Here is a 144,179-nt window from a genome sequence, read left to right as displayed (position 1 = left end):
TATCTCTGTATCTATCTGTCTATTCAAAGCAGAGAGATTTATTCTAAGGAATTGACTCATATGATTTTGGAGGTAGTGAGTCTGGCATCTACCAGGCAGGCTAGCAGGCTGGAGACCCAAGGCTGAGGTGATGTTGCAACTCAAGTTCAGAGGCAGTCTACTGACAGAATTCCCTCTTCTTCATAGAACCTCAGTCTTTTTCTCTTAAAACCTTCAGCTGATTGGATTGTACCATGTTATGCAGGGTAATCTGCCTTATTTAACATTTACTGTATTAAATGTTAATCTCATCTACAAAATACTTGGTCAGCCCACAAACACATGGTCAGGGACTTTGGGGTTTGTGGTGCATAGAGCATGGCCAGGGAAGAAGGTTCATGAGCTCCAGAAGAACACAAAGCCACAGACTCCTCTCCTGACAGGAGGGCCTACGCAGAGCAGGGCCCTTTATGATGTGGCGAATGGGGCCGGGCTTCTTCTTGTAAGCTCCAGGAATGGAACACATTGGTGCCAGCTCTCTTGTTGGGCATGAGAACCTGAGATTCCAAGAGGTTCGATGACATGCCTCAGGGACTCAGCTCATTCGGCTCAGGGCAAGCACCACCACTGCCATTTTTACAGGTTAAAAAGGATTGAACATTGGCAAATGTACATGGTTCAACAAGTATTGTACTTAATGCTAAATTTATTTTTATTATAAATATAGGCCAGTCTTTGAATAAGCTCCCTGAGAAACAAAACAAAAATAAAATCTTAACAAAAGTAGACTGAAGATGAAATGTGATTACTATGTAATCTGTGCTGGAGCTTAGTAAATGAAAAATTAACTGGGCCAATAGAGATGCAGTCAGGAACATAGAAACACAACTTCTGACTTGGTTTAAACTCCTACCTGTTACTTTTTCTGGTCTTGGTGGGCTTTAAGGCTGGTTGGGGCCGCACGGATGGATTTTGTTTAAGTGGTTGGAATGCTTGGACTGGAAAGAAACAAGGAGTAAGATGGTGGTTGTAATAACATGGGGGCAAAAGAGACTAATATTTTACAAATTATTTTAGAATGTATTATTTCAATAATCTTGATAAATCTACAAGGCTGAGAGGGTGGATGTGATTGCCACTCAGTTTTTCAACAAGGGAGAAAGTAACTAACATTTATTGTGTGATAGGTATCATCCAAGGGGCATTACATGTATGTCATTTAATCCTCAAAGCCACACCAGTGTGGCTACTCTGTCCCTCATTTTACAGATGAAATGATAAGACTTGCTCAAGGTCACACAGCTGGTGAATGAGAAGCTGCACCTCAATTCAGGCCTCCTGAGCCAGAACCAGGGTGCTTCCCAGCAGTCTCTGTGCCATCGTTCAAAGACGAACCACCTCATCTGTCATTTCTTTACCTCACATGCACATGGCACATGGCCACATCCCAAGTCAGGGTTTCACAGGCACATTCAAGAGGATCCTGAGCTTTTAAAGTTGAGGACAGACCCTTGCCCACCTTTACATTCCTGTGCCTGGCTCGGTGCCAGGCACAAAAGATGTCCAGTGAATGTCTGTTAGATGAATGCATTTTTCGGTGTATTAAAGATTAATTTTATAAACAAAGTAATTTTATGGTTTTATAAATTGATTAAAGCCTAAGTTCTCTAGGGTGTCAATCAGCCACAAAAATAACCTCTCTTTGAGTAAAAGAATGTTGTATAGGAATTATAAGATGTCAGTGCTGGCCCTAGCTCCACCATGTATTAGCTGTGAAACCCAGATTTGCTCATTTTTAAGAGGAGGGGTTGGTCCAGATGGCATCCGTAGTAACCTCCAGGTCTCAAATGCTGTACTTCTTAGAGGAACACTGAGTGTGAGGACTTTCATTGCCAGTTCAGGGAATTTTACCTAAGAAAATGATTCACTGTGCCCTGGAGCAATGAACTGGGCAGTGTAAAGCAGTAATTTTGCTTAGGGCAATTCGGAAGCTGCTTTTCAATAAGGAAAAACACTTGAGGGGCATCTGCATACAAAAGCAGTGGCAAGAAGATTGCCAGGATGAAGAAACTTAAACCTCCACCATCTTTTATGAGCCATTCCAACTAGATACCTGTGCTAAACAAAAGAAGATCTTACAGGGACTAGAAAACTAACATGACATCTTCTAAAGTTCCTTTAAGAACATTTTGTGATCTGAACCTGAAAACTTAGAATACTGCTAAAATATATAGCTGAATAAGGCACATTTCTGCTAAAGTATAAACAGTTGTAGGAGAGTATTTTTCAATTGTAACTTATCCCTTTGGCAGTACCCAGTTTTCAACCCTAAGAGAAAGTCATCCCAGAGAGATGGGCTCACGAAATGATTGAGAACTAATCAAATACCTTAGGCTAAACACAGATTCAGGGGAAAAAATTCAAATTTTAGGACAATGTATTAAAATAAATTAAAGAGGCTATATTATATATGTATATGTAGATATACACATATACATTCATGTGTGATGATGTATGTGTCACTTAAGTATGGAAACAGGAATAAGAAATGGGAGCGCCTGAGAAGGCTCTATTGGAAACAGCTGGAGGCTTCAGACTAAATTTCTGAGCAGTAGGTTTTAAATCCAAGGCAGTAATTGGCAAAGTTCTTCTGTCAAGAAGCAGAGAATTCCAAGAGACTACATGTTTTCAGAAAATTGGATTGTTTCCAGCTTTTTCATTAATTTACACATTTTGCATGCCTGGCATTGTACTAATCGAACTGTGGCCTAGCCAACATAAACAATGTTGAATTGGCTAATAACTAGCTATAGGGTTGGTGATAAAATGGACGTAAGTGAAAGCTACAAATATCAGCCAGGCTCTGTGGTTCACGTCTGTAATCCCAGTATTTGTACTCAGGAGGCTGAGGTGGGAGGATCCCTTAAGCCCAGAAGTTCAAGACCAGGCTGGGCAACATGGCAAAACCCATGTCTACTAAAAATAGAAAAATTAGCCAGGTGTGGTGGCACAGGCCTGTAGTGCAAGCTACTCAGGTGGCTGAGGTGGGAGGATCACTTGAGTCCAGGAAGTGGAGGTTACAGTGAGCCGAGGTCATGACACTGTACTCTAGTCTGGGTGTCAGAGCAAGACTCTGAAAAAAAAAAGAAGAAAGAAAGAAGAAAGAAAGAAAAGAAAGAAGGAAAGAAGGAAAGAAAGAAAGGAAGCTACAAATGTCAGGGATCCTTTCTGTACATAATTATTCTGCATTTGCCACACAAACCTCTTAGATATCACCTCTTTTTAATATAAGCTTCATCTGTATGAAGCTGTGATCTAATTGGGGGGATACTGTGATTCCTCTTACAGACTGAAATAATCTCTGTATAATACTACAATTTATTTTTTTCTTTCCAATAAAAATAGTCAAGTTTTGTTGCCATTTTTCGCTTTAATGTCATAACTAGAGTACCAGAGAGCCAAGAAAGTACAGGAGAAGGAACACAGCGGCTGCCGCCACAGCTGGGAGCATACTGGGTGCTTCATGTGCTCGTTTTATGTTTATTCTCACTATAAAGAAATCGAGGTGCAGAGATGTAAAATATCCTTATCTGATATCATTAAACTAGCAAATCTGTGGTTCTGGGATGGAATATAGCCTTTTTTTTTTTTTTTTTTTTTTTTTTTTGAGACAGAGTCTCGCCCTATCACCCAGGCTGGAGTGTAATGGTGAGATCTCAGCTCACTGCAACCTCTGCCTCCTGCATTCAAGCGATTCTCCTGTCTCAGCCTCCCGAGTAGGTGGGATTACAGGTGTGTGCCACCACGCCTGGCTCAGTTTTGCATTTTTAGTAGAGACGGGATTTCACCATGTTGGCCAGGCTGGTCTTGAACTCCTGACCTTGTGATCCATCACCTCAGCCTCCCAAAGTGCTGGGATTACAGGCGTGAACCACCGCCCCAGCTTTTTTATTTTTTATTTATTTATTTTTTTAAAGCGACAGGATCCCAGCCTGGGCAACATGGTGAAACCCTGTCTCTACTAAAAATACAAACAATTAGCTAGGCACGTTAGCATGCTCCTGCAGTCCAGCTACCCAAGAGGCTGAGGTGGGAGAACTACTTGAGCCTGGGAGGTTGAGGCTGCAGTAAGCTGTGATCATGCCACTGCACTCCAGCCTGGGTGACACAGTGAAACTCTGACTCAAAAAAAAAAAAGAGAGAGAAGAGAGAGAGAGAGAAAGACACACAGGATCTTGCTCTGTTGCACAGGCTGGAGTGCAGTGACATGATGAGTGGTTCACTGCAACCTTCAACTCCTAGGCTCAAGCAATCCCCCTGCTCAGGTTCCTAAGTAGCTAGGACTACATGCATGTGCCACCATGCCTGACTAATTTTTGTAGAGGCCGGGTCTTGCTATGTTGCTCAAGCTGGTCTCAAGCTCCTGGGCTCAAGCTGTCCTATCACCTTGGCCTTCTGAAGTGCTGGGCGTACAGGCGTGAGCCACCATTGCCTTTTTGACCCCAGAGCTGATGATCCTCCGGTCACCACATGCTTGCTTTTTTTCATTACCTGCCAACCACAATACTTGCTCTGTGTTGTTGTATTTTCTTGTCACACAATGATTTGTAATTGGTGTTGTTAATTCCTAGGTCGCAGATGAGGAAGTAAAGCTCAGAGAAGTAACTTGCCAAATATCACACAGCCAGTAATTGTCAGGAGAAATAATTCTCAATTCCTGTATTGCCTCTGTGTAATATATTAATATCTACAGTCAAATGTTTAATCACAGTGAACTGATTATGTATTCATCCTTTATCCTATGGATTAGAGTGGTAAATGTAACTTTCTGGTATGAAATAAAATGCTTAAGAAATTTGAGAACACTTGTGAAAGTGAAGTGCAATCTAATTTGTTAGTGTTTTCTAATAGTCTCTGTCATCATCAGTAGCTAAAGAAACCACAAATTTAATTCTTTAAGCAAAACTAAAATAATAATTCATTAATTTTTTAATTATTTCTTCTTTCTGTACATATTAGCTGACTTTTGTCCTATTCTTGCAAATCCTCTACCATTTTGACTGGTAGCCCAGTAAGCTGTTGCTTATTTATCTGATGATTCTCTCACCATTCTATTGGGAAGAAATAGAAAATCATTTCAAAATTGATATGAGAACTCTGAGTAAAATAACATGTTACCAAAACAAAAGTATATACCTTTTAGCTTTTTAGAGAAGTACCTATTTTCCCATTAAAAACAAAAAGGAATAGCCAAAACCAATGTCGAGTGGGTGTGAAGCTGGGCGTGGTAGCTCACTCCTGTAATCCCAGCACTTTGGGAGGCCGAGGCGAGAGGATCACCTGAGGTCAGGAGTTCGAGAGCAGCCTGGCCAACATGGTGAAACCAACCCCATCTCTATTAAAAATACAAAAATTAGCCAAGCGTGGTGGTGTGCACCTGTAGTCCCAGCTACTCAGGAGGCTGAGGCAGGAGAATTGCTTGAACCCAGGAGGCAGAGGTTGCAGTAAGCTGAGATCATGCCACTGCACTCCATCCTGGGTGACAGAGTGAGACCCTATCTCAATAGTAGTAGTAATAATAATAATAATAATAATAATAAAAAAGAGTGGGAGTGAGAGGTGAGGAGAGTACAAATGAACAAAAATCAATAAAAAGAAGATTTATACTCTAAAATAAAAATCTAGTTTGCAGGAATTTTATCAGAAATAGTATCCTTCAACAGTGCCTTTAAAATTATTTCTTTTTGTGCAAAATTGCAACTATAATTATAATGTTTTAGTCTTTGGCTGAAGTGTGGTTGCCTTTGCATCTCTTGCAGGGCCAAAAGAAAAAATTAGAAGCATTGGAAAAACTGCATAGCGACTACAGGATGTCCTGTTGCATTTATCTGAGTAGACAGACCTGTGACTCACTATAAAACTTGACATGTCGGAAATGGTTTTATTGTGCATGGTACTTTTCTCTTCATAAATATGAAACACATAGATTTGAGGATAACAAGCTATATTTGTCCAAATATAAAGGTGTCTGCTATAATTCTTTTTGAAGTGAGAAGTTAATTCTATGCAATGATAACTCAGAAAGTATACGCAGCACCCAGTCAAGCCTTGTCTCAGAACTCTCAGAAACTCTGGTAATTACCCCTTCTTAAGTAGATGATAATAAATGATATGAGGAAGATGTCTCTTGGTTAAATTGATTTATTTTACCATTGTTTGGCAAAGTCGGGGTAGCACTCGCTCTATTGAAAAACCTCTTTAGCCTTGAGCCATACAAAAGTGATGCATTGCAAAAACTCACCAGTAATCTAATAAGAAGAAGGGCAGCTTCACATGAAAAGGGATGGCAACACTTTCTCATTGTGATAAAGCAAAACAAATTCCACGCATTCAATTTTCTGAATCCTTAAAAAAAAAAAAACAAAATAAAATGAAGAACACATATATCTGTTCTCTTCCTCTTTTTTTTTTTTTTTTTTCCAAGACAGGACCTTGCTCTGTTGCCCAGACTGGAGTGCAGTGGTGCAGTCATAGCTCACTGCAGCTTCCAACTCCCAGGCTCAAGCGATCGTCTGGCCTCAGCCTGCCGAGTAGCTGGGACTACAGGTGTGCACCACCACACCCAGCTATTTTTGTTTACTTTAAATTTAATTTATTTTGTGGTTGTTGTTTTGGTTTTTTTGTAGAGACAGTGTCTCCCTATGTTGCCCAGACTGGTCTCAAACTCCTGACTTCAAGTGATCCTCCTGTGAAATGCTGGGATTACAGGTGTGAGCCATTGTACTGGGCTGCTTTCTTCCCTCCCCTCCCCTCCGCTCCCTTCCCTCCCCTCCTCTTCCATCCCTTCCCTCTCCCCTCCCCTTCCCTCTTCCCCTCTTCCCTCCCTCCCTCCCTCCCTCCCTCCCTCCCTCCCTCCCTCTCTCTCTCTCTCTCTCTCTTTTTCTTTCTTTCTTTCTTTCTTTCTTTCTTTCTTTCTTTCTTTCTTTCTTTCTTTCTTTCTTTCTTTTCTTTCTTTCTTTCTTTCTCTCTCTCTCTCTCTCTCTCTCTCTCTCTCTCTCTCTCTTTCTTTCTTTCTTTCGTTCTTTCTTTCTTTTGTTTTTGAAAGGTAATCTCATTCTGTCACCCAGGCTGAAGTGCTGTGGTGCGATCTCGGCTCACTGCAACCTCCACCTCCCAGGTTCAAGTGATTCTCCTGCCTCAGCCTCCCAAGTAGCTGGGATTACAGGCACATGCCACCACGCCTGGCTAATTTTTTTATTTTTAGTAGAGACAGGGTTTCGCCTATTGGCCAGGCTGGTCTCAAACTAGTGACCTCAAGTGATCTTCCCACCTTGGCCTCCCAAAGTGCTGGGATTACAGATGTGAGCCACTGTGCCCAGCCTCTTTCTTGTTTTTTTAATATTGGTTTACACCATCTTATTTAGGAAGCCTAAAATGTCTCCTCTGCATAAATGCTTCCCAATTACGTTAGCTCAAACGATCTTTTTCCTTTCAGTGTACATTTATTGCCAAACAAGTCTTAAAAAAACAAAAAGAAACCAAAAATTTAACAAAGAAAGACTTCCCTTAGTCACTGGGATTGTTAAATGATAATATTTGGCCCCAGTTTCTTCCATTTTTCATCCTTATGCAAACAAATATTGGCATATTTGTGTGTGTGTGTGTTTGTGTGTATCTGTACAGGTATGTGTGTGTATGTAGAGTATGTGTTTAGGTGTGTAGGGATGGTATTTGTATGTGTGTAGGTATATGGTATTTTGTGTGCAAATACAGGTATGTGTGCAGAGCTGTGTGTGTGGAGTGTGTGTACAGGGATATATATACACACACAGATAGGTGTGTGTAGAATACCTGTGTGAATAAGGGTGTGTGTGTGCAGGGCTGTGTTGTGTGTAAGGGTGTTTGTGTGTATGCAGAGTTTTGGCATGCAAGGATGTATGTGGGAGGTGTTATATGAGTGTATGTAGGTTTGAGTGCATGCAGATACCAGTGTATGTGTGTAGGGATGTGTGTGTGTGTGTGTGTGTGTGTAGAGTGTAGTGTCTGGGAAAGAAGTTTTGAAAAGTGGGCCAGCCATGGGAAGGGATTGAGGTGAAATTAGAAAATAAAGGTGACAGTTGGGAGGCCAGATTGTGCAGAGTCTTCCATACGGAGGCAAGGAGTTGACGTGCCATTTAATGAGCAGTGGAGAGTCACTGCTGGTGGCTGGCAGGGGCAGGGAGGGGACTGATTATCGGAATTGTCATGAGGCATCACTAGGGTTGCACTATTCCTGGGCATTGAGGGTTTGGATTTCATGGGGTTGGGGTTCATAAGACTGGCCTGAGGATTAAATTACATGCTACACATAAAGGACTTACTGTAGCTTGGCTCATGGGAACTTCTCCAAGGAGGAGAGGAGGTAGAAGGGAAGAGGATAAAATACAGGGACTTGCAAGGAATGCTTCACTTGGGTAGAGAAGGGAACTTTGCATTCTGTTTTCAACCTTTCAAACCATTCCTACTGTGTCTAATTCAGCCTCAGAGTCTGGATGCCTCCAGTCTGCATGGAACAATACTCTCAACATAACGCATACTTGAGGAACTCCGGAAGGGAAGGAAATGCCCTTCTATTCATGTGGGATGGCACTTGCTGCCCATCTTGGGTGGAGTGTTGTCCCCTCAGACTTTGTCTTCCAGCCATGGCAGGTGAGGGGCGGCTCACTGATGGGGGGAGGAAATGCAAATACATCTGCACAACAAAGAGCCCGGCTCCACAACTCCACATCAGCCCTATGTGCAAAATGAAATAGAAAGAAAGAATGACAGCTGTGTGACCTATCGTATCAGGATAAGGATAGGGGAGTGTTTGTCCATAGGAAACGGGCTGTAGTTCCTCTGATTTCTACCTTATGCTCTTATAGCAGTTACTTTCTCTTTTACCTATTGTTATGGACTGAATGTTTGTGTTGCCTCAAAGCTCATATATTAAAATCCTAACCCCAGTGTAATGGTATTAGGAGGTGGGGCCTGGGAAGGTGATTAGGTAATGAGGGTGGAGCCCTCATCAATGGGATTAGTGCCCTGATGAAAGAAACCTCACTAGGTGCAGTGGTTCACTCCTGTAATCCCAGTACTTTGGGAGGCCAGAGGCAGAAGGATTGCTTGATCCCAGGAGTTCAAGCCCAGCCTGGGCAACATAGTGAGACGTTGGCTCTACAGAAAAATCATAAAATGAGGTAGGAGGATTGCTTGAGCCCAGGAGGTCGAGGCTGCAGTGAGCCATGATTGTGCCACTGCACTCCCACCTGGGTGACCAGAACAAGATCTTGCTTCAGAAAAAAAAAAAGAAAGAAAGAAAAGAAGAAAAGAAAAGAGAGAGACCTCAGAGCTCTCTCTCTCCCTCTTTCTGCCAAGTGAGGACACAGCAAGAAGACTGAAGTCTGCAACCCAGAAGAGAGCCCTTACCAGAACCTGACCTTTGATCTCAGACACTCCTTGATCTCAGACCTTCAGCCTCCAGAATGGTGAGAAATTAATTTTTGTTGTTTTTAAACTTCCCAGTATATGGTCATTTGTCATAGCAGCCTCAACTGAGTGAGACACACTGTATACCTATACACAGGAATAATACATTTTGCCATACATTTCTTTTTTTCACCTGTCTTTTATCCCAATTCCTCTGCTGGGCTAATGAGTATTCTTGCAGAAGTGGGTGCATCCTAGAGGCAAGGTGCCTAAGGATTTGCACACATTCTCTCTTTTTCATTCCCATATTTATTCAACATGAAGTTATTGTTGAATGTTTGCTGTGTGCCAAGTGCTCTGACAGGTAGAAATGATCCTTGTTTTGTAGCAGAGGAAATGAAATGTAGATGAGATTGAGCCACTTGCCCCTAACAACACAGCTGGCAGGTGGGAGCGCAGCTCACAGCCCAGCTCGTCCACTGAGCACTCCCCCATCCCACCCCACCCCCAGCCTGATCAGCTGACCTGATGCACAGAAACTTTGTGAAAAATCTGTCCTAACAAACAAAAGTTAGCCTTGGCCAGAAGATGAAATAACGCACTTGCAGACTTGTATTATCCAGTGTGAAATGCAAATGAATGTGGTGACATCCCCAAACAAGACACCTCTGCAGCTGCCTTTATAACATTATGTAACATAATGTTATAGGGTAACATTCTCTACCCTACATATTGCCTCCTTAGGATACAGAAACCCAAGTGGGAGGGAATACTCTTTGGTCTTTTTCAAACAGCGTGACACAAGAAGAAAAGAGAGAGTAGGAAAGAAAAAAAAACAAAGTATCTGGTTAACCATCAAATGAAGCTATAAATTCATTAGAAGATAATTTTTTTCTAAAAATAACTTTCTGGTTGACTTTGAGGTTGCTGACATGTTTCAGTCTATTGAATAGTAGTTTCTAAAAAAAGTGAGATGAAAACAAATGAAGAAGAAATGTTGTTTCTGATCTGGTTTAAATGTTTTTTAAAAAGTGAAACTTTGGATTAAATGTAGAACTGGCAATACTGTGCAACAAGAAAGACAATTTTTGAGAACTTGAAATCTCTCAGTACTGTATCTGCTTAGCTTTAGGGTCAGATAATAAATTTTTAATAAATTAACAAATTCTAAAAGGACACTTTTCAGGATATTAAAAGAAATTTATTTATTTATTTATTTATTTATTTATTTATTTATTTATTTATATTTTTTGAGGCAGAGTTTCACTCTTTTGCCCAGGCTGGAGTGCAGTGGTGTGATCATGGCTCACGGCAACCTCTACCTCCTGGGCTCAAGCAATCCTCCCACCTCAGCTCCCCAAGTAACTGGGACTACAGGTGTGTGCCACCATGCCCAATTAATTTTTTTATTTTCAGTTGCCCAGGTTCGTCTCAAACTCCTGAGCTCAAGCGATCTGCCTGCTTCAGCCTCCCAATGTGCTGGGATTACAGGCGTGAGCTACCGCGCCTGGCTAAAAGTAAAATTTAAAATTATAAGTTGACTATAACCACATTATACATACTATGGTAAATAAAGCTTCCGCTGGCCTGGGGGTGTTCTGGAAGGGAATGAGATCATGAATTGAGGGTGAGCTCAGCCCACTGCACAGTTTAAACTGGGCTCCCCACTCACCGGGGTGCATGGGAATCATGATCTTGTTTGTTTCTTAATTTTTGTTATTGTTTGTTTCTTTTAAGCCTAAATCCTCTTGATTTAGAACACACAGACTTTTGCCAAATTGCGTGCTGATTTTTCTGGTAAACCAAATGTTATAGGCTGAGTAATGTCTGACTAAAATTCCTATGTTGAAGTCTAACCCCTAGTACCTCGGAATGTGACCATATTTGGAGAAATGGCCCAGTCTGTGATACTTTGATGTGGCAGCCCTAGAAACCAGTATGCCAACCAACCCATAAACAGACAAAAAAACAGGAAAGAACTCAATGCGCAGGATCCCAAACCCAGTGGCAGCATCTCCCCTATCATGTCCTTCTTCCAGGATAAAAATCACATTAGGGAGAAATACACAGATGGAGCCATAACTGTAAATGTAGTGCATGTACAGACACTCCCTCTGCTCACAACGAGGCCCTAGGAGATGCAGCACCTCAATCAAAATGAACACCAGTGCCCAGGTCTTGACTTCTAAGAAGATACAGGCCTCCCTGGGGAAGAGGCCAATGCTAGGGCTGGGACCAGGAAGGTACAAGATGAGCTTTGAACACCTTGTTGAGGCTGAAAGTGAGTGCTCAAAACATGATGGGAACAGTCCCAAAAGCATACCAGGGCCACCCTATAAAAGCTCCCACTTGCCAAAGCTGGGTCAATTTAACCAGCTTTGGTTAAATTATAAAATAATGAAAGTAGCAAATTAAAATTGATTGTAATCTGCAGAAGAAAATACAAACCATAAGTCTACGCCGACTTTACATATATTTATTTATTTGTTTGTTTGTTTAGAGACAGAGTTTTGCTCTGTCACCTAGGCTGGAGTACAGTGGCGTGATCTTGGCTCACTGCAACCTCCACTTCCCGGGTTCAAGTGATTTTCATGCCTCAATCTCTGGAGTAGATGGGACTGCAGGCACACAGCACCATGCCTGGCTAATTTTTTTTGTTTGTTTTCAGTAGAGATGGGGTGTCTCGCTATGTTGCCCAGGCTGGTCTCCAACTCCTGGTCTCCAATGATCTGCCCGTCTTGGCCTCCCAAAGTGCTGGGATTACAGGCATGAGCCACTATGCCTGGCCTGTGCTGACATTTAAATGGGAAGCTTGATGAGGAACAGAATACTTACCTAGTTTCAAAGCTTCTCTTCAGAAAATACTTACTATAAAGGGGAAAAGAGTTAAACGTTCAGTGGAAAAACCTGGCGGACATCAACTTCAAGGGGTCAAAATAATCAGACAAACTTACGGTATTGCTACGATCTTCTAGGACACACAGAAAGACACAGCATCACCAAGGAAGCAGAGTCTGAGTCAATCTTAAGAAGAAGCATAAGACAGGCCTGAGGGAGGGACTTTCTGCAAAATAACTGATCTGTAATCTCCCAAAGGGTCAAGGTCCCAGGAACTGTCCCAGTCTAAATGATACTAAAGAGATCTTCGCTTAATGCAGTGCCTGACTCTGGTCTGGAGGTATTGCTCTAAAGGACATGGTTGGGACAACTAGCAAAACCTAAAGGGTATCTGAAGGTTACATGGAAGTAAGACATGAATGTTAATTTCCCAATTTTTATCCTTGTTCTGTGGTTTTGTAGAAATTGTAGAGAAAGTATTAAAGGGTGATAGTGCTTTAAAATAGGATTTATTTATTTATATAGAGACAGAGTCTCCCTCTGTCTCCTAAGCTGGAGTGCAGTAACATAATCATGGCTCACTGCAGCCTCTGCTTCCCAGGCTCAAGTGATCTAGCCTCAGCCTCCTGAGTAGCTGGGACTCAAAGGCATGCTCCACCATGCCTGGCTAATTTTTGTATTTTTTGTAGAGATGGGGTTTTGCCATGTTGCCCAGGCTGGTCTCCAACTCCTGGACTCAAGCAGTCCTCCCACCTCAGCCTCCTAAAGTGCTGGGATTACAGGTGTGAGCAACTGCACCTGGCCAGATTTTATTTTTATTTAGGTATAATGAGGCCAACAGATCAGGAGACAAAGAGTTTTTTGGCTAGGTGCAGTGGCTCATGCTTATAATGTGTTCTGGGAGGCCAAGGTGGGAGAATCACTTGAGTCCAGGAGTTTGAGACCACCTTGGTCAACATAGCAAGACCCCAACTCTGCAAAAAGCATTTTTTAATTAGGCCAGGTGTGGTGGCTCAAGCCTATAATCCTAGCACTTTGGGAGGCCAAGGCGGTCAGATCACAAAGTCAGGAGTTCAAGACCAGCCTGACCAACATGGTGAAACCGTGTCTGTACTAAAAATACGAAAATTAGCTGGGTGTGGTGGCATGCACTTGTAATCCCAGCTACTCAGGAGGCTGAGGCAGGAGAATGGCTTGGAACCTGGAGGAGGAGGTTGCAGTGAGCCGAGATCGTGCCAAAAAAGAAAAATTAGTCAAATGCCGGGCGTGATCACTCATGCCTGTAATCCCAGCATTTTGGGAGGCCAAGGCAGGCAGATCACCTGAGGTCAGGAGTTCGAGACCAGCCTGGCCAACATGGCGAAATCATCTCTACTAAAAATATGAAAATTAACCAGGCAACAGAGTAAGACTCCATCTAAAAAAAAAAAAAAAAAGATAAAAAGAAAGAAAAGAAAAGAAAAAGAAACAAGAGAGAGAATGATTTCCAACTGTACCCACTGTCCCTGCTATATTTAACTTCTGGAGGGCAAGGAGAATGTCTTGTTCACTCTGCATTCCCCAAGGGTTCAGAATTTTCGAGAACATAGCATGAACTCAATAAGGGTTGAACTAAAGAGTGACTGCATCAGTGAGAAAGAGAAAGGGTCAGGCCGGGTGCGGTGGCTCATACCTGTAATTTCAGCACTTTGGGAGGCTGAGGTGAGCAGATCACGAGGTCAGGAGATTGATACCACCCTGGCCAACACGGTGAAAACTCGTCTCTACTAAAAAATATAAAAATTAGCCAAGCATCGTGGCACACGCCTGTAGTGTCAGCTACTCCAGCGGCTGAGGCAGGAGAATCACTTGAACCCGGGAGGTGGAGGTTACAGTAAGCCGCGATTGCACCACTACACTCTAGCCTGGGCGACAGAGCAAGACTCAGTCTCAAAAAAAAAAAAAAAAAAAGTCTTGCTGTTCACTATGTGTGGTTAGCTCTTGACCAGTTTCTGTTCTCTCTGTTCATGTGGTGGACAGTTTGGTGTCACAGCTTGGGGTTTTCTCCTAAATCACAGTTTTTCAAGATTCTCTAGGCTGGGCATGGTGGCTCACGCCTGTAATCCCAGTACTTTGGGAGGCTGAGGTGGGCAGATCATCTGAAGCTGGGAGTCTGAGACCAGCCTGACCAACATGGAGACACCCCATCTCTACTAAAAATACAAAATTAACCGGTTGTGGTGGCGCATGCCTGTAGTCCCAGTTACTCAGGAGGCTGAGGCAGGAGAAACGCTTGAACCCAGGAGGCAGAGATTGCAGTGAGCCGAGATTGTGCCATTGCACTCCAGCCTGGGCAACAAGAGCAAAACTCCATCTCCAAAAAAAAAAAAAAAAAAAAAGATTCTCTAGCAAGTACAAGAGGTCAAATGTAAAATTGCCGTAACTCTGATTCTCCTTCTTTCTTCTTTTGCCACTGGACATTTACTTAGACCCTAAAAAGTACAAAATCAGATTTAATCTTACAGGTGTTAATAGCAGCCTTTCATTCTGCTCTGTACTGGACAAGTGACCGTAATTTCTCAAATGAGAGTTAGCATTTGCAAACAGAAAATTTTACATTAGTGAGCTCAGGAGTTTGAGGCTGCATTGAGCTATGATCATGCTAACCTGGGCAACGGAGTAAGACCCTGTCTCAATAAATACATAAATAATAAAATTTCATTTTATTATTTTCTTTTGGAGATGGAATCTCACCCTGTCGCCCAGGCTGGAGTGCAGTGTCATGATCTCGGATCACTACAACCTCTGCCTCCCAGGTTCAAGTGATTCTCCTGCCTCAGCCTCCCAATAGCTGGGACTACAGGCGTGTGCCACCACACTCAGCTAATTTTTATATTTTTGGTAGAGACAGAGTTTCTCCATGTTGGCCAGGCTGGTCTCTAACCTCTGAACTAAGGTGATCCGCCTGCCTTGGCCTCCCAAAATTCTGGGATTACAGGTGTGAGCCACCGTACCTGCTCGTAAATAAAATTTTAAAAGAAACATTTTAATTGGGACTTTCTGTCACATCTGGTCATCGTATCACAGGAGCTGCAGTGGCGTTTCTTGCATGTGCTGTGGAACAGAATCTCTGTCGAGCAGGGAGGGCTGCCATGAGGCCAGCTTTGAGGCTGACAGAAGGAGGAAGGGAAAGGGTGCCCAGGGAAGGACATCATGTTCCGTTCCCAGTGACCAATCCTCCATGGGTCCTGAGGATGGTTGTGGACTGGGAAAGAAGGGGGAGAAGAAGGAAGGGCACCCCAAGATGATGAATGGGAAAGAAAAAGAACCCCGGGGTCAGAAAGCCATCTGGCTGGGACCCTGCTCCCTGGTCGGTTACTGTTCAAAGATGACCGTAGGTTGGGACATGTAAGACAGCTAATCACAGGCCCTTCTGCCACCCTCGGAGATACCAAGGATGACAGAAACTGATGAGTGGAATGTTGTATGAGGGGCGGGGTGTGGATAGATGATTTTGTCACTTTAGAGGCATTCATGGAAGCTAGAACCATAATGAACTATGCAGGAAATATGGAGATGCATGAATATTTGAAGGTGATGCCAAAGCTGGGTTACGCACCAGGCAGCCTGTGCAGGTGCACAGGCCATGAGCAAAGCAGGGAGGGGCAGAAAGAAGGGAAATAGAAGGTGGGAAGCAAGGGAGGGAAAGCATTACCTCGAATTTAACAATCAGCAAATCTAGGCCAGGCAAGGGGGCTCACGCCTGTAATCCTAGCACTTTGGTATGCTGGGGCAGGAGGATCTCTTGAGCCTAGGAGTTCAAGACCAGCCTGGGCAACACACCAAGACCCTGTCTCTACTTAAAAAAAAAAAAAAAAAAAAAAAGAATATCTAGAATGAAGGTATATTGTTTCAGCATACATATATTTTTGTATTTTATGGCTTATTCTTCTATCCCTTGGGTTTTGCCCCACATGTGAAGTGTGCTGAGGGGTAGGCCAAAGGAGAAGGGAATGCAGCCACCAGAGGCAGACCCTGTCAGTGAGGGAGATGTCCGCCTGTCTGACCTGCCAAGGCATGGTTTATGTTTATAAAGGTCAGTTCAGACTGGGTATAGTGGCTCACGCCTGTAATCCTAGTGCTTTGGGAGGCTGAGGCAGGAGGATCACTTGAGCCCAGAAGTTTGAGACCAGCCTGGGCAAGGCAACATAGAGAGAATTTGTCTCTACAAAAATAAAGTTCAGTTTGACCTTTCAATCATTTCAAAATAGAACTTTACACCTGGGATACAGGTTTTAAAAAATATTGGAAAAGCTTCACTGTCTTCAAGCCTTTGCAAAATTAAACAGCTACTTGCTAGGTGTTATGATCCTTGTCTAATTTGCCTCATCGAACTGTTGCAGGACGTGTGTGATTATGTAACTAGGAATGTGAGACACTATTCCTTGAAACACTTTTTGGGGAAAAGCTACAGCCCTGTGGTGACTGAAAACAGACAGCAAGGTAGCACGTCCTGAAGACAAATGGAGCAAGAGAGGGCTGGCTGGCAGACCTCCCTCTGTCACTGTAGCCATCTTGCGGGCTCCCCACTGAGGAACCAGTTCCTCCAAGAGACTTCCACATTTTCCTGGAGATTCCACATACCCACCTCACCCCTACCCCACCCTCGCCCCACCCCAACCCTACCCCCACCCTGCTGTCAGCCTGGGGGTTGGGAGACCTCTGGTAGGTTCTGTGGCTGAATTTGAGCTGGACCTAATCCACTTTACTGTGCTTTCCATGGGAAGGACTCTGCAGGGTAAGCAGGCTTAGGACTGGCTGGCTTGTATTATTTCAGGGGCCTGGGGAATATGGTCTGTTCCATAGTTGTTTGGTCCCTGGCCCCAGGCAATTAGAACAGGTACATGATGGCCCCAAGTGTGAGAGCCCTTTAATAAAGCAGGTGGCGGGGAGAGGGCTCTGGATTGGATGCTGTGTTCTTCTCCATGTATGACCAACTGCAGCCTCTCCCAAAACCTTAGCAGATGGTTTGCTTTGTGCTCCATTCCGGAAATAACTTTTTGCCACTTGGAAAGGGGCCGGTCAATTATCAGAAGCCATCTGTATTTGGGTGTTGCTGTCTGTTTCCTCACGCTTCTATGACCAGGAACTGCCTTGGCCTGTGCTGCGCTGTCTGTGGTCGGTATAAATCTAGTTTCCTACAGTCTTTTCAGACTATACCGCTTTAATAAATCTACAGCTGTCTTTATACCAGGTCCAAATAAGTAAATGAAAAGTTGAAACATTTAATTGGACGTGGTGGCTCACCTTTATAATCCCAGCATTTTGGGAGGTCAAGGCAGGTGGATCACTTGAGCCCAGGAGTTCGAGACCAGCCTGGATAACATAGGGAGACCTCCTCTGTAGAAAAGAACAATAAATAAATAATTTTAAAAAGAAAGCTTTTTTTTTTTTTTTTTTTTTTTTTTTTTTTAGATGGAGTTCGCTCTTGTTGCCCAGGCTGGATTGCAGTGGCACAATCTTGGCTCACTGCACCCTCTGCCTCCCAGGTTCAAGTGATTCTCCTGCCTTAGCCTCCCAAGTAGCTGGGATTACAGGTGCCCACCATCATGCCTGGCTAATTTTTATATTTTTAGTAGAGACAGGGTTCACCACGTTGGCCAGGCTGGTCTTGAACTCCTGACCTCAGGTGACTTACCTGCCTCGGCCTCCCAAAGTGCTGGGATTATAGGCATGAGTCACCATGCCCGGCAAGGAAATATTTAATCAGATGTTTTGGTAGACAAAATGGACCATTCAGATGTTCCCAGATACCCAACTGTTCAGCATCATGTAGATGTGTCCTAAGAGCTTGTTGTCCTAAGAGCATGTCAGTTATTTACCTGTCTCTTATCATTTATCAATCATTCTAACCCCCTAAAAGGTAGAGAAAGTCTTATCCCATGGGCAAGTCATAGTAAAAAGATTACACTTTATAGGCACCAAAAGAATGTGAAGTTAATTTTCCCCCTTTATATGCACCAAAAAAATATGAATTAGATAGCCCAGATGTGGAGGCTCATGCCTGTAATCTCAGCTCTTTGGGAGACTGAGGTGGGAGGATTGCTTGAGCCTGGGAGTTTGAGGCTGCAGTGAGCTATGATCCACCCACTGCACTCCAGCCTGTGTGACAGAGTGAGACCCTGTCTCTAAAAATAATTTGAAAAATGAAAACAATACAAACTAGACAGAAATTCAGACAAGGCTAGAACTGAGATGCCTGCTCCTTGAGGTCACCATTGCTCTCCTAAGCTCTGTGCCAAAGGATGTGCCGAGGCCCTGTGGCTCTTCTATGTAGACACGCACAGGCTGTGTCGGTAGAATGGGGTCCTTAACTATCCAGCAATAAACGATCATCCTGGATGTTGCATTTTCCTCAGAAAAGACCTGAAAGGGATATGGAGTTTGGGTGTGGGGAGTAGATGTTACAATCCTCATGGTAGGGCTTTGGAGATTACAGAACAGTGAAGCTGGCCTGTAAGGGGCAGACCATTCCTCCCCTGTAGACTGTAGCCAATCACTGCCATCCATCTGATTGGCTGTGAATGAGATGACTGCCTCTGAATGAAGAGTAGAATGGACTGGGGGAGATGGGGGGCGCAATCAGAGGATTTTTGACTCTGTGGTTCCAGGAAGTAGGCAAGTTGCTGAAGAAGGCATCTGCCAGGCAGGAGATAAGGCCATTGTTTGAGCAGCAACATCCAACAGAAATATACCACCAGCCACACATACCATTTTTCATGTTCTTTTCTTTTCTTCCTTTTTTTTTGAGACAGAGTCTTGCTCTGTCACCCCGGCTGCCAGGCTGGAGTATAGTAGTGTAATCATAGCTCACTGCAGCCCCGAACTCCTGGGCTCAAGTGATTCTCCTACCTCAGCCTCCAAAGTAGCTGGGACTACAGGCATGTGCCACCTTGCCCAGCTAATTTTTAATTTTTTGTAGAGACGGGGTTTCACCATATTGGCCAGACTGGTCTCGAACTCCTGACCTTGTGATCCACCTGCCTCTGCCTCCCAAAGTGCTGGGATTACAGGTGTCAGCCACCGCACCCAGCCTTATTGTAATTATTGATCTACCTTTCTCTTTTCTTTCCAGTGGTTTGTAGCACACTCTGAATTACTTGTGCCACATTGAGCGGCAGTCCCAGCATGTGGCTTCTACTGGCTTTGTATTACTAGTAAGCTTGCTGTTTCTGTATTTTTATCTTCCATCAATGACCATTTATTTTATTCCCCTTTCCCTCCATGTTCCTCTATTTCCATGTCCCACTTACCTGATCTCCTGGAAGTGCGTTGATTCGGCTGCTTTCCTGGGTTTCCACTGAAAATGCTGGAAGAGCCCCAAGTAGGCAGGGGTCACAAATCCTCCAGTGAAGCTCAGAATCCTGTGCGTCTCTCTCGGATTCCCTCCTCATCGACCCAGCATGTCTCCAGCCCTAGGCTGCTTCTCTCTACATTATTTGAAGTATTCCCATGAAAAGTTCATACAATGAACTCCCAAGATTTACTCAGGACAACACAGCCATCTGGCATTTATACAACAAAAAGGAGGGCAACCAAAGAAGGAACTACTTAAAGAGTAACTACAGGCCAGGACGCAGAGGTCATGCCTTTAATTCCAGAGCTTTGGGATGCTGTGCTGTGCACATCCCCTGAACCCAGGAGTTGGAGGCCGCAGTGAGCTATGATCACGCCACTGCACTCCAGCCTTGAGCAAGAGCCTGTCAAAAAAAAAAAAAAAAAAAAAAAGTAACTACAGTCCAAAGAACCAGGCTTCTGATAGTACTAATGACATAGTCTCTGCTTTCTGCTTCCAGAAGAGGAGCTGGAAGCTCGGGGTTACAGGGATGGTCACCTCTGCCCCCAGAATAGCCTGCCTGGAAGGACAGCTAAAGCCACATGCGGCTAAGGGCAATATGTGGCCAGTCCAAGACAAAAACACACACTCGGGGCCAGCCGCGGTGGCTCATGCCTGTAATCCCAGCACTTTAGGAGGCTGAGACGGGCAGATCACCTGAGGTCAGGAGTTTGAGACCAGCCTGTAGAAACCCAGTTTCTACTAAAAATACCAAAAAAATTAGCCAGGTGTGGTAGCACATGCCTATAATCCCAGTTACTTGGGAGGCTGAGGTAGGAGAATTGCTTGAACCCAGGAGGCAGAGGTTGCGGTGAGCCAAGATCATGCCATTGCACTCCAGCCTGGGCAATAAGATTGAAATTCCATCTCAAAAGAGAGAGAAAAAAAGAAAACACACACTCGATTTGAAGTAATGGTACAAAAAAATGAGTGTAAAATATATGAATATTAATAATTCTTAGCCAGGCATAGTAGCTCACGTCTGTAATCCCAATACTTTGAGAGGTTGAGGCAGGAGGATCGCTTGAGCTCAGGAGTTCAAGGTTAGCCTGGGCAACATAGTGGGACTCCATCTCTACAAAAACAAAAAGATTATTATTATATTAATTACACATTTCATAATAATATTTTAGGTGTTTGGGGGTAAATATATGGTACAGTGAAAATAATTTCCCCTGCTTCTTTTCCTTTTCTTTTTGAGACGGAGTCTCGCTTTGTCGCCCAGGCTGGAGTGCAATGGCACAACCTGGGTTCACTGCAGCCCAAGTTGAACCCGGGAGGCAGAGGTTGCAGTGAGCTGAGATTGTGCCACTGTACTCCAGCCTGGGCGACAGAGTGAGACTCTGTCTCAAAAGAAACACAAACAACAACAATAATAATAATTACAATAAAAGAAACCCTCTTGACAGGCAGAGCAGCCCCCTGGGCTTTTCTGGACCATTCAGTGTGAATGAACACAGGGTGACCTGGCAGTAAACGAAATAATTATACTAATCAGTTGTTTGAGCAAAGCTTTTGACACCCCCCTGGTAATCAAAAATAGGCTCACAGGTAATTTAGTGTGTAAAAACAAAACAAACAGAAAATACAATCCTGAGAAAGAAAATCCTTTTGTCCAAACTTCATTGCAGACCAGGCATTTGAAAATGTCATAAACTGTAAACAGCCATTTAAAGTGCTTCTGGGGAGCAGGCCTTGGGATTAGAGCACTTTTTTTTGGAAAACAGCAATTGAGAACTGAGGCAGCTTGCTCAGAAGTTCCAATCCAGTGAAGAGCACCCAGTCAGGAGCAAAGCAAATGGAGACCTCCTGCCCTTTTGACTTCAGCACCGGGACTTGCATGCAGGTCTGTCAATGAGCTTTCCTGCAAACCTCAGAGAAGAGCGCGGGTTCTGACCATGCCCTTCCCTTCTCCCCAGGAGAAGCTCCCCTTGGTTTGTGGAGTTTTTCTCCTCTCTTCGTTCTGCAGAACTCCCCTGAGTTCACATTCATGGGGAACAACAGAGACTCGTTCAGCGAGTTACAATGGGAAGTTGGCAGGGATGGCCGGGGGATACCGTGATATCCCACTGGGGTTTCCCTTTGAAATCGTCCTATGGTCTGAGACCAAAAACAGCAATCAGCGAGATCACTGGAAGGAGAAGTTGCATGAAAGGCATTCAGAAACCCACACTTATCTCCGGGGGCCTCCACCCTGTCCCTTGAAGCCATCAGAGGGTTCTCTGGAGAGTGCATGGCAGTTGGAGTCACTATCTTCCTCCTCACTATCTCTCCAACCCTGCCCTGATTCCTCATGACTCAGCCTGAGGCTGGGAGATTAAAAATTCAGACTATGTAATTACCCCTTTGTTAAAACACATTGCTACACATTTCACGTATATGTGTAGATGTATATAGGTTTTACTTTAATTTTGAAAAAGAGTGTCCACCTCTTATCTGTAAAATATTCTACATCTGCACATGGAGACAGATGCTGAATGGAAAGGGTTATGGGATCATTTTTCACAGCCCACAGACACTTTGATTTTTTGCTCAGAGGACTTCATTCACTCAGTGCCTTTCATGAGGTCAACTTTGTTCTAGGTACCTTGCTAGGTGTTGGGGACACAAAGATGACTCTCGCTGTATCTGGGTGGACAGCACTTCATCCACCAACAGAAGGTCCCGGAGAGTTTTAGGGTTAAATGTGCACGTTAGGGCTGGGTGTGGTGGCTCACGCCTGTAATCCCAGCACTTTGAGAGACTGAGACAGACAGATCACTTGAGGTCAGAAGTTCGAGACTGGCCTGGCCAACATGGTGAAACCCTGACTCTACTAAACATATAAAAAAAAGTTAGCCAGACATGGTGGTGCACACCTGTAATCCCAGCTACTCAGGAGACTAAGGCAGGAGAATTGCTTGAACCCAGGAGGCAGAGGTTGCAGTGAGCCAGGATCATGCCACTGCACTCTAGCCTGGGCGACAGAGACTATCTAAAAATAAATAAATAAATAAATAAATAAATAAATAAATAAATAAATAAAATAAAATAAAAGTGCACCTTAGATAAAGTAAAAATAAGGTAAGTGTGCTGTTGCATTGCAGATATACCTAGAGAGGTACATAACATATTTTTGGTGAGGTTAGAAAGATAAAGGTAGGGTAATTACAGAATATAGTAGAAACTTTTAAGCTAGAAGTTGAACAGCATTTTTGGATTTTTGTTTTAAGACACGAGGTACTGGCCAAGCGCGGTGGCTCACAAAATGTAATCCCAGCACTTTGGGAGGCCGAGGCGGGTGGATCACGAGGTCAGGAGATCGAGACCATCCTGGCTAACACTGTGAAGCCCCATCTCTACTAAAAATACAAAAAACTAGCTGGGCGTGGTGGCGGGCGCCTGTAGTCCCAGCTACTCGGGAGGCTGAGGCAAGAGAATGGCGTGAACCTGGGAGGCGGAGCTTACAGTGAGCCGAGATCGCGCCACCGCACTCCAGCCCGGACAACAGAGCAAGATTCCGTCTCAAAAAAAAAAAAAAAAAAAAAGACTCAGGGTAACTTAAGATCAGGTGCTAGAGACTGAAGCTGAAAATCTAAAAGGTAATTTATTTTTGATTTTTATTTATTTATTTTTTTGAGACAGGGTCTCTCACTGTCACCCAGGCTAGAGTTCAGTGGTGTAATCACAGCTCACTGCAGCCCCAACCTCCCGGGCTCAGGGGATCCTCCCACCTCAGCCTCCTGAGTAGCTGGGACAATGCCTGGCTAATTTTTGTATTTTTTTTAGAGACAGGGTTTCGCCATGTTGGCCAGGCTAGTTTTGAACTCCTGAGCTCAAGTGATCCTCCAGCTTTAGCCTCCCAAAGTGCTGGGATTACAAGCATGAGGCACTGCGCCTGGCCAAAAGGTAATTTAATAATAACCACAAGGTCATCCAAATTACAAACAAGATAAAGCAATGCAATGATGGGTGGGGGGCAACGAATTTGAAAGTTCTTTAAAAGTATCAGCTATCTTCCTGAAGGTTATGAAACTGCCTTTGCAAAATTATAACTGAGGCAGTGAAAGAGATCTAACTTAACCAACTCCATCTTGCTTCTAACCTCCAAGCTGTCTTTGTTAATTCCTGGGCATAGCCTGAACTAATTTTGGGAGAAAGTTTGTAGTTTGTAGTTTATAGTTTGTTTATTTATTTATTTGGAGACAGAGTCTCGCTCTGTTGCCCAGGCTGGAGTGCAGTGGCATGATCTCAACTCACTGCAACCAACCTCCACCTCCCAGGTTCAAGCCATTATCCTGAATCAGCCTCCCGAGTAGCTGGGAATACAAGCACGCACCAACACACCTGGCCATTTTTTTTTTATTTTTAGTAGAGACAGGGTTTTGCCATGTTGCCCAAGCTGAACTCAAACTCCTGAGCTCAGGCAATCCACCTGCCTCTGCCTGCCAAAGTGCTAGGATTACAGGCATGAGCCACTGGGCCCGGCCTTTTTTTTTTTTTTTTTAAAAGAGGCAGAGTCTTGCTGTGTTGCCCAGGCTGGAGTGCAGTGGCGTAATCTCTGCTCATTGCCACCTCCACCTCCTGGGTTCAAGCAATTCTGCCTCAGCCTCCTGAGTGGCTGGGATTATAGGCGCACATCACCACGCCCGGCTATTTTTTTGTATTTTTAGTAGGGAGGGGGTTTCTCCATGTTGGCCCGGCTGTTCTTAAACTCCTGACTGTGATCTATAGTTTAAACGAGACCGCAACAGCCCTTTCCCAAAACAGACCTCCTTCTTGCCTGGGGACTAGACTAACATTAGCCACAGGATTAGATATTATGGTTTAGGAGTCATGCACCTGGAGGCTACAAGATTCTGACCCTCCCTAAACTGCTCCTAAGATCAGTGCTTGAGATATTTTGCAGACCCTGCACTTGATGGATCAGCTGGCACCACCCAGGTTGATAAACTGGCTCGTCTGATCTTGTGGCCCCTATGCAGGAACTGACTCAATGCAAGAAGACAGCTTGGTCCCCCTGTGATTTCATCCCTGACCAATCAGCACTCCTGGCTCACTGGCTTCCCTCCACCTACCAAGTTATCCTTAAAAACTCTGCTGGCTGAATGCTCAGGGAGACTGATTTGAGTAATAATAAAACTCCGGTCTCCGGCACAGCCAGCTCTGCGTGAATTACTCTTTCCCTATTGCAATTCCCCTGTCTTGATGAATCGGCTCTGTCTAGGCAGCGGGCAAGGTGAACCCCTTGGGCAGTTATATTTAGAGTGTTCTCTGTCTTCGGCATTGTTTTTAGTTTGCATCACCCAACCCTGAGTGGGGAGGGAAGTGGAGATAGGTCTTCTCAGTGTCTCGGATGGGTGTGGGGGCTTCCACGGAGGCGGAGATCTAATTTTATTTTCCCAAACACTTAACTATTGGAGGAAAAAAAAAATCCCTTAATTAGCATATACATCCTTCCTGACTAAAAGTGTTTAGCAGCTACCCTCATTTGTTTACTGAGTTTGTGATGAGAGAAAAGAGGACTTGCAGCCCCAAAGAAAGGCGGGAGGGACCCAGGAGAGCTGGGGGCTGCCCGCCCTCTGGCCTTCGCATAAAGAGTGCCTTAGCAGGTCTACTGAGAACGGGCCAGCTGTTAGCCAGCTGGTCACTCAGGAGGAAGCCCGGGGAAGAGAGAAGTGAGAACGTTTCAGCCAAGTAACTAAGTGCACAGCCACCCTGACCGTGGCCGGAAAACCGCGAATGGAAAAAGAAAAACTGCCCCGAGAAACTCTGAGAACTTGCAGCAAGTGCACAGTTATCAGTACCACAGCTTAATTTCTTTACCCGAATTTTAAAACATGCACATACTTTTTTTAATTGCAGCGACCTCTCTCCTGTGCTAGCACGAGGTCTGGAGTCTTAAAGGGCTGTCTTGCTCCTTTCCCTGTCTTGTCATGCCAGCCTCCTCTACCCATCCTCCAGGTTAACATTAGGAGTTCAAAACCAGAGTGGAATAGATGCTTTAAATTCTTATCACACCCAGATGTGTGAAGAAAAGTGATTGCAAATGTATATGGCTCTCAAAGCCCAACCAGAGACATTGTACGGTAACAGGACTCCTTCATGCCCTTCTCTTTTGCTCTTTTTCCGTTTTGCTTGCCTTACAGTTTACCCTTACCATTCCTCTACCAATGTTCTTGCTGAAGGTGCCTATCCTGTTCTCTTAGGGCTTTGCTCTTAACCAGCTGTTAGCTAACTTCAACTGTTATTTGATATTGATGAGAGTTTTTATTTCAAGAAGGATTTGTTTTTTAATGAGAGATTCTTCAACTAAAAAGCACTTATTATGCACAAGAATGAATTTCACATTATAGAAGGTCATGGAGTAAATTCTGGACAGAGTTTCTGCTCAAGATCTGTTGCTTGATCAGGTTATTTGTATTTACCAAAGTGGAGGCTTGGAGTCTATACTAAGAAGTGGATGATCAGAGACCAGAACAGAGTTTTATAACAGTTATAGCTGTATGTGGGACCACAGCCTCTTAGCTTTCATGTAAGCTTATACTAAATTTTCAGCATTTCAGTTCCAGAGGTTTTGTATTTATGTATTTATATGATAATCAGGGCATTATGTCCATGAAGGTAAAAAAGGGTTTTTTTAAAAAAATGTAAATGGACACATTTTTTGATATATTTAATTTTTCTTATCTTTAGTTGAGAGTGCACGATTTGTGAGTCCTCTTCAGCTTGGTGTTTAAGGAGAGCAGGGGTGAGCTCAGTGAATGTGGTTTAGCAGGACAGCATTTGAATCCCACAGAGGAGCCAATCTATGCCCTAGTTCTAAGGTGCCTCTGGTCCTGTGTGACCACGCCTGGGAGGCAACAGCTCTGAGCTCAGTTTCCTCCTCAGCAAAATGTAGCCAATGATGGGGTTGTGAAGTGTGAATGAGATCAGGTCTGTGAACGTCACTTTGTAAACCCTTAAAGCACCATTTTAATCTTTCATTAGATATTAACTGAAAGGAGCACTCACATAGAAATGTCACTGTCTACCCCCAACTAACTTTCCCCTCTTTTCTCACTTCTTCTTTTTCACAGAACCAGGCTACATATCTTGTCATTGAATTTAATCAATAAACATCTAGTGAGTTCTACTCAAGACACTGAGCTAATTGGTTTATGTTCAACACCTTCAAGAACCTTACCATCTAGTTGAGAAAAACCACACAAAACACATTTGAAGTTTTTAATGGTACTCATGTCAAATTATGAAAGAACAATGGAAGAGGTCTCTCCCTAGCAAATGATTAATTACTGCATTAGTCTGCTAGGAGTGCCATAATAAAGTAGCACAGACGGGGTGGTTCAAACATCAGAAATTAATTTTCTCACAGCTCTGGAGGCCAGTCTCAGCTCAACGTGTTAGCAGGACTGGTTTCTCCTGACACTTCCCTCCTTGGCTTATGGCCATCCTTTCTCTGTCTTTGCAGGGTCTTTCCTCTGTGGGCTCCAGTAGCTCCCCCTGTATCCAAATTTCCTCTCCTTATAAGAACATCACTTATATGGGATTAGTGCTCACCTCATGACCCCATTTTAACTTAATTACCTCTCTAAAGACCCTGTCTCCAAATACAGTCACATTCTGAGGTCCTGAGGGTCAGGATTTCGACAAATAGAATGTTTGGGGAGACAGAATTCAGCGCATAATCATTACCAAACCAGAGTTTAGATGCTGTTAGAGGAGTTTTCTTACAGAAAGATCCAAACATGCAATCCTTCTTGGGTTCTTCTGGTGACAGGCTGACTACAAATTCATGCTATTTGTATTAGTGCTACAAATTTGTCTATCTTCTATTTAAATAAATTCAATAAAATTCCTGGTTTATTTTTACGTCTACAGGATATTGTATTAAATATTCAAATTGAATAAAAATATTTAAATCATCATTTGAATAAACTACTTCTCTTGTGAAAAACAGTATGTTTATTGCAACTTAATTATTTTTATCTTTTCCCTCTCTCCCTCCCTTATTCCTTTGGAATGAGGAGGCCCCATGGGCTGTGGAGATTTTTGCCCACGAATGGGCTGTGGTAACTACAGCCACAGACTACAAATGCTGAACCGAGGGGTAGGAGAGGCATGGAACCTCTTAATAGAGGTGGTGGCCTTAAACTGGGGACCAATAGATTGATATATCCAGAAATCCATTTCTGCCAGATTGTCGTAATGATCGCACAGAAGTTCTCCACTGAGTTTTACATAGCATCTCTACAGTACTTCTACATAGTGTTGCTCCATGTGGATGAACCACCATCTATTTAAAAATTCATGGTTTTGTTGGGAAATTGGTATAGGGGAGTGAAGCACAGGTGCATGTGTTAGGACCCCAAAGATGGTGAACTATGCCTGAGGAGGGCGAAGCCAGAGGACACTCTGGTGGAGGTCCATTGCAGTCCTGTCCTGCAAATCCATCGTCCGACCTGGGTATAGGGGTGAAAGACTAATTGAGCCATCTACTAGCTGGTTCCCTCAGAAGTTTCCCTCAGGACAGCTAGTGCTCCCCCAAAACCCAGCCCACACAGTTTTATCCAGTAAAGTGAATATTAGAGGTCCTGGGGCCAAAATGATCTCAACCTCTTCTCAAACTTTAAATGGGTAAGATTATTATTGTTATTATTTTTTAAATATTTTATTTTATTTTATTTTTTTGAGACGGAGTCTCGCTCTGTCGCCCAGGCTGGAGTGCAGTGGCGTGATCTCCGCTCACTGCAAGCCCCACCTCCCGGGTTCACGCCATTCTCCTGCCTCAGCCTCCCGAGTAGCTGGGACTACAGGCACCCGCCACCACGCCCGGCTAATTTTTTAAAATATTTTTAGTAGAGACGGGGTTTCACCATGACAGCCAGGATGGTCTCGATCTCCTGACCTCGTGATTCACCAGCCTCCGCCTCCCAAAGTGCTGGGATTACAAGTGTGAGCTACCGCGCCTGGCCTATTTTTGTTTTTTTTTTTGAGATGGAGTCTGGCTCTGTCACCCAGGCTGGAGTGCAATGACGTGATCTTGGTTCCCTGCAACCCCTACCTCCTGGGTTCAAGCGATTCTTCTACCTCAGCCTCCCAGTTAGCTGGGACTACAGGCACCCACCACCAGACCCGGCTAATTTTTGTATTTTTAGGAGAAACGGGGTTTTACCATGTTGGTCAGGCTGGTCTCGAACTCCTGGCCTCAAATGATCTGCCTGTCTCAGCCTCCCAAAGTGCTGGGATTATAGGCATGAGCCACCACGCATGGCCTGAATGGGTAAGATTAAAAAAAAAAAAAAAAAAAAATCATGGCTTTGGGATATCTAGGCCTTTTTCAACTCTTGACTCAAAAGAGTTCTCAATGAACATTTATTTATTTATTTTATTTTACTTTTATTTATTTATTTATTTATTTTGAGATGGAGTCTCGCTCTGTCCCAGGCTGAAGTGCAGTGGCATGCTCTTGGCTCACTGCAACCTCCACCTCCCGGGTTCAAGTGATTCTCCTGCCTTAGCCTTCCAAGTAGCTGGGATTATAGGCAAGCGCCACCATGCCTGGCTAATTTTTGTATTTTTAGTACACGCAGGGTTTCACCATGCTGATCAGGCTGCCCTCGAACTCCTGACCTGGTGATCCACCCGCCTCAGCCTCCCAAAGTGCTGGGATTACAGGCATGAGCCACCACACCTAGCCTCAGTTTTTTTTCTTTTCAATGAAGTTTTGCTCTTCTTGCCCAGGCTAGAGCACAATGGAGCAATCACAGCTCACTGCAACCTCCGCCTCCCAGGTTCAAGCGATTCTCCTGCCTCAGTTTCCCGAGTAGCTGAGATTACAGGCATGTGCCAACACACCCGACTACTTTTTGTATTTTTAGTAGAGATGGGGTTTCGCCATGTTGGCCAGGAGCTGGTCTTGAACTCCTGACCTCAGGTGATCCACCCGCCTTGGCCTCCCAAAGTGCTGAGATTACAGGTGTGAGCCACCACGCCTAGTCTCAATCTTTTATAAATGTGAAAATCATTCTTAACTTGCTGGCCATCCAAAAACTGTTGGGCAATGACTCAGACTGTGGGCCATAGTTGGCTAATTCCTGACTTAGAACTGAGAAATTAGAAATATTTACTGCTATCTTCTGCTTGGTTACAAGAAAAGGAAGGACGGTTGCTTGGTGTAAGGTATAAAAGATATGGCATGCCAGCCACAGGACGAAGCTTCTTGTTGTAAGTATTTCTAGAGACTGGCGATGGCCATGGGTGAGTCTGGACCTGCTGGGTCCCCTGGCTGCACTGGCTGCCTGTTGCATGACAGCTTTCAACAAGGGCCACAACATGTTTTGAGTGAAGGAACACCTGCCTGCGATGCTACCCAGACGCAAAGGCAGAAAGCATAGCAAATGAAATCTTTCCATCCAAGCAGGCTTTTCCGGTAGTGAAACTAAAAAAGCAGCAGCACATACCAATGAATGTTTTAACATTTCTACTTGAGGGCATGATGCAGCGACCACACCTGGAGCTCATCTACCCTGAGTGTACAGTGGTAACTAGCAGGTTTCCTAGGCGGGGGAGCTATTCATGAACAAGTCCATGGATGGGGCCCTGAACTGTCCTTCATATTGGCTCTGCACTGAGTCCCATTTCTTTCTTTTCTCTTTTTTTTTTTTTGAGACAGAGTCTTGCCTTGTTGCCCAGGTTGGAGTGCAATGGTGCAATTTCAGCTCACTGCAACCTCCACCTCCCGGGTTCAAGTGACTCTCCTGCCTCAGTCTCCTGAACAGCTGAGATTACAGGGGCATGCCACCATGCTCGGCTAATTTTTTTTTATCTTTAGTAGAGACGGGGTTTCACCATGTTGGCCACGCTGGTCTCGAATTCCTGACCTCATGATCCCCCCGCCTTGGCCTCCCAGAATGCTAGGATTACAGGCATGAGCCACTGCTCCCGGCCCCCATTTCTTAAAAGTTGTTTAGGAAGTAATAGGAACAATAACCTGTGTTTTCTTAGCACTTCCATGCCAGTACAGCATCATTACCATGTCACAGTTTAAGCAGAGGAGGTTCAGGGAGACACTGAACCACAAACACAGGTATTAATGACTCTAAAGTTGTTTGTTTGTTTTTGATAGAGTCTCATTCTGTCACTTAGGCTGGAGTGCAGCGGAGCGATCGTGGCTCACTGCAGCCTCCCACTGCAGCCTCCCAAGTAGCTGGGATTACAATCATGCGCCACCACACTCAGCTAATTTTTGTATTTTTAGTACAGATGGGGTTTCACCATATTGACCAGGCTGGTCTTGAACTTATGACCTCAAGTGATCCACCCATCTTGGTCTCCCAGGGTGTTGGGATTACAGGCGTAAGCCACCACGCCTGGCTGATGACTCTAAAGTTTTTAAGCACCATAGTACACAGTCTCTTAATTTATCCTCTTGATAATTTTGTAAAGTGGGAATTTTTCTTAATTTATCCTCCTGATAATTTTGTAAAGTGGGAATTTTTTTTTTTTTTTTTTTTGATGGAGTCTCACTCTGTCGCCAGGCTGGAGTGCAGTGGCGCAATCTTGACTCACTGCAACCTCTGCCTCCTGGGTTCAAGCGATTCTTCTGCCTCAGCCTCCCAAGTAGCTGGGACTACAGGTGTGCGCCACCATGCCCAGCTAATTTTTGTATTTTTAGTAGAGACAGGGTTTCGCTATGTTGGTCAGGATGGTCTTGATCTCTTGACCTCATGATCCACCACCTTGGCCTCCCAAAGCGCTGGGATTACAGGTGTGAGCCACCGCACCCGGCCTAATTTTTTTTTTTTTTTTTGAGACGGAGTCTCGCTCTGTCGCCCAGGCTGGAGTACAGTGGCCAGATCTCAGCTCACTGCAAGCTCCGCCTCCCGGGTTCACGCCATTCTCCTGCCTCAGCCGAGTAGCTGGGACTACAGGTGCCCGCCACCGCACCCGGCTAGTTTTTTGTATGTTTTAGTAGAGACAGGGTTTCACCGTGTTAGCCAGGATGGTCTCGAACTTCTGACCTCGTGATCTGCCTGCCTTGGCTTCCCAAAGTGCTGCGATTATAAGCGTGAGCCACCACGCCTGGCCAGGAATTGTTAATTTTATTTTCATGAGCAAAGTGTCAGAGACACTGAATGAATTGTCGAAAATCATAGAGTAAGTGCCCAAACTGGATCAAATTACAGTCTTAAAGCCCCAAACCCAATATCAAGAACTGTTTATGACTAAAGCAATGTGACCAGGAAGGTGAAGGTTTTAGATTCAAAATAACAAAACACTGTAACTCAATCTTTTACCTTTTCTCTCGGTTTTCTTGTTCTCTTTCATTTGTTTTTTTTTTTTTGTTTTTTGTTTTTTTTTTTTTTTTTTTTTAGATAGAGTCTCTCTGTGTCCCCCAGGCTGGAGTGCAGTGGTGCAATCTTGGCTCACTGCATCCTCTGCCTCCTGAGTTCAAGCAATTATGCCTCCGCCTCTCGAGTAGCTGGGACTATGGGCACCCACCACCACACCTAGCTAATTTTTTTTTTTTTTTTTTTTTTGAGACGGAGTTTCGATCTTGTTGCTGAGGCTGGAGTGTAAGGGTAGGATCTCGGCTCACTGCAACAACCTCTGCCTCCTGGGTTCAAGCAATTCTCCTACCTCAGCCTCCTAAGTAGCTGGGATTACAGGCACATGCCACCACGCTGGGATAATTTTTGTGTTTTTAGTAGGGAGCGTGTTGGCCAGGCTGGTCTGGAACTCCTGACCTCACGTGATCCACCTGCCTCGGCCTCCCAAAGTGCTGGGATTACAGGCATGAGCCACTATGCCTGGACTGCCAGGCTAATTTTTAAATTTTTCATAGAGACAGGATTTCACCACGTTGGCCAGGCTGGTCTCAAACTCCTGACCTCAAGTGATCTGCCCACCTCAGCCTCCCAAAGTGCTGGGATTATAGGCATGAGCCACCATTCCCAGCCGTTCTCTGCCTTTCTCCACATTCTAAGACACCACGACTCTAACAGAATGCCTCTAAATACTAATTTGCAAAAAGAAATCATAAAATTCTTAAGAAGGTAGTTTTCACGTAATTAAAATGGAAAGTTTCTTTTTGTTTTGTTTTATTTGAGACGGAGTCTGGCACTGTTGTCCAGGCTAGAGTGCAGTGGCACAATCTCGGCTCACTGCAAGCTCCTGGGTTCACACCATTCTTCTGCCTCAGCCTCCCGAGCAGCTGGGACTAACAGGCGCCCGCCACCACGCCCGGCTAATTTTTTGTACTTTTAGCAGAGATGGGGTTTCACTGTGTTAGCCAGGAGGGTCTTGATCTCCTGACGTCGTGATCCGCCAGCCTTGGCCTCCCAAAGTGCTGGGATTACAGGCGTGAGCCACCATGGCCAGCCAGGCTTGGCTGATTTTTTGTATTATTTTTTGTAGAGGTGAGAGCTCCCCTGTTGGCTAGGCTGGTCTCGAACTCTTGGGCTCTAATGATCTGCCCGTCTTGGCCTCCCAAAGTGTTGGGATTACAAGCGTGAGCCACCGTGCCCGTCCTATGCTTTACATTAAAGATATCATTTACTTAGGTCATCCATTAGTAAATATTTTAGAAGATATTTTTCAAAATGATGCAAAATTCAAAAAATAATTGGGAAAATGCAAATTACATTTTAATGTCTCATAAATGGAATTACTAAGAAGCAGTAATGAATATCTGATGACAGTTCAAATATCTACCTTTCATACCCTCTGCAGTAATTTGTCCATTTTTTCTATGCCTCTTTTCATGTTATATATACTGTGTGATGGTTTTATTTTCATATAATACAAAATCTCAAATCAGATGATGTCCCACCTGTTATAGTTGTCTGGTGAAATGCAACTAGAAAACATTGATCTCTAGAGAGAACTCTGACACCAAATGGTGCTACTATCACTAGCAATCTGATGATAAAGTAAAAAAAATTAAAAGCCCTTTGTGTGAAAGTCATTTCTGGGGAGATAAGCCGCAGTTGTTTCAAACGGGTCTTCATTTTCTCTAAGACAAGAGCATGGGGCCATTCCAAGGAACAGTATCTTTCCTAGCACAGGTGTTAACTTTTGTGGACATGTATACACGTTGTAAGTCTGCAGTGGGGCACAAAGAGCACAAATTGCCTGAGTGTGCTGGGGTCCTAATTACCCTTTTCAGACCTTGAAATTACCCTTTTCAGACCACTCTTGGCTCCCCTGGGGTCTCTCATGTTTGTTTGAGGTAACCAAGGACAGAGTAGGACAATATAGATGTGATGGCCCCTGCAAAACTGAGCAAAACTGAGCAGACAGTAATCACAGGACCCACTCTGGTCAACCATGAGGTGATAGCCAGACATAAGAAAGGGGCCACAGAGTGCTCTGTTTTGTGCCACAGAATATGCCTTAGAGATTCTTTTGAACTGTAAACATTTTGGAAACAAGCATGTTGTTTTCACAGTCTTTTTTTTGTTTGTTTTTTTAAGACCAGGTCTCACTTTGTTGCCAAGACTGAAGGACAGTGGTATGATCACAGCTCACTGCAGCCTCAATCTCTGGGGCTCAAGCGAACCTCCCACCTCAGCCTCCCAAATAACTAGGACCACAGGTGCGAGCCAGGATGCCCAGATAATTTTTGATTTTTTTGTAGAGGCAGTCTTGCTATGTTGCCCAGGCTGCTCTCAAACGATCCTCTCACCTCAGCCTCTCAAAGTGCTGATATTACAGGCGTGAGCCACCATGCCCAGTCTTGTTTTCATAGTCTTAATAGTCGCACTGCATAAGGACTACATAACACTACATTGAATGGAGGCAATAAAATTTACTTAGCTGTACCTCTCCATGGAACATTTGGGCTGTCGGACCGAGGCTGCACTGGACCAAGGGCTGAAGACCAAGAGGCCAGGATGGATCAAGTCAGTGTCTGGAGGCTAACTGGAAATAGACAGCTCGGTAGCCAGTCTGATCAATGCATCACTATAGAGAGTCGAGTAGGAACAAGGCAACAGACAGATGCCAGGGACACCAGACAAGAAACTGCATGAGAATAAAAGATACCTACTTGGATCCTCCAGCTGTGACCGCAGGCTTGGGTTGGAAGTGAGCTTTAAAGAGCTCTAAGCCATCTTGCACAGTTTTTGCAAAAGGCACTTGTGATATAGCATGGCCACTGAGTGTGTGAATGATTTTTATCACAATAGACTAGCATTTGCTAGTCTTCAGCATATCTATATTGTCCTACTCTGTCCTTGGTTATCTCAAACAAACATGAGAGACCCCAGGGGAGCCAAGAGTGGTCTGAAAAGGGTAATTTCAAGGTCTGAAAAGGGTAATTAGGACCCCAGCACACTCAGGCACACTTCATCCAAGACCCATATCCAGTCTAGGCCCAAAAAGGAGTGGCTGTAACAATTATAGTAGTTCCCCTTATCTGTGGGAGATAAGTTCCAAGAACCATAGTGGATGCCTGAAACCTTGGATAGTACTGAGCCCTATATATACTATGGTTTTCTCCTTTACATACACATCTATGATAAAGTTTAATTTGTAAGTCATGAACTGGAAGAGATCAAGAGCAATAGCTAATAATAAATAGAACAATTATAACACATAGTGTAATAAAAGTTTTCAGAATGTGGTCTCTCTCTCAAAGTATCTTATTGTACTGTACTCACCTATGTTCTGACCGTGACTGACTGAGGAGACTGAAACTGTGGAAAGGGAGACTGCAGATGAGGAAACTACTGTTTAACAAAACCTTTGGCGTGTACATTTACTATTTTAAATATTGGTTACATAATTCTCAGTTATTTGAAGGATTAAAAAAATCATGAATTAACTTCAGTTGGAACTGGAGTAAATTGGGCATTGTTGCAACCCTAGTTTAGGACTTCCTAAACTCTTACTTTAAATACATGAAAAGACTGATCTCCATATTCCTAGGTCTAAGGAGGATTTACAGTGTTTCATCCTCTATGCTGTAAAATGCAAAGTTGGTAATTTCACTTTCTGGGTTAAAGTCCTGTGACTCCCTGTCACCTAAGGATGAAGTCCAGATTCCTAAGCATTATAGCTTTAATTATAAAATAGCAAAAGCCTCGAAGTACAAAATAGCATGCTCTTTGTTCTCCAAAAATCTAGATCTGCATTATCTAAATGAAATTCTTTAGCAACTAGCTACATGTGGCTGGTGAAAATTTGAAATGTTGCTGGTATAAACTGAGATGTGCTGTTCAGTTTAAAACGCATAGTTCATATTGGCCGGATGTGGTGGCTGACACCTGTAATCCCAGCACTTTGGGAAGCCGAGGCAGGTAGATCACCCAAGGTCAGGAGTTCGAGACCAGCCTGGCCAAACATGGCGAAACCGTCTCTACTAAAAATACAAAAATTAGCCAGGCGTGGTGGTGCTTGCCTGTAATCCCAGCTACTTGGGAGGCTGAGGGCAGAAGAATGGCTTGAACCTGGGAGGCGGAGGTTGCAGTGAGCCCAGACCATGCCATTGCAATCCAGCCTGGGTGACGGGTGAGACTCTGTCTCAAAAATAAAAACAAAACAAAACAAAAAAACCCATAGTGGATATTGAAAATTTATTTAAAAAGATCAGTAAAAATCTCTCAATAATTGTTTATATTGATTTCATGTTGAAATGATATTTTGGGTAGCGTTAAATGTATTATTAAAATTAATTTCACTTGTTTTAACTTTTAAAATGTGACTACTTGAAAATTCAAAGTTGGCTGGGCGCGGTGGCTCAAGCCTGTAATCCCAGCACTTTGGGAGGCCGAGGCGGGCAGATCACGAGGTCAGAAGATCGAGACCATCCTGGCTAACACGGTGAAACCCCGTCTCTACTAAAACTACAAAAAAACTAGCCGGGCGAGGTGGCGGGCGCCTGTAGTCCCAGCTACTCAGGAGGCTGAGGCAGGAGAATGGCATGAACCCGGGAGGCGGAGCTTGCAGTGAGCTGAGATCCGGCCACTGCACTCCAGCCTGGGCGACAGAGCGAGACTCCGTCTCAAAAAAAAAAAAAAAAAAAAAAAAGAAAATTCAAAGTTACATTTTTGGCTCACATTATATCCCTATCAGATAGTGCAGATATAGATGATTCCCATTAATATGCTTTTTATTTTTTTTTTTTTTTGAGATGGAGTCTTACTTTGTCACCCATGTTGGAATGCAGTGGTGGAATCTTGGCTCTACTGCAACCTCCACCTCCCTGGTTCAAGCAATTCTCCTGCCTCAGCCTCCCGAGTAGCTGGGACTACTGGCAGGCGCCACCATACCCAGCTAATTTTTATATTTTTGGTACAGATGGGTTTTCATCATGTTGGCCAGGCTGGTCTCAGACTCCTGACCTCAAGTGATCTCACTTAATTACAGAATGCCTATCCCATTCAAAGCTTGAGAATAAACCTATTTTCTCTTGCTGAAAAGATAACTTTGTTTTACCAGGTTTCAAGAAAATGGTTTGGGAAGAGTAAGGCATTGCCCATGGGGCTGATGCTAATTTGCCTCTGTCCTGTGAGCTCTGCCTCCAGAACCTCTCTCAAATCTGCCCCTCCCCTCTGTCCCCAGGTTTGGCTGAGCTCCCCTCAAGGTGCATATGGTCTCCCTTATTCTTGACTGGTCTAATTCTTCTGTGTTAGAGCGACCTCTCTAAGAGGGGGCTCTTCACCTGGAAACTGCAAACCACTAAGAGGATCATGGACAGGATTTAGGCAGTCTGTGAACGTGGATGTCAACACATCAAACAAACAAAAAAAAGCTTTTAGCAGTATCTGTGCTTTGCCACTGACAGAAAGGTAGATATTTTAATGTAATATTCTAGCTGCTGTAATACCACCACTGAAATTGCAGTACTGGTAGACCCTCCAGTAGATGTTATTTAATGTGTTAATGAAAAAGCACACATTTATTATACCACACATATTTTCTTGACATTTTCATAGCCACTTTGATATAGTGGGGTTGCTCTGTAATCCTAGGCTTTTATTCTTATTTATTTATTTATTTATTTTTGAGACGGTGTCTCCCTCTGTTGCCCAGGCTGGAGGGCAATGGCGCTATCTCTGCTCACTGCAACCTCCACCTCTTGGGTTCAAGTGATTCTCCTGCCTCAGCCTCCCAAGTAGGTGGGATTACAGGCACCCGTCACCACGTCTGGCTAATTTTTTTATTTTTAGTAGAGATGGGGTTTGACCATGTTGGTCAGGCTGGTCTACAACTCCTGACCTCATGATCCACCTGCCTCGGCCTCCCAAAGTGCTTGGATTACAGATGTGAGCCACTGCACCCGGCCTCTAGGCTTTTATTCTATGCATTTATTTTTAATTTAATTTAATTTAATTTAATTTGAGATGGAGTCTCGCTCTGTCACCCAGGCTGGAGTGCAATGGCATGATCTCAACTCACTGTAAACTCTGCCTCCCGGGTTCAAGCAATTCTCCTGCCTCAGTCTCCTGAATAGCTGGGATTACAGGCATCCACCACTATGCCCAGATAATTTTTTTTGTATTTTCAGTAGAGACAGGGTTTCACCGTGTTGGCCAGGCTGGTTTTGAACTCCTGATCTCAAGTGATCCACCCGCCTTGGCCTCCCAAAGTGCTAGGATTACAGGTGTGAGCCACCGTGCCTGGCCTTATTCTATGCATTTAAAACCTTTTTTTTTTTTTTTTTTTGAGACAGAGCCTTGCTCTGTCGCCCAGGCTGGAGTGGTGCAGTGGCGAGATCTTGGTTCACTGCAACCTCCGCCTCCCAGGTTCAAGCAATTCTCTGCCTCAGCCTCCTGAGTAGCTGAGATTACAGGGACCCGCCATCACACCCGGCTAAATCTTTTGTATTTTTAGTAGAGATGGAGTTTCACCATCTTGGCCAGGTTGGTCTTGAAGTCCTGACCTCGTGATCCACCTGCCTCGGCCTCCCAAAGTGCTGGGATTACAGGCCTGAGCCACCACGCCGTAATTTTTTTTTCTGACGAGGAGCCCTTAGGCTTTACCAAGCTTTCAAACTCTGAAAGGCTCCCACTGCCTTCAGGATGCAGCCAGCCTTCACTCCTCAGCTCAGCACAGGAGACCCTGCTACCTCATCAGTCGTAACTTCAGTGACTTCTTGGTAAATTCAGCATTTACTGATGCCCACATAGGCTCAGCCTTCATTTGCCTTTGTGCCTTCTAAATGCTGTTTCTTTCCTTGGAATGTCTTGTCCCAACCTTTTAACCTGGAAAATTTCTACTGTGTCTCCTGTGATAACGTACCATACAGTTCAAAGGGCAGCCTTTTTGTGTACACCGGCACATCATGTGACAAATCCTCGCTCCTGGAGGGGGCAATATGGGTCTTTATCTTTATTGTTCATCACCCATTCCAAGTTTCCCCGAAGTGTGGTATGCAGTGTTCTTTTTTCTTTTGAGATGCAGTCTGGTTCTGTTGCCTAGCCTGGAGTGCAGTGGTGTGATCTCGGCTCACTGCAACCTCCATCTCCTAGTTCAAGCAATTCTCCTTTCTCAGCCTCCCGAGTAGCTAGGACTATAGGGCGCATGCCACCATGCCCGGCTAATTTTTGTATTTTTAGTAGAGACAGGGTTTCACCATATTGAACAGTCTGGCCTCGAATTCCTGACCTCAGGTGATCACCTGCTTCAGCCTCCCAAAGTCCTGGGATTGCAGGTGTGAACCACTGCTCCTGGCCTGCAGTGTTCTTTTAGGTAAAAAATTAATGAACATTTTTCATATTAATATGCAAATATTAAAAGAGATAGTGATTTCTCATTCGTGGCAGTATTTGTAATTCCTTTACAAATCACTTTTAAGTTTAAAAATTAAGTAAACAACAGTATATATTGACAAAGACATGGCAGGATAACTACTGCGCTCCCTTCTGAGTAGCTGGAGATATTCTTTGTATTATTTTTCAGGCTTTTTTACAAGTCAGAAATGATTCAAAAATGAAGTTAAAAAAAGAATTAAAACAAGTATGAGATAATGTATTAACTTTATATTGTCAAAATCTAAATAAATAGCTATTTTCTGGGCAGGCGCGGTGGCTCATGCCTGTAATCCTAGCACTTTGGGAGGCCAAGGCCAGCGGAACACTTGAGGCCAGGAGTTCAAGACCATCCTGTCTAACATGGTGAAACCCCATCTCTACTAAAACTACAAAAAACTAGCTGGGTGTGGTGGTGCACACCTGTAGTCCCAGCTACTTGGGAGGCTGAGACATGAGAATTGCTTGAACCTGGGAGGTGAAGGTTGTAGTGAGCTGAGATCATGCCACAGCACTCTAGCCTGGGTGACAGAGACTCTGTCTGAAAAAAAAAAAAAGCTGGGCGCGGTGGCTCACGCCTGTAATCCCAGCACTTTGGGAGGCCGAGGCGGGCATATCACGAGGTCAGGAGATCGAGACCATTCTGGCTAACATGGTGAAACCCCGTCTCTACTAAAAATACAAAAAATTAGCCAGGCATGGTGGTGCGTGCCTGTAGTCCCAGCTACTCGGAGGCTGAGGCAGAATGGCGTGAACCCGGGAGGCGGAGCTTGCAGTGAGCCGAGATAGTGCCACTGCACTCCAGCCTTGGTGACAAAGTGAGACTCCATCTCCAAAAAAAAAAAAAAAAAAAAAAAGTAGTTAAAAAAATGCTGGCATTTGACTAAATCAGAATAATAAACAAATATAAAGTAAGTTTAAAATAAAAAAAAGCTGCACTTCTAGCCTGGACAACATAGTGAGACCCTGTCTCTTAAAAAAAAAAAAATTAGCAATTAGCTGGACATGGTGGCATATGCCTGTGGTCCCAGCTACTCTGAAGGCTGAGGTGGTAGGATTGTTTATGCCTAGGAGGTCAAGACTGCACCACTGCACTCTAGCCTGAGTGACAGAGCGAGACCCTGTCTTTTAAAAAAAAAAAAAAGCTGCAATCAAAACATCTTGCTCAGAAAGTTACCAGGCCCAATCTTCACGCAGTTCCACCAAGAGTTTAGTGAACAGACATTGCCAATGTTATTTAGGACACAGAACTATTTATTGAGCACTATATTCACTATTTGGGTGATGGATCAGTAGAAGCCCAAATGTCAACATCAGGTAACATATCCATGTAACAAACCTGCACATGTACCTGTGAAATGAAAATTATATAAAAAAAAAAGGCGGGGGGGGGGGGGGTGGAGAAAGAAAAAAATGAAACACTTACTAAAGCATTCTGCCGGAATAGCTTGACTTGGATGCCAAAACCAGGCAAGGTGCTCAAAAGCAAACGTAAACAAAACAAAACAAAGTAAATTTATCAAACGAAATCCAGTAGTCAACTATTTAATACATTATGATACAGCTGGATTTAATTAAAGGAACACAGATAGGGTTAAATAATTTGAAAATTTTAAGGTAATTTAGACTTTCCTACATTAAATAAAAAAGTGGAACCCCATGATTTGAGGAAGCCTAAAATTAAAAAAAAAAAAGAAATAGGAGAGGCAATATCTTAATTTTGATGTGAGCTACAATAACATTTAATAGAAATGCTTCTAACCTTTCACTGCAAAATAAGAAGGAACAAGTGCTATTACAACATTCCTGGCAGTCCGAACCAATGCAACAGGAAAATAAAAATTAAGAGGCTTACATTTTTGCAAAGAGAAAAACTCATGTGTAGATGTCATGACTGCTTATTTACAAAATCAAAGTGTATCAATTAAAAACTATGGGGGGGAAGGAGGGGAGAAACAAACAAAAATTATTAGAACTAATAAACAAGTTCAGTAAGATGACTGAATATAAAGACACAAAAATCAAAAGCATTTTTTTTTTTTTTTTTTTTTTTTTTGAGACAGTCTTGCTTTGTCACCCAGGCTGGAGTGCAGTGGTGTAATCTTGGCTCACTGCAACCTCTGCCTCCTGGGTTGAAGAATTTCTCCTGCCTCAGCCTCCCGAGTAGTTGGGACTATAGTCTTGCACCACCACTGTAATTTTTGTATTTTTACTAGAGATGGGGTTTCACTGGTCAGGCTGGTCTTGAACTCCTGACATCAGGTGATCTGCCCACCTCAGCCTCCCAGTGTTGGGATTACAGGCGTGAGCCCCCATCTCCAAATACGTAGATATCAATCTGTACTATCATTTTTAATAGACATGGAATATATGAGAACTGCTGTAATCATTAACAAATTATGGTTATGTACTTACTTATTTTTTGAGATAGGGGTCTCACAGGGGAAAGAAAATGTGGCAGGTGGGGAGTACTTTCACATTTTTTTTTTGACAGTCTTGCTCTGTTGTCCAGGCAGGAATGCAGTGGCACAATCTCGGCTCACTGCAACCTCTACCTCCTGGGTTCAAGCAGTTCTCCTACCTTAGCTTCCTGAGTAGCTGGGATTACAGGCGTGTGCCACCCCGCCTGGCTAATTTTTGCATTTTTAGTAGAGAGGCGGGGTTTCACCATGCTGGTCAGGCTGGTCTAGAACTCCTGACCACAAGGTGATCCACCCACCTTGGCCTCTCAAGAGTGCTGGGATTACAGGCGTGAGCCACTGCACCCAGTCTTTTTATCCATTTTATGTATTTGTCTTCTTAGTAAGATTTTTTTGAACCTGATTCACACAATGGACTAGAACGCTTCTGAAGTCCTATTGAGTACTGACAATCTTAACAGTCTATTAGTTTTATCCCTGTGTGATTAGTGGGCAAGAATATCTTAGTTTTAGCTAACTAAGGCTAAGCTTCCTGTTCTTCTCATATAAGATCATGTATGTTCAGGAAGATGAGTTAGTTTTATTAATATACAAGAAAATTAGTTGTGGAAATAAGTATATGCATGAAAGGTTAAGTGACAGAAAACTAAAAAAAACTGGTGATTTTGAAAATCTGCCTTTACTTCACCTGCCATCTCCCTCATGACTTTAAGAATGCTACATAAAGTTTAAAAACCAAGAACATTTGGACAGATTTTGAAGGTGTGAATTCATGAAAAAGCAATTTCACCTTTAATGATCAGCTCAGTTACTACTGTACTGTAAAGTTTCAAGACATTAAAATTAGCATACTCCAATAAAGTTATTTATAAAACAGCTGTTTTTTCTAGTCTAATTTTCCAGTATTTCTTGGAAATTCCCCAAATTTATTTCAATTCTCTAATCTTATCCCAGCCAATATCATGTTCTGTTTAATGTTTAACATGCTCATATTATTAAAATATAGAAGTCCCAGGTCTAACCTTCAATGGACAGAGTTGTATGTCACTATTTTTTTGCCCCAACACACTTTTTAGATGAATAATTAAGCAACACATATCCCTTTTGCTTTCATTGCCATTTTAATAAAAAAAGAATACAAACTCCTATATTACAAAATATATTTTGTATTGATGTCGCAATGGAAATTTTACAAACACAGACTTTATAAAAGGGTGTCAAGAAGCCAATTCCAGATGAAGCAAAGACACGAAAACAGGAAGTTCTAGAAAAGGTCTAAATAAATGTATTCATATTCTATGAGTGAAAAAGATACTTCAAAAGGACGTCCGTAAGGCTGGGCACAGTAGCTCATGCCTGTAATCCCAGCACTTGGGGAGGGTAAGGTGGGTGGACTGACTTGAGCCCAGGGAGTTTGGCACCAGCCTGACCAACATGGTGAGACCTCGTCTCTAAAAAAATACAAAAATTAGTCTGGTGTGGCAGTGCCCACCTAAAGCCCCAGCTACTGGGGAGACTGAAGCAGACTGCTTGAGCTCAGAAGGTTGAACCTGCAGTGAGCTGTGATCATGATGACACTGCACTCCAGCCTGGGTGACAGAGTGAGATCCTGTCTCAAAAAAAAAAAAAAAAAAAAAAAAAAAAAATTACAAAGAACTCATATGTTAATTTTGTATAATTCCTCTAAAGGAATTATTCAAAGATCTCAAAATATTTCACTGATATTTGAGTCCTGTAAGTTTCCATTTCATACAGTGATATAAGACCATGGGTAGAAAATATCAGCGAATAAAGGAAGACATGCCAAATGTCTCATCTGAATGTTTTGACCACTCCATGATCTTTGGTTCTCACACTGCTGCATAGTTAGGTTTCAGAGGCTGGTCTTCGAATTAGGTCACCAAAATATGCAGTGATTGTCTTCAATTTATTGTTAAGGAAGTTCTGTTCTATTTCCACTTGCCCTCCAGGCCCAGCTAAGGATGCCACCTAAAAAGATGAACAGAAGAAAGTCACACACACACATAAGCATAATTTCAAAAGTCTTCCATTTGTACTGTTTTATCAAATAATAGGAAGACTCTGGCTTTTAAGTCCTTTGAATAACGAGGCATCTCAAATTTTCACTGCTACTTCCCAGGCGTCGATGCAGTATTTGGAGGTAGGAATACTTGTTGTTTTAGGTCCTTTTGATATTACAGGAAAGTTCATAGTGTTACGCTGTTGTATAGGACTTGATCTCTCCAATGCCATAGCTAAAGAACTCAGAGGAAGAAAAAAAATGAACAAATCCTTCACAAACATCAGATTTATTAAAAAATTTATTTTTATGTTTAAACATTAGAGGCAGGGTCTCACTTTGTTGCCCAAGCTTGTCTTGAACGCCTGGTCTTAAGCATTCCTCTCACCTCTGCCTCCCAAAGTCATGTTTATTTATTTTTTTTGTTTTTTGAGATGGAGTCCTACTCTGTCGCCCAGGCTGGTGTGCAGTGGTGCGGTCTCGGTTCACTGCAATCTCTGCCTTCCGGGTTCAAGGAATTCTCCTGCCTCAGCCTCCTGAGTAGCTGAGATTACACGTGCATGCCACCATGACCAGCTAATTTTTGTATTTTTTTTTAGTAGAAACGGAGTTTCACCAAGTTGGCCAGGTTGGTCTTGAACTCCTGACCTGGTGATCTGTTCGGCCCAGCCTCCCAAAGTGCTGGGATTACAGGCCACCGCACCTGGCCTAGGTTTATTTTTAAAATATTATTACTATTTTTCTCACCCTTTTTCCTCCTCCTCCCCAGGTTTATTTCTTAACAAAAATATTTAAAGATTATTTCCCTTTCCTGACAGCTTTTGTCCTATTCATCTTACTGTCTGCATCTCACCCTCTCATTCATTCGACAGTATTTACTGAGTACCTGCTACATAATCCTAGCTCTGATCCAGGCCAGGATCCCTACTGTCATGAGGAGTCTAGCCTCTAGTGACTTTTCCTTCTCTCACTGATCTCCTTTCTTTTCTCCCACCTTGGACCACCTCTTCTACCTGTTGCCCCTTTATGTATTTTAAATGCTTTCTACAACAATTTTGGTAAAATACATTGCTCTTTTTGAGGTCTACCAGAATATAGTGACTGACTCCTTTATTAGGAAGCTGAAAGCACTGCTCCTTCCCCACCTCCACAGTTAGCATCAAAAGGATGCTAGCCAAATGACCAGCATTTGACAGTGGAATGGGGCAGTTAGCTGCTAAAGATTCTTTTGTTCCATGACAGTAATGCTTGCACTCACCTTGGTATATTATAAAGTAATAATGTTTTACCCTAAGTTCTTATACAGGTAAGGTTTTCTTTTTGTTCCGTACTTTTTTTTTTTTTTTGAGACGGAGTCTTGCTCTGTAGCCCGGGCTGGACTGCAGTGGCCGGATCTCAGCTCACTGCAAGCTCCGCCTCCCGGGTTTACGCCATTCTCCTGCCTCAGCCTCCCGAGTAGCTGGGACTACAGGCGCCCGCCACCTTGCCTGGCTAGTTTTTTGTATTTTTAGTAGAGACGGGGTTTCACCGTGTTAGCCAGGATGGTCTCGATCTCCTGACCTCGTGATCCGCCCGTCTCGGCCTCCCAAAGTGCTGGGATTACAGGCTTGAGGCACCGCGCCCGGCCTTGTTCCATACTTTTGTCAACCAAACTCTCAGAAATCTTTTAAATAGCAAATATGTTACTTTGTAACTCATGATTATTTCACCAGAGATCAGTTTTTCAGGGTAGTAAGAGGAAAGATCAAGAGAAGGCAGAATGCAGTGGGGAGCCCTGGCAATCAGAGAAAAGAATAGAAGACACAGCAATAGGAGAAAGCACACCCAAAGTATTAGGGACAGGCATAAACAACAAGAAACAAGCATTTTCTGTAACTGTAATCAGCAAAATTATAGTTGTGTATTTTGTAAAGAGAGGTGCTCAGTCAGTCTGGTTTGGTTTTAAGGGTTGAGAGAATGTAATCTCAGTAGTATGATGCATACCACACCAGCTTCTGGTAGAAGGGAAGATTTACTGTGCATTTCCAGTGAGTATGTAAAAAGCCACAGACACAGAAATAGGGAATAATCAACCAGTCATTCCATGGTACACTATGTGAAAATAAGTCAAATACAGTATCCCTTATAATGATTAAAAGCACCCCCTCCACTATTTTTTTTTTTTGGTAAGGAATACTTAAAGTGAAACTAGAAATGTAAAAATAGCCAAGTAGACTCACAGTAGCAATTATTAGGAATAAATATTTTAAATTCTATTTTGGTATCTTTATGTCAGTCTGATATTTTTACAAGAAAGGGCAACCCCCCCCCCCAAAAAAAAAACGTTATTTTGTCTTTAGCCAATAAAAGCCATTTTGAACAGTTTATCACTTTTCCACAATAATTTTTCTTTGAGTTGAGATATAACTCAAATGTAGCATTTCTGCTGTGCCTTTTAACAAATAACTTAAAAATCCCCAGTTCTACCAATAATTTGCTGCATTAATTTAAAAAGCCATTTTTAGGCCCGGCGTGGTGTCTCATGCCTGTAATCCCAGCACTTTGGGAGGCCGAGGTGGGCGGATCACGAGGTCAGGAGATCGAGACCATCCTTGCTAACACAGTGAAACCCTGTCTCTACTAAAAATACAAAAAATTATCCGGGCGTGGTGGTGGGCACCTCTAGTCCCAGCTACTTGGGAGGTTGAGGCAGGAGAATGGCGTGAACCCAGGAGGCAGAGCTTGCAGTGAGCCAAGATTGTGCCACTGCAGTCCAGCCTGGGCTACACAGCGAGACTCTATCGCCAAAAAAAAAAAAACAAAAAAAACCCAAAAAACCCATTTTTGCTGTTGTTAAGAAAGCCATTAAAATAGGCTTTGGCTTTCTAAATCCAAAAAATAGGAATACTGTCTCTCTCCCTAAAAGAGCATTTTAAAGAAAAGAAAAATCATTTCTGAGGTTTACTTGAAAAAAAAAAAATAAAGGTACTATAAATATAATTATTTCTTACATAAGCCATAAATAGGATTACACAAAAACCAATTTCTGAGAAGATAGGGTAGTTTTTTTTGTATTTCTTAATACCTTTCAGAGGGTTGTCTAGATGTGGCTGCTTAGGATTACAATAAAAAATGAAGGTAAGACGGGAGTTTTCTCAGAAATCGTTGAGTTCTGAAATCTGTGCAAAAGAGTTCATAAATTACTTTATTCAATAACTATTATTGAGAGCTTACAGGTGTCTGTTCTAGGTAGTATAGTATAGCAAAAAACAAACAAAAATCCCCACCTTCATGAATTTTACATTCTAGTTGGGAGAGTCAGATGATGGACAAATAAAACAAATATTGTCCCTAATACTGAAGAAGAGGGTGAACCTATGTGACAAAATATAGTGAAAAAACTCTTATCTACTTAGTGTTTAGAAACAAATTTTTTTTTTTTTAACTTAACATGTTACTTTCATGTGTTCTGATTACGAATAATTTCTAACTTTAGCCTTTTTGTACTTTTTCACATTTTCACAACTATATTTTAAAAGTTAGAATTTTGGAGTTGGAAAGACTATAAATTTAGTAATTCAGGCAAAATAACCTTGCTTCAGACAAATTTAATGAATGCCATTTTCTAGCTGTCCTTATTTTTCACTAGAAGGTTTAGCCGGCAAAATGTTATTTGGTTCCCTCCCCTTTCTTAGAATTTAGTAAACTGTGAGAGGAAGAGAGGGTAGGAAGGACGGGGAGAGGGATAATGGCAGGTAGAAACAGATAAAGATTAGCAGCTCTGGATTACTTTCCACTTTTTGGCATATTACCTAAATATATTAATTTTACCAAAATAAATCCCAATTAATTTGGAACAAAACTAGAATTAAGGACTGAACTTGACTAGATTTGACATCAGGCAGTAAAGTTATTTGGGGACTGGGAAAGGAGAAACAGAAAAGATCACAATGAAGGCGTTAAAGTACAGAAGATTTAAGCATCAAATATACATTCAAAACTGCATTTTTTTTTGAGACGAGTCTGACTCTTATCACCTAGACTGGAGTACAGTGGCACAATCTCGGCTCACTGCAACCTCTGCCTCCTGTGTTCAAGCGATTCTCCTGCCTCAGCCTCCCGAGTGTCTGGGATCACAGGCACCCACCACTGCACTCGGCTAAGTTTTGTATTTTTATTAGGGATGGGGTTTCACCATGTTGGCCAGGCTGGTCTCAAAACTCCTGACCTCAGGTGATCCACCCGCCTAGGCCTCCCAAAGTGTTGGGATTACAGGCATGAGCCACTGTGCCCGGAGCAAAACTGCATTTTTTCAAAAGAAACTGAATTTAAAGTAAAAGTGCATGATAACTGAATGAGAGAAAATAACCTCCCAACTGCATTCTACTGGAAGAATATATAATAATTACTAATCACAGATACACTTTACTACAAGAAAGACACAGAAACATCAGAGCACTGAAAAATGCCCTATTACTACCTGGAAGAGATTGTATCTACGATATGCAGAAATGTGGGTGGAAGATAATCGTACCAGATAAAAATAAAGACCATTTTATGTGGCCTTCAGATCTGTGTCAAATACAATGCTAGCAGCAGCAAGCATCTGAAATACTGGCTGTGACTACAAACCTAATGTCACACAGGCCAAGTAAGTGCCTTACCACTAGTTCTTTTTGTCCTCTTTTCTTTTGCTAGATCCAACTAATAACCACACGAAAATAAAACAAAGTTGAGAAAACATTTCTGGTAATTAAAAGTTCTCTGGGAGGTGAAAGAAGAAAATATTTTTAGTCAGCAGAAAATCAGACATCATTCAAACTTAAAAATATTCATTAAATTAGTTCCATTCTCTGCACATGGTAAACAGAAATGAGATTTCTATGCTTAAGTAAATAAATCTTAAAGCCACCATCATCAACAGGAACATCTGGTGATAGGTCAAAAAAAAATTCTTCCAGGCTGCCGGGCATAGTGGCTTACGCCTGTAATCCCAGCACTTTGGGAGGCTGAGGCGGGCAGATCACCTGAGGTCAGGAGTTCGAGACCAGCCTGACCAACATGGAGAAATCCCGTCTCTACTAAAAATAAATTAGCCGGGCATAGTGGTGCATGCCTGTAATCCCAGCTACTTGGGAGGCTGAGGCAGGAGAATGGCTTGAACCCGGGAAGTGGAGGTTGTGATGAGCTGAGATCAGGCCATTGTACTCCAGCCTGGGCAACAACAGCAAAACTCCGTCTCAAAAAAAAAAAAAAAAAATTCTCCCAGGCATCACAAGCTAACTTACACTGGTGTCCTAAAAGGAGGCTACCAGGCCAGTTACGGTGGCTTATGCCTGTAATCCCAGAACTTTGGGTGGCTGAAGTAGAAAGACTGCTTTAGCCTAGAAGTCCAGCCTAGGCAACATGGTGAAACCCTGTCTCTACAAAAAATAAAAAAATTAGCCAGGCGTGGTGGCCCGTGCATATGGTTCCACCTACTCTGAAGGCTGAGGTAGGAGGATTGTTTGCGCTTGGGGGGTTGAGGCTGCAGTGAGCTGTGATCATGTGACTGTACTCCAGCCTTGTGGATAGAGCGAGGCTTTGTCTCCAAAGAAGGAAAAAACCCCACCAAAACCCCAAAACAACCAGTTCACTAAGTTCTGTCCTTCACTCATTCTCAGAACCAGATACCGGAAACATGAAGACTGTTCAACAAATTACAGAAAGCACAGGCTATCAGTACAGGACTGGCAGACAGCACTGCGTGGCGCACAAGAGCTGGGTATCCCTCTAATTTCTATCTCCATCATTTAGTGAGAAAAGTTACCCACAGTAGTGAAGGAGATACAAGCTATATTTAGAAGCATTTCAGCAAAACTGCATTTATGTCTTCCCAAGTCAACTATGAGGCCAATCAGTTCCACAACCCCTCTAGCGCATGACAATATATACGGTTTAAGAACAAACGATTCTGCTCTAATTGTGCAGCAGCAAACTTCCCAAGGGAAAAGCTGGCTAGTAAATATTAGGAACTGATCATATATTTATCATGAATTGCAGTGTATGATTAAGCAGTGATTTCACTAAGAATCGAGTTGGTCTAGAAAACTGGGAACTGGGCCGGACGCGGTGGTTCACGCCTGTAATCCCAGCACTTTGGGAGGCTGAGGTGGGTGGATCACGAGGTCAGGAGATCAAGACCATCCTTGCTAATATGGTGAAACCCCGTCTTTACTAAGAATACAAAAAAATTAGCCGGGCGTGGTGGTGAGCGCCTGTAGTTCCAGCTACTCAGGGGGCTGAGGCACGAGAATGGCGTGAACCCAGAAGGCGGAGCTTGCAGTGAGCTGAGATCATGCCACTGCACTCCAGCCTGGGCCACAGAGAGATACTCCATCTCAAAACAAAATAAAACAAAACAACAAACAAACAAAAAAACTGGGAACCAGGCTGCGTGCAGTGGTTCATGCCTGTAATCCCAGCACTTTGGGATGCTGAGGTGACGAATAACTGGCCAACATGCGAAACCGCATCTCTGCAAAAAAATATAAAAACTAGCCAGGTGTGGTGGTGCACAACTGTAGTCCCAGGTACTCGGGAGACAGATGTGGGAGAATCGTTTCAGTCTGGGAGGCTGCAGAGAGCCATGATCATACCACTGTCCTCTAGCCTGGCTCTGTCTCAAAAAAAAATTGGGAACCAATTACTGAAAGAGTCAAATTCTACTTATTGCTCCAATCTCATGGTGAGCTAATATTGTGGTAACAGATAAATCTGTTTCTTCTTGGTAACGAACACTGTGTCAGTGGGAGACAGCAAGGTGTAATAAGACTGTCGCTGTGCGGCAGAATGACCAGGCAAATCCCCATACCTCCACAGTTTAGCCACCAATGAGATCAGGTGCTCCAGAAATATACTGCTCCAGAATCTCATGATGAGTCAATGAAATGGCTAAGAGGACACTGTACACCCTAAGCATGTATGCCAGCTCCTATGTTGTAGACGTATAGTGTACGAATGCAGGGTATTGTTAGTGTGGTAGGATGAACGCACTGTGGAGTGCTATGAGTTGTAAAGGCTATTTTCAAGTAACTAGCTTGGAGTCTACTATTCCAACATGTACCAGAAGCCCAATCCAGTTCTTAGCCTTCTTTTTACTCTCTCATGCTTCTGGTTCCTAAACCTGGACTAATGTTCTCTACTTATACGAGAGCTACCATTAGATTAGATTTCCACTACTAAATTCAGAAAAATTTGACACAAATTTAAAAAATCGAATATTTAGAAACCAGTTAGGGCCCAATCTTCCATTTATTAAATACACAGATACTATAATTACTTAGAATATTTGCAAATAAATCTGATACATTTTTATTGTATTTAGCCAAAACCACCAAAAATGCTAATTAACTGAATTTAGTTATATTTAAAACATTTTCCACATAACAATATTACCTAATAGTTTTTCATATTTACAAACAGTTCATTATTCAAATACTTACAATTCTATTCTTATATAAGTTTTAGAAATATTACCTATAAGTACCTCATTCCTATCGACCTATCTATCCATCTACCTACTTATCTACCAAAATAAACTATTAGAAGTGACTGTTACAATGAGGAACGTTTCCCTTCCTAGGCATTATAGAACAAAATATAAAAAGACAATTGGAGCCTCAAGTACTCTGCCAACTAAGGAGAGATGAGGGCCAGGCGCGGTGGCTCATGCCTGTAATCCCAGCACTTTGGGAGGCCGAGGTGGGCGGATCAAGAGGTCAAGGGATCGAGACCATCCTGGCCAACATGGTGAAACCTGTCTCTACTAAAAATACAAAAATTAGCTGGGCGTGGTGGTGTGCGCCTGTAGTCCCAACTACTTGGGAGGTTGAGGCAGGAGAATCGCTTGAACCTGAGAGGCAGGCAGAGGTTGCAGTGAGCCGAGATCATGCCATTACACTCCAGCCTGGGTGACAGAGCAAGACTGTCTCAAAAGCAAAAAACAAAAAACAAAAAAAAAAAAAAGAGAGATGAATCCCATTATTAAATCTAACATCAATTTTATACTTAGGGTTTATTTAATTATTAGTTAATTTGTAAACTTCTCCACTTTATGAGGAAATAAAAAAGGTAGGGTTTGCCTGGCACAAATGTTACCATGACATGTGCCTGGGGAAGCCATGGAAGGGTAGAGTGTGTCTGCTAGACAAAGGCCAGGAATTAACACAATACAGTTCATTTTTTAAACATAATTCTTAGGGATGTTGCTTAATGTTGCCCTGCTCTCTGTATTGGCAAGATACATACTATAACATAAAGATAAGTAACTTAAATTATCTTACCTGGAAAGTACAAATGCTATCACTCTTCTGAGACTAGATATTTTATGTCTAATTATAAAATTAAACAAGGATAAGGAGCTGCCATATCAAATAGACCAGCAGACCTCCTCTCTACGTTCTTGCCTTGGGCTAAGAGACAAGACTCCTTATGTCAGAGATTCCACCCACAAGGATTTCACACAAAGGTGGTGTTTGATAATTGCTGCCTGCATCTTCCTTTGGGAAGGACTAAGTCCTTGTCTGTTCAGAGATTTTTATCTATTAATATATTCAATAGGTTTACCACTTAAAAGAGAAACCTTTCATGTTTGCAAAGCATGGTAAATCCAAAGCTAGAATTAGTTGGAATTCTCCGGCTGTCCAAGGAAAGAAAGAAAGGAAAGCATGGCAAGATACAGGCATCAAGCAGATAAACTATGTTTACTCTGGGCTTTTTGAATTGGATTTGAGATCCTAGCATTTTAGAAAGCTGAGGCAGGAGGATCACCTGAGCCCAGGAATTTGAGGTTGCAGTGAGCTATGATCATGCTACTGCATTCCAGTCTGCGTGACAGAGAGAAACCCTATCTCCATTAAATAAATAAATAAATATTAGTTCTTGGGTTTCAACAGCAATTTCAAACAGTAAGGTATATACCTTACCTCCAAAGAGCCTCTCACAAAAAGATATTTTTCTAAATTACTCAGTTCTTAAGAGTTCTTAGCAAGAAATGCATGTCTTGGAATCATCTCCAAATAGAAAAAAGGAATAGAAGATTGAGGTAATAAGGGACCTAGAAAAACATTTCACTAGATACAGAAAACAATTAGCATTATCTCTTACATGGAAATATTTGAGATAAGTTGTATTTGTATTGAGTCCATGCTATTTAGGATGATATAAACATTATCTAAGAGTATAATCTCCCTGGATGGGAAATTAACTATCCTTCACAGACATTTCTATGAGAAAAATACAGCCTGAGTTTCAAACAGCAGACTGTGACACACTTGGGAACCCAAACCATCTGTAAATTCAGGTTGTTGTAACATTCTAAAAGTTCCTTAACAAAAAAAAGTCAATTTCTTTGCAACTGTGATTTCTCTAAATTTTTAGTACTGTCTCCTGTCATTAAAAAGTTCCTACATATGGATACATATTCTTCATTTTAAAAAAGTTGACTTCCCATTGTAATCTGATCTAAATTTGATAGCAAAAAAATACACTTGAAATAATAAAATAAAATAATACACTTGAAATCTCAGTCTTTCTTGGTTTTATTATTCCCTAGTGTCATTACTCCCTCTAGAGGCAAAAAACATGAATCACCAACTCCAATTCTGGAAAGTTTTTGAAATAAACCAAAAACACAAGTTAAAGAAAAAGTTAACTTTCTCTTTGTGAAAGTGTTAATGTAACTAGAAAAAGTTAATCAGCATAAATTGCATGATAAACAGTGATTTCCTCTCATTATTCAAGTACTCAAATGAGCCTGTCTACATTTAATATAACTTCCAGATACTTCCAGTTTTCTAAGAACAGTCAGTGAGTCAGGGACTACTCAAAAACACATTCTCTGGTAAGGAAATGTCCTGTATCTTTTACTGTACTTCTAACAGTTAAGACAGAAACTCATGGAAGTTCTTCAGTAATGGCTTACCTGGTCAATATCAGCATTTCTTGGAAGAAAATAAACAATATTATTAGTGATCTTCTTGGAAAGTCTGAAAATTTCAAAGGTGGACAGCAGTTAAGGAAAAATAACAAAAACAGCAGCTAATTTCTAATCAGAAAGAGGTATGTTTTACTTATCGTAACTCAAATGTATTTCAAAATGTAACTAAAAAGCAAAAACTTAAACCCTTTAATGGAACCTAAAAGAGAATTACATACAAAATTTTGTAATTCAGCAAAATACTGTATCGATAATTCAAAGACTAATAGTTAAATCGATTTCAATTATCCTAGTGGTAGGTACTAGGCAAGAGTCAGAAATACAGATCCTTTCTCTGTCATTTCCTAATTATTGAAAAACAGAATAGGAAATAGGAAAGCACAATACCACGTATTCCCAGTAAAGAATAAAGTAACCATGGCCATCGTAGTCTACACTCTAAATTTTATTTTTTAATTTTTGATTTTATTTATTATTCTTGAGATAAGAGTCTGGCTCTGCTTATTTATTTTTGAGACAGGGTCTGGCTCTGCTGCCCAGGTTGGAGTACAGTAGTGCAATCTCAGTTCACTGCAACCTCCTCCTGGGTTCAAGTGATCCTCCTGCCTCAGCCTCCTGAGTAGCTGGGACTACAGGATTATAGGCATGTGCCACCATGCCCAGCTAATTTACACTGTAAATTATTTTTTTTTTTGAGACAGAGTCTTGCTCTATCACTCAGGCTGGAGTGCAGTGGCAGGTTCAAGCGATTCTTCTGCCTCAGCCTCCTGGAGTAGCTGAGATTACAGGCGCCCACCGTCATGCCCAGCTAATTTTTATATTTTTAGTAGAGACGGGGTTCAGCCACGTTGTTCAGGCTGGTCTTGAACTCCTGACCTCAAGTGATTTGCCTGCCTCGGCCTCCCAAAGTGCTGGGAGTACAGGCGTGAGCCACCACACCCCGGAGTACACTCTAAATTTTAATAGCAATTTAGAAATGTTTCCTGTTAAGAGTCAAACAGATGATTACTGTGGAGTGGCAGGTAGCGAAAGGGACAAATAACAAATGTTACTCCATGAAATAAGGTTTTGCTTTGACATCTTGGAAGAGTAACAGGAAAAATGGGAAGATACACAGTAAATTAGCCAGCATCAGTGTCAACTGAAGAGTTATAGAATGGTTACCGACAAACTCCAGGGATATTTTTTGAGGAAATTCCCAATTCACAAGACAATAAGTCCAATCTTTGTGTTCTAGTCCTTGTTTTATAATGGTAAAATCGAATAGCAAGCAAGGGAAACATGACCTCATATTTGTCATCACTTTTGGAGATCGACCCCCACATAACTTTTACATACCTGCTTTTTACGTAAAATAAACTAGAATTTACCAAATGCTGTTAGGTAATATTCTGTCTCTTCACTAATTTCTCTCTCTCTTTTTTTTGAGATGGAGTCTCGCCCTGTCGCCTAGGCTGGAGTGCAGTGGCGCAATCTCAGCTCACTGGAACCTCAGCCTCCCAGGTCCAAGCGATTCTCCTGCCTCAGCCTCCTGAGTTGCTGGGAGTACAGGCACGTGCCACCATGCCTGGCTATTTTTTTGTTATTTTTAGTAGAGATGGGGTTTCACCGTGTTAGCCAGGATGGTCTTGATCTCCTGACCTCGTGATCCACCTGCCTCGGCCTCCCAAAGTGCTGAGATTACAGGCGTGAGCCACTGTGCCTGGCCTATCTCTCTCTCTCTTTTGAGACAGAGTCCCGCTCTGTTCCCCAGGGTGGAGTGCAGTGGCGCGATCTCAGGTCACTGCAACCTCTGCCTCCTGAGTTCAAGTGATTCTTGTGCTTTGGCCTCCCGAGTAGCTAGATTACATGCACGTGCCACTATGCCCGGCTAATTTTTGTATTTTTAGTAGAGACAGGGTTTCATCATGTTGGCCAGGCTGGTCTCGAACTCCTGACCTCAGGTGATCCACCTGCCTCAGCCTCCCAATGTGCTAGGATTACAAATGTGAGCCACCCCGTCCACCCTCCCACACTCCCTGTTTCTCTCACTCTCATGCTCCTTTCTCTCCACAATCACTGTTTCAGTAAACTCTTAAGACTTCCAAAGGATATCCATCAGGAGACATCATCGTCCTAATGTCAAAGGTCTCTGCAGTGGCATAGTCTGGCCCTCCCCAAGGCGGGCTGAGGAACACAACATCAGCCTTTAAACAAGCAGCCAGCAGCAAGAAATCTCCACAGATGAACTCTATCTTATCTGCTATCCCATAAACTTCTGCATTATTACGAGCAAGGGCAATCTTAACAGGATCGATATCAATGGCAATCACTAAAAATGGGAAAAGAAAAAAATGAGTTAATTGACACTGATTATTACTTATATAAGATAGTTTATCTTTTGAATAGTCTGTCATCTTCTGTATAAGAACTCTTTTTAAAGAGGAGGAGACATTTGGCCACATAAACCCGATATATAGACTTCCGTTTAAATTTTTTATTTAAATTAGAAAGATTCACTTGTGTTGTACCAAGAAAATGTGACTGAAGGTCTTGGCTTTCTTGTCTCATTCTACAGCTTTTCCTAAGCAGGTGGTAATACTTGCCACAAAATATCTACTGAGTGCCAAATATGTGGCCACCACTGTGCTGTGCTACAGCCTGAGCAGGAAACACTTGAAAAGGTCACTGTATGGACAGCCTATAATGCTAGGTTTTGGAAAAGACAAACTTCCTCAAAATGTAGCAATGCCCAAATGAACACAAATTCGACAACTTCTAAGGAAAACCAAAACAAAACACATTTTTACAAACATATAGCCAAGTGATGAAGAAGAAGTGTAAAAACACCTGCCGATAATGTTGAATGAGACATTTTAGGTAGAGGAAACAGATAATATTATGTTTTCACCAAATGGACTTTCATTTACTTTATTCCAATTTTATAATTAGCAACATAGACATAATTTAATTTTAGCCTATCCATGTTTTGCAGTAAACTACTCAGTACACTTGCATGTGCACTAGTGTTAATGGCAGTATTCTTTATTTGAAATGGCTAAGTGGAACAGTGATGCTTACAGCGTGGTTGTCATGGAAATGTAGTTGTTTTCCAGAAAATGCTAGTTCCCAAATTTGTTAACGTTTTTGAGAAATAATGTGCTAAATCACTTGAACAATAAATATAAGCACCAATTATAATGCATTGTAAAATCATACATTTATGATGCTGTTTTTCCTGTTCTAAATAAACTAACATTCACATTTGTAAGAGAAAAGATCCTTTTCAGCTGTTCAGTCTGTTATATTTATAGTTCAGAGACAGGGAAAGATATGCTGATAATACTAAAAATTCAAAAGAAAAAGTGACTTTCAACATCAAATCTATTCAGTTAATCCTATTTTCATCTGTATTTCTCTTGAAGGCAGACTTTTAGGCCTAATAAGAATGGAAGCATTCAATCTATCACATAAAAGAAATGCTGGCTGGACACGGTGGCTCATGCCTGTAATCCCAGCACTTTGGAAGGCTGAGGCGGGTAGATCCCTTGAGCTCAGGAGTTTGAAACCTCATCTCTATCAAAAACACAAAAAATTAGCCAGGTGGGGTGGCATGTGCCAGCAGTCCCAGCTACTCAGGAGGTTTAAGTGAATCACTTGGGCCTGGGAGGAGGAGGCTGCAGTGAGCTGAGACTGTGCCACTGCACTTCAGCCTGAGTGACAGACCAAAACACCTCCAACCCACAACTAAAAAAAAAAAAAGCTGACGAATGTTAATCCTCAGTCATACTAGCACACCTCAACTGCTTAATAGCCACATGTGGCTATCATATTGGACAGCACACATACAGAACATATAAGTCATCGCAAAAAGTTCTACCAGGCAGTACTGTTGCTAAACTACTGGAACGCATACAAAGCGGAAAGATATCTTTAACAACAGCAACATGCAAAACTTTACAGATTCCCTAACCCTTCAGTTATGCACAGACAGCAACTATCTGAGTGGAAATAAATCTGGCACAAAGGGATAATCTCAACTATATGCAATGCCATCTTTTTGTATGTATGTTGCATATATATGTAAATGTATAAACGCACATACAGTTCAAGCATAAATGATTATATGAATATGTATATGAGCACACATGAACATACATTTATGATAGGGAACTCAAAACAGTTAAGTGTAATTGATTATATGTGTATATTTACATATGTACACACAAACGCACTAAATCAATTATACTTTAATTGTTTTGAATTCCCTGCCATAATGTAGTTAGCTCAACCATCCTAGGGGGATACTAGGAGGAGTACTGATAACTGACATTCATGGAACACCTGTGAACTACCACTTCTGGTTTCGGGGGGCAAGTTATGGGACTCCACTACCCTGAACATGCTGGAGGGTTCCTGAGTTTCCAGTACCACATGCTGCAAAGGCAGAAGTTACTTCATGACAGCACTGGGAAGGCCACGGGGTTTGCTGTCTGCCTCTGTTTTTCCCCAGAGGCTGGCAATCTCTAAGGGTTAGTCCCTTTAGCTTGGGACCCACATTAGACATCTTCCTTTAGTAAATGTGCACTAAATACAGAAAACCTTGGCAAAAGATCTATACTCCTAGAAATACAAATCTATGGGCTAAGGGTGGTGGCTCATGCCTGTAATCCCAGCACATTGGGAGGCCGAGGTGGGTGGCCAACATGGTGAAACCCCATCTCTACTAAAAATAAAAAAGTTAGCTGGGCGTGGTGGCAGGCCCCTGTAGTCCCAGCTATTTGGGAAGCTGAGGCAGAAGAATCACTTGAACCCAGGAGGCAAAGGTTGTAGTGAGCTAAGATTGCGCCACTGCACTCCAACCTGGGCAACAGAGCGAGACTCTATCTCAAAAAAAGAGAAATACATACCTATATATAGACGGTCTGAGTAATAAATCTGAGAAAATTTTCACATCTCTTTGCTACTTTATCAGGGAGCAGGTGTTTCAATCATTGTGTTATGATGTAAGGCCAAAACGAAGATACATTTTACAACTTTTAAGGAAAAACCATTTTTTAGGCAATAAATATTGATTTTAGCCCATAGGAATGGCTTATCTGGCAAAGTCTGAGAAGAACTTTAATAGTAAATAGTAAATTCAAAGAAAAAAGAAAATAACCACTACTCTAGTAAACATGAAAGCAGCTTATCTCTAGGCTATCAGGAGACCATGTAAAGTTAGCAAATATCATGCCTTGGAGCATAGGAGTATTAAAACAGGGGCCACATTTCATCAGCACTGACCTTAAAAATCTATGTAATGGCAAGGCGATAAGATCATTTTCAGTGCAACTTGATTAAAGTCAGTTTCTCTGACTAGACCGAGCAAGGACTAAGTCTGTTTTTTTCTACAGCTACTACGTGCTTTCCAAAATCATATTACGCTTCCTACTTAACATTAACTTCATATAAATTAATGAGATTCAGTAGAAATCTGTTGAAATGAAACTATCGTTGATATGTATAATATGAAGATATTTAAAAATATGCATCTTCAGAATGAAAACTAAATAAAAACTCTGCTTCTTGTCTCAGTGTGGTGGCTCATGTAATTCCAGACTTTTAGAGGCCAAGGGGAAGACTGCTTAAAGCCAGGGGTTTAAGACTAGCCTGGGGAATACAGCAAGATCCTGTCTATACAAAAATTTAAAAAAAATTAGCAGGGCATGGTGGCACATGCCTGTAGTCTCAGCTACTTGGGAGGCTGAGATGGGAGGATCATTTGAGCCCAGGAAGTCAAGGCTGCAATGAGTCCTGATCACGCCACTACACTTTAGCCTGGGAGATATAGTGAGACACTGTCTAAAAACAAAACAAAGAAACAAAGCAGCAAACAAAAACCTGGTTAATTTTGTATTTTTAGTAGAGACAGGGTTTTTCCATGTTGGTCAGGCTGGTCGCGAACTCCCGACCTCAAGTGATCGGCCCACCTCGGCCTTCCAAACTGCTGGGATTACAGGCATGAGCCACCGTGCCCAGCCTATAATTTTTTTTAAGAGCCTGGGTCTCACTCTGTTGCCCCAGCTGGAATGCAGTGGTGCACTCCAGCACCACTGCAGCCTGCAATTTCTGGGCTCAGGTCATCCTCCCATCTCAGCCTGAGTAGCTGGGACTATAGGCACACACCACCATGCCTGGCTAATTTTTAATTTTTTTCTTTAGATGGAGTCTCACTTTGTTGCCCAGGCTGGAGTGCAGTGGCATGATCTCAGCTCACTGCAACCTCTGCCTCCTGGGTTCAAGTGAGTCTCCTGTCTCAGCCTCCCACAGCTGCGACTACAGGTGCATGCCACCACGCCCAGCTAATATTTGTATTTTTAGTAGATGGAGTTTCGCCATGTTGGCCAGGCTGGTGTCGAACTCCCGACCTCAGGTGACCTGTCCACCTCAGCCTCCCAAAGTGCTGGGATTACAGGCATAAGCCACTGTGCCTGGTCAACTTTTAAATTTTTTTCTAGAGACCAGGTTGGTCTCAAACTCCTGGCCTCAAGTGATCCTCTTGCCTCTAACTCCCAAATTGCTAGAATTATGGGCATAAACTGCCATGCCCAGGCAAATTTTAACTTTTTACAACAGATTTGTGCATATTTTATGGTAGTAAATGATAAAACAAACTAGTATCTACATATGTTTGATGTATTCATGACATTCTTAACTTTTAAATTATTTCAATGTATCTAGGCTACAGGGGATTCACCTGCATTTTTTTTTTTTTTTAATTGTCACAAATCTCTAGAACATTTTCCAATTTATTTACTGAAAAAAATCTGGGTATAAATGGACTCATGCAGTTCAAACCCGTATTGTCCAAGTGTCAACTGTAGGAAGCATTTACACCAGTATGCAATACAAAGTATATGCTTAATATATGCTAGCTATTATATCATTTCATATTAAATTATTAATTATATATTAAATCTCAGTAAGATAGGCTGTAGCAAAATCGAAACATTTACTGAATAAACTGGACATAAAATAGTTCTCTCCCATTGATGGCTAATTACCTCTCATTCCTGTTAAGGCAAACTGAATGGTATTTCCTCCAACCCCACAGAATGCGTCTACTACAACATCACACTTGAAGGACTGACTAACACGGCCAGCAATGTGTTCAGCAATCTTCTCGGGTGTAACTGAAAACCAGCCCTCTGCAAAGGAGGAATATTTGTGTTAACATGTTCAATTTCAAGAAGCCAAGGCAAGCATAAACATAGCAAACATTACTATATCTTACATACTTTTAAAAAGCTTAGTTTCCCTTTTTAAAAAATAATAAATTACCCAGTTTTAAAGAAAAAAATTTCAAAGTTTGTTATAAAAAGCAGCACCATTCCCAATTTCCACAGAAACGATGACCTCATTCTTAACCGAATTCTCTTGTAATACTGTGTACCTCCATCTTTGCAATAACTGAATTACAATTTTGATGTTTCTGTTAGAGGCTTTAATTACTGACTCCTGTGGAAAATAGAGAACTAGCTGCTCTAATTGGCTAGCTCCCCACACTCCACTGAGTTTCCCAGTAATTTCACTCCTAAGGTTGAAGCAATAGCCTGGATTTGTATTGTACACTCCAGAAAAAATGGAATTTTTTTTTTGGAGACACTGTCTTGCTCTGTTGCCCAGGTTGGAGAGCAACAGCATGATCTTGGCTCACCGCACCTTCTGCCTCCTGGCTTCAAGCAATTCTCACGCCTCAGCTTCCTGAGTAGTTGGGACTACAGGCACAAGCGACCACACCCAGCCAATTTTTGTATTTTTAGGAGAGATGGGGTTTTGCCATGTTAGCCAGGTTGGTCTTGAACTCCTAGCCTCAAGTGATGTGCCTGCCTCAGTCTCCCAAAGTGCTGGGATTACAGGTGTGAGCCACCATGCCTGGCCAAAACTGCATGTTTTTAAAGGGTCAGAAAAAGCAGGAGCTGATAGCAAAAGGCAACAGGGCTGCAGAAGTATAGGAAGAGCAGAGCCCTCATCATTTTCAGAAATGACGTCCTGTGTCCATTCTAGAGGAAACAGAATACTGACCTCCTTCTTTCATAGTAGGAAAAATTCACATTTTTTCAGAAAGACATTTATCTGAACAAAATGATGTGCTGGGCTGGGCGTGGTGGATCACTTGAGCCCAGGAGTTTGAGAGCGGCCTGGGCAACATGGCAAAACCCTGTCTCTACAAAAAATTAGCCAAGCATGATAGTGCTTGCTTGTAATCCCAGCTGCTTAGGAGGCTGAGGCATGAGGATTGCTTTAGCCTGGGAGGTGGAGGTTGCAGTGAGCCGAGATTGTGCCACTGTACTCCAGCCTGGGTGACAGAGTGAGACCCTGTCTCAAAAACAAATAAATAAATAAATAAAAATAAAAAGAAAATAAAAAGAAAAAGAAATAAATAAAAATAATGTGTGTTAATTTTCCTGTTGCCTCCCCTTACCAAAAGTTTAAATGGCTCTTCGATACTGGAAAAATAAGAATACACACTTTTATATAATTACAAGTGTTTTCCACTCTTATTTCTCCTTACAAATTCCTATGTACTACTTCTTCCAATACACAGCATTTTGCAAATTGTTTTAAAAGGGTTGGAGAACCCCTGAAATTCCATCATAGATCAAGAACTTCTGATTTTGATAGTTAATAAAAACCAATATTGAGGTAACCCCAACATGAAAATGAGCATCAGTCTGCAAGACTGAGTTAAGTAAGTTGTTGCAGATCATGGCAGGAAAGCTGGAGAAAGAATTCAAAACTTGTAAAGTTAATTAATTAAATTGTGTCTTTCTGCACTAGGTATTTCTTGATCAGGTTTTCCATTTAATAACTTATCAATTGCTTTTGCTATCTATCCTAAGGTGCTACAAATATAGATTAAACCCAAATCTGAAGTTTTAAAAATACACACACACATATATATACCCAAATTGAAGGACATTCTATAAAATAAATGGCCATTGATCCTTTGAAAAATGTTAGTCATGAAAAACAAAAAAGTCTAAGGAAAAATTCCAGATTAAAGGAAACTAAAGAACATGAAAAATAAATGCAATAAATGATCCTATACTGGAAGGAAAAAAAAATGTGATAAACGACAAGATTAGGACAACTGATGAAACTAAAGTATAAACTGTAGATTATAATATTGGAACAATGTTAAATTGATAATTTACTGTTTTAAACAACAATATACTTGTTCTTAGGAAATATACGCTAAAGTATTAAGGAATATGGGCATGATGTGTGTTAAGTACTGATCAGAAAAAGATACACACACATACAAATGGAGACAGAATGAGAACGTAAATGGGGCAAAATGTTGAAAATAGCTGAATCTAGGAAAGGGGATATGAACATTCCCTGTATTATTCTTACAACTTTCTGTAAATTTGAAATGGTTTCAAAATAAAGCTAAAAAATACATATATACTTTACCTCTGTCCAACTTAATCCCATCATCAAAACGGGAGAAGAGCCTGTACCTCTGGGCCCAGTATTTTGCCAGCTCAGGAACGGCAGCTATTTCAGGAGGCAGACCATTCACCTTTTTGTTCTTCTTCCTGTTCTTCTTCTTTTTAACTTCAGCTAAAATAATAAAGAATATAGATGCTAAGAAAAAATTAGTATCACGGGTGAGTTTATCTAAAAATGAAGCCACACCAAATAATTACAAGCAGAAGATGTATATAATGACACGCCCAGAGAAACAGGAAAGCCTGATGGAAATGCCATTGGTTTCAATCACTGCCAGCACTTTGCTACTTATTGGCTTTGTAAGCTTGCAAAAGTAACCGAGGCTCTTTAAGCTCCAATTATTAATTCCTATAAAAGGAATGAATGGGCAGAGCGCGGTGGCTCACATCTGTAATCCCAACACTTTGGGAGGCCGAGGCAGGCGGATCACCTGAGGTCAGGAGTTTGAGACCAGCCTGACCAACATGGTGAAACCCCATCTCTACTGAAAAAATAAAAAAAATTAAAAAAATTAGCCTGGCACGGTGGCAGGCGCCTGTAATCCCAGCTACTTGGGAGGCTGAGGCAGAAGAATCGCTTGAACCTGGGAGGCGGATATTGCAGTGAGCTGAGAACTGAGAATGTGCCATTGTACTCCAGCCTGGGTGACAGAGCAAGACTCTGTCTCCAAAAAAAAACAAAAAAAAGAATGAATTAGTGAGTGAGTGGTATTTAACCAACTTAATTCACAGCAATGATAGGAACTATGTAGAAATACTGCTATAGACATAAAAGTTATTACTTCTGTTAGCCAAGACACTGCTTTATGTGGTGAATTACAGAATCTAAACATTTCCTTTCTATCAAGGACTAGATTAGGCTCTAGCTCTCAGCCACATCAAAGTCACCTGGCATCTGAGAACCTGAAACAAGGGTCACCAGCTCCATTCCACAGAAAACGATCTCATTCATTCAGAGACTGATTTTTTCCTTAATTAATTTTTATCAGTTTGGTTATTTGGTTTCAGTCCTCAGCAAATTAGAAGCAACAACATAGACAGATGAGACTTTTTTTCAGAGTTAAGTATAAAAACAAGAGGTGATGGCTAACAAAGAATAAGACTCCATTACACACTCAAATGGTCCTCAAGGATTGGGCTATGTCCTAATACATTTATCTTATCATTGTAGATAGTAAAAAGTGTCATCATGAGTCAGTAAGGTCAGATCTTCCCATCCCCAAAAGTGTCACCAATAGCAAAGTACGGCGATTATTTCTCAACAGGGAGTATAATGACATTGTAGGTGGAATAATTCTTTGTTGTGCAAGACCATCTTGTACATGACCTAACATTAAGTAACTGAGTACTAAATGCCAGAATTTCTAATGTCATTCTAACAACCAGCATCTTCCAAATGCCCCTATGAAGGTGGTACTACCCCAGGTAAGAACAACCAACATCATGAGAACTGGTGTTTATGGAAGTGGGGTAGTGCAGGAAAATGGGACTTAGCAATCGGAGAAGCTGGTAATGAGTCCTAGCTATGCCACTTACTTGGGTTATTTTTATATTTCTCTCAGCTTTTCTTTCTGTATTTCTAGAAGGGAAAATAATTCCACCTACTTCCTTGGGCTACCTTACAGATTAAATGAGAATAAGGCACATAAAAGCATTTCAGAAACCTACAAATGTCATATGAACATCAGTTATTATAACGGACAATAAAAGAAATGTAAACTACTATAGGTATGCTCTTTAGAATGTAAAGAAATAAGTGATAGAAAGATCAGAGATACACATGCACCCACACTTGCACTAAGAAAAAAGTCAAGACTCAAGTTATTTTCCATAGTAATAAATTAAGAAAAATGATGATCACAATAAATATAATGTTTCATAATACCATTATTAAACTATATAAGAGTTTTTGTTATAAAAATTCTAACACAAAAGTGCATAAATTGAAGATGTTACTCAGTTCATTCATTAGAGCCAACTACACTGAATACTTTTTAAATTAATGTGCCATCAAAAACACATGACCATCATCAACCACACACACAAAATAAAAAAATATCAAAAGGAAAACAGTCCAAGCACGGTGGCTCATGTCTGTAATCCCAGCACTTCTGGAGGCCAAGGTGGGAGGATTGCTTGAACCTCTGGCAACCAGCCTGAGCAATATAGTGAGACCCTGGATCTCTACAAAAAAAATTAAAACATTAGGCAGGCATGGTGGTATGTGCATGTAGTCCCAGCTACTCAAGCTGAGGTGGGAGGACTGCTTGAGCCCTGGGGGTCAAGGTGTAGTGAGCTGTGATCGCGCCACTGCACTCTATCCGAGGTGACAGAATGAGACCCTGTCTCCAAAAAAAAAAAAAAAAAAAAAGGAAGAATAAACCAAAGCTACACCACATGTGTAAAGGGCAAAGGATGGTCACCTTTAGCCCATGGAACTGAGTAGCAGCAGAGGCCAAGCTGAACTGCAGACAGTGGTCTGTAGGCACAATGCTCCCAACAGTCTTTCCTTTTCAACTTGATCATGTTTGCTCAGTCAAGAGTGAGGAGTGCTGTGGGTGCTAAGTCATAGCCAGTTAGAACATGTGCACTTAACATGCCTTCTCTCACTTAAAAATAAATAGCAGTGACTCCTTAGGTACAGAAGATTAACAAGTGAAAACTAAGAAAAAACATATTAATGAAAAAAAATTTATCTAAATTCATTAGCAAGTTGAAGTATATTTAGTGTTACCTTCAGTTCCTGCCTGGAGAGAATCTGGTACTTCTTGAATAACACAATCCTGCTCATCTGGAACAGTTGCTACCAAGCTGTCTCCTTCACAGTTTTCTGTTTCAAGTTCACCAGCTGAAGATATGGTCTGACAACGTTCAGGTTCTGGATTACTAGTCTCCAGTAGGTCATCACCTTTTTTAACAGAGATGTCTTGTTCCTCTGAATCACTACTTGTGGAAGTGTCATGCACATTGTCATGAGAAGACGATTCCTGTGATGCTTCTTCATCCATTGGTTTGTTAACCCATGTGAGGAATTTTTCCACCTTAAATTTTAAGATGACATCATGAGCAGGAATTCCAAAATACACAGAATCTTCCTACCTTTTACCATCTGTGACTTGACTGACAAGCTGTGTCAAAATTACTGGCTCTGAAAAGTAGACTGCATCACACAAGCTAATAGTAAGTAATTCTGACCTAATCAGAATGTTATCTGGGCATCCTATGACCTTATTAAAGTTTTCTTTAAAAGGAAAGAAGTATCAGATTAAAACACTTTCTGCTATCAATAAACACTAAGAGGATAAAGCCAAATTGTCCCAGTGGCTTTCCCATAAGCATTCCTAACAATTTAACTGTGCTGTGTGCAACAGCTACATTACAAATGTACCTACTTACTACTGAATCATTAATTTTAGTTTTTCAAATTATATAGACTTTTCTGCAATGTTCAAGCTGCAATCTATGTAAATGTTACTTAGCATCAAAGATGAACCCTAAAGTTTTAGGGCCAATTTTTCTGTAAGAATAGAAGCAGTGTATCTTGGAAAAAAATGAAAGTTGCCTTTTAATGCAACAGTAGAGCTAGTAAGATATGTCCTAGCAAATGTTTGTTCTTTGAAATGTAAACAAGGCTCAGTATAAGATCATATACTTCTTTGCATCTTCTGTAACATGAATATTCTTCCGATCTTGTCTTCATGACCTTTCTAAGAGTGAGGAAATTAGAATGGAAGTGGTGGACATGATGAGCAACAACCCAAAATCTTCCTCTAAGGGAATATGCCTATAAACAAATTAGGTATCTAAGTTAGACACAGCAGTCACATACCATTTTTCCTCAGCAATGCCTAGCAGCTATGTTTCTGCACTCATCTATAGATGAATGCATGGGGGCTATTACATCCAACACATTATGGAAAGTCCTACGGCACTGACTGGACTAATACTAGGCAGTCTGTTTCAGATATAACTAGCACCACTAACGTATTTATTAAAATATCACCAGCAGCCAGTCAACCTGAAATGTAATACAAAATAAAACCAGTTACATATATGTAGCATATTTTACAAGTACGCTTAAGTTAGAGAGGACAATGTTTCTTGAGGGGAAACCAGAGTCATCTGACTAGCCTTAAAAACGGACAACAGAAACAGAATCATCATGGAGTCTAAGATTATGGTCTACTGTCCCAAAGAGCTGCTGGAGATGTGACTGACATCAAGGTTCTGCTCAATAGAAAGCGTTTTTTATCCCTTTGAATAAAGAAGGGTAATTCATCACACAAAGCAATTTCCTAACTAACGTTGTTTCCCAGGTACTTGGATGGTAGATATAGCAAAGTCCAAGAGAGGGAATATGAATATTTCAGGTAATAATGTCAAACAATAAATTGGACTTGTGTTTCATGCTATCAGGGTGAACTTGTTACAGGTATAAACTGATCACTTCTGGAAGAACTCAGAATTAAAGCTTATAATATTAAGCTATATCAGAATTTGGACTATTAGGATCCTACTGTTATGGTTCGGCTGTGTCTCCACCCAAATCTCATCTTGAATCACAGTTCCCATAATCCCCACGTGTTGTGGGAGGAATCAGGTAGAGATGGTTGAATTATGGGGGCGGTTTCTCCCATCCTCTTCTTGTGATGGTGAGTTAGTTCTTATGAGATCTGATGGTTTTATAAGGTGCTTCCTCCTTTGCTGGGCACTCATTTCTCTCTCCAGCTGCCATGTGAAGAAGGAGTTGTTTGCTTCCCTTTCCACCATAATTGTAAGTTTCCTGAGGCCTCCCCAGCCCTGCAGAACTGTGAGTCAATTAAATCTCTTTCCATCAAAAATTATCCACTCTTAGGTATATCTTTATTAGCAGCCAGAGAACAGACTAATATACCTACTTAGCCTGAAACAGAAGATAAATTGCTCCTTGTTCTTGTCTGTTACTACATAGGTAAGGCTGTATTTTTGTTTTTTGAGATGGAGTCTTACTCTGTCAGTCAGGCTGGAGTGCAATGGCGCGATCTCAGCTCACTGCAACCTCTGCCTCCCAGGTTCAAGCGATTCTCCTGCCTAGCCTCTCGAGTAGCTGGGATTACAGACGCTCCCCACCACGCCTGGCTAATTTTTGTATTTTTAGCAGAGATGGGGTTTCACCATGTTGGCCAGGCTGGTCTCGAATTCCTGACCTCAGGTGATTCATCCGCCTCGGCCTCCCTAAGTGCTGGGATTACAGGTGTGAGTCACCATGCCCGGCCAAGGTTGCGTGTTTTTGTTTGTTTGAGACGGAGTTTTGCTCTTGTTGCCCAGGTTAGAGTACAATGGCGCCCCTCGGCTCACCACAACCTCCGCCTCCCGGGTTCAGGCGATTCTCCTGCCTCAGCTTCCCAAGTAGCTGGGATTACAGGCAAGCGCCACCATGCCGGCTAATTTTGTATTTTTAGTAGAGATGGGGTTTCTCCATGTTGGTCAGGCTTGTCTGGTACTCCCGACCTCAGGTGATCTACCCACCTCAGCCTCCCAAAGTGCTGGGATTACAGGCATAAGTCCCCCATGCCCAGTGGCTGCTTTTTTAAAAATCATGTCAGACACTACTACTTTATAGCTTTCAAACACTTCCTTTTCACCCAAACTCAACTTGCCTTTTTGCAGATTTAGTTTACATAGTATACGTCTTCAAGAAGCAAGTCAAAAAAAAAAAAAAAAATTATGTACCTTGATACCTGCGTAGAAACACGCTTCCTATTTGAATACAACAATTTTAAGAGGTCAAACTTACAAAACATGATTCTATCTACAAGTATACAACAAAATTTACACATACCTTACTCAGAGTTTTGCTTTTCTTGAAAAATGGTTTTTCTGACTCTTTGGTAAAGAAGATGTGTTTGTTTTTCATCTTTACTTGTCTGCGCATGTCCAGGTACTTAGAATTATGCTTCACATTCTTCTCTAAATATCTGACCTGCCGATGACTGAAATTTGGAATTCCACCATATCTGTGACCAGATCAAAACAAGTGATTCACACCTTAAATTCCAGGATTATATTTCCTTAGAGGAAAAGAGAATGAAACTAACATTTTCACTCATTTTTATACCATTTTAGTTCCCTTTTTAAAATTATGAAAGTGAGAAAATCAAGTTCAACTTGCAGAAGAGTTGATGGTCTAACTTTTATGTTAATTCTAAAGCAAATGTGTAACACCAAAGTTGGGAAGCGCAACATATCTAATATAGAGCAGAAAGTATAAATTACATAGTAGACTGCAATAAATAAACAGTGTGTGTGTGTGTATATATATATATACATAAAACCCTATCCCCTTGTTAGCGAAATATAAATATTCTCAAGGTGGGGTGATGTCAAAGCTCTTTAACACATTTCTGAATGTGTTTGAATTATCTAAATCTGAGCTTACAAAAGAAGCAAAACCTTAGTATCTAAATAATTAGAGAATGTCTGATTTAACCATCTGAAATTTTCCAGTCCTAAAAGATATGTATCTGTTATGAAGCCTCCTTTGATTATAGTAAGCCTCAAATAACTCCCTCTCCTACAAACTGTTAGGAACTTAAGAGTGTCACATACACTTTAGTATTTATAAAATCCAGAATACTTTGAGTTTAAACATCAGGTCCTACTTTGTAGCCATATTATAAACTTCTTTTAATAAACAGGATATTTTATCCTTCTCTTTTAAGTAGAATTGGGTGCTCTAAATAGAAGAGTAGTTAAGTTAAATCTCAGGCAAGAAAAGAAATAGATCTCTACAAGAGTATACTACCAAAATCAACCCAAGGATTCCTAAATAAAACTACATGTGCATAGTAATAAATCCTGCCAGGAATTTAAGAACCTTTTTACATTGCTAAACTTTATGATCTTAGCCTTTAATGATTATATGAACTATTGATTATAGGAACTATAATTGCTTTGAAATACCTAAGGGAGAAAAACTGATAATCTTTAGAAACTGTAAGAGTCAACATGTACTTCTAAACTAATTTGAATTCAATTCAATTTTGAGGCATTCCTCATGTCCCTTTCTTGCTGATTTCATAATGTGTAGGTATCTGTATTTTACAACTTATGAAATAGATAAGTAGGACCTGAAATCTCAACCCTTAGAAACATCAAAGAACCCAGTCATGGTTTAGATTACTGGTGGAAGCTGTCTTTATCAGGCCTTACCTACTCAGTTTAGTCCTCATGTCATGTGCGATAAAATCTCTAGTTGTTCTAACACAATTACCCACTTATTCAAACATGTTCCTTTATATTTAATGCTTGCGCATTTAATCCCAGAGACATCTTATGTTTCTATACACAAATGTTCATAGCAGCTTTGTTGTCGTTTGAAATTTCATTTTATTTTTTAATTTTCTGCCTTACTATGTTACCCAGGCTGGTCTTGACCTCTGGTTCCAGGCAATCCCAAGGGCTGGGATTACAGGTGTGAGCCACTGCACCTGCACTGCCACTTTATTTGTAAGAGCAAAATGCCAGAAATAATCCAAATGCCCTTCAATTGTTGCATGGTTGAACAAATTTTGGTACATCCATACACTGGAATTCTATTCAGCAATAAGAAGGAATAAATGGTAGCTCATGCCTGCAATCCCTGCACTCTAGGAGGCTGAGATGGGAGGATCACTTGAGGCCAAGAGTTTAAGACCAGCCTGGGTAACATAGCAAGACCCCATCTCTATGAAAAAACTTAAAACAGCACTGCACTCCATCCTGTGTTACAGAGTGAGACGCTAAGGAAGGCAGGCAGGCACACGTAATAACCTGGAGGGACCTTCCAGGGCATTATGCTTAGATCTTAGGAAACAATTTACATGTTGTTAATTAGGGCAATTGATAAAACACAATGCCCTCATTTACAGAATTAGCTAAATGTTTCTACCAACGAGTGTCCATGGTATATTGTTGAGGGAGAAAAGCAACCTGAAGAGTATCTATAATACGATCTAATTTTTCTGTTTTACACAAAGAGAAGCAAAATGTGTGTACATGGCCAGGCGCAGTGGCTCATGCCTGTAATCCCAGCACTTTGGGAGGCCGAGGTGGGCAGATCACCTGAGGTCAGGAGTTTCAGACCAGCCTGGCCAATATGGTGTAACCCCGTCTCTACTAAAAATACAAAAAAAAAAAAAAAAAAAAATTAGCTGGGCGTGGTGGCGCATGCCTGTAGTCCCAGCTACTTGGGGGACTGAGGCAGGAGAATCGCTTGAACCCAGGAGGCGGAGGTCGCAGTGGGCAGAGATCACGCCACTGCGCTGCAACCTGGGTGATAGAGTGAGACTGTCTCAAAAAACAAAACAAAACCAACAAACAAAAAATGTGTGTACCTGTATGTAGTCATAGCACACAACAATAAATTTGGAGGGACATATGCTAAACTCTTTTTTTTTGAGAGTCTCACTCTGTTACCCAGGTTGGAGTGCAGTGGCATTATCATGGCTCAGAGCCCCTCAACCTCCCGGACTCAAGTGATCCTCCCATCTCAGCCTCCCAAGGAGCTGGAAACACAGGCATGCACCACTAAACCCAGCTAATTTTTAAATTTTTTGTAGAGATGGGGTCTCCCTATATTGCCCAGCCTCCCAAAGTGCCAAACTCTTTAAAACACTGCCTACATCTGAGAATGACTGGAAGCAAAATATTTTTTACTTTTTACTTGTTATTTGGTTTGTTTTAATTTTACTCTTTCATAATAAAAACAAGTTATTGCAGATTTCAACTTTTCATGGCATGTTTGCTATGGTCTTCACATGTACACACTTGAGATACCAGGTGAGAAGAGAACCATGCTTAGAAGTCACAAGAGCTGGGCCTAAATTCCCTCTCCAGTAAATAACGTGATCTTGACCAAGTCAAAGCCTCTGTGAGCTACAGTTGCTTTATCTATGAAATGGAGTAACAACACTGGATTGCTATAAAGGGCACCTGAGTTAAAGCATATGAACACATCAAATGTACAGGGATATCTCTACCACAATTTTAACAAGAAGTACTTTAATGATAACATCTCAACACATGATCATTTATTAGTTATCTGAGTATCAGAGTGCTCTAAGATAGCTGAAGTAGTTAGGACTTTGGGAAAACAATAGCTTTTATGAATAATTACTTTTGTCCTGAGCCATACTTGAATCCTAGAAGGGAACCACTGTCATCAAAGTCTGAAGCTGGGTTTTCATCGATGTCCAGTTCATGGCTAAACAAATAAAGAAAAGGTAAACAGTGATCAGCCATTACTACCACAGCCCACCAGTTCAGATAAATATAAAAAAGGCAATATAATCGACACATGAAACTTCCCGTCACCATAATCAACCATAGTTCACAGATCCAGGAAACCAGAAAAAAGAATAATTAGAATTTTCCAAATGAGGTAAGTACCCAGGAGTGTTTGGATAAGTACTCCCGTCTTAATCCATGTCAAGTAATGATTTCTATTCCTGGGTATGGTACAAATATCATCTCTCAATTTTCCTTTGGAAAAACACCAGTAAAAGCTGCAGCCTTAAATTAATCTCCCAAAGTGATTTCTCCAGAGGTTTCCCTTAAAAACAAACAAGGAAAGGTTTGGTAAGTATCAATCCAATCCAAAAAAATTTTAAAAGAAAAAAATATTAAAAAGAATAACGTTGTGATACAAGTGATGTTAGGTAACCCTGGAGAATTCACCTACCAGAGATCTTTTAGCAAACAGTGACTACCGCTGGCCATAATTCCAAGTAAAGGAAAATGGTGAGAAATAATTCTACAAAGTTTGTCCTTAAAAATAAGTTATGCTCATTGAACACACACGATCTTTGCCTTCAGTAACTAGCAGGAACTGGGGAGTTAACAAGCAATGTCTACCATATAGAGGGAGCATAGTAGAGGCACGCTTATTTTTCCAGAAGCCATTTGGAGTACAAGCGTCTTACGTGGAGCACCTCATATCCTGTCAGAGAAATGAAGTGTCCAGCTAACTTCCAAGTTCAGTAATGATTCATCCTTTCATTGTTACTTACAGCATTAGCATCTGACTACATCCCACCTTACATTATATTCTCTACGTGTTTAATTATGTGTAGAAGTGGTATAACCCTCCAAGAAAAAAATGTAGGGATGAACACCAAAAAAAAAAAGAACTTTTATTTGGTTATAAAACACAAAAACAGAACTGCAGTTTGGGACATAAGCACAGAATGAGGTGGCCTCATGAAATGTCCAAAGAAGAAAGGAAAAGGTTAGAGTTTCACTGAGGAAAGAGGTCACACATGTTATTTAGAATGTTAGTTCACTGGCACTGGCAGTATCTTACAACAAACAGCTGGTGAGCTTTGATTAGGAGAGCCAGAGGTTGTTAGGTGGAACTTGCAATCTGAGAGTTACGGTTAGGCCTCTGTAGTTTTGAATTGGGCTTGTGAGACTGTGTCAGGCACATGTTCCTGTATAAGCAGATATCTGTTCTCGTGTGATGTTTTGGCTTGGAAAAATTTCTTGTGACACTTCCTGTTATCAGGCAAATAATGCATGAGAGTCTTTCATGGCCTTCCCTGGCGACGTTTTACCAGTGTTTGACACAAGTGACTCTGTTTTGACTCTTACAACTTTCACAGTGGTAAACAGAAATTGCACTGCTTTGAGTAGTTGGTCTGGGCTCTGGCTTTAGAGCTGCCATTGCTATGAAGAAACTGAGCAAGAAAGATACTCACTCCTATTTGCCTCAGTGTTCCTATCTATACAATGAGAGCATGACCTTGAGGTCTTTTTCAGCAATACAAATCTGGGATAAGATATATCCAGACTTGAAAAACATTAGAACTGGTGAGAGAGAGAGAGCATATGAATCTAATTATTAGTTAAAAGTTATGATCCATTGATAGCTACTAAGTGTCAGACATATTATATGCTAGCTCCTGTCCACCCAACGATCACAAAAAAGGCATCAGTCCAATCTTATAGATGAGAAATTAAGAAATGTACTTAGGCCAGGTGTGGTGGCTCACGCCTGTAATCCCAGTGCTCTGGGTCAAGGCAAGTGGATCACTTGAGGCCAGGAGTTTGACATCAGCCTGGGCAATACAGCGAGACCCTGTCTCTACAAAAAAATTTTAAAAACTAACCAGGAGTGGAGGCACACGCCTGTAGTCCCAGCTACTCAAGGCAGAAGGGTCAACTGAAGTGAGAAGTTCAAGTTCAATTGAGCTGAGGAGTTCAAGATCATAGTGAGCTATGATCGTGCCATGTACTCCAGCCTGAGTGATAAAGCGAGACTGTGTCTTAAAAAAAAAAAAAGAAGGAAATGTACTCAGAGTTTCTGAGTGGCAGAGTTTGGCTCTGACCACAGGTCTAGGTCCAAAGGCTCAGAATCTTACCAGTAGACCCTGCCTCTTCTTACATGATTACCAGTGTTGTGAACGTAACAATCATTTAATAACCACTTGCTTACGGATACAAATGCTTACTCTAACACGTTCTGGTGAAATGGGTCTCATGCAACTTACCTCCTCTTCAGTTTGCCTGGCTTATGCTCAGGTGGATCTTCCTCACTTTCATCTCCATCAGTACCACTGGCATGTGGTCTGTCTTTGCTTGTGTTTGTTCCTGAAGACTTCTGTGAATCTAAAGAGGCAGAAATATTGCATAGGTTTTCCCCCTTGGTTTGACAACTTTTCTGCTATTTGCAAAGCCAATCAAAATATTTTAGCACCTTTTCTGCAATGAACTGTACATGTGCATCAAAGTACCAGGTCACATCTACCTGTTTGTGTGTCTACATGCAGAGTCTGAGCATTTTAAAAATCCTAACTATAAGGTTTGTTAAATTAAATTTAGCCTAAAGCTGTCCGTGTACACATTTTAAGCTCAGCTTAAAGGTTTCTCCACACATAGTGAACTGTAACCTAATTGGTTGTATAAAAAGACTATAACCTACTCTTGTACCAAGCACAGTTTTGGCTAATCACAGGCAGCCAACTGTTCAAATGGTGTTCAAGTAAGGCAAAAACTGGGCTGTAACCAATCTAGCTGTTTCTGTACCTCACTTCTGCCTTCTGTACATCATTTTTCTTTCTTTGTCTATAAATGTTATTCCAATCATGTGGCAACCCTGGAGTTGCTCTGAACCTATTCTGGTTCTGGGAGCTGCCTGATTCGAGAATCGTTCTTTGCTCAATTAAACTCTATTAAATTTAATTTGTCTAAAGATTTTAACAGGTTTTAAAATGTTCATGATCTAACTACTTAAAAAAAACAACAAACTAAAACTACTTCATAGCTGCCCAAATCTACACAAATTAACCCACAAAGCTGCCTTTGTGTAGCTGTTAGCAGTCACATTCTTATGGAATTTTAATTGAAATGACTGTAAAGGGGGCATAATCACATTGATTAAGAAGAATTTCTCTTCATTTGCCTTTAATATAGTATGAAAGTAACATTAGTAATGAGAGTAACAAAGACAATACTATCTTTAAGAAGAGTTCTTTAACTTATGGTGATAAAAACTGAGGCACAAATCTGTCTTTGTTCTCTATCTTGTGAGACTGGAAGAAAGCGGGTAGCTGAGACCAGGAGGAAAAAGATGTCTGCAGGGTAGACAGTGGGAAGCTTTGACTCTTTTCAGAAAAGCACCAACCACAAAGAGTAGAAAACATACTTACATAGAAGCATAACCTATACCTTAAATTTTGAACTCACGGGAGGATCTAAAACAAATCAAAATCTAAAACCCTCATATTCATCCTGATGGCAGACAAACTGGAATTATTACAAAAATGGACAATCTATAAACATAAGTAAGGGAACAGGCAACAGAAGGCAGAGACTGTGAGAATTACTGTGTTTGGCAAAGAAAAAAGCAGGCAGATGAGGGAGGAGAACCAAAGAGGGTAAATGAGACAGTAAGTGAGAGGCCAAAACAAGGCCCAATGTGTATATTATAAACTTTATGGTCAAAATATGTACAGAAAGGTATCAGGAGAGTATAGAAGAGTATCAGAATATTAATATAAAATCTTCAAATAAAAAAGGATGGCTGTGCATGGTGGCTCACGCCTATGCACTTTGGGAGGCTGAGGCAGGAGGATCACCTGAGGTCAGGAGTTTGAGACCAGACTGGCCAACATGGTGAAACCCCGTATCTACTAAAAATACAAAAAAAAAAAAAATTAACTGGAAGTGGTGGCACACACTTGTAGTCCCAGCTACTCGGGAGGCTGAGGCTGGAGAACTGCTTGAGCCCGGAGGAGGACCTTGCAGTGAGCTGAGATCGTGCCACCGCACTCCAGCCTGGGCGACAGAGTAAGACTCCATCTTAAAAATAAAAATAAAAAAAAAGGTGAAAATATATCACCTAAATAGAAAGGAATGAGAATATTATGAGAATATTATGCTGAGGTAGGCTCCAATATAAGAATCTAAGAATACAGAGAAAAAAGCAAGTTGGCAGAGCTCTTTAGAAACTCTCAGCTGGATGAAGTATTATCAGTAATCTGAGATAAGCAAAGCAAATCTGATGGTTAAGTAAAAGGTCAAAACCATGTTTCACAAAGGAGTAAGGCTGAGAAGAAAGTTCCTCTACACTAGATGTCCTCAGCATGTAACATCAGGATGCCAAAACTTCAGGATATGCAGATGTCACAGAAATTTCCTCCTCTCTCATTTTCCTGGTGCTGTTAATTGGCAGAACCCTCTCCTTAGCAAGAACACTGATATGGTTTGGATGATTGTCCCCTCCAAACCTCATATTTAAATGTGATCCCTAATGTTGGAAGTGGGGTCTGGTGGGAAGTGTTTGGGTCACGGAGCAGATCCTTCATGAATGGCTTAGTGCCTCCCCATGGTAATGAGCTACTGCAATATCTGATTGCTAACAAGAGCCTGGGACTTCCCCCCTCTCTTGCTGTCTCTCTTGCCATGTGGCATGCCTATTCCGCTTTCACCTTCTGCCATAATTGGAAGGTTCCTGGGGCCCTCACCAGGAGTTGATGCTGAGGCTATGCTTCCTGTGCAGCCTGCAAAACTGTGAGCCAAAATAAACCTCTTTTCTTTATACATTCCTCAGTCTCAGGTATTCCTTTACAGCAATGCATAGTAAACATTCTCATCCCACCCTACTCCGATTAACTCCTTTCAAAGCACTTCTCATTGGCATTCTCTAGTCCTGAGTGGCACCAGTTTGCACAACGGGCCTTTTTTTTTTTTTTTTTTGATCAGTTATTCAGGAATCAACCAAGTTCCTTATCCTGGATATTTTACTGATGAGAATCCTGAAATTATTCCAGTTATAAATTAATTCTGGGCCCCAATGAGATCTTTTTTCACAGCAAGACTTTGCTTATCCTACATGAATTCCACATATGACTCATAAGACATTTGCCTAATGTCAAATGTACGTTCTCAATTGCTTTCTAACATGCCTCTTATAAACTCATTTGCTCTGAAAAACTAAAAGTTCCAAGCTCACTCTAAATTAGATTTCTCAAGAGATTCCACGTTTTCCTTCATTAGCCACCAAAGTACAAGAAGGAATGATATTTTTGAGAACTGTATGCAAATATTCTTATTAACAGAAAAGGGTAACAACTTGTGATATGAAAATAGAATGGATTAAATCATTTCATTACTATATGAAATGTAGTTGGTATTACTGAACTCTACAATAAAGGATTAGTATTAGTAGTTATTTTGCTGAATGAATTCATTTTGCTAACCATTACATGGCAGAATAAATCTTTGTTAATCTTACCCTGAGCTGGTGGGTCTGTGCTTGTATTCCCCGGTGAGTTGCTTTCCTCATTGGTTCCTCCATTATGTGGTTCACTTTGGCCAGAAGCAGGGCACTCTCTTCTGCTACTAACTTCACTTAGCTGTTGATGACCATCATGACTTGTAGAGGAATCTAATTGGCTCTGTTTTACTTCCTCTGAATTTAGTTTTATGTTACTAATTCCATCAAGTATTTCACTACAATCCTTATCACTTGTACCAGAGCTGTCATTATCAACTGTAATAGGTGAAGATGGAAAAGATACTAAGTCAACTTTCAAGCATTTTTCATTTTTCTTGTTGTCAGCTTCTGTTTTAAATGTGTAAGTATCTGTATCACAGCTTTGCAAGGCATCAAAAGTCCAACCCTGAGCTTCCCAATACTGAAATTGTTCCAAATAATACCAATAAAGTTGACTATAATGTTGCTCCCATTCTTCCTTTGTATCAGGAAAGTTCCAAGGTTCAGAAGATAGTGCTTGATCTGGATGTTTTTCTTGCCAACTCTGCCACAATAGTCCTCCTCCATATTCATTCCAATACTTTTCCCATTTCTCTGTAATTTCTAGCTTTGGAGATAATGTGTTTTCAACAGGAAGATTTTCTGTCTCAGTATCTTTTTTGCTTTGAAGTTCACATATTCTGGTGTTCTCATACTGTTCAATTGAAGATGGATCATCTGAAGCCAAAATGTGTTCTTCTTCATATTCTTTTCTCCAAGATTCTTGCATAATTTCATCTAAGTATTTCTTTTGATGTTTCTTCTTTTTCTTTTTTATTTTAACTTTATTTCTAGTATTCATAGATACCTACATCAGATAAATAATTTGAATATAAAATGCACTTCATAAACTATACAAGAAAATAGAATCCAAGTCTATTTTGACATTAAATTAAACAAAATACTCTCAAAGTCCCACTATGGGCTTTCAGCTCCACAAACAAGTGACATACTGTCTAAGTTTCCAAGAGGAGGAAGAGTCACACGTGAGACATATTACAACTTGCAGTTCTGGTTAATTTATAAATACATACATTTAAAAAGAGGCAGAGAGTGCTGATTGTGAATGCATTTAATCTGATAAAAAGTAATTCCCTGCGATATTTTATAAAGAAAACTGAGAGAGAATAAAAGTAAATTAATATTTACCTCAAAATTCTTATGTGCAGATATCCTACCAAATTGAAGTGGCAATCCCATACTTCTCATGAGTTCAGCCTCAGAATCAAGCTCACTTTCATCTAGGCATATGCTTTTGTTGTCACGTGATTCCACAGTACCACAAGAATAACCACCTTCCTCCTCTTCTGTCGCCTGGTCTCCTATAGATAGCATTTATTAGCTTAGTTTTAAGGAAAACTTAAGAGGCAGGTTTTCTTATTTTCATTTAAAAAAACCCTGAGATCCAGAGTGACTGATTACAGGACCTGCCCAAAACAAAGGCAGGCAAATGTTACAATATTTATTTTTTAGTTTTTAGAGATGGGGGTCTCACAGTACTGCCCAGGTTGGAGTATAACAGCTATCTGCAGGTGTGATCATAATGCACTAAAAAGCTCTGAACTCCTGGGCTCAGTCAGTCCTCTTGCCTCAGCCTCACAAGCAGCTAGGATTACAGTTGCATACCATCTTGCCTGGCCTGCGAAGTTACAATTTTTAAAGGAAAAAAAGAAAACAAACCAACAAAAAACAACTGATGGTATGCTGGGCACAGTGGCTCATGCCTGTAATCCCAGTGCTTTGGGAGGCTGAGGCAAGCAGATCACTTGAGGTCAGGAGTTTGAGATTAGCCTGGCCAACATGGTGAAAACCCGTTTCTACCAAAAACACAAACATTAGCTGGGTATGGTAGCAGGTGCCTGTAATTCCAGCTACTCGGGAGGCTGAGGCAGGATAATTGCTCGAACCTGGGAGACGGAGGTTACAGTGAGTCAAGATCGTGCCACTATACCCCAGCCTGGGTGAGAGAGCGAGACTTGGTCTCAAAACAAAATAAAAAACAAAACAAAAAAAACCAATTGATGGTAATATGGACTAGTAACAAAAAAAGCCAATGAAGAATCAAGAGACAATTTCTCGTTGGGCTCTGCCTGCCACTATTCATCCAGCTGCCCATTTAACTTACACTTTTTGAGCATCTCCTCTACGTTGGGCACTGTGCAAAATACTGAGGATGGAAGGAAGACAGAACAGGCCATGTAACCTGGTCTGTGGAGAAAATATTTACATGTTCACAATCTTTACCTGCAAAATTACTGAACAAAGTCGGTGAATTTAAAAATAATGATTTGTGAAGTTATTTTAGGAGGTGTTAACAAGACCAGGTGAGAATTATGTCTTCATGCCCCTCACAGACACTTCAATACATCTGGGACTTAGGTTCTGGGATTCTGTGGAAGAGCTGATTTAACGAAAGGATCCTGCTATCAGAAGTTTGCAATCCTGGGGCTGGGCACAGTGGCTTATGGCTCTAATCTCAGCATTCTGAGAGGCTGCTTGAGGCCAGGAGTTTGAGACAAGTCTGAGCAACACAGCGAGACCCTGTCTCTACAAAAAAACAAAAAACAAAAACAAAACTACCCTGGTGTGGTGGCACCCATAGTCCCTGCTACTTGGGAGGCTGAGGTGAGAGGAATGCTTAAGCAATCGCCACATGGGCAACAGAGCAAGACCCTCTCTCTCTCTCTAAAAAAAGAGAAAGGTTTGAAATCCACTGAACTGGAATATTTTTTTCAAGCTCTCTGACTCTAATTCTTATAGAAAAACCATTTATTACAACAAAGTAAGTTTTACTTTACCCTAATATGGTTATCTAACAGTAATTATACCATTAATGGAACATATGCCATTCAAGTGCTCTATTAACTGTTTAAAATTTAGATAACAAAAATCATTTTATATATTAGCATACTCAATTAGCATCCGGCTGCACTCCAGCTTGATGATCTCAGGCAACAGAACAGTAAATCTGACATAGCCAAAATGAAGACAGATAAAGAGAAATCTCATGTGTGCAAATTCTACTACAAGAGGGAGAAAGATACCTTTCTAAACAATGAAGGGGAGTCCACTCGCTACTCCATTCAATATACTTACGAAAGCTCAGGAGACAGCAAAATGGAGAAGATGAGTAAACTAAGTTTTACGTTCCTTTCATAGTATGCGTATTTTCTTATGCTTGAGGAGCCTAGTGTTATAGGAACTTTATTTGTATAGCATAGCACTGAAACACAAACCGAACACTCCATCCAGTGATCAACTGAAAAAACAGTAATTTGTTTCATCACCATGAGAGTTAAAGGATTTCTAAAGGTAACTATGACACTGTACTTGGCCTGACTTTGGCTTCTAACTCCATGCTGTAATTTTCTCTGTGTCTAGAAACACAAAAGGCCTATGTGGAAGAACAAATGCAGTAGGGAAGTTTGAGAGACCAAAGTGAGGCTCAACGTACAGTATAAATTATATTTGTTATTTGGGAAAGTTAACCAAGATGACAGTCTCTTTACTTCAGGCAAAAGACTATAGATGTTCACCTGGAATTTTTATCCTGCAGCATTTACCTACATAATACACTTCTGATTAGTATTATGATTAGAATTTACATATTCTAAATTGGAGATGGAGTCTTGCTCTGTTGCCCAGGCTGGAGTGCAGTGGCACGATCTCAGCTCACTGCCAACTCTGCCTCCTGGGTTCAAGGGATTTTCTTGCTTCAGCCTCCTGAGTAGCTGGGATTATAGTTGCCCACTACCATACCTGGATAATTTTTGTATTTTTAGAGATGGGGTTTCACCACGTTGTCCAGGCTGGTTTCGTACTCCTGACCTCAAGTGATCTGCTTGTCTTGGCCTCCCAAAATGCTGGGTATTACAAGCATGAGCCACCACATCCAGCCAGAAACCACATATTCTCTACTTTTCAAAGCTTTAAATTCCAGGTTGCTCATATCTAATGGCGGCAACTCAGGAAGGAACACTGCACAGGGCAAAAGAGGCTGCACCGTCATCACAGGAGCTATAGAAAAATAAAAGATCTGCTTTCATAGAGATTCCAGAACCACGCTATAAAAGAAAATAAAAATTGTCTGATAACAGAATTATTTGGCATTTATATTTTATGCTAACAAATCAATACAATATTATAACAAATTATACATAAATAAACACATCATGGCTAATTTCAGCAAAAAAGGATTATATAATTTTATACTATATTACCTGAATTGTTGTCACTATCTCTGATGTAATAGCCTTTTAATCCCAAATTGTATAATTTTCGATCCCTGCAAAGCAGATTAAGCAGTTCATATTGAAATGAATTAAGCCATAAGTTTAGAGGGAAAGAAATCTCAAGCCATCACAGATTAATTAATAAAAAGCTTATGAAACAGAAAAGCAATCTGCTAACACATTTTCCTCACTTATAATGTAGAGGCAATAATACATTTCTCGTGGAGCTGCTGTAAGGACTGACAGTATATTAAAATATTTAGCACAATGCTTAACACATGGTAGCATTTATTACTATAACTACTAGTTACTAAAATTAAGGCCAGACATGGTGGCTCACACCTGTAATCCCAGCACTTTGGGAGGCTGAGGTGGGCAGATCACCTGAGGTCAGGAGTTTGAGACCAGCCTGGCCAACATGGTGAAACCCCATCTCTACTAAAAACACAAAAATTAGCCGGGCATGATGGCAGGCACCTACAATCCCAGCTACTCGGGAGGCTGAGGCAGGAGAATTGCTTAAATCTGGGAGGCGGAGGTTGCAGTGAGTTGAGATCACACCACTGCACTCCAGCCTGGGCAACAAGAGCAAAACTCCATCTCAAAAAAAAAAAAAAAAAAAAAAAATTAAGGGTAATTTTTCCTGGACATTGGGGGAAGAATCTGATATTCCTTTTGATACATAAACAATGGGGTGTTCTCTAAATTTTGTTGTGAGTATAAAATTAACAGTGGAAAGATTTAGCTTACATACACATAAATCAATATGCACACCCTAATCCATTTGCTAATAAGACAAACTATCCATTGTGAATAGTAGACAAGGTATTCATGGTCTGAGCAAAGGTTACCAAAATAAACCTAACAGAACACTTAAAAAAAAGTGAAAGATTTTGCTTTTAATATCTTCCTGACTATAAATTCAGTTGTAATAAACGCCACTGTAACTGCCACAAGAAGGCCAATTGCAAGTGGAAGTTAACATAACTTTTCTAATGGAGCTACAATCAATTTAACTAAATAAAATTCTAGTGTACTTGCTCTATTTCACATCCTCTTGTTTCTTTTTTGGAGATACTATATGAAATGTAAAGTAGGTGGTGACTCAGCAGGATGGTGAACAGGCAAGGGGGTGATGTGTAAATGTGCTTTGGCAGCAACTGGTCCCCAAGAACATAGGCATTGGGGGTGGGGAGCAGGAGCTGCACACGGGGCATCACTGGTCTCCCCAAAAGCACCTAAAGATATGAGGCACTGAGGTGTCAGGTGAAGGAGAGGACCAGTATGGTTACAAGTTGTTTACAATGAGCAAATACGTAAATATGTTGAAGATAATGTCAGCCAAGATTTTCCTTGTTGAAGGTTACTTTACTTTATTTAATATTTTAAAATTTATTTTAATGTTTTTAAATAAATTTTTTTTAATAGAAATGAAGGTTATTTAAAAACAAGGTGGGCTCAAGACATCATCTGATAGGAAGGAAGGCTAGAAAGAACCCTCAGGTGTTGGGTCAATATTAGAAATATTGTTATAAACGCATGGCATTTAAGTTTATATACACAGCTGACATAAAAATAGTTTTCAAAAGTGTTACATATGTGTGTATATATGTATGTATACACACATATATAGACACATTCATGTATGTGTGTAAAACACACATCTATATACTGCTCAACTCTCTCTACTAAGAGGGCACAGGAGCAATAAGCACAATGAGCACCCAGCTTTTGGTTTCTAAATACTATTTTCCACTAAAGGAACCAAGTTGCCCTGGAGAAATGACAATTCCAGGTTGGAGCATGAACTGTAAAAGATAAACCTGGGTCATCTTATGCCAGAAGGTTAGGAAGCACTCAACGCTACAAATACCAAAAGGACACAGGAGCCACTTTAAAGAGTTCCCCACTGGCCAAATTAGAGACAGTATCAGCACCAAATTGATGTTAGCAATGGAATATAACCTGTTAGTAAACTAAGAATCTAGATTCCGTGTTAACATAAATGAATAAATACATGGGGAGAGAAGGGAAAGCACTCCTTACAGAATGCTAACTAATAAATGCAGTAGGAGCGAAGGAGACAAGAACCACTCCTTGGCATCCTTAACAGAGGTACCTGATTCAGGTGGAAATTATCAAAGAAGGACAAGGCTTGTGGGTTTACTGGAAAACAGGACACTGATATAACACTGGAATATGCCCCCACAAAATACTGATTAATACAGAGCGAACCATTGTGACTTTACAGTAGAAAACCTGGCATTCAGCAACATCACCCATGGTGGTATACTATCTACAAAAAGTAGAGGCCTCTCCTGAGGCCACACAGAACTGGGCACAGCCATCATTTCTGTGGCATTCCTGCTAAGCCATGACCCAACTATTCCTGATGAAACATCAGACAGACCCAAGTTATGCAAGGTCAGACCCCATCTCTAGAAAAAACAAAAAAAATTAGCCGGGTGTAGTGCACACCTAGGGTTCTAGCTACATGGGAGGCTGAGCTGGGAGAAATCACTTGAGCCCAGGAGGTTGAGGCTGCAGAAAGCAATGATCATACCAATGCACTCCAGCCTGGGCAACAGAGTGAGTCTCTGACTCAAAAAAAAAAAAGCCATGCCAGACAAGGTGGCTCATGCCTATAATCCTAGCACTTTGGGAGGCAGAGATGGGTGGATCACTTGAGTCTAGGAATTTGAGACAAGTCTGGCACACACGGTGAAACCCTGTCTCCACCAAAAATAACAAAAATTAGCTGGGTGTGGTGGTGTGGGCCTGTAGTTCCCGCAACTTGGGAGGCTGAGGCATGAGAACTGCTTGAACCCAGGAGGTGGAGGTTGCCACTGCACTCCAGCCTGGGCAACAGAGCAAGACTCTGTCTTAAAAAAAAAAAAAAAAAAGAAAAGAAAAAGGGAAAAAAAGAATACAAATGAAATTATTTGTAATGAAAAGCATACACGTTTCAGTTCAGAAAGATTAAATTCAATGGAATTGATAAGATGGTCATTAAACAGTGTTTTAGAAGTCATTCTGATTCAAATCCAATTGTGTATTATTTTCTGGAGGTGTGAGTTGTGAAATCTTCTCAACTTTTTATATTTCATAAACTTACATTCTCTCTCTCTTCTCTTTTAGAAGTAGGGCTTCCTAAACGTAACATCAGTACCTGATCATACTGTGGGCCGTGAATTAAGCATGTAGTCTTGGCTGCCATTGACTACAAGATGACTCTCCTTTCCTGGCCTGTATCTCCTACATAGAGCCAGGTATTTTTTTCTAGTGGGCTTCTTGGTCCCACCACAGTGCTAGCCTGTAAGCCTTCTGGAAGATGGGCCCAGCTTAACAGGTCAGGTCCTGAGAAAGCGGCAGAAAGGCCTTTCCTCATGGGTGAGAGGTAAATCAGATGTCCAAGGTTATTACTAGTATGTTCCAAGGCTACTGTTAATTTGAGGCAGAAAGATCAGCAACAAGAGAATACCAGCTCTTAAATTTTTATGAAAACTGTTTCTTACTTAAAACTTTCAAGTATCTCCAAGAGCATTCATCACCGGGAATTATGTATTTCTAATGCCTGGCATTTGAAGAATTTCCATTATGCTTGCTAAGTATTCTCTATAAAGCCATCTTTGAGTTTGATTAGTGTAACTTAATCCACAGAGCATAATGACTCTGGATGAACTGATGGCCTCAAAAATAGAGAAGATTTGTTGTAATTTCTGGACCTGGCACATGTAAGGACTAAATAAATCTTAACTACTGACTTGAATTATAAAGCAGGAGACCCAACCTGGATTGCAGTAGTCCCACCAAGATACTGCTCCCCTTAGAGCCCTAAGCAGCCACCTGAATTCTTATCCTCATACCTCTGAATACAGCAATCATCACCATGATGCCTAAGTCATCTTTCTATTGCAGTACCCGACACTTGGGTGTCTGAAATAAATGCTAAATAAAAGATTCTTGGAAATCTCTGAAGTACAAGTAGCGATTCCTCTTTTGCAAAGGGACTGTGAGTCAGCTTCATTTTTCTTTTTTTAAATTTTTTTTTTGAGACAGTCTCATCCTGTTGCCCAGGTTGGAGTGCAATGGTGTGATCTCAGCTCACTGCAACCTCCACCTCCTAGGTTCAAGCAATTCTCCTGCCTCAGCCTCCCAAGTAACTGGGATTATAGGTGTGCACCACCACGCCCAGCTAATTTTTGTATTTTTAGTAGAAACAGGGTTTCACCATGTTGGCCAGGCTGGTCTTAAACTCTTGACCTCAGATGATCTGCCTGCCTTGGCCTCCCAAAGTGCTGGGATTATAAGCGTGAGCCACTGCACGCGGCTGGATTAATTTTCAAGTAGTAAAATGGAAAGGAAGTCCTTCTTGAAAGTGTTAAAAGGGGATCACAGAAGTAATATGTGACTTGCCCAAGGCCACACAGCTGAGTTTTATAAAAGCAGATAGATATGCTGTCTATAAGGTCACTACTCTTTTAAATTCTGACTCAGGAACCTGTTGGGTGGAAAACGTATCAAACAATTTTTTTGTATCATATATGAAAGACTAGAGATCACCATCAGACACTGTCACATGAGTATAATCAGAGGGAAATGCAGGCTCTTCAGTTTCCAGAATAGTCCTCTATCTCCACGAATCTATATTAATGTTAAAGTATCTGAACAGAACACCAGTTGTTCTAGTGACTTTAGACTACTTAAATACCTTAATGAGGGAGATTCAATGAAAATGTGTTTTATGCCAACTGGTAGCATAGTAGAAAGGCTCTCATGTCATACAGATGTGGGGTAGAATTCCAAGGCTGCCATTTACTGGCTATGTGATTTTTTTTAGGCCACTACTGAGACTCTGAGACAGGGTCTCATTCCGTCACCCGGACTGGAGTGTAGTGGTACAATCACGGCTCACTGCAGCCTCTACCTCCTGGACTCAGTCTCCAGAATAGCTGGGACTACAGGAGTGCCCCACCATGCCTGGCTAATATTTTGTATTTTTAGTAGAGACGGGGTTTCGCCATGTTGCCCAGACTGGTCTTGAACTTCTGGGCTCAAGCGATTTGCCTGTCTCAACCTCCTGAAGTACTTGGATTACGGGTGTCAGCCACCACAACCAGCCAAGACTCAATTTTCTACTTGAATAAAGCGAGGATAACAAGATACCTCATGGGGCTGCTAGAAGGCTTAAAAATTTTTTGAATTATTCTGACATTTGTTAAAATGGAAAAGAAACGCTTTATTTAGTATAACTGTGATAGTAATCAACATAATGGTAGCTATACGCATGTAATCCCAGCACTTTGGGAGGCCAAGGTGGGCGGATCACTTGATGTCAGAAGTTCGGGACCAGCCTCCAAGGTAAAACTTCATCTCTACTGAAAATACAGAAATTAGCCGGCTATGGTGGTGCACTCCTGTAATCCCAGCTACTTGGGAGGCTGAGGCACGAGAATTGCTTGAACCTGTGAGGCAGAGGTTGCAGTGAGCCAAGATCATGCCATTGCACTTCAGCCTGGGCGACAGAGTGAGACTCTGTCTCAAAAGAGAGAAGGAAAAAAAAAAAAAAAAAGATAATGGCAATGGAGAAAGAAATTTTGCTTAACTTCAAGTACAGCAAAGACAGGTGAAGATAGCCAATGGGCAGAATTCAGGGGGCGTGGTCAGTGGATGGAAAATTACTGAGGGGAGACATCCAGGGTGGGGGGATTGTTGCTATACCAACAGGATTCTTGCTGAGGGCAGGATCAGATACTAAGGGTGGGAAGATTCTTGCCACATGGACTTAGCAGGATTCTAGTTAAGAACCCCCCCCCCCCCAAAAAAAAAACAAAACTAAGGGACTAGGCTGGGTGCAGTGGCTCACACCTGTAATCCCAACACTTTGGGAGGCTGAGGCGGGAAAACTGTTTGTACCCAGGAGTTTCAAACCAGCATGGGCAACAAGGTGAGATCCCTGTCGCTACAAAAAATAAAAAAATCAGGCAGGTATGGTGGTGCACAGCTGTGGTCCCAGCTATTCAGGAGGCTAAGGTAGGTGGACTGCTTGAGTCAGGGAAGTTGAGGCTGCAGTGAGCCGTGATTGTACCATTGCACTCCAGCCTGGGTGACAAAGTGAGACCCAGTCTCAAAATAAACCTCCAAAGACCAAAAAAAAAAAAAAACAAAACAAACAAACAAAAAATACCCAAGAACCACCCCACCTCCACCAAAAAAAAACAGCAAACAAAAAACTAATGGACTTGGAAGGATTCTTGTTAAAACTGGACCAGACAGGTTGAAGACAAGTCCCAAATGACAAGGCCTAATCAAAAGGAGAGCTCACTCAGATGAGCCTGTGTAAAGTTTGGTTAAGGAGCGCCTCTGTCAGTACAAAATATAAAACAATTAGTGGTGGCACTTAATAAGTCATCTAATGGAGGAGACTACCCCTCATATTGTCTTATGTCCAATTTCTGCCTCCAAAGAAAGAAGTAAAAACTAAAAGGCAGAAACGAAATCCACAAGCAGATAGCCCAGCGCCAAACTCTGGGCCTAGTAGTTGAAGACCTAATCGGTTATTTGCATAAAAAAGGCACTACGCAGGCTCCGTGGCTCATGTCTGTAATCCCAGCACTTTGGGAGGCCGAGGCGGGTGGATCACAAGATCAGGAGATCCAGACCATCCTGACCAACATGGTGAAACCCCGTCTCTATTAAATATACAAAAAATTAGCTGGGTGTAGTGGCAGGCACCTGTATTCCCAGCTACTTGGGAGGCTGAGGCAGGAGAATGGCATGAACCCAGGGGGCAGAGCTTGCAGTAAGCAGACATCACGCCACTGCACTCAAGCCTGGGCGACAGAGCGAGACTGTCTCAAAAAAAAAAAAAAATTAATTAAAAAAAAAAAAAAAAGGGCAATGAAAAGGACACTGTGAAGATCCCTGTCCAGTTCGGTTCCTTTCTAATTACCGGTGTATGCAGCCCCCAGTCACGTACCCTCTGCTTGCTCAATCAATCACGACCCTCTCACGCGGAACTGCTTAGAGTTGGAAGCCCTTAAAAAGGACAGGAATTACTCACTCGGGGAACTCGGCTCTTGAGACAGGAGTCTTATTGATGCTCCCGGCCAAATAAACCTTCCTTCTTTAACTCGGTGTCTGAGGGGTTTTGTCTGTAGCTCTTCCTGTTGCAATCAATCGGTCCAAGGGATTTAGTCAATTCTAGTGGATATATAGTCCTCATTTTGCTTGATATTTTGGCAGCTTTCCAATATTGATTATACCTTCACTGAAACACTTGGTGACAGTGTACTTCGGCTTGTCTGTTTCCTAGTTAATCCATCTCTTCTTGTCTTTAAAAAGTGTTGGAATTCCTCAAAGATGGATCCCACTCCCCAACACTTCATTAATGGGTTTAATTACTATCTAAGGCTAAATGGCTCAAGTTTTTAGAACTAGGCCAGACTTCTCCAGTGCTCCAAATCAATATATCTAACTGCTTATACTCTTGGTTATCTCACAGGTACTCCCAAATCAAAATATATAAAATCAAACTCAAGATCTCATCTTCATTGACCCAAAATAAAACCCATGATTCTCCAGTTATCCCTACCTCAGTGAAGGGCAGCAAGACAATTCAATCCCCACTCCCAACAAGTTTTCTCCTATCTTTCCACCTTTCTCCATTTCTACTGCCATCTATCCTAATTCAAGTCACTATAATCTCTTGCCTAAACAATGGTCTTAAGTGGTTCTCTTCCTCCAAACAATCCTCCACACTGTGGCCTGAGTAGTATTTTAAATATGCAAATCTGATCGCGTCATTCCCCAGTTTAAGGTTTTCCTATAGTCTACAAAGTCCTGCAGGTTTTGACCCTGCCCACTGTGCACACTCTATCTTCTTTCTTTCCCAGTCTTTTTTTTTTTTTTTTGGTGGGGGGACAGGCTCTGTCATCCAGGCATGACAATGGCTAACTGCAGCCTGGATCTCCTGGGCTCAAGACAGCCTCCGACCTAAGGCTCCCGATTAGCTGGGACTACAAGCATGTGCCACCACAGCTGGTTATTTTTTTAAAAAAAAACTTCAGTACAGATGAGGTGTGGTTATGTTGTCCAGGCTAGTCTCCAACTTCTGGGCTCAAGCAATCCTCGCTCCTTGGCCTCCTAAAGTGCTGCGATTATAGGCGTGCACCACCGTGCCCGCCGTCCCTCCCAGCCATTTTGTTCAGTTTGGCAGGCTTTCTTTTGCTCCCTCAAGGCCTTTACTGAGTTCAGCCTGCAGAGAACGCTTCCTCCCACTGAAACTTACCCCAATTTATTCCCGTTAGACCTCTCTGCAAAAGCTACTTCCTCAAAGAAACTTCTGTGACCCTTGGAAAAACTTACTTGTTTTCACAGCACCCTGCACTTCTCTCTCATGGCACTTATAACTATAACCAACCAAGTAATAATGTAACCAAATGTCTTAATATTGATCTTCTTTGCTAGGAAGTAAACTCAAGACAAGTAGGGACAGAATGTCTTGTACCTCAGTGCCTACCAGCATACTTGATACACAAGAGCACAAAAAACATTTTCAGAATGATTGTATGATTACATGTATGCCTGACTAAAAAGGCTACAATACTTTTTACATTAAATTTAACACGCTTAACTTCTTTTTGCGTTTTCAAATTACTCCACAAAATTACACGAGAAAAATGAATTCCTTCAAATTTAAAACCTACTATATTAAACTATATTAAAAGTCTATCACATAAAATTCAACTCCACAAGATTTAACTCTAACAAAATAAGCATGTGAGATTAATATACCCGTTATAGAGATTCAAGTGGCTTAACTCGTGCATTTAATATAAAGAAAACAATTCCTAGAATTCAATTGACGGTATTTTTCCTGCATACTAGCTCTTTTCCATGTAGGGCAATTTTTACCCGATACAAAGATTTCCCCAAAATAAAGATATCACAAAAACTGATGTAAATATAGTTGTCTTTTATCTTAACTAGTTTGAAGTTTTAATTATGTGCATTTGGGCTTAAGTAGATTTTCAGGTTTAAAAAAAGACGTTAATCAAAGCAAGTCACTCAACTTTAAACTTTCACTTTATGGCATCATATCCACTAGAGATTTCATTTTACATGTAGCTTTCCCCCAATTTTTAAATGTCCCCTCGATTTACAAATGTAAGACGGCATATAGCACCTACGACATTTTTTCATAGCAGCCTAACAAGTAGATGTAGTCCTTCACTTAAAAATAACGGCAGTGGGCGACCACTCCGTCATGTCTGAGGGTTTTGTTTTTCTTAAACATCACCGTGCCCAAGGGTCAGATGCTCTGGCTGGTTTCAGAGATAAATTACAACTACGTTTGCAACACCTACATTTCTGGGTAATGACTGTGCTAGAAAATGAAGAGATTCTCGTTTCTACTTACTCTACAAATGCCCTGGAGCAAAGGCACAGGATCTTAGAATCCTCCCGCTCCTCAATGAAGAGAAACATTTCCGCCACGCGGCTCCACTTCTCGCAGCACATTTTACCACTTCTGAGGCAGCTCTGCCGTTCGCACCCCGGGTCGCGCCTGCCGGGCCTCGGCTCGGTTACTGGAGACCTAAACCAGGCCTCGCCGGCAAGTCCCGGATGAGAAGTTAGGAACCGGCCCGGGGCCGCTCGCGCGGGGAGCTACCCTGGCCGCTGCCGCCGGAAGTGGCTCCGAGCCGCCACGGGAAGGGGCGGGACCACGAGCGGTGTCACCCCCATCGCGGCCCGGCCTGCAGCCTCCGCTTGACTTTTTCCACACGGGTAGCTTAGGAGGAATCCGCCGCGCAAATCTGTCCGCCCCCTTGGCCACTGAGCCCCTGAAGAGCTTCTGTCGCCGCTCTAGGGTAAAGGAGAGCTGCTCCTGCCCCCGCCTTTCTGAGGTGCGTCGGCCCCCGCGCTTCTCCCGCCCGGGCGTCGGGTCTGGCGGGGCTGGGAGCGGCAGAGGCCGCGCGCGTCCAGTCTCCCAGAAGCCGCCTCGGAATCCCCAGTCTCTGCGCGGGCAGGCTCGGCTTCCCGCTGGGCTCCGTCGCCAGAGTGGCCGGGTGTGGAGATCCTTCCTCCTCTGGGTCAAATGAGCCTGCTCTTCCCGCCCCTCTTCTCCCCTCGCGCTCTAAAACCTTCGGTTCGGCGAGTTTCATCCTAACGCATCTGGTGGGGCGAGGCGTCTCTAGCCTCACTAGAGGCCTCTAGGCTTGCCCATTGGCTTCTCTGGTTCCGGGACCCAGGTCGAGCCTCCAGTGTAAAAGCCGAGGGGAAGTGTGTGGTGATCCCGAGAGTGTAGGGGGAAGGCCGCGTGGGTAGAGCGTTCGTATCCAGACCGATCAGGCTTGGAATCCTGGTCCTAACCTGTGACCTGGGCAGGCGACTTCACCTTTCTGAGCCTAACTTTGATCACCTGTGAAATGAGGATGATTAATAGTAACTACTACATGAGGCTGCAGGGAGAACTAAACGAAACGATGTATATTACACCTTTCTTTTGTGGTCTTAATCGTTGGCGTCGGTTTGGACCTTGTAGGCGCCAAGTGCTGTCTTGGTCCCTGGGGTTTGCAGCCTGTAAAACAGGTCTCTGCCTTCAAGTTACTAATTATCTAATAAGAAAAAAACGTTCAGGTGCGCATAAATAGGATGGAGCAAATGGAAACAGCAGCATTGCTGGATCTGTAAAAAGCAGTATTTGGTGTGTGGTATTCATGGAGGCTGCACTGGCAGCTTCTTCAGAGACAAGCTGAGACTTGAGAAGTTGGAGCGCTTAGGACGTGGTTGGTGCTACGAAATGCCAAAATAGTATTGGTACTTCTTTAGAACTGTATAAAAACCGAGCTAATATTCAGGCATTTTGAATGGTCACTAGCATTTTGGCCACATTTACTAGTTAGTGGAAGTATTCATTTTCAAATGTTTATGCCCACCTCCTTACTACTGCCCTGCTTTGAGGTCAGAGATAGACTGATTTTGGTGGTTCAAGAAGGTAAGAGTGCTGCACAGTTACAGATATACCAGTATAGATGTGCAGCATTATTGTGCAGCATTATTGGGATGAGTAGCTGGGTTACGATAATAAGGGTAGAACAGTAATTATGAAACAGAGTGTAAGATTTTAGCTAGAAGTTGGGCATTCTAGGATTAAAAAAAAAGTCTTGAAGGGTAATTTGTATCAACCTCGAGTTTAAAGCTTGAAATAAAAAAAAGTATTAAAGTTAAACGGATTAGATTTACCAGCTATCTTGACAAATATTGAACTGCAGCTTTATTCATGGTTTGAAGTAGAAATCTTATTCAGTAAAACAGTGCTGTGCCTCTGTTAAACCATTATTAAATATGCAGAAAGGAAACAGGAAAACTTGTGTTTCAGTGACTATATCTTTTAATTGGCATTTTCAGAATGTTCTCAATGTGGCTTATGTACTGAAAGTAAAATGGCAAAGTACTGGTAATGGGTGTTCAAAATATATCTTCCTTCCTTCCTTCCTTCCTTCCTTCCTTCCTTCCTTCCTTCCTTCCCTCCCTCCCTCCTCCCTCCTCCCTCCTCCCTCCTCTCTCCCTCCTTTCCCTTCCCTTCCCTCCCTCCCTCCCTCCTTCCTTCCTTCCTTCCTTCCTTCCTTCCTTCCTTCCTTCCTTCCTTCCTTCCTTCCTTCCACGGGATCTTGCTCTGTCACCCAGGCTGGAGTGTAGGGGCACGATCTCGGCTCACAGCAACCTCCACCTCCCAGGCTCAAGCAATCCTCCCACCTCAGCCTCCTGAGTAGCTGGGGCTACAGGCATGCCACCATGCCCGCCAAATTTTGTGTGTGTGTGTTTTTTTGTGTGTTTTGTAGAGACAAGGTTTTGCCATATTGCCCAGACTGGTCTTGAACTCTTGGCTCAAGTGATTTGCCTGCCTCAGTCTCCCGAAGTGTTAGGATTATAGGCATGAGTCACTGAGCCCAGCCTAAAATAGATATACTTTCTTAAGGTTTTATTGAAAGTCAAAAAGTTCTCTGTTCTGATGGATTAATTTTTGAAATACTCTGATTTTAACCATCTATAAGGTCCATTTCCTCACCATCAATGTCAATATGGTGATATTTGAGCTTGTCAACTTTTTTTTTGGAAATGGAGATTCCCTCTTTTTGCCCAGGCTGGAGTGCAATGATGCGATCTTGGCTCACTGCAACTTCTGCCTCCCGGGTTCAAGTGATTCTCCTGCCTCAGCCTCCCAAGTAGCTAGGATTACAGGCATGTGCCACCACACCTGGATAATTTTGTGTTTTTAGTAGAGACAGGGTTTCTCCACATTGGTCAAGCTGGTCTCGAACTCCTGACCTTAGGGGATCCTCCCGCCTATGCCTCCCACAGTGCTGGGATTACAGGCATGAGCCACCGTGCCTGGCCTTGTCTACCTGTTTTTACAAAAGTTACATGATTTCTACATAGGGAAATTAAGATACTTCATATATGATGCATTAGACTATGTTTATTTTAGATTTTTAGGGGCAGGGGAAAATAGCCTGGAATTTTGGTAACTAAAATATTGTATTTCCCCCAAAACATCTTCTAAAACATAGAGTTTTGGTTTTTTTCCTACCCTCTGAGACAAGGTCTTGCTCTGTTGCCCAGGCTGGAGTATAGTGGTGTGATCATTATAGCTCACTGCAGCCTTAACTCTGTGGGCTCAAGCAATCCTCTTGCCTTGGCCTTCTGCGTAACTGCAACTGAACGTGCCACCATGCCTGGCGAACTTGTAATTTTTTTGGTAGAGACAGGGTTTCACTATGTTGCCCCCAGGCTGGTCTCAAACTCCTGAACTCAAGCAGTCCTTCCACCTTGGCCTCGAAAAGTGTTGGAATCACAGGCATGAGCCACCCCGGCCCATGTCATTTTTCTTGGATTGAAATAAAGTGATAAGGAATCAGTTACATCTCAAGGTAAATTGACTGGGAAGGGGAAAGGCCAGGCAGAAGTATAAGGAAGACAGAAATTGCAATCTTAATATTTTCAGTCTTTTTGTCAAGAGAGAAAAAGAGAGATATATCAAAGAAAGTGTATTGGAAGCCAGACCAGGAAGTAAAAGGACTAAATCTTAATTTTAGTTCTTGGCTTTTACTGAATTAATTTAGTAATTTTAAGCAAGCAAACTTGGCTTTCTGTGTTTACCTTTTTTTTTTTTTTTTTTTTTTTTTTGAGACGGAGTCTTGCTCTGTCGCCCAGGCTGGAGTGCAGTGGCCGGATCTTGGCTCACTGCAAGCTCCGCCTCCCGGGTTCACACCATTCTCCTGCCTCAGCCTCCACCTCTCCCGGCTAGTTTTTTGTATATTTTAGTAGAGACGGGGTTTCACCGTGTTCGCCAGGATGGTCTCGATCTCCTGACCTCGTGATCCACCCGTCTCGGCCTCCCAAAGTGCTGGGATTACAGGCTTGAGCCACCACGCCCGGCCTCTCTGTTTACTTTTTTTGTTATCTGCACAATTAAGGGGTTGCATTCATTGAGATTTAAAGACATTTTGTCATAATATCAAAAGTAAGTGCTACATTTTATCTACTGAAAAGGATTTTATTCAAATTCCTGTGATAGTTCCCTAGTAGCAGGTTTTAGGATACCATTTTGATCCAGATTTTTATTAAAGATTTAGATGAGGCCAAGTGGGGTGGCTCATGCCTGTAATCCCAGCACTTTGGAAGGCGGAGGCGGGCAGACTACTTGAGGCCAGGAGTTCCAAACAAGCCTGGCCAACATGGTGAAACCCCATCTCTACTAAAAATACAAAAATTAGCTGGGTATAGTGGTGCTTGCCTGTAGTCCCAGGTACTCGGGAGGCTGAGGTATGAGAATTGCTTGAGCCTGGGAGGTGGAGGTTGCAGTGAGCCGAAATCGAGCCACCGCAGTCCAGCCTGGGTGACAGAGCAAGACTGTGTCTCAAAAAAAAAAAAAAGTTTTAAATGAACACAGTTACAGTTGTATATTTAGCCAGCATTTGTTAGGTGCCTACTATGTGTCAGAAAGTATTCTAAGTGTTTTTCGTATGTTTTCTCAGATAACTATCTATTTTATTTACTGATATATTTAGAATAGTGTCTGGCACAAACTTCTTAGGGCCATCCACTTGTACATTGTATCCTGTCCCCTTTGGCCTAGTCAAGGACAGAGCTCTAACAATTATCTCCTTTTCTACATCATCCATTTCTCTCTCCCATTGATGAATTATTGTTGACATTGAACATGGCTATTTTCTCCTATCTTTTTTTTTTTTTTTTTGAGATGGGAGACTCGCTCTGTCCCCGAGGCTGGAGTACACTGTCAGAATCTCGGCTTACATAACCTCTGCCTCCTGGGTTCAAGCAATTCTCGTGCCTCAGCCTCCCAAGTAGCTGAGACTACAGGTATGTACCATCATGCCTGGCTAATTTTTGTATTTTTAGTAGGACAGGGCTTTACCATGTTGGCCAGGCTGGTCTTGAACTCCTGACCCGAAGTGATCCACCCACCTTGGCCTCCCAAAGTGCTGGGATCACAGGCATCAATCACTGTGCCTGGCCTTTTTTTTTTTTTTTTTTTTAAAGACAGAGTCACTTGCTGTTTCACTGAGGCTGGAGTACAGTAGCTTGATCATGACTCACTGCAGCTTCTACCTCCCAGGCTCAAGTGATACTCCCCCTTCAGCCTCCCAAGTAGCTGGGACCACTGGTACGTGCCACCATGCCTGGCTAATTTTTAATTTTTTTTTCTTTTTGAGTGGAGTCTCACTCTATTGTCCAGGCTGGAGTGCAGTGTCATGATCTCGGCTCACTGCACTCTCCGCCTCCTGGGTTCAAGCCATTCTTATGCATCAGCCTCCTGAGTAGCTGAGATTACAGGAATGCACCACCACACCTGGCTAATTTTTACATTTTTAGTAGAGATGGGGTTTCACTGTGTTACCAAGGCTGGTCTTGAACTCCTGGCCTCAAGTGATTTGCCCCCCTTTGGCCTCCCAAAGTGTTGGCATTACAAGTGTGAGGCACCGCACCTGGCCTAAATTTTTTTTAGAGATGAGTTTTTACTATATTGCCTGGCTGGTCTTGAACTTATGGTTTCAAGTGATCCTCCTGCCTCAGTCTCCCAAAGTGCTGAGATTATAGGTGTGAGTTACCACGCCTGGCCTCTATCTTAAAAGCAGCAGCTGTAGCAGCAGCAGCAGCAGCAACAGTAAGGAACAACTCACCTGTGTTCCCTTCTAGATACCCACCTGTTTCCTCTATGAGTTTTTATATTTGCTGTTTCCAATTCTTTTTCTCCCATTCATTCTTGAACTTCAGGGGTAAAGGGGAGTGGCTCCTGTCCTCTCCTGTCCAAAGTGTTTTGTTCCCCACGATACCAAAACAGCTCTTATCAGGGTTTATCAGTTTCCTCTGTGTTGTAAAATCCAGTGATCAATTATCATTTGTTTCTTTTTTTTTTTTTAAAGCTGTCTCCTACAGAAAGGAAGTGATCTCTTACATTACTAGGCCTGTCGGCAGCATTTAAAACAGCAGAATATACCTTCCTTCTTGAAGCTCTTACTTCCAGGATACTACTGCTGCAAGGAGGAAGCTGGCTTGTCCTTGTCTTCCCAATTTCTAAATTGTTGGGTGCCTCAAGACTCAGTCCTGGAAATTCTTTTTTTTGAGACTGAGTTTCACTGTTGTTGCCCAGGCTGGAGTGCAGTGGCATGATCTCGGCTTACTGCAATCTCTGCCTCCCAGGTTCAAGTGATTCTCCTGCCTCAGCCTACCGAGTAGTTGGGACTACAGGCATGTACCACCACGCCTGGCTAATTTTGTATTTTTGGTGGAGACGGTGTTTCTCCATGTTGGTCAGGCTGGTCTCGAACTCCCAACCTCAGGTGATCCTCCCGCCTTGGCCTCCCAAAGTGCTGCGATTACAGGTGTGAGCCACTGTACCTGGCCAGAAATTCTTTTTCACTCTGTATTTGTTCCCTGGAGGGATTTTCTCTAGTTCCATGGTTTGAAATATTGTCTATATGCTACCAATTCCTAGTTTTATATCAGGGCCATCCACTTATACCCTATATCCTGTTCCTGATCTTCTGCTAAACTACCGATGTCCACTGCCTACTTAATGTCTTCATTTGGATGTCCAGTAGACATCTTAAACTTAACATGTTTAAAGTGGAATTCCTGATCTCCATCCCACTCTCAAACCTGTTCTTCCTGCAACTCTGTTTTTTTAGAAGCAAGCAAATAATAATGATGATAATGATGATAGCAATAATTAATGCTTATATGGCAGAAAGCACTCTTCTAAGAGTTTTTTAACATGTAATCTTCACAATAGTTTTGTTAGGTAGATGCTGTTATTTTTATTTTACAGATGAAGAAACTGAGGCAGAAAGATATTTAAGTACTTGCTAGGTCACACGGTAAGTGGCAGAGTCTCCCAGGATACAAACCCAGGTTGCCAAAACACCATATAATTATCTCAGATTCTACGTCAGTGTATTAGCAAATCCTGTTGGCTTTATCTTCAAAATATATCCAGAAACTGACCATTTCCTACTGCCTTCCCTCTGCCACATGTATGTAAGCCACTTTCATCACTTACCACAATTATTGCAATAACTTCCTATTTGCTCCCTGTGCAGTATATTCTCAACACAGCAGCCACTTAAAACCCAAACCAGGCAACCTCACCCTTCTGCTCAGTGCCCTCTGATGCCTTCTCCATCTCACTTAGATAAAAGCATGCATAGAAAGCTCTACGGTGTTGCCTTTCTGGTCCATTTCTGAGTGCCCTCCCTGTCACTTTCTCAGCCTGGCATCCTTGCTGCTCCTCAGGCCACACCAAGTGCACATATTTTGCACTTGCTGTTCATTTAGCTAGGAATCTCTTCCCCTAAGTATCCACACGGTTTGCCTCCTTACTTCCTCAGGTTTCTGCTCAAAAATATCTTTTAGAGAGGTCTTCCCAGAATGCCCTATATAACATAGCAACCCCCTCCTTTCCCCTACTCCTGTGCCTGACATAGAACTCCATATTCTTCTTACACCGCTGTTTATCTATCTCCCTAGCACCTGTCATCATCTGAGCTAGTATGTATTTACTAGTTCTTTGTTTATTGTCTATTTTCCCCCTCTAGGATATAAGCCACTTGAGGGTGTAGACTTTGCTTTATTTGCTTCTGAGGAAATGCTTGGTACATATTAGGGTACATAGGTGCTAGAAAGGTCTTTATAGAATGATTTATCATCTTCATTTTCAGAGAAACAATGAGACACAGAGAGGTGTAACTTGCTTAAGGTTGTAAAGCCAGTATTCCAGTATGTGCAGTCTGGCTCGTGAGCCCATTCATGTCATCCACTGTGTTCCTGAAACAGACTGAAAGGATGGGCTATGTCTTAGCCCATCCCAGGAAAGTTAATAAACAGATTAGATGTATAATCTTTACTGGACTCAAAAAGGTTTTTTTCAAGTGCAATTTGTAGAGATGTAGAAAATAGTAGCATATTTTTAGCTGAATGAGTTAGCATGATAGAGTTACCAAAAAAGCTGCTGTGATTCTGTGAATGATAGTGGTAGCAAACATGTAACACTGATTACATGTAAGGTATTGTGCCTAGAACAATCTTTACACAGATTAGCCCATTTAATCACAATAATCTCATGAGGTAGATAGGATTATTATCCTAGTTTTATAGGTTTTAGCAAACCAAGGCACAGGGGTTACTATACATGATATTGTCAGTATCAGATAACTGGAGTCAGCAACTTGGAGTGGTCTTGAGTGCCGAAAGGTTAAGAAACCAGGGGCTGATAAGTGGTTGAAAGAATTAAGGATTCTGACTGGAGAAGGAATTTTGTGGCTCATGGCAGCTGTTTTTAAACTTACAAGGTTGTTTAGTGGAAGAGGGTCTGTGGTACAGAACTAGGTCCAGTAGGGAAAAGTTACTGGGGAATAAGTATAAGGAAGACCTTTTTAGTAGTTCTGATGGATGGTTGTGGAGACTGAATGGGACACCTTTTGAGTTTCTATTCTGAAAGGGTTTAAATCAAAATCAAGTTTGAATGACCATTTGTGGGCAGGGTTCTTACATACAGCAGTGTTAAGGGACTACTAGGTCTCAACAAAAGTTTCCACGTAGTCCACTCACTGGATCTCTGCCTGTACTGTGACCCTCTTCCCATTACTGTGTTCTTTAAGTATGTATAATCAATCACAATGTAGATTAGGAGGATAAGAGGTGTAATTCTATTACCAGTTTGGGGAGTTCTGAAACAAAGTTTTTAAATCACAGAATTTGGCCTGGTGCAGTGACTCACAGCTGTAATCCCAGCAATTTGGGAGGGCGAGGTGGGCAGATCCCATGAGGCCAGGAGTTGGAAACCAGTCTGGACAACATGGTGAAACCCTGTCTCTCCTAAAACTACAAAAATTAGCCGGGTGTGGTGGTGCACGTCTGTAATCCCAGCTACTTGGGAGGCTAAGGCACAAGAATCATTTGAACCCAGGAGGCAGAGGTTGCAGTGAGCCACTATACTCTAGCCTGGGTGACAGAGTGAGACTCTGTCTCAAAAGAAAAAGAAATCACAGGATTTTACTATCCTGTTAAAAATTGATAATGTGGGCTGGGCGTGGTAGCTCACGCCTGTAATCCCAGCACTTTGGGAGGCTGAGACGGGCAGATCATGAGGTCAGGAGATTGAGAACATCCTGGATAACACAGTGAAACCCTGTCTCTACTGAAAAAATACAAAAAAGTTAGCCGGGCGTGGTGGCGGGTGCCTGTGGTCCCAGCTACTCAGGAGGCTAAGGCAGGAGAATGATGTGAACCCGGGAGGCGGAGCTTGCAGTGAGCACCACTGCATTCCAGCCTGGGCGACAGAGCGAGACTCCTCAAAAACAAAAACAAAAAATTGGAAATGTGACTAGATTATTGTAGAAAATTTTATTAAACAGTAGTTAGGGTCAGATCATAAAAATGCTAATTGGTTTTCAGGGCTAGGAAAAGCTGCTTTTAACATATATGAGGGGTTATTTATTTCATTAATTTATTAACAACATTTAAAAGCTCTTTTTAAGTTGAGCTATAATTTACCATAGCATTCACTATTTAAAAGTGTATAGTTCAGTGGTTTTTAGTATATTTACAAGATTTTACAACCATTACTACTAATTCCAGAATATTTTCATTATCCCAAAGATACCTCTGTTTCTTCCATTAACAGTCACTCTTCATTCTCCCCTCCCCAGCCCTGACAACCACTTAATTTTTCTGTCTCTATGGATTAGCCTGCTCTGGGTATTTAATAGAAATGGAATCATACAGTATGTGACGTTTTTGAGGCTGGACAACATCCTATTGTATGTATATGCCACATTTTATTTATCTACTCAGTTATTTCCACTCTTTGAGTATTATGAATAATACTGCTGTGAACATTTGTGTACAAATTTTTATATGAATACATATTTTCAATCGTTTTGTGGATATATACCTAGGAATAGAATTGCAGGGTCATATGGTAACTCTATGTTTAGCTTTTTGAGGAACTGCCACACTAATTTCCACAGCAGCCACCCCATTTTACATGAGTAGTATAGGAAATTCTAAATTCTCTACATCATCATCAAATACTTGATAATTTCCATTTTTGGTGATTTTCTGTAGCTATCCTAGTGGGAAAAGCTCTCATTTTAAAAAGTATTACATTTCAGCTGGGTGCAGTGGCTCACACTTATAATCTGAGCACTTTGGGAGGCCGAGGCGGTTGGATCACCTGAGGTCAGAAGTTCAAGACCAGCCTGGCCAACATAGCAAAACCTCATCTCTATTTAAAAAAAAAAAAAATTAACCGGCCGTGGTGGCGCACACCTGTAGTCCCAGCTACTCGAGAGTCTGAGGCAGGAGAATCACATGAACCCGGGAGGCAGTGATTACAGTGAGCCAAGATTGCCACTGCACTCCGGTCTGGGCGATAGAGCGAGAATCTGTCTCAAAAATAAAATTAAAAATAATTAAATAAAAGTTTTAGATTTTGCTACGTTGCATTCTAAATGATCAAACATGGGTAAATTATAGTGATTTGACTTTTTTTATTTTTATTTTTTTGAGACTGAGTTTCACTCTTGTTGTCCAGGCTGGAGTACAATGGTGCAATCTCGGCTCACTGCAACCTCCGCCTCCCAGGTTCAAGCGATTCTCGTGCCTCAGCCTCCCAAGTAGCTGGGACTACAGGCGTGCACTGCCACTCCTGGCTAATTTTGTATTTTTGGTGGAGATGGGGTTTCACCATGTTGGTCAGGCTGGTCTCAAACCCCCAACCTCAGGTAATCCGGGTGCCTCGGCCTCCCAAAGTGTTGGGATTACAGGCGTGAGCCACCGCACCCGGCCAGTGATTTGGCTTTTTATGTGGATTGATTAGATTATGATGTAAATTAAGCCCAAGTTGTGGGCTCAATGTTTGCTATGTTCATCTCCTGTTACCATAACAGACCCAGACTTCTCACAAGTAAATGCTATTGGTTACAAGGAAGTTAGATGAAATGTTTCATTCCTGGGAGAACAAGTCAGTGCCTGCCCTCCTAATAAGCCAGTTAGCAAGATAATCTTGGAATAAAAACAATAAGTTTTTCATATATGTACATCTCCTCCTCTCCTTTCATCCTTTGCTTTCATTTATTCATTTTTTGCCTCAGATACAAAGGACTTGAGATAATTTTCAGTAACATTATATAGTATGGAACAATGATAAAATAGCTGTAAGAATAGAATCAAAGTATGGAGAAAGGAAATCTTTTGTAGGAAAATATTATCATAGGGCTAATATAATTGTATAATTGAATATTATGTTTCACCTTCAGCTTATCTGGCAAAGTTACTAAAAAGAATCATAGTTATACATTTTCATACTTTTTCTCCTAAGAAACAAAGCTTTTGAAAGCTTTGTTTAAAAAAAATTCTTAGGTGGGGCTCTATATAGTGACACTAAACAGTATAGAGTTGTCCTCACCAAAGCATTGATAGCATGAGTGTACTTTTTAATTGTAATATACCAGTGTGGGCCTGTGATCATATTTCTCAAACATTTATGAATGTCTCTTGCTGTTGATTTTATAGAAATTCTAGTTTTAGGTATTAATGATTATCTTTTTTTGTTAGTAGTTTATTTCTTACATTTGTTTACTGTGCTTTCCAGAATACAGACATTGAAGTTTGGGACAAGATATTTATCTAACTTCTGGTAAGTCAAATAACTGTTTTAGAGAGTGAATTCGTAAAATAATTATACAGCTATATTTTCAGTCATTTAAGATTTAAGATAAAAGCAGTACTGATAAATTTTTATTGCATAATGAACTTTTTTGTAAATCTGTTTCTCTATTTTAAAAAAATCCATAAATGTATGTCATCATTTCCTAAAGAATTGGGTTACTTTTACAGAATTAGATAGATATTGATGTTTTCTTTTGTGTAGAGTTATCTCAATATGGCTGGGCATGGTGGCTGATGCCTGTAATCTCAGCACTTTGGGAGGCTAAGGTGGGTGGACCACTTGAGGTCAGGAGTTTGGGACCAGCCTGGCCAACATAGTGAAACCCTGTCTCTCCTAAAAATACAAAAATTAGCCAGGCGTGGTGGCACATGCCTGTAGTCCCAGCTACTCAGGATGCTGAGGCAGGAGGATTGCCTGAACCCGGGAGGTGGAGGTTGCAGTGACCGAGATCGTGCCACTGTTCTCCATCCTGGGCAACAGGGTGAGACTCCATCTCAAAAAAGAAAAAAAAAAAAGTGATCTCAATATGACCTGGTTTAAGATCTAATTTTCAACATGATCCAGTTAAGATAGGAGTCAAATTATTAAAATCAATCTGAAATTGTTATCCTCATCAGCTTTATTTTCTTCTCTTAATTATAGCTTTATTTTCTTCTCTCAATTATAGTGAATTATTTCAAAAGCTAAACATGACACACTTCATGAACAGATAGATGAAACCTTATAATTTTCACATTTAAATCTGCAACAAAGTTAACCATTAGCCATCTACTCATTTTTGGTATTAAGAAATGACTCTATATACTATTTAAGTAGAGTAAAACATTTAACTTTATAGCTGTGGAGAAAATAATGCTGGATTATTTTTCTCTTCTAGTGTCAAAATTAACGACCTGCTATGGCAATGAAGAAAGAAACTGAATTTGTCATTTTCACCTAAAGAAAAATGATAGACAAAAATCAAACCTGTGGTCTAGGACAGGATTCTGTGCCCTATATGCTTTGTCTGATTCACATACTGGAAGAATGGTTTGGTGTGGAGCAGTTGGAGGACTATTTGAATTTTGCAAACTATCTCTTGTGGGTTTTTACGCCACTAATACTTTTAATACTTCCTTACTTTACTATCTTTCTTCTCTACCTTACCATTATTTTCTTACACATTTATAAGAGAAAGAATGTATTAAAAGAAGCCTACTCTCATAATTTATGGGATGGTGCAAGGAAAACGGTGGCAACTCTGTGGGATGGACATGCAGCCGTTTGGCATGGTAAGCAAGGATACTTTCACCTTTGTGTTGCCATTCATATGTGCTGCATTGGAACTGTGTTACCTTCCATTTTATTGATTGAGAAGATCCTGAAAAATACAATAGAAGTGATATTTACTATTCCCTGTTATCTGTTTGCATGCATTGTGCATATGCACGTGTCTTTCTTAAAATGAGTTTTCCCATAGACATTAGTTTCTATTAAACAACCACGTAGCACTGTAGACTATAAGCTGAAATATGAAAATTTATATTTAAAACATCTAAAAGAGTAAGAGACTAATTAAAACTATAGAAACTGCTTTAAAAATGCTTCAATTGGCTGGGTGCGGTGGCTCACACCTGTAATCCCAGCACTTTGGGAGGCCGAGGCGGGTGGATCACAAGGTCAGTAGATCAAGACCATCCTGGCTAGCATGGTGAAACCCTGTCTCTACTAAAAATACAGAAAAAATTAGCTGGGCATGGTGGTGGGCACCTGTGGTCCCAGCTACTCGGGAGGCTGAGGCAGGAGAATGACGTGAACCCGGGAGGCGGAGCTTGCAGTGAGCCGAGATAGTGCCACTGCACTCCAGCCTGGGTGACTGATCAAGACTCCGTCTCAGGAAAAAAAAAAAAAGGCTTCAATTATTTAGCGTTTACTTCTGTTCAAAATAAGTTTGACTTTACCAGTGTGGATTTAATAAAATGAAATATTAAATAATATTACATTAAATATAATTTGCATACCAAAATTTACGCATTTTCTGTTGATTCATTCCTGAGATTGGTGTGTCTTTCTGAATAAATACGATAGCAATAGGTTTCTCTCCAGGATAGTCATTCTTTTCTTTATTACTCGAGAAATTTTGATGTTGTGTACTTAATGATTGGTGGTTCTTCTTTGTTTGGCAATCATGAAAGTTGCCTTCTGGTTTTTAAGTGTTTAGTGTTTCATTCTACCAACTTTTACTTCATTATTCCACCAATACCTAGTTTGTTGGTCTCTTTTGTTTTTAGACTACACAAAAATTCTGAAGGTTCAATAGCCATGTAACAAACATTGGCTTTCTGTATTATGTTGTTGAGCATTAAAGTGGTTTCATAGAAGGACATGGAAGGAAGCGCAGACTTTAAAATGACACTTGAGGATATATATCACTGAACTATTAGGCTGCTATTAGCAGAAATCACCAATGACATGCTTATTAGACTAATGTGTTGTCATTTTAATACTACATACATATTTAACGAACCTACAAATTTTTTTTGAGCACCTACTATGTCAGACACTGTCAAATGCTTAACATAAATTAACTGCTTTAAATCTCATAATATAATGGAGTCTATGTGGTACCCCGATTTTACTCATGAGGAAATTGAGGCACAGAGAGGTTGTTATTTGCCCAGGGTATACTAGGAATAGAGCCAGGTTACAACCCCAGATACCTGGGAGTATACATTTGAGAAAGCTCTTGGAGGTAAAATAGACAGAACTTGGGGACTGAGTGTAGAGTCTTGAGGGAGGAGTAGTTAAAGTGCAGTAAGATTTTTACTGCTAGACAGGGAAACATGAACAGGAAGTGCTCCAAGAATAGCAACCACGCGAGCAGAAGCACAAAGGTGGAAAAGTACTCTGGGAGCCACAGTTAGTTCATATGATATATGAAATAATGTAATGTCACCTCATAGGCAATGGGGGCCTCAAGGGGCTTGAAAGTGTTGGACTAGAGTGGTATTGCACTGATACTTTCTCAGCAGGGAGTAGTATGATCACATCTGTTTTAAGAGTGACACAGTTAAATAGTACTAGGTTTTCATGTTTATTGGCACTATAGTAAACTTTTTTTTTTTAAATATTTGATTAATTGGATTTTTCTGCTTTCAACCAGGTGGTTTGGTATTATGTGAGTAGTTCAATTGTTTATTATTTTAAAAAATACTCTATAAAGCCAGAGAGAACCTCGGTAATATTCTATATAGAATCCTTCAAAGGAGTTTCTTTATTGCTCAGAAAATGTATTTGATGGGACAATTGATCCTCAGACAAACTCAGTGACTGGTTTGTAGAGCTTAAAGTAAATTGAATTACTTGAGTTAGAATTATATAATTGGAAAGAAATGATATAATATGAAAACATATAAAATCTCGGAATATCATTAAATTGTTTTTCAAAACATTCTCAAGTCCATTTGAGTAGCTTATTTCATACTAGAATCACAGTTATCATACTTAATTTGATCTGTTTTGTGAAGATCTTATAAACTACTTTAGAAATGTATTTCCTGCTCTGAAATTTAGACTGAAGTCTTTATTTTTTGAATGTTTATTTCTTAGCTGATCAGACAGGAATACACTTAAGGAAAGAAACAGACTGATATTTTCAGATTTCTATATTCTGGACTTTAATTTGGTCTTCTATACAAATGACAGCCTTTCTAGAGACAGCTGTTCTATGTGGAGGAATTGGCCCTAAGAACTTACTTTCCTATTACAACCACTCTAGATTTCCTTCTTTTTCACCCTTTTTCTTTGATCCTGATTCTGCCCTTGATCTCTGGATGCTCACTTTTTTCTTTTTGCCAGGACCAGTGGAGGCCGCGGTCTGTAATGGTGTGTCTGACAGTGGTGACATGGGAAGGGAATGTGGATTTTATGGCTAGTGCCATGATCACCATTTTATTCACTCCTTAGAATATCTTGACTTCCCAACTTCTGTGATCAAATACATAGGATTTTTCCTCTGAGGCATAGGTGGATCTTACTTAAATCTTTTCTATTCCCTACTAACTGCCAACAGTACGGCATTGCTGTAAGAAATAAATTTGTTGGCCTTGGTAGCCATATAGAGGACAGCAGGCAGGTAATGTTAGCTAAGGGAGGAGAACAAACAGCCAGTCTGGAACTGGGCGTATTTTAGCAGGAAGCTTCCAGATATCATCCTCTCTCCAGGTCCACCACCTTTCATCCTGTCATTTACTCCCACTGCTGAAACCCTTTCTTCCGTTTGCAGAGACGTAAAATAGGGCTTGCAGTGTGGAAGGAAGGGGCAGGGATGGCATGAGCCTCTGATCTTGCTTCTACTACAGGACAGAGATTTTCTTGTAATCTAGTTCAAATCTGTGATTAAAGTTTTTCCCCCACATGTAATAAGGTTGTACAAAATCATTTTTGTTTTTTTCATGAATAGAATGAGGACATTTGTAAGGAATTGTTTAAATACATAAAAGTGAAGTCTTATGTTTGTGAATGAACTTAAAGTTTACAGCATTGTGGTATCTGTGTATATGTAACAGTGTAAATGGTATTTTATTTTACATTGGGTCACTAATAATTTTTCCTGTTTTAAAAACATGTATTTTTTATTTTTATTTATATTTACTTAGTTTTGAGACAGAGTCTCTCTCTTGTGTCCCAGGCTGGAGTGCAGTGGTGTGAGCTCAGTTCACTGCAACCTCCACTTCCAAGTTCAAGTGATTCTCCTGCCTCAGCCTCCTGAGTAGCTGGGACTATAGGTGCATGCCACCACACCTGGCTAATTTTTGTATTTTTAGTAGAGACAGGGTTTCACCATGTTGGCCAGGCTGGTCTCGAACTCCTGACCTCAGGTGGTCCTCCCGCCTCACCCTCCCAAAGTGCTGGTATTATAGGCATGAGCCACTGTGCCCGGCCTGTATTTACTTAATTTTTTTTTTTTTTTTTGTAGAGGCAGGGATTTCACTGATTTGCCCAGGCTGATCTTGAACTCCTAGCCTCAAGCAATCCTCCTGCCTTGGCCTCCCAAAGAACTGGCATTACAGGCTTGAGCCATCACACCTGGACTACTTTTTCTATTTTTATTGATGAATTATTTTATGACTCATTTTTAAATTTACTGTAGGTCATGTTATCTCAGAGAAGTTGTAACTTATTTGATAGCTTCTGCAAATAAGGATGTTCTCATACTTAACCTCAGTAAACCCATTAAAATTGGAAAATTAACATTGTTATGTTACTAACATCAAATCTTTAGAGCTCATTTAAGTTTACAGCCTTCCTATTTGACTCTATTTTTTTATAGTTTCCATCTTTCTGCTGAAATTCCTAATCTGATTGCGCGTGTATCCACCTTTTCCACTGGATCCTTTAAGTTTATTTATTTATTTTTATTTTTAGAGTCAGGGTCTCGCACTGTCACCCAGCCTGGAGTGCAGTGGCATGATCATAGCTCACTACAGCCTTCACCTTCTGGGCTCAAGCAGTCTTCCCGCCTCAGCCTCCCAAGTAACTGAGACTATAGGCACATGCCGCCATGCCCAATTAATTTTTTTACGTTTTTGCAGAGATGGGTCTTGCCATGTCGCCCAGGCTGGTCTCTAACTCTTGGACTCAAAAATCCTACCACCTCAGTCTCCCAAAGTGTTGGGATTTACAGGCTTGAGCCACTGCATTCCCCTTTAACTTATTAATCATAGTTATTTTATAGTTTCCACCTGATAGTTTCAACATTTGGGTGTGTTAATTGTTTTAGCTCTTGACAGTGGGTTTTTTTTCTTGCTATTTTACGTCATTTTTTAATTCAATTCTGGCCATTGTAAAAGAACAATGGATAAATAGTATTTATGACTGAGAATTGGCTCATGAATAGTATTTATGACTAAGAATCTGTTAGGCCATTGGTGGTTGGTTGGAGGTGGATTCAATGTACTGAGTGGTTGAACTGGATTTAGCTTTTATTGCTGCGCTGCAGCTACCTTCAGTTCAGCACAGACTTCAGACTCCTACTGTTATCTTGTGCATAGTGTAGGGCCTGAAGTAGAGGGATTTTTTGGTTGTTTCTGCTCCACCTTCAGTCCTGTATGCCTTTGCCACAGGAGGAGTCTCTTCGTGCCCCTCCTGTGACCCCAGGAAAAGGTCGCCTCTGCTTATAACTCCACATGGAGGTACATGGGGACTCCTCATACCCCTTCTTCATGCCCCTGCCCTCATTCCCCCGGGAGCTGAGGTATAGCACTCCTCAGTTTTCAGGTTTAGCTAAAATCTTATTGGGCTCTTTATTTCTGGGGCTTAGGGGTGAGGCTTTCTGTGTTCCCTTCCGTTCTCCTTGTGTTGGGGGTTTTGTCATGGGAGCAAGTTTGCTGCTACTGCCTCCGTGGTAGATCTCTGATTTATGTCCCTTAAGGACTCTGGGCCCCCCAGAGTTTCCTGCCACGCACCCCCACTGCCCAGCGGTAGATATTTTGCTTCTACCCCTTCTCTAGAATAGTGAGCTTTTGCCTGACACTGGGCTGGTGAGGGTGGAGGAGTGTGTGGGGAAGGGGAGTGGAGCTCTGCCCCTCCCAGCTTTACATGCCTTTTGCATATACCCTTTTCTCAGAGGGAGTGAAAGGGTTTCCTGCCCCTTTCCCAGTGTCTGACAGATTTTGCTTCCATGAGAGAAAATTCCAGGAAGTGAGTGGGGTTTTTTGCTCCCTGTACCATTAGCAGGGGCTCTCTTTACTCTTCAGCTTCACCTCTAATCTTTCTTGTGAGCACACACTGAGGTCTGTGGAGAAGTTGGAGAGTGACTACCTGGGGCTCCCAGAGATTCTACATTCAATACTAGCCCACCCTGGGACTTGAAGTATTTTTTAATGTGTCACTTCTTACCCACTTTTATGGCATCTGCCTCTTCCTCCCATTCTCAGTTTTTATCTTTCCTTAGAGGGGTTTATCACCCTTTGAAGTTCAGTTCGCCTGGTTGCCTTATGACCTCTGCTCTCTGACATGCTTAAGAAAAAAGATTTGTATTCCAGGCTTTTTCTCATTAGTAGGGTGGGAGTGATGTTCCGTTGTGGCTACAGAGTTTCTCTTTTTAATAATACTCTCCTTTTTAATGTTTTCAACCCCCTCCTCTAACAGTGAAACCTAGCTCCCATTATTCTTGCTATGTTGACTCATTTGATCAGTCCCCCTGTGTGTTACCCATCTCCCATCATTGCTGCCTTCCCCTACAACTCATGGATGCCCTCTCCTTGCTTGTGCCAGGCCACCACTCTGTACAGTGCCCTCGCTAGCCGCTCAGGCTGTGATGCCCCACACCAGGCCACCTGTTTTGGGCTCTGGCCCCTCCTGCCAGGCTGCTGCTGGTTGTGGATGCCCCCATTTCACTCAGGCTGTGATCCCCAAGCTTCCATGACCCTTGCCTCCTCTCCTCCCCCTTAGCAGCCCCCCACCCTGTGATAGGCTGTCTTCTGTGTGGTGCCTTCATGACTGCTCTGGCTGACTCCCCACTCCAGGCCACCTCTCCAAACAGGTGTCCACTTCACTGTGGCCCACCTAATGGCTGTAGGACTGATTTGTTCAAGAAAGAAAGAGAAGAGGAAAGAGAGGGAAGAAGGGGGAAAGGGGAAGAGAACCAGGAAGACTAGTGGACTTTTGTGAGAAAAGGCTGAGCTACCAACCATCCTTTAGTGTAAACAAATTAATGAATTTATCTTAAGTGTATGCATTTTGTCTTTCGAACAGGTTATGAAGTTCATGGAATGGAGAAAATACCAGAAGATGGACCAGCACTTATAATTTTTTATCATGGAGCTATTCCTATAGATTTTTACTATTTCATGGCCAAAATATTTATACACAAAGGCAGAACTTGCCGAGTAGTAGCTGATCACTTTGTCTTTAAAATTCCAGGTAAACTGTCACTGTAGATAGTAATGTAAAAATGTTTTATTAACAAAACCAAGTTATGTGATCATCTCTATCTTGAGCTCTCTAATGTCATTTGAAAAAGCTTTTTGCCTTTTTAGGGTGTATGTAACAAACTTGGAACTCTAATATGGGAATATCTAATCATCCTTTTTAGGCAATATATCTAAAAATAAAGACATTGTGGCCAAAAATGTTAGCTCATTTTTTATTTTATACATTTTAAAATTGTTTATTTTTAAGTGAAAGTTGTACTTTATGGTATATAACATAATGTTTTTTAAAAATGTTTTTAAATTTTCCTTGTTTAACAAATATATTTTTATGTATTAAGGGGGTATAAGTGCAGTTTTCTTAATGCATCTATTGTGTAGTGGTGAAGTCTGAGCTTCTAGTGCACCCATTAACTACATAGGGAATATCTACCCAATGTAATTTTTTACTTTTTAAGCAGGTATTTACTTGTTATTTTTCTAAGTTGTATCTTGAACTGTAACTTTAAAAACATAAATTGTGATTTTTGCCAATTTATATTTTGATTTAGAGCTCAGTTGATTTTTCATGTAATGAATTTTTTCATGAAATACTGATTTTTGGAGTTTAATTTTGTTATAATTAGAGTTTGATAACTCTCAGTTTGATAGCAAATTAAAATTAGTTTAAAAAAATAAAAAGTCATGATATATTTTGTCTTGGCCAAGCACAGTGGCTCATGCCTGTAATCCCAGCACTTTGGGAGGATGAGTTGGGCAGATCACCTGAGGTCAGGAGTTGAAGACCAGCCTGGCCAACATGGTGAAACCCCATCTCTACTAAAAATACAAAAATTAGTCCAGTATGGTGGCTAATAGGCCTGCTGTAGGCCTAGCTGCTCGGGAGGCTGAGTCAGGAGAATCACTTGAACCTGGGAGGCGGAGATTACAGTAAGCTGACATCGTGCCACTGTACTCCAGCCTGTGCAACAGAGTAAGACTCCGACTCAAAAAAAAAAAAAAGATGTATTTTTGTCTTCACATAATATTATACTACCCTAAAGAGTATATATATCATGTCTCTTATCATGTGTAACTTGCCTGATAAAATTTATAACAATAAGATTGAGTACTACATTATTTATATTTATTTATTTAGATATGGGGTCTTGCTGTGTGGCCCAGGCTGGTCTCAAATTCCTTGCCTCAAGTGATCCTCCCACTGTGGCCTTCAAAAGGTTTGGGATTACAAGTGAGCCACTGCACCCAGCCGTGAAGATTACATTTAAAAAAATGTGTTTATAAAGGTCATATGTATGTATGTGTGTGTGTGTATATGTGTGTGTGTGTGTGTGTATATATATTTTATTTTATTTTATTTTATTTTATTTTAATTTTATTTGAGACAGAGTCTTGCTCTGTCACCTGGGCTAGAGTGCAGTGGCACAATCTTGGCTCACTGCAACCTCTGCCTCCTGGGTTCAACCAGTTCTCATGCCTTAGCCTCCCAAGTAGTTGGGATTGCAGGCGCCTGTCACCAAACCTGGCTAATTTTTGTATTTTTAGTAGAGAGGGTTTTACCATGTTGTCCAGGTTGGTCTCGAACTCCTGACCCCAGATAATATATCCACCTCAGTTCCCCAAAATGCTGGGATTATAGGCATGAGCCGCCATGCCTAGTGGGCCGTGTGTGTGTGTGTGTGTGTATGTGTATGTATGTGTGTATGTTTATGTATGTATGTATTTATTTTGCGAAGGAATCTCACTCTTGTTGCCCAGGCTGGAGGGCAATGGTGCAATCTCGGCTCACTGCAACCTCCGTCTCTTGTGTTCAAGTGATTCTCCTGCCTCAGCCTCCCAAGTCGCTGGGATTACAGGCTCCTGCCACCATGCCTGGCTAATTTTTATACTTTTAGTAGAGATGGAGTTTCACCATGTTGGCCAGGCTAGTCTCGAACTCCTGACCTCAGGTGATTCGCCCACCTCGGCCTCCCTAAAGTACTGAGATTATAGGCATGAGCCATTGTGCCTGGCCACCCTTATGTATATATATATTTTAAAAAGATTAATTAACGAAATAGTTTAGAGTTTTACAAATATCATTCTTGAGTAAACTCATTGAGATTAAATCTTACTTTCTTCTGTCACTGAATCACCAGAAACAAGCCAAGAGAGTTGATAGTATGTTCTGTGGAATAAAAGCAAAAGCCGACATATCAACCAGACAAACACAACCAAACAGTGAATTAAGTAATGACCTACTTCATTGCCTATAACAGCTAATGCTTTGGGTATCCGTGTGTCACTAAAAAATCATTTGTACTTTGTGTATAAGCAGTATTGGCTATGTTTTCTGTAAAAAACTAACATGATCACTGTAGTAGATTTGGAAACTAAAAAACAGAACATGATTATAATTTTACCATCTTAACATAATGTTATCATTTTTTATTTAGTTTATTTTTTTACCTACAGTCACATAGGCAATTTTGTGGGTTTTTTTTTAAGATTTAATGTTAGCATTAACATTTTTACCATGTTTTATAAGAAAAAGGTTTAGTGTATGACTGGAACATTTACTTAACTGTTTTTCTCTTATGGAGCATTAGGTTGTTTCTATTTTTTTTTTTTTTTTCATTTTTAGGAATAATAAAATGTGAATATTTTTTGCATTTGCCTTTTTCAAAATATTACCCTCTTTATGATTTTTTAAATATTTTGACGCTAATTTATCTTAAGTCCTTCTTTGCTTTCTGAAGGAATAAAATCATAATTCTCAGCACAAGAGAGATTTTAGGGTGAGTGCTGTGGCTCACAGCTATAATTCCAGCACGTTGTGAGGTTGAAGCGGAGTATTGCTGGAGCTCAGAATGTTGAAACCAGCCTGGGCAACATAGCAAGACCTCGTCTCTACTAAAAGTTAAAGAAAAAAACATCAGTCAGGCATAGTGGCACAGTGCCTGGAGTCCCATCTACTTGGGAGGCTGAGTGAGAGGATCGCTTGAGCCCAGTAGAGCAAGGCTCTAGTGAGCTACTATTATGCCCCTGCGTTCCAGCCTGGGTGACAAAGCAAGACCCTGTTTCCAAAAAAAAAAAAATAGAAATTTTACATTTTATTAAGTATGAATCCTCCCCTGTTCATTCATTCATTATCAGAATGCATCTAGTTGAATCAGTGAACATTTAATGTGATGTAAAGTGACAAATTTTTATTTTTAACTTTTTTTGAGAGAGTCTCGCTCTGTTGCCCAGACTGGAGTGCAGTGGCTTGATCTTAGCTCACTGCAAGCTCCGCCTCCTGGGTTGAAGCCATTCTTTTGCCTCAGCCTCCTGAGTAGTTGGATTACAGGCACGTGCCACCACGCCAGGCTGATTTTTGTATTTTCAGTAGAGACAGGGTTTCACCACGTTGGCCAGGTTGGTCTTGAACTCCTGACTGTAAGTGATCCGCCTGCCTCTGTCTCCCAAAGTGCTGGTATTACAGGCGTGAGCCATCGTGTCTGACCAGTCTGTGTAGTTTTTAAGATCCTATATTTCCCATTCTCAGGGAATAATGTATACTAACATCAGTCCTCAGAAGTTCCAGTATGTGATTTGATTAAAATATTTAATTACAAACAGGATTATTTCTTTCATCCATAAATAGTTGTAATTTGAAAAGCAGTAAAATATTAAGACTTGGAATTAGCTGTTCCTGAGTCAAGCACTCTCACTTTATTAAAATCTCTTAATGATGTTTGCTATTATTATTTTAAAAATTTAATTATAGAATTAGCATTATCTAACTTTTAATTTAAATAGATTTGATCATGATCTTACCACTTTTGGCAGAGCTAAGCATAGTTTGATTAACATTCTCCTGAGTGATTCTCTTTTTTATAGGGTTAATGGAAGATTAGATTTCTGATTGCTGATGGGATATCATTTTTGAATCCCATCAGAATCCCATTTCTGGAGTCTCTGCCCTGCCACTTCTTAGATGTGTGACTTTGAGCAAGCTATTATTCTGTAAGCCCAAGTTTTCCCATTTGTAAAGGTGGAGGAAGAATACCTGTTTGTCAAGATTGTTGTGAGTTTTACTTAAGAATTTGAGCCAGAGTAGTAGGTAGTCAGTATGAGGTGGTAATCAATGGTAGGTGATAAGTAAGATGCAGCTATTACTTAACCAACAATATAAAGCTTAAGTTAACCTTTCGAGTTTTTGTTGATTTTAAAACGTAAAAGTTATGATTTAAGTATAAATAGTAAACTATGTAGTTTGTGAAGATTTTTGCTTTAGAAGAATCAGACAAGAAATAATTATGTCGTATCTTCATACTCATGTTTCTTACAGGCTTTAGTTTATTACTGGATGTGTTTTGTGCTCTACATGGACCAAGAGAAAAATGTGTTGAAATTCTGAGGAGTGGCCACTTGTTAGCTATCTCACCAGGTGGAGTTCGAGAAGCCCTAATTAGTGATGAAACTTACAACATTGTATGGGGTCATCGCAAAGGCTTTGCTCAGGTTGCAATTGATGCAAAAGTGGTAAGTTGTATAAAATTAATTATTAAAGTAAAGCTTAGTCAAATTTAAAATACATGGTTAAGTAATGAGCCAGTGTATAAGAACTTAGACACTTTCACTGCAATACTTTAAAAATTAGTATATAGGCCAGGTGCGGTGGCTCACATCTGTAATCTCAGCACTTTGGGAGGCTGAGGCGGGCGGACCACGAGGTCAGGAGTTTGAGACCAGCCTGGCCAACATGGTGAAACCTTGTCTCTACTGAAAATACAAAAATTAGCTGGGCATGGTTGTGCATGCCTGTAATCCCAGCTACTCGGGAGGCTGAGGCAGGAGAATTGCTTGAACCTGGGAGGCGGAGGTTGCAGTGAGCTGAGATCACACCACTGCACTCCAGCCTGGGTGACAGAGCGAGACTCTCAGAAACAAAAAAACAACAAAAAAAACATGACTGGAGAATTTGAATGTCATTTTGTTCTTTTATTTTGGCTTTGGAAAGTATTTCCTAGCCTTTTGGTCTCCATATTGTACTTTAGCCTATGAAACACTTATCTATTACCTATGGAATATTTCTCCTTCGGTTTCTGTTTAATTTTGATTGTCAGAAAAAGAAGTTATGTTTGATAGAGTATTGTTCTTTTTCCAGGCCAGTTAAAGAATATTGTCAGTAACTTAGTTTTTTAGTTGTATAGAAAATGAATTATGGCACATTTTACTTATTTCCCAAAGTCTTAAGCACTGACGTAGAAAACAAAAACCTAGGCTAGATGAATAATATAGAATATAAAAGGATATATGCAGTTATACAAAAATTAAGAATGATACAATGTATATGAAAACAATGATAAAAGCTAAAGTCCTAATCAAAGATAAGGTTAAGTTTTCAAGTTTATATTTGCAAAGAATTGTTGCTTCAAAAGTTTAAGATAAAGATGACAAAAATAGATTTAAAATCACATAAATATGCCATGGGATTCTAATTCCTCATTCTTTAGTTTACATTTTCAACAGCATATTGCTTGGAAGAAGGCCTGAAAGGGATAAATTATATAGAGAAAAGAACTCTTTCTAATCCTCGAGTTTCCAGATAATTAATTTAAATAATCTAAATAATTTAATTGAGATTTGTATATAAAACTTCAGAAAGTTTAAGAAATACCTTTCTATAAGTTTAAAAACAAACAGAAATCTTATACGTTTGATAAATATTGTGCCACCCTAACCTCTGATAGCACTTTTAAACTCTTTATCTTGTACTCCTATTCAGTAAGGAGGTGATACATGTAATTATTCCAATGTTGCAGATGAGGAGACTCAGGCACAGAGAGATGGAGGGATGGAAGGGATCTGGTCACTCAGCAAGGCAGCAGCAGAGCAGAGCACACAGTTCAGAACTCGAGGCAACTGGTATTGTTGCCATTCCTGACTACATTGCACAGTGAGTCTGCTGACATCTGAGACTGAAGGGGCTTCCCAGATACGTGAGGGAAACCTTTCAGTAATATATATATATATATATATAGTTGTAAGTGGCACAAGTATCCCATCTGGAAAATCCCTTAATTGACCTCACAAAATTATAAGCTGTGAACAAAATTTAAGGCTATTGTTACAGGATTAACCACATTTAAATTGTGACATAGTAATAGAAATTAAAGGGGAAAAAGCCTGATTGTCAAGGCAAGTTCACAAAATATTGGTAGAAAATATTAAGGTTTATTTGAAAGTGACAGACTTTTTGATATAATACAAATCACCCTGGTTTTGTGAATTCTTGAGACCTATGACTTTGATAAGAACTTTTTAGCTAATTTCATGTCTAAATAAGTTGAGGAGAAAACTAGCCCATTTAATTGTAAAATAAATAGCAGATATAAAAGAAAATAATATTTTGTTTCAATAAAATTATATTAGTTATCTCACTTTATCCATAAAAAGCTTTGAGATAGAGATTATTATTATTATTTATCCCCATGTTTTGCATGAAGAAAGTGAGGCTTAAACATGGTAAGTAACTTGTACAATGGCTACCACATTTTTAGTGACAGAGTTAAGACGTCAAGACCCCGATAATAGTTTTTAAAAATATACATTCTTAGCTGGACATGGAGGCTCATGCCTGTAATCCCAGCACTTTCGGAGGCCAAGGCAGGAGGATCACTTGAGGCCAGGAGTTTGAGACCAGCCTGGGCAACATGGTGAAACCCCATCTCTGCTAAAAGTACAAAAATTAGCTGGGCATGGTCTTAGCTACTCAGATAACTGAGGTTGGAGGATGACTTGAGCTTGGGAGGCAGAGGTTGCAGTGAGCCAAGATTGTGCCATTGTGCTCCAGCCTGGGCGACAGCAGGGCTCTGCCTCAAAAAAAAAATATATATACTTTCTCTCTCTCTCTCTCTCTCTCTCTCTCTCCCTCCCCTCCTCCCTCCCTCCCCCCCGCTCTTACACACACACATACATATAGACACATTTGTATATGTAAACAATTGAATTCTAGGTTGCTGATGCAACTCCTTTGTGTACAAAGTATGCATAAAAGAAGAAATGAAGGCTGAGGCGGGCTGATCACTTGAGGTCAGGAGATCCAGACCAGCCTGGCCAACATGGTCAAACTCTGTCTTTACTAAAAACACACAAAAAAATTAGTTGGGTGTGGTGGCGTATGCCTGTAATCCCAGCTACATGGGAAGCGGAGGCAGGAGAATCACTTAAAAACCCACAAGGCGGAGGTTGCAATGAGCCTAGATCATGCCACTGCACTCCAGCCTGGACAACAGAGCAAGACTCCATCTTAAATAAGAGGAATGAATAATTATATTGCAAGATCAAGTTGGGGTAAAGTAATGCTTGTGGCTTTAAGGATGAAAGCTTGAGTGCCAATGTAGAAACCATATTCCCAGACTATAGTGGGGAATACTGAGCCTGCTAGGGTAAGCTTTCTTTTATTTAGTGGGCTCTAGAAATGTCCAGCTTCTGGAGAGGTAGCTATTTAAGGAATGATATTTCAACAGAAAAGTCTTTATAAATGCATACATCAATACAGAATTCTGGGATCATGCCAGTCAGTAGATATAAATCCAGCCATACTGGTTGGAAGTGGCAAATGTTATATGCATGAGCTGAAATATTTCTGTTTCTTCTTGGACATTTTCGGTTCTCAACTCTAAAGACATTTTATAACTATTTAAAACATTATGATTTCAGTCATCCTAATATTTTATTTTACGTAACTAATTTTATTTTACAAAACTAGTAGTGATTTCCGGATAATAATAATTAATAATATAATTATATAATTATTATATAATAATAAAAGAGCCAGGTATGGAGGCTCATGCCTGTAATCCCAGCACTTTGGGAGGCTGAGGCAGGAGGATCCCTTGAAGCCAGTTCAAGACTAACCTGAGCAACAAAGCAAGACCCCATCTCTACAAAAACAAGCAAATAAACTATATTTACTTATATGTATAAATAATTCAGTGTATTTTATCTTCTTTATCTTCTTGTGTTTTAGCTTTATGAGTTAACTCCATCAAATTTTAATTTCTTCATTTGACTGCTGTTTTTTATTTTTATTTTTTTTGAGACAGAGTCTTGCTCTGTCACCCAGATTGAAGCACAATGGTATGATCTCTGCTCACTGCAACCTCCGCCTCCTGGGTTCAAGTGATTCTCCTGCCTCAGCCTCCTGAGTAGCTGGGGTTACAGATGCCGGCCACCACGCCTGGCTAATTTTTGTACTTTTGGTAGAGATGGGGTTTCACCATGTTGGCCAGGCTGGTCTCGAACTCCTGACCTCAAGTGATCCACCTGCTTCGGCCTCCCAAAATTCTGGGATTACAGGCGTAAGCCACCATGCCCAGCCCTGACTGCTTTTCTTTACCTAACTTCTCCCCTTTTCCTAACTGATTTTGAGATTGCTGCTGTCTACTTCTGACTTTTGTATTCAGAGAGTACAAATTAATTCATTTAGCAGCATTATCTCTTTGTTTAATTCCGCCATCTCACTTTCTTTTAGCACCTAGTGGATTCCAGGCACTGTTCTAGGTGCTATACAGCAGTGAACAAAACAATGTCCCTGCAGTATATTAGGCATCTTCCTTCTGGTGAGAGGAGAGAGATATCAAATGATTCGTTAGTTATATGTGAAGTAGTAGGTTTTATGAAGGCTTTGCCTGTAGTCTCTTTCCTTCAGTCCACTGTATTTTACTGTTTTCCAAAGCTTAGTAGGAATGACTTTTAAGATATCAGCTTATTTAAATATCTCACTCATTAAGCAGGTAATTTGGTATTAGGCATTTACTCATGGTTGACTGTAAGTAATATAATATTCCCCCAACCAAAATTTTGTCTATTCTGAAGTATCATTTAATTCAGTATCTTATGTGTATTTTCAAGTGTTTCAATTTTTTATCTACTTCAGTATTCACAGTGACATAACCTCTTTACATATCAATACTTCATTATTTTATATGTATTTAAGGTCTTCATTATTAAAAAACATACTGAATCATTGATATTTTTGGAAAATAAAAATCATGAACTTATTAGCAGAAATTCTCTAACATCAAACAATTATGGAGAATTCTTTTTTTTTTTTTTTTTTTGAGACGGTGTCTCGCTCTATTGCCCATACTGGAGTGCAGTGGTGTGATCGTGGTTCGCTGCAACCTCTGTCTCCTGGTCTTAAACAATCCTCCCACCTCAGCCTCCCAGGTAACTGAGACTACAGGCACGTACCACCACACCCGGATAATTTTACATCTTTTTATAGAGACAGGGTTTTGCCATGTTGCCTAGGCTGGTCTCGAACTTCTGGGCTCAAGTGATCCACCTGCCTTGGTCTCCCAAAGTGCTGAGATTACAGGCACGAGCCATTGCACCCGGCCAAATTCTTTAATATATGTGCTTTTCCTTTTTGTCTATGTGGTTGAGACTTCTAGTTACTTTTCATTGATGTTGAGTATTTTAGATTTAATAGACTCACAAAAAATTGTACCAATTCCATGACAGCATCTTGCCAAAACTTGTTATTTAAATATACATAAATTTCCCTTTGGAGCCAGGTACAGTGACTCACGCCTATAATCCTAACACTTTGGGAGACTAAGGTAGGAGAATTGCTTGAACCTGGGAGGTTGAGGCTGCAGTGAGTCATGGTCACACCACTGCAATCCAGCCTGAGCCAGAGTGAGACTCTGTCCCCAACTCCCCCTGAAAAATTCCCCTTAGAATCCTTGCTTGCAACTTTTCTCCAGTGAGCATACTATTCAGTAGCCCACTAAAGCCAATTCAGTTTACCACATTCATTTTATTTAGTGAAATTAGTGATTACTGTAATCTCTATTTTGAGTTTCAAGGTTTTATGTGAAATGTTAGGAAAATTGGTCAATGAAATATATATTACCACTGGAGGGTAGTGTTTCCAATTTCTATTTTTACAAATGATCAAGTTGCATTTAGTTGATAAACCAATCATGTGTGCTTTTATTTTAAAAATATTTTGTTTTCATAATATCAAACAGGCCTTCAAAAGTTTGCATAATCACTTTGTGATCCCCCACACTCCCATGCTAATAAATTTGTATGCCTTTTCTCTTTCTCCTATGCCAGTACTAACCAGACCCGACCCTGCTTAGCTTCTGAGATCAGACGAGATTGTAGGGAGACCCCCTGAAACTATTGCTAGAGAATAAAAGATAAAATGCTCCTGATTATTGTAAATGTAAAATTGCATGCAGGATTGTGTAAAGACAATGCCAGGTTGGACTGCCAGAATGAGCCAACAGCGCGTGATGTGCTTCCGCCTGCAGAGAGCCTGTGAATGGACGTGCAGTCAGGGAGGTTTCACATCACCAAGATTCCTATCCCAGAAAAGCAAATGTTCATAGCTCTGGGAATGGAATGTGACCCTTGTGGAGAGCTTATAAATGGATGCATGAGGGGCGCCTGTCCATATGGATAAGATAGGGCTATAAACACCCTCATGTTGCCACGGCTCTTGTAGGCCTTTTTAGGGTTAAGGCATACTCCCTTCTGAGAATTTCTGGTCTAACCGGTTGTCTAGCTTCACATCCTGTTTCTATGGATTGTTTGTAACCAGCTCTTGCTGCAACTGTTACTGCTGATTAATATCTTGCTAATCATAGGTTATAGAAAGACTGTGTTTCTGTTTCAGTGCTCTGTTAGAAATTACTGATGCACACACTATATTGTAAATTCTTATCTCTGTATACTGTACTTCTGCATACAGATGTTATGTTAAAGAATTACTTCATCCCCATGTGACCATCTCACGTCATAATCAAATGACCCTAAATCCCTCACTAAACTACCCCTGCCCTCACTAAACTTAATAATAAATGCTGGCATATCCAGTGCATTGGTGGCACCACGAGACCAGAAGGCGGTGACGCCCCGGACCCAGCTTTCACTATCTTGTGTGTGCCTATTATTTCTCAACCTGCCGATCTGCCTGGGAACAAAGAGAGAACCCCATTGCATTGTGGGCTGCTGGCCTAATCCTGCAATAGGGCGTGTTCAGGGTGGCATGGCTATAGATGCCTTTTCCCTTTCTTAAAAAAAAAGTTTGCATTAGTTACTTTAATGGAGACATTGAATGGATTATTTACTTTTTAATTCAAATTCTCCTTTTCTTTAGCCCATTATTCCTATGTTTACACAAAATATTCGAGAAGGATTTAGATCACTTGGAGGAACAAGTAAGTTCTGATTTGTATGGTTTTGAATTACAATGTAATTTTTAAAATATTTGGGCTGTTGAACCCTACAAGGAAATCTTTTGAATTATTATCTTTAGAAAATTGATATACTGTTTAGACGTTTTTCTGTTTAAAGTCCAAATGATAACTAGTTTTAAGTAATGGCAGTTCTTAATGCTCTATTTTTGTTGAGAGTATCATATACATAGTGAAGTTCTTCAAATGGGCTTTTAAAAACTTTACAGTGAGGCTGGGTGCGGTGGCTCACGCCTAATAATCCCAGCACTTTGGGAGACCAAGGCGGGAGGATCACCTGAGGTCAAGGGGTCGAGACCAGCCTGGCCAACATGGAGAAACCCCATCTCTACTAAAAATACAAAATTAGCTGGGCATGGTGGCAGGTGCCTGTAATCCCAGCTACTCGGGAAGCTAAGGCAGGAGAATCACTTGAACCCAGGAGGTAAGGGTTGTGGTGAGCCAAGATTGTGCCATTGCACTCCAGCCTGGGCAACAAGAGTGAAACTCTGTCTCAAAAAAAAAAAAAAAAAAAAACTTCACAGTGAATTAGCTAGTTTATTGTTTTAAACCATGGTGACAAGGTTTAGAATACATTTACAAACTATCCCAACAGTCTCGTTAACTTACCCCAGAAGTTACAGCTTTAAAAATGGATGATAATATGATATTGAACTAAGATGAACTACCTAAGGAAATAGCATATGCTTTGGTTTATTTATCACTTCTTGTTCTTTTTAAAAATATTTTGCAGCCTAATACATTTACACTGGAAAGTTCTTTTTACCTATCCTTTATAGATTTTAAAAATCAGATTTTAATATAGTTATAGCAATGTTAATGATTGGGTGTGCTCATGGAATACTATGCAGCCATAAAAAAGAATGAGTTCGTGTCCTTTGTAGGGACATGGATGAAGCTGGAATCCATCATTCTCAGCAAACTATCGCAAGGACAAAAAACCAAACACCGCATGTTCTCACTCATATATGGGAATTGAACAATGAGAATACTTGGACACAGGAAGGGGAACATCACACATCGGGGCCTGTCGTGGGGTGGGGGAGGGGGGATAGCATTAGGAGATACACCTAACGTAAATGACAAGTTAATGGGTGCAGCACACCAACATGGCACATGTATACATATGTAACAAGCCTGCACGTTGTGCACATGTACCCTAGAACTTAAAGTATAATAATTAAAAAATGATTAGGTGTGCTTTTTCTTTGCAATACCTGTTTTCTTATTTTGAAATATTCAGCTTGTTGTTGTACCCTATGGTTTGCGTATTATATTTAATTGATTGTATTACATATTCCTAGCATTATTGTTTTGTTTTGCTTTTTATCCTAGCACTATTATTATTAGTGTTCCTATCCACTTATAAGTCCCCTTCTGAAGAGCTTTAAACTGCCCTTGTTTCTTATATGTATAACATTGCTATTTTGTTGATACTGCGTTCTGTTTTTTAAGTCTTATTTTTTTCCCTTTTTATCAGATTTAAAGTGGAAAGGAAGATTGATGAGATCTTTAACTTTCACAGTGGATTTATTTCATCTATCTATCTATTTATTTATTTTGAGACAGAGTCTCTCTGTTACCCATGCTGGAGTGTGGTGGCATGATCTCGGCTCACTGCAACCTTCACCTCTCAGGTTCCAGTGATTCTCCCACCTCAGCCTCCAGAGTAGCTGGGACTACAGGCATATGCCAGCACGCCTGGCTAATTTTTGTATTTTTAGCAGAGACAAGGTTTTGCCATGTTGGCCAGGCTCGTCTTGAACTCCTGACCTCATGTGATCCACCCCCCTTCAGTCTTCCAAAGTGTTGGGATTACAGGTGTGAGCCACTATGGCTGGCCTATTTCTTCTAATTTTTTCTTGGCTAATTTATTTAGAATTTAGTGACAAATCAGAAATTATTCCAGGCGTTTTGTTTATTTATTCATTTTGCCTGTGCTTTTTTTTTTCACTTTTTTTCACTTTAAAGTTGAATATTCCAAAAACTAGTATCTAGTGATTTTGTGTGTGGGTGTGTGTGTGTCCTGTAGGATAAGGTGTATTCTGTGTTTTGATGTGTAAGCAATACTTTCAACTTTTGGTACAATCCATGACTGTGTGTTCCATGTGACCTGCCTATTTTGGATTCCTTTGATGATATTTTAGATTTTTAAAAAAATTTAGTCCATCAGTTTATTTTTACATTATTACCACTTTTATTTAATCCTGATAAATTTCATATTTGGTCATTAGTATTAGTAGTTATTTGCTTTGATGTGTTTTTCCTAATTTATAATAATGTTTTGTCTTTACCTAGTTTATTTTGCATTATAGTCTCATATTTACATAAATTTATTCTTCCTTTTTTTGCTCTTTTATTTATCAAAGTTACTTATATGTGAGTCTCTAGACTTTTTCACCTCTAGTAGTTTGGTAGCAGTTTAACCTTTGTTTTGCAATAATAGTAACTTGTTTGCCTTTTAAATTACTGTATTTTTATTTTTATTTTTCATTTTTACTTATTTTTGTTAAATTTCTATACTTTTAAAAGCTCATTAAAAAATAATTAATAGACTTTTTTGGGGTACATTTTTAGGTTTATAGAAAGTACAGAGAGTTCTCATAAATCTCACCACCCCCCAATTTCTCCTATTTTTAATATCTTGCATTGGTGTGATATATTTGTTATAATTGATGAAAAACTCTTCTTTTTAAAAAAGTGTATGAATTGCCAAGAAATGATACTTTTTGCCACCTTCCTGTAAGTTCTACATAATTAATTTGAAAGTTTACAATTACATGATCAGAATACTTAACAAGTTAAAATGACTGTGTTTACTCTAAAACAGGGTTATTTAGGTGGCTTTATGAAAAATTCCGCTATCCATTTGCTCCAATGTATGGAGGTTTTCCAGTGAAGTTACGGACCTATTTAGGTGACCCCATTCCGTATGACCCAAAGATAACAGCAGAAGAATTAGCTGAAAAGGTAAACTGCTTTTTCTTTTTTAGTTTTAGGACAGATTTTTATTTTCAATTATTATATTTTGAATGTCACTGATTTATTTTTATATTCTACAAGCATGTCTAGGTCATTGGTTCTCAATCAGAGGTGATTGTACCCCCTAGGGAACATTTGCTAACCTCTGGAGACTTATTGTCACTATAGGCAGGAGTTGGGGTATGAGGGGGTGCTACAGACATTTAATGGGTGGGGGCCAGGGATAGAATTTATGGTAACCTATAGGATAGGAATATATTTCTATGCATAGGATTTTGGAAATATTGGACTGGAGTTTGGGAGAAAGTCAGAATTAATGATGGAGATTTCAGTCATTTGCACTGAGACAGTTACTTAAGCCATGAGCTTTATAAGGCAGGTGAGAGAGAAAGAAAAGTGCTGAGAACAGACTGCAGGAGATGTAGCACTGAAGGAGAAGGCCAAGGAAGAAGTGCCAGAGCTGACTGAAAGGGAACTGGCAGAGAGGTAAGAGAACAAGTAAATTTGTGTGACAGAAGTCAGCAGGTGAGGTTTTAGTAAAAAATGGGAATGGTCAGTAATATTAGTTTTTGAAAAGAGATGAAGGAAGATGAAGAGGAGAAAAGCCTGCCTACCTTGTAATTATACTTTCAGAGAGTATAATTACAAAAAAAAAAAAACCAACAAATGTCATGTTCTCCTCTATTTCTTTTTTATCCTATTCTTGTTAAATGCAACAAATGTCATGTTAACTGAATCACTTAGAAAATAGGATGAATGGGCCATGCTTGGTGGCCCACACTTGTAATCAGAGCACCTTGGGAGGCTGAGGTGGGAAGACATGAGGCCAGGAGGTCAAGGTTACAGTGAACTATGATTGTGCCACTGCACGCCAGCCTGGGCAACAGAGTAAGACACTGTCACGCAAAAAATAAAATGGGATGAATGTATTTTGATTATGATTTTTATATAGTCTTTGATGTATGTATAGTTTGATTTATTTTAAAAAATATAAATTATGGTAAAAACACATTATGGTAAAACATATGGTAAACACATAATATGGTAAAACATAGTAAAACAAATTATTCTGAAAACAGGTACATGTACTATCTTAACCATTTTAAAGCATACAGTTCAGTACTATTAAGTACATTCACCTTGTTGAGCAACAGATCTCTAGAATTTTTTCTTCTTGCAAAATGGACTATACCTATTGAACACCAACTTCCCATTTCCTCTTCCTCCAGCTCCTAGCAACCAACATTCTCCTTTTCTAAGACTTTGACCACTTTAGATACCTCATATGAGTGAAAACACATGGTGTTTGTCTTTTTGTGATTGACTGATTTCAGTTAACATAATGTCCTCAAGGTTCATCTATGTTGTATCCTGTGATGGGATTTCCCTCTTTTCTTTCTTTCCTTTTTGATACAGTCTTACTCTGTAACCCTGACTGCAGTGCAGTGGTGCAATCTTGACTCACTGCAACCTTTGTCTCCCAGATTCAAGTGATTCTTGTACCTCAGCCTCCCAAATAGCTGGAATTACAGCCACACGCCACCAGTTTGTACTTTTTTACTTGGTACAAGTCTATACTTTTTTGCTTTATATACTCAAAGTCTATGCTTTTTTATTTGGTATTTAACTCCCTTCATGATTTAATTGAAATTAATTTTAAAGCCTTACCTCACCCACCTTTTGAATACCTGAAACTCCAGCTAAACTGGCTAACTCGCTATTTCTTACTGTGGTTTTCCTGTACTCTTTTCTCCTCATGCTCCTTCCTTTACCATTATTAGAATATCATGGGTCCTTGGAGACCCGCACCAAACAGTACCCTGTTCATGTGTCCTCCCCTGCTCACTGCCTACCCAGTGGGCTCTCAGGTCTGAACTTCTGAACACTTTCTTTTCATACTTCAGATGATATGCATCACCAATGATCTCACATTTTAGTTACTTTGTACTTGATTCTTCCTTTTAAGTTATGAGCTCCTTGAGATTAGAGACTTGTTTCACTAATATTATAATTTCCAAAGAACCTAGTATTTTTTGAATGAATGAATAAAATTCTAGAGGTACACTTAATACACATCACAGAACACAACCTATGTGCCAGTCACTATGTTAAGTACCTGAAGATGTCCTTTCAGTTTCATGTAATCTTTATAACTGTATGAAGTAGTTCTCATTTTACGGGTATGAAAACTGTGGTTTAGAGGGGCATTTTTTTGTTTGTTTGTTTTTCTCTGTTTTGAGATGAAGTTTCATTCTTGTTCCCCAGGCTAGATTGCAATGGTGCAATCTTGGCTCACTGCAACCTCCGCCTCCTGTGTTGAAGTGATTCTCCTGCCTCAGCCTCCCAGGTAGCTGGGATTACAGGCATGTGCCACCATGCCTGCTAATTTTGTGTTTTTAGTAGAGATGGGGTTTCACCATGTGGGTCAGGCTGCTCTCGAACTCCTGTCCTCAGGTGATCCACCCACCTCAGCCTCCCAAAGTCCTAGGATTACAGGTGTGAGCCACCGTGCCCAGCCAAAGGGGTGTATTTTTAAAATACATCTTTGGCCTAGTGTTTATTAATCTTCTTTAAAGGTTAAAGTCTAAAAAAGTATATATGTGTGTACCATGAACTATGTAAATACATATATCAGAATTTTAAATAGCCATAAACCAATTTAAAAATAAAAATTGGCCAGGCATAATGACTCATGCGTGTAATCCCAGCACCTTGGGAGGCCAAGGCAGGAGAATCTCTTGGGTCCAGGAGTTCGAGACCAGCCTGAGCAACACAGTGAGACCCTGATATAATTGTTCAGTATATATGGTGATAAAAGAAAATATACATTAGTGTTTACTAATAGCTGGAAAGAACTAAGTCTTCCATTTGCCTACTTGAAAATTTTCTACTTTTTTTCCTTTTAATTTTTTTTCTTTAAGTCCCCTTTAGTGTTTATCATGTACAAGGCATTGCTGTGCTTAATGCTGGAGAAATACTAAGATGTATCTTAAGGAGCTTACAGTCTGGTATAGAAAATAGACACATGTACAACAACTATAATTCAAGGCTTAATAAAATAAGTATAAGAAATGTGCTGCAGCCAGGCACGGTGGCCCATGCCTGTAATCCCAGCAGACTGGAAGGCCAAGGTGGAAGTATTGCTTGGGCCCAGGAGTTTCAGAACAGCCTGGGAAACATAGTGAAACCCCATCTCTATTAAAAAAAAAAAAAGAAGAAAAGAAAAGAAAAAAGAAAAATATATATGCTTCCGGTATACTGAGAAGGAAATCATTAATTCTTGGGGATGATGGGAGGTAAATCAATCTATATTAAGATCTACTAACAATAACTTTTGTTTTCTTAATAGACGAAGAATGCTGTTCAAGCTTTGATTGATAAGCATCAAAGAATACCAGGAAACATTATGAGTGCTTTGTTAGAACGTTTTCATTGATAATAAAGGGTCAACTAGAAGATGATTTAATACATTTATATTTATATTAAGTGTTTGTATCTAAGGTACTGTCTTCTGAATTTTGTAGGTCCTATAATTAGTATTTTTTTAAAAAATCATGTTAGTAAGCATCTTTCACAGAATTCATTGGTTTAAAATTGTATTGTCAAATTTGTTTTTGCTATTGTGTCAAATACTAACAAATTACACACCTAATAATTCAGAAAAATATGTTTTATTTGTAAATTCCTAATAATGTATGCTAAACCTATAGATTCTTAAAGTTAAGTTTATTAATAACAGCAGTTTAAGTTAAACAAACATTCCTGGATAACGCGTTAAATTTCTGTATCTGTTGCCCTGAGCTGATTTTGATAGATGGCGTAAGCTAGGGGTTAGTATAGTTGTTTAAATTAGAAAAAAACGTGCTGTTTTCTGCGCCTCATTCCCTTCATGACCTTGGGCAAGTCATGTAATGTTTTTGTGCCTCAACAATTAACTTTTTAAAAACATGATCATATGGTGAATGATATTATTTTGTTATTTATATTTGCTGTGATTGATAACTATTGAACCAAAATTATAATTAATTTAAAAAATGTCAAAATCCTTTAGGAGTTATGTATATATTTTCTCCATTGTGTATTTAAATTATGTCTTCAGATATCATGTCCAGTTGCCAAGCACAATGAAAAAGATGTATTATTTTTTAAATTGAATAAAAAAGAAATTAGGAAAAATAAAATTTCTTATTTTTTTTAGTATGATATTTTTAACAAGACTCTATAAGCAAACAATATAGGGTATGCTGTGCATTGTCACCCCTATACTATGGTCTTAATAACGCCAGTTAAAAATCACTGTTGTGCTCTGCATTTCGTGTGTTAGAAGCTGATTCTAAGCTGAGGAAAACAGAATTCTCTACTTTTGCTCACTATTGAGGCTTACCCAGTTTGACTCTGCAGCCAATGAAGTGGTTTATTGCTTCAATAAAAATATACTTGAATGATAAATTTATTTATTTTTGTTTTGTTTTGTTTTTATTTAGAGATGGGGTTTTGCCATGTTGGCCAGGCTGATCTCAAACTCCTGACCTTAGGTGATCCACCCGCCTCAGCCTCCCAAATTGCTGGGATTACAGGTGTGAGCCACCATGCTCGGCCTGAACGATAAATATATGTGAACACAGAGCCCTGTGAAAAATTAATGATTTTCAATTTGTCTTCTTGAAAAATGAATTTAAGTATTATTTAAACAGAAAAGTGTCAGAAATCAAATACAGTATCTCCCTCTCCCTTTTTTAAATGTTAAATTACTAGGGTTTTTGTATAGCTTTTTGTATTGTGTGTATTTATGATATGTGAAATGTGTATAAAATTAAACAATGTGAAAATAAACCTGAGTTGCAGTTAATTTTCTTGTGAAATTACATGTGACATTTTAAAACTCTTTTTTTTTTTTTTTTCTTTTTTGAGATGGAATCTTACTCTGTCTGTTGCCCAGGCTGGAGTGCAGTGGTGCCGTCTTGGCTCGCTGCAACCTCCGCCTCCAAGGTTCAAGCAATGCTCCTGCCTCAGCCTCCTGAGTAGCTGGTATTACACAAGTGCGCCACCACACCTGACTAATTTTTGTATTTTTAATAGAGAAGGTTTCATCATGTTGGCCAGGCTGGTCTTGAACTCCTGGCCTCAGGTGATCCGCCCACCTCAGGCTCCAAAAGTGCTGGGATTACAGGTGTGAGCCACTGCGCCCACCCTAAATAATCATTTTAAATTGATTTTTTTTTTTTTGGACTCTTTACATATTTCTCACCTAGAATCATATTCTTTTATCTAACCACAATGAAGAAACCTCACTTTCCAGTGTAATAAATATATTTTAATTTTGTAGTCAATGAGAAGAGTCAATAATTACTTGCAGTTTTCTCCCCCGAGCAGTGAGAAGTGTTTGGTTCAAAATTGATTAAATATTTCAGAATGAATGAATAAATGATCATAAAACAAATGAGAAATTTGTTTTGGGTCAACTATTGAGTTTTAACGACTGAAGTTAGCCAGGAGTGGTGGCGTGAACCTGTAGTCCAGCTACTTGGAAAGCTGAGGCGGGAGGAATGCTTGAGCCCAGGCTTTCGAGGCTGCAGTGAGTCGCAATTGTGCCACTGCACAGCCTGGGTAATAGAGCAAGCCCCTGGTTCTGTTAATAAAGACTAAAGAAAGAACAGCATTTATTGCTAATTTGGCAAAAGCTATTATTTTTACAATATTTAAGTTCTACTGCTTTAGTTAAAACTTTTTTTTTTTTTTTTTTTTGAGACAGAGTTTTGCTCTTGTTACCCAGGCTGGAGTGCAATGGCATGATCTCGGCTCACCGCAACCTCTGCCTCCCAAGTTCAAGCAATTCTTCTGCCTCAGCCTCCCAAATAGCTGGGATTACAGGCATGTGCCACCACGCCCAGCTAATTTTGTATTTTTAGTAGAGACGGGGTTTCTCCGTGTTGGTCAAGCTGGTCTTGAACTCCCGACCTCAGGTGATCCGCCCGCCATGGCCTCCTCAAGTGCTGGGATTACAGGCATGAGCCACCGCGCCCGGCAATTAAAACCCTTTTTTTTTTTTTTAAACCCTGATATTCAGACTAACATCAGTGCTTCAGATCTTTATCTTTGCTATTTGAGTTTAATTCCCATTTATAAAAGTCAGAGAATATGACTAAATATAGAAATATGGCTGGGCATGATGGCACACACCTGTAATCCCAGCCCTTTGGGAGGAGTGCTTGAGGCCAGGAGTTTGAGACCACCTGGGCAACATAACAAGACCCCTTATCAAATAAGTTTTTTTTTGTTTTTTGTTTTTTTTTTTTTTTTTTTTTTGAGACGGAGTCTGGCTCTGTCACCCAGGCTGGAGTGCAGTGGCCGGATCTCAGCTCACTACATGCTCCGCCTCCCGGGTTTAAGCCATTCTCCTGCCTCAGCCTCCCAGGTAGCTGGGACTACAGGCGCCGCCACCTCGCCGGGCTAGTTTTTTGTAGGGACGGCGTTTCACCGTGTTAGCCAGGATGGTCTCCATCTCCTGACCTCGTGATCCGCCCGTCTCGGCCTCCCAAAGTGCTGGGATGACAGGCTTGAGCCACCGCACCCGGCCTTGTTTTTTTTTTTTAAGCCGGGTGCAGTGGCTCACACCTGTCATCTTAATACTTTGGGAGGCTGAGGCAGCTGGGTCACTTGAGCCCAGGAATTCAAGACCAGCCTGAGTGAAACCCTGTCTCTACAAAAAAACCCACAAAAATCAGCTGGGCATGGTGGCACACACCTGCAGTTACAGCTACCTGGGAGGCTGAGGTGGAAGGTTGAGCCTGGAGAGATTAGGGCTGCAGTGAGCAATGATTGTGCCACTGCACTCCAGCCTCAGCAATAGAATGAGACCCTGTCTCAAAAAAAAAAAAGAAAAAAGAAACATAAGTAATGGAAATAAGGTGTATTAGTTTTTTTTTCCCATAATTTTTCTTTCCCTTCTTATCACTTCTATTCATGTGTCTTGACCCTTTTTTGAGGAGTGTTCACAGTCAGAACCTGATGCAAGCATGAAGAGCCTCTCTCCAGAAGTGTAAATATGGCCCACTTATGGGAAGTTTTTCTTACTCATTTTTAAAAACTTTCATTCTGAAACAATTTGAAGCTTACAGAAAAGTTGCAATTATAGTGCAGAGTACTCCCATATACTCTTCACCCAGATTCACCAATGTAACATGTCACATTTGTTTTATTCTTTTCACACTCCTGTTGCCCTCGCTGTCTCCACATATATATCTATACTTTTTCTCCTGGATCATCTGATAGTAAATTGCAAATACCATGCCCCTTACTGTTACCTGGACTGTGAAATCATCCATTTATAAAACCACAAGACAATGATTAAAAAAAATCAGGAAAATCTTGATGGACATAATACTACTATCTATAGACCGTATTTAAATTTCACCAGTTGTCTCAGTAATATCATTTATATCAATTTTTCTTCTTGATTCATCCAAGGAAGGATCACACATTGCATTTAGTTTTCCTGTTTCTTCAGTCACCTTTAATCTGGAATGATTCCTCAGCCCTTCTTTGTCTTCAATGATAGTGACCTTTTTGGAGAGGAGGGACCATTTATTTCACAGATAAGCTCTCAGTTGGTTTTTGCCTCACATTTCATTACGAGTTGATTCAGACTATGCATTATTTTAGAAATACAACATGAATGATGCTGCGGCTCTCTCCAGGACGTCACATCAGGAGGCACATATGTTGGTTTGTGTCATTAGTGGTGGCAATAACTTTGATCGCTTGGCTGAGATGGCATTCACCAGGTTCATTCCCTGTAGTTATTATTTTTTCCCTTTTTAATAAGGAAACTTATTTTGAGATTCTTTGAGACTGTGTATAGTCATGCGTTGCTTAATGATGGGAATATATTCTAGAAATGCATCATCAGGCGATTCTGTCATTGTGTGAACATCATAAATTGTACTTACACAAAGCTAAATATATTGCCTACTACACAAATAGGCTGTATGGTACAGCCTGTTGCTCTTAGGCTACAAAACTGTACGGCATGTGACTACTGAATACTGTGGGCAATTGCTACATGATATTTGTGTATCTAAACACAGCTAACTATAGAAAAGGTACAGTAAAAATAAGGTATTATAATCATATGGGACCACTGTTGACTGAAACGTTACTAGGTAGCACATAACTGCATGTAGCTGTTTCAGGAATATGAGTATATGGGGAAACTTTTTCTTGGTCTCCACTATCTAGAGGGTGAAAATTTTGGGGTTCATGTCAATAGTTGCCCTAAAAATTATAGGCCACTGAAAATTTTGGCCAAAACTTTTGGCCACTGAAATGACCAAAACTATGATTACTTTTGCACCAACCTAGTATCTTGGGCTCTTAAAAGCCTTTGTCAGCTCAGAATTGGCCACTCTAGGTTCCTTCTGGGAAGGGCAATAAACACTGCCCAGTGCTGTATCTCAGAAGCTAAGGCTTTGCCATTTCACAATGGTGACTTGGGTTCAATTTCTAGCTTAGGGAATGAGTACTTTCTGGTTGATATTTGTGTGACCTTTGCCATTTGTTGATTCTCTTCACCTTCATGAACAACAACCTCTGACTTTCCAGCTTGAATTTTCCTTTCTCTGAGCTACCTTTGAAGTTTCTAGATCTTGTAAAAACTGCTTACCACCTCTTTGAAAATACCTCATACACCCATGGTGAAGTCATAAACTTAGTTAAGGCTTATTGTTTCACCTGGGAAGTTACCTTTAGTAAAGTTCAAAAGCCAGAAATACTGGCTGTAGGTCCTTGCTAGAGTCTGGTAATAAGAGATCTGGTTAAACGTCAGCTTAAGTAAAAGCAGATTATTCAAGCTATACATATATTTAAAAGGTCTTTATGGCTTTTTTCCCCCCTCTGGTTGAATCTTGTTTTTCTGAAAAAAGTTATTTTCTTCTCAGTTGATTGAATTGTTTTTCTCCATTTTATCTTCTTGCCACTATTGACACCTAAATGAGAGGACCTAAGGTAATTTCTAACAGCCTGGGACTCCTGGAGAAAGGCAGAGGAGGTGCCACAGACCCCATTTTGGGAAAACCTCCTGATTTCCTCATGGAACCCCAAGAACTGAAAGTGAATAGATCCCTCTCAAAATCTAAGGTTCTGTTCTGTTTTGCATTGAGTTACCTGACATCTTTGATGTTGGTGGGTATCAGAAATTACTTTGCATTATGAGAGAGCTTTAATGGTAATAACTAGGTAGGAAAATACACTTTTAGGGATGGCTAATGGCAGTTATGGGGAGATAACTCGGCTTTTTGCTTGTTTGGATAAGGGAAGCATGCTCTTGGCCACCTAGAAGGTATGGATACATCCCTACCCACTGCCACTGAGAAGTAAGATCCCCATGGAGGATAAGCTAATTCCCTCTTTTTGGTATACAGGACCTGGTATAAGAATTGAACTCTTAATTTTCGGCAATCTGTTTTTGCCTTCCAGCTGTGCCTTCTTATTTGGCCATAGAAACTGCATACTTCCTGGTCCTGTTTCTTGAAGGGCTGTACCCGGAAGCCAGTAATCTAATTAAGAAACTTAAAAACTGGGAAATGAAAAATCTTACAAGTACTGGATCTTCTTCTGTTTCTGTATTTATATGTATTGTGTGTGTGATGTTTATATATGAGAGCTCTGCTTAATTGGCTTAAAAATAGCACTTATTTATCAAAGATTTTCTCAGAAAAATAAAGACTTTAATGCCTTTTAGTTCATGTGACTTTAGTAATCTTTAGGAAATAAAGACAGTTTTAAAGATTATTAGTAAAATAAAAATGCCTTCAAAATTTAGACATTTGGTCTAAATTAGGTCACAGATTTGATAAATGCCTTAATGTCATATACTACTTCTTTAACTTGATAATTGTTCAAATTACTTGCCTTGATGCCACTAAATTCCAGATAAGGCAGGGGACATGGGGAGTTAACCATACCCCCTAGCTATGCTGGAAAGAGTCAGACCTTATCTGTACTTTTGTCTGGTATCCTAGGCTCCACACCTGGTACCTAAATAAAATCACTTACTTGCCAGAGTTTTTACCAAAATAAAAGTTGCTGAGAGTTAATACTGAAAACATATATAATTGAGACTACTAGCAAAATAGTTTTACATGCAAGGCATGTAAGAAAAGTAAAATGTGTTTTAGTACAAGATGATAAGAAGGCATGGGAATGTGGAATTTTTCTATGTGCCTAGATTAGAAAGTTAAAGGATTGTTTTAAGTTAGATAGACTAGAAATGAAGGGTTGTGAAAAGTTAATCTTGTAAAAAAATTCTGTATGTGAACCTATTGACCAAAGTTAAAGGAATATTATTTAATTTTTAAATAAATTGAACATCAAAATAAAAGCACAACAGGGTTTTTTTTTTTTTTTTTTTTTTTTTTAAAGAATATTGATCTACTCTCTCTCTTTTTTTTTTTTTTTTGGAGGCAAGGTCTCACTGTATCACTCAGACCAGAATGCAGTGGCACGATCACAGCTCTCTGCAGCCTCACCTCCTGAGCTCAAGTGATTCTCCCACCCAAATACAGGCGTGTGCCACCATGCCTGGCTAATTTTTGTATTTTTTGTAGAGATGGGGTTTTGTCATGTTTCCCAGGCTGGTCTCCAACTCCTGGGCTCAAGGAATCCACTCACCTTGACCTCTCAAAGTAGTGGGATTATAGGCATGAGCCACTGCGCCTAGCCTTAGCTAATTTTTTGTATTTTTTGTAGAGACAGGGCTTTGACATGTTGCCTAGGCTGGTCTTGAACTTCTGGGCACAAGCAGTCTGCCCATTCAGCCTCCCAAAGTGCTGAGATTACAGAAATGAGCCACCACACCTGGTCTGATCTGCTTTTTAGCAGAAAATTGCTAAAAGGTTTATGATAATCTTACCTCATGGTCAAATTGATAAAGGTTGAATACTTTGTAAGATTTTATTAAGAATTGGATTTGACATTGATAGTACTCTAATGCAAAGGTGAAATTTGGCTTTCTCTCAAACAAAATTTTCATGTAATATTAAAAGATAATGAAAGATTTCTGTTTGCCTTTTGAATAAATTACAATAAAAAGACGGGAGAAAAGAGATTGTTTGGAAAATGAAGTCTTCCTTCTATCAATGAATACAGGTTTTTGCCTTTAAAAATTTTTTTAGTCATCATTTTGGCTAAATAAATGACTAATGGTGACATGGAATTTTATTTTACAAGTATTTTAAACCTTTGATACTTGACAAACTTTCCAAAATCAAATTGTAAGTGATGTCTTTTTCTTACCTAACTGGTCTTTTAGATATTAAGTCCCCTAAAGTCCAAAAATGACATATTTGGATTATTTTGGTATATTAAAATCATACAGGTAGCATTGTCAAATATGAAATGGTGTTTGGTTTTCTTTAGGTTGTATTTGTATAAGTATGTTATTGGTATGTGTTCCAAAATTATGGGAAAGTTCTGTAATTCTGATATGACTTGGTATATGTTTTGAGTAATAAATATAATTATTATGTTAAATTGTTGTGTACCACAGTAGTAACCACATTTTCTTATCAATTTTGTCTTTGACTGTGACTGCTCTAAGACTTTTTGTCATCCACAGAAAATTGTTGTCTTATTTTGATCCTCCTTCAAAAGACAGTTTATAATTAGCTATACCACTGTCATGAGTACTCTTAAATGTAGTCTCTGATAATTTTGGGAAGTGTGCTATTAAAATAAAGAGGAAAGAACTTCCAAGATTCTCTTGGAAAACCAATGTGTTCACAAATGTTAAGCAAAACAGGAGTTAACTGTGAAGGCTAAACTAATAAAAGGTCAAAGTAATCTTTTTATGACTTTTTGCTTAAAATGTAACAGTTAAGTAAAGGATAGTCCCATAAATAAAATTTGGAGCATATCTCTCTGCACCTGATTTTACCAGAATTTGGAAACTATTTGTGAGTATTTGTATGGCGATATAGTTATTTGCGTAAGTGCAATAAGAATCTGTTTTCTTTTGTAATAGGACACAATTGGAGAAATTTATTTATTTATGTGTTTATATTTACCAAGACTTTGACTTGAATGGCATGCTTTCAAATAGAAACAGCCTGCTCTAAGGAATCAAAATTGACTCATAGAGCCAATAAAAGCCCCTTGGAAAAACTAGCTTCATACCTTGCCTATGCATTCCCTGTACAGGATTCTTGACCTGTGGTAAGTAAAGAATTTCACTTTCTGATAGGCCCAGGAGCCCCAGGTTATCTTGAGACCTCAAGAGAAGAGGAATTTACCCAATTCAAATAGGTATTTGCAGACACAGATAAACCCATCACTGGGCTCAAAGCTTCAAAGGTCCAATCTGAGATTCCTTACGGAACAAAGTTCCTTCAAAGCTAATTCAAAAAGGCAAGTAATTATTGGCAAGTAATTATTCTTGGCAATATGGCAAGTAATTATTCTTGCTGCACCTTATACAAATAATCAGGTCAAGTATAATAAAACTAAAACTTATTTTGCAGACAAATCCATCCTATTGCAGTTTGTTTTTAATAAAAATGGGGACTGGGGAGAGAAAAATTGTTTCAAAAACTATGGTTTTAAAAAATTAGATTCTAGTCTCAACCATTTTGAGATTTTCTGCATTTTAGACTGACTCTGCTTATTCTTGTGAACCAAGCAGTTATCTCTGGCTGCAGCTCAGAAGAAATAAGAGGGATGGGAAATGTAAAAATCTGGATCAATAATCTAATTCTGGGCACATATTGGAATCGGCTAGTGACTCCATATCAGCTTCGTTCTATCAGTTGTCTAGCTCATGGAAAGCCTTATTAGGTTTACTTTGGGATAATTTTACTCATTTTGCTTTACTGTTATGGAATATATTGCTGTTGTACTCTTTGTGTAGGAATGCAGGATAAGCTTACTAAACGTTTTCTTAAATGGAACACACATTCATCTTCCAGATATCACCTTTTGTTAAGACTCAGAGTTATGAATGACTCTCACCATTCTGATGCTGACTGAGCTCCTCTCTACCCTGAATACAAGAGACCCTGGTAGTTAGGCAGGAATATCATTGCCGCTATTCAACCTGAAGAATTCACAGAAGATGGATCTTTATCCCGCTACAACCCTTGGGATTAAGGGTCCCCTTTTAAAAGCTGGGGTGGGATATGTCAGAGGCATTTGAACCAGAGTGACTCCAATTTGAATAGGGAGTGGGTAAAATGAGGATCTGAGCTGCTGGGCTACATTCCCAGGAGGTTAGGCATTCTTAGCCACAGGATGAGATAGGTTGGCAGGATTGGTATCACAAGATACAGACCACAAAGACCCTGCTGATAAAACAGAATATGGCATAAAAGCTGCCACCAAAACCAAGATGGCAATGAAAGTGACCTCTGGTCATCCTTGCTGCTCATTATACACTAATTAAAATGCATCAGCAGGCTAAAAGACTCCCACCAGCACCATGACACTTCACAAATGCCATGGTAATGTCTGGAAGCTACCCATATGGTCTAAGAAGGGGAAGAACCCTCAGTTCCAAGAATCCTCCACCCCTTTCTGGAAAATCCATGAATAATTCACCCCTTGTTTAGCATATAACCAAGAAATAACTATAAGCTATAACTATACTCAGTTGAGCAGCCCATGCTGCTGCTCTGCCTGTGGAGTAGCCATTCTTTTGTTTCTGTACTTTGTTAATAAACTTGCTTTCACTTTACTATATAGACTTGCCTCAAATTCTTTCTTGTGCAAGAACCAAGACCCCTCTTTTGGGGTCTGGATTGGAACCCATTTTTGTTAACAATTTTACTTCTTCTTTTCCAGTCGGGATACATTTTCTTTCTTACGCTTGCCTCATGAGCTCTGACTAGAACTTCCTATAATTTGTTGAATAGATGTGGTGAAGACACACCTAATTAGTTTTATATGATTATTTTTTATTTACTTATGTATTTATATTTTTATTTGCTTAGAACAGGCTCTTGCTCCATCATCCAGGCTGGGGGGCAGTGGCACAATCATAGCTCACTGCAGTCTTGAACTCCTGGCTTCAAAAGATCCTCCCACCTCATCTGAGTAGCTAGTGCTATGGGCATGTGCCACCACATTTTTTTTTTTTTTTTCATTTATTTTTTAGGGTAAGTCACTCCAGCTGTAGAGATGCCACATTTGGCCAATTAATTTTTTTAAAATTTATTTATTTATTTATTGTAGAGACAGAGTCTTGCTATATTGCCCAGGCTGATCTTTAACTCCTGGTCTTAAGTGATCCTCCTGCCTCAGCGTGTACAGGAATTATAGGCATGAGCCACCATGCTCAGCCTCATTTCTTATGTTCAGAGATGATGCCTATTTGTGTGAATGTAACTAAAATAGTAAGATATGAACCTATAAATCTCTTCCATATTGCATATATTAATGTCTACACATCAGGCTGGCTGTGGTATTAGGGTTATTTTGGTGCTCGAGAGACTTTATCATATTATTTTAGGTTTAAACTCAATATCTATGAAGCAGGGTTTTGTTTTTTTAAAAAAAAAATATTTTTCGCAAGTTATTTGGGTACAGGTGGTATTAGGTTATATGAGTAAGTTCTTTAGTGGTGATTTATGAGATTTTGGTGCACCTATTACTCCAGCAGTACACACTACACCATATTTGTAGTCTTTTATCCCTTCCTCCCCCTCCCACTCTTCCCCCCAAGTTCCCAAAGTTCATCGTATCATTCTTATGCATTTGTGTCCTCATAGCTTAGCTCCCACGTATCAGTGAGAGCATACAATATTTGGTTTTCCATTCCTGAGTTACTTCACTTAGAATCATAGTGTCCAATCTCGTCCAGGTCACTGCAAATGCTGGTAATTCATTTCTTTTCATGGCTGCATAATATTCCATCATATATATATGATATATATAATATAAGAAATTGTGGTATATATATTTCATATATATATATTATATCACAATTTCTTTAACCACTCATTGATTGGTGGGCATTTGTGTTGGTTCCACGAGTTTGCAGTTGTGAACTATGCTGCTATAAACATGCGTGTGCAAATGTCTTTTTTGAATAATGACTTCTTTTCCTCTGGGTAGATACTCAGTAGTGGGATTGTTGGATCGAATGGTTATTCTACTTTTAGTTCTTTAAGGAATATCCACACTGTATTCCATAGCGGCTGTACTAGTTTACATTCCCATCAGCAGTGTAGAAGTGTTCCCTGTTCACTGCATCCATCCCAAAATCTACTGAGTTTTGATATTTTTGATTATGGCCATTCTTGCAGGAGTGAGGTGGTATTGCATGGTGGTTTTGATTTGCATTTCCCTGATCATTAGTGATACTGAGCATTTTTTCATATGTTTATTGGCCATTTGTATTATCTTCTTTTGGGAATTGTCTATTCATGCCCTTAGCCAACTTGCTGATGGGATTTTTTGGTTTTTTCTTACTGATTTGTTTGAGTTCGTTGTAGATTCTAGATATTAGTCCTTTGTCAGATGTATAGATTGTGAAAATTTTCTCCCACTCTGTGGGTTGTCTGTTTACTCTGCTGACTGCTTCTTTTGCCATGCAAAAGCTCTTTAGTTTAATTAGGTCCCAGCTATTTATCTTTGCATTTTGGGTTCTTGGTCATTAAATCCTTGCCTAAGCCAATGTCTAGAAGGGTTTTTCCAATGTTATCTTTTAGAATTTTTATAGTTTCAGGTCTTAAGTTTAAGTCCTTAATCCATCTTGAGTTGATTTTTGTATAAGGTGAGAGATGAGGATCCAGTTTCATTCTCCTACATGTGGCTAGCCAATTGCCCCAGCACCATTTGTTGATAAGGGTATCCTTTCCCACTTTATATTGTTGTTTACTTTCTTGAAGATCAGTTGGCTGTAAGTATTTGGGTTTATTTCATGGTTCTCTATTTTTGTTTCATTGGCCTATGTACCTATTTTTGTATGACTACTGTGCTGTTTTGGTGACTATGACCTTATAGTATAGTTTGAAATCAGGTAGTGTGATGCTTCCAGATTTGTTCTTTTTGCTTAGTCTTGCTTTGGCTATGTGGGTATTTTTTTGTTTCCATATAAATTTTAGAATTGCGTTTTCTAACTCTGTGAATAATGATGGTGGTATTTTGAAGGGGATTGCTTTGAATTTTTAGATTGCTTTTGGCAGCAGAGTCATTTTCACAATATTGATTCTACCCATCCTTGTAGGGGTCTTTCAACTCCTTGGTTAGGTATATTCCGAAGTATTTTATTTATTTATTTATTTATTTATTTATTTATTTGCAGCTATTGTAAAAGGGATTGAGTTCTTGATTCTTTGCTTGGTCGCTGTTTGTGTATAGAAGAGCTACTGATTTGTGTACATTAATCTTGTATCTGGAAACTTTGCTGAATTCTTTTATCAGTTCTAGGAGCTTTCTAAAGGTTACGGTTTTCAAGATAAATGATTACATCATCAGCAAACAGTGACAATTTGACCTCCTTTTTACCGATTTGGATACCCTTTATTTCTTTCTCTTGTCTGATTGCTCTGGCTAGGACTTCCAGTACTAGGTTTAAGAGGAGTGGTGACAGTGGGCACCTTTGTCTTGTTCTAATTCTCAGAGGGAATGCTTTCAACTTTTCCCCTTTCAGTATTATGTTGGCTGTAGGTTTGTCATGGATGACTTTTAGTACATTAAGGTATATCCCTTGTATGCTGCTTTTGCTGAGAGTTTTAATCATAAAGAGATGCTGGATTTTGTCAAATGCTTTTTCTGCATCTATTGAAATGATCATATGATTTTTGTTTTTAGTTCCGTTTATGTGGTGTATCACATTTATTTATTTATTTATTTTGAGATGGAATTTCACTCATCGCCCAGGCTGGAGTGCAATGGCGTGATCTAGATTCACTGCAACCTCCGCCTCCCAGGTTCAAGAGATTCTCCTGTCTCAGCCTCCTGAGTAGCTCGGGTTATGGGCACATGCCACCACACCCAGCTAATTTTTGTGTTTTCAGTAGAGATGGGGTTTCACCATCTTGGCCAGGCTGGTCTCAAACTCCTGACCTCAGGTGCTTCACCCACCTTGGCCTCCCAAAGTGCTGGGATTACAGGCATGAGCCACCTCACCCTACCCATATCATGTTTATTGACTTGCATATGTTAAACCATCTCTGCATCCCTGTATGAAACCCACTTGGTCATGGTGGATTATCTTTTTGATATGTTGTTGGATTCAGTTAGCTAGTATTTAGTTAAGGTTTTAGCATCTATGTTCATCAAGGACATCGGTCTCTATCCTGGTTTTGGTTTTAGAGTGATACTGGCTTCATAGAATTAATTAGGGAGGGTTTCTTCTTTCTCTATCTTGTGGTAGTGCCAAAAAGATTGATACTAATCCTCCTTTGAATGTCTGGTAGAATTCTGCTGTGAATTCATCTGGTCCTGGGCTTTTTTTTTTTTGTTGGTAATTTTTAAATTATCATTTCAATTTCACTGCTTGTTATTGGTCTGTTCAGGGTATCTAATTCTTCCTGATTTAAGCTAGGAGTGTTTTATTTTTCCAGGAATTTATCCACCTCTTCTAGGTTTTCTAGTTTATGTGCTTAAAGGTGTTCATAGTAGCCTTGAGTGATCTTTTGTATTTCAGCGGTGTCAGCTGTAATATCGCCTGTTTCATTTCTTAGTGAGGTTATTTGGATTTTCTCTCTTATTTTCTTGGTTAGTCTTGCCAATGGTCTATCAATTTTATTTATCTTCTCAAAGAACCAGCTTTTTTTTCATTTCCCTTTTGTATTTTGTTTGTTTGTTTCAATTTCATTTAGTTCTGCTCTGATCTTGGTTATTTCCTTTCTTCTGATGGGTTTGGGTTTGGTTTGTTCTTGTTTCTCTAGTTCCCTATGGTGTCACCTTAGAGTGTCAGTTTGTGCTCTTTCAGAGTTTTTGATATAGGCATTTAGGACTATGAACTTTCCTTTTAGAACCACCTTTGCTGTATCCTAGAGGTTTTGATAGGTTGGGTCATTATTGTCATTTGGTTTGAAGTTCTTTTTTTTGTTTCTTTGTTTGTTTTTTTGAGACGGAATTTTGCTCTTTCACCCAGGCTAGAGTGCAGTCGTGTGATTTCAGCTCACTCCAACCTCTGCCTCCCAGGTTCAAGTGATTCTTATGCCTTAGCCTCCCAAGTACCTGGGATTACAGGCATGTACCACCATGCCCAGCTAATTTTTGTATTTTCAGTAGATTCAGGATTTCATCATGTTGGCCAAGGTGGTCTTGAACTTCTGACCTCAGGTTATCCACTCACCTTGGTCTCCAAAATGCTGAGATTACAGGCATGAGTCACCATACCCAGCAGAATTTTTAAATTTTCATCTTGATTTCATTTTTGACCCAATGCTCATTCAGGAGCAGATCATTTAATTTCCGTGTATTTGCATGGTTTTGAAGGTTCCTTTTGAAGTTGATTTCCAGTTTTATTCCACTGTGGTCTGAGAGAATGCTTGATATAATTTCAATTTTCTTAAATTTATT

The 144,179-nt window shown here is 40.6% G+C and overlaps 2 protein-coding genes across 24 annotated transcripts; one reads left to right on the top strand and one right to left on the bottom strand.

Annotated features, from left to right (window-relative positions):
* Nucleotides 1–42,897: 42,897 nt before the first annotated feature.
* TGS1 (trimethylguanosine synthase 1) lies at nt 42,898–91,912 on the bottom strand. Of its 4 annotated transcripts, none has more exons than XM_008000665.3 (13): nt 91,679–91,912; nt 82,246–82,310; nt 79,175–79,347; nt 78,005–78,833; nt 74,760–74,877; nt 72,389–72,475; nt 69,074–69,248; nt 65,987–66,293; nt 63,215–63,364; nt 60,799–60,942; nt 55,868–56,084; nt 53,759–53,837; nt 42,898–43,784 (listed from the first exon to the last, which is right to left on the bottom strand). In XM_008000665.3, exons 1-13 carry the CDS (start codon nt 91,777–91,779, stop codon nt 43,662–43,664), a joined length of 2,568 nt encoding a protein of 855 aa, XP_007998856.3. In that variant the 5' UTR covers nt 91,780–91,912; the 3' UTR covers nt 42,898–43,661. The 4 variants fall into 4 exon arrangements, with proteins under 4 accessions (XP_007998856.3, XP_072874192.1, XP_007998859.3 ...); XM_073018091.1 differs by lacking the exon at nt 91,679–91,912 and adding an exon at nt 81,785–82,042; XM_008000668.3 differs by lacking the exon at nt 55,868–56,084 and having other exon boundaries at nt 53,759–53,822.
* Nucleotides 91,913–92,015: 103 nt separating this feature from the next.
* On the top strand, nt 92,016–129,835 carry TMEM68 (transmembrane protein 68). 20 transcript variants are annotated; one of them, XR_005241087.2, is made up of 10 exons: nt 92,056–92,165; nt 103,439–103,483; nt 104,394–104,787; nt 109,621–109,689; nt 111,254–111,421; nt 115,742–115,935; nt 117,219–117,352; nt 122,576–122,636; nt 125,503–125,642; nt 129,004–129,835. XR_005241087.2 is itself a non-coding variant. In XM_073018094.1 (10 exons), the coding sequence occupies exons 3-10, from the start codon at nt 104,543–104,545 to the stop codon at nt 129,088–129,090; spliced, it is 873 nt and encodes a 290-aa protein (XP_072874195.1). In that variant the 5' UTR covers nt 92,056–92,165; nt 103,439–103,483; nt 104,394–104,542; the 3' UTR covers nt 129,091–129,835. The 20 variants fall into 20 exon arrangements, 18 of the variants coding, with proteins under 18 accessions (XP_007998867.1, XP_007998862.1, XP_037856417.1 ...); XM_073018094.1 differs by lacking the exon at nt 117,219–117,352 and having other exon boundaries at nt 104,394–104,596; nt 104,688–104,787; XR_012093682.1 differs by lacking the exon at nt 109,621–109,689 and adding an exon at nt 96,524–96,645 and having other exon boundaries at nt 92,061–92,165.
* The last annotated feature ends 14,344 nt before the right edge of the window (nt 129,836–144,179 follow it).

This window comes from Chlorocebus sabaeus, chromosome 8, assembly GCF_047675955.1.
Source record: "Chlorocebus sabaeus isolate Y175 chromosome 8, mChlSab1.0.hap1, whole genome shotgun sequence".
NCBI lineage: Eukaryota > Metazoa > Chordata > Mammalia > Primates > Cercopithecidae > Chlorocebus > Chlorocebus sabaeus.
This window is presented reverse-complemented; position numbering and strand designations above follow the sequence as displayed.

What these genes read in the sequence shown, in the direction of transcription:
- TGS1 (XM_008000665.3), bottom strand. Translation starts at nt 91,779, where the DNA reads ATGTGCTGCGAGAAGTGGAGCCGCGTGGCGGAAATGTTTCTCTTCATT. An exon ending in TCTCCAGGCAGGAACTGAAG is followed by an intron (nt 63,365 to 65,986) that starts GTAACACTAAAT and finishes TTATTATTTTAG; the next exon opens with CTGAAGTTAAAAAGAAGAAG. An exon ending in TGGGATTAAGTTGGACAGAG is followed by an intron (nt 60,943 to 63,214) that starts GTAAAGTATATA and finishes CCTCCTTTGCAG; the next exon opens with AGGGCTGGTTTTCAGTTACA.
- TMEM68 (XM_008000671.3), top strand. Translation starts at nt 104,463, where the DNA reads ATGATAGACAAAAATCAAACCTGTGGTCTAGGACAGGATTCTGTGCCC. An exon ending in ACATGCAGCCGTTTGGCATG is followed by an intron (nt 104,788 to 109,620) that starts GTAAGCAAGGAT and finishes CCTTTGCCACAG; the next exon opens with GAGGAGTCTCTTCGTGCCCC. An exon ending in TTGCAATTGATGCAAAAGTG is followed by an intron (nt 115,936 to 122,575) that starts GTAAGTTGTATA and finishes CCTTTTCTTTAG; the next exon opens with CCCATTATTCCTATGTTTAC.